The sequence below is a fragment of the Zootoca vivipara genome, chromosome 9 (genome assembly GCF_965207765.1).
Source record: "Zootoca vivipara chromosome 9, rZooViv2.hap1.1, whole genome shotgun sequence".
Lineage (NCBI taxonomy): Eukaryota > Metazoa > Chordata > Lepidosauria > Squamata > Lacertidae > Zootoca > Zootoca vivipara.
Genome location: NC_142592.1, coordinates 63,437,699 through 63,581,877, shown reverse-complemented (window position 1 = coordinate 63,581,877; position 144,179 = coordinate 63,437,699). Strand labels below are relative to the sequence as shown.

The window sequence follows — 144,179 nt, the reverse complement described above, 5'->3', positions numbered from 1 at the left end:
GAACATCTCATACGCTACATGCCCACAAATTAAACCAGCGGTTTCTGTTCTCCTGCCTGTTCACATCAGGTGTGCTAGTGGCATCTTCATGATACCCAGGGCTTTTTCTTTCTTTTTTTGCAGCCGGTGGGCGCCGTTGCCATTCTATGAGAGCAAGCGAGACATTCATGGTGAGCTCTGGCACCTTTTTCCCTGGAAAAATAGCACTGATTATGCCACTTCACTTCTTTGTAGCACCATAGGGAGCTTTCTCATTCTGAGTCAGCCCAGTGGCCTATCCAGCTCAGTATTGTCTTCACCGATGGGCAGCAGCGCTCCAGCATTTCAGACAAGGAATATTCCTGGGGCCCCTAGAGGGGTCAGGGATCAAACATGGGACCACCTTCTACATAGAAAGCAGATTCTCTGCCACTGAGCTACAGTCCAATCCTAAGCATTTGCTTTCATTGATACCCTACATTTCTTCCATCATGGAGGCCAAGGTGAGAGGCACATGTGGCTTCCAGGCAAGTTCGCACACACAAAATTCCCCCTGACTTCCCTTCAACTTTTCTGAAAGAAGCCCAGGAAACTGCCACATATGCATGTGTGTGCTAACAGGGAATCTACCGTAGATCCAAGTGCAAGTTCCCACTCCTCACTGTGTACATAGCTGCCAAGTCTCCCGTTTTCCCCGGGAAACCCCCGTTTCTCCAGCTGTCCCCAGTCTAAAAAATGGATTTTTTTGTTTTTTCCCAGTTTATTCTGGCGCGACGGCCATTTTGGAACTGGGCGGAGCATGCTCAGAAGCGACTTTTGATGCTGCTTTGCCCAGTTCCAAAATGGCAGCAGCGCGACTTCTGGTGCGGCGGCCATTTTGGAACTGGGCACAGCAACATCAAAAGTCACTTCTGAGCATGCTCCGCCCAGTTCCAAAATGGCCGTCGCGCTACTTCTGGTATGCTACTTTCGGTCCGGTCCCTTAATTTTCAGAGAGGAACTTGGCAGGTATGACTGTGTAGCCAGGGCCAGAGCTAGCATTAAGGCAAGCTAGGCAATCGCCTAGGGTGGCAACATGGAGGGGGCGCTGCCAAGCCTTCCCCCCACCACCCGCCACCCGCCCGCCATGCCCAGATGGGAGAGCGAGGGCTCCAGCAGCGCCTTCTCTCTCCGCCAGCACGGCGAGCAAGAGCGTGACAACTTGTCACTGGGGCTGCAGGCAGGCAGGAGAGCGCCCGCCGCGGCGCCCGGAAGCTCTGGGCTACAACAGACGCTCGCGGGGCCACGACGGGAGAGTAAGCTGGGAATGAGGGGCGCAGCACTGGAGCAGCCGCCCTAGGGAGGGTCATGCCTTCCGCGTCTCCTGAGCTCGCTGCCTTGGCTGCCGGCTCCTCCTCCGCCTCCTTGAATGGGGCCGGGGGGCTCCGTGAGGCCCTGGCTGTGCTGCGCGCCCAGAGTATGGCGGCGTCCGCCACGGTGGGGAGGAAGGCGCGCCCTGAGCAGGAGGTGCGCTGCTGGGGCCAGGGGCCCGCCGGGCACATCTGCGACACTGCCGACATCCGCCTGCACCGGGGCGGTGCCGTCTCCGCCTGCGGCAAGTACGGCGTGGCCGGTGAGTGGGGCGCGAGCCAGGCAAGGGCATCCTTATTTGGTCTCTTCTTGTTGCTTTGCATAAATGTGCACAATGATGCTTGAGATTATTTCTGTGCAGCCTTTTCCAAGCTGGTGCCTTCCAAGCTGGTCCCAGCAGCCTCAGAACCCCTCTCTGGAAAATGGAACAAGCTGTATGACCAAGGCACTGGGAGTGAAGGGTGGCACCCATGATCTCTGTGAGTGAGGCTTGCAGTTGCTGTGGTTTCGGAAGGGCCAAAACCAGATGGGACACAGGGACACACATAGGAACTGCAGTTCAGACTATTTGTCTATCAGGCCAAGAAATGTTTGCACTAGTTTTTTTCCTACTTTTTATTTTTTCTATTTTTATTTATTTGTTTGTTTGTTTGTTTATTGGGGGGGCGCCAGAAGGTGATCTCGCCTAGGGCGCAAAAAACCCTAGCACCGTCCCTGTGTGTAGTGGAAACTACAGAGGGACATATGAAATACAGGTGAGAAATAATCAACAGTGTGGTTCGGCCAAGCAACACTTGAATTAATAATAAGTGAGTCAGTGCCTCTGGGCATGTGCCAAGTAATTTCAGTAGGTTGTTCTTATATAAGCAGGCACACCATCAGTGTACATGAGAGGATTGGCTGTCCTCGTTCTTATTGCTGTTTTTTTTATTGTTAAGTCCCTTTGGGATACTTCATGGGAAGCGATCCACAAATTAAATCAATCAATCAATTTCACAGGTCTGATTACCTAGCCTCCTGAAAACACTTGCTGTACTTCAGCCGAGAAGAGCTTGTGCCTTCCAGAACATGATGGGATCCTTGTATGCATTTATCTTGGTAGTATTGCCCAAACTGATGGAGCAGAGCCAATCTACTAGGTGTAGAAAGAGACACATCATGGCAAACTCATTGTCTTGAGTGCCAATCCTTATGTGAGCCAAAATGGGTTATGGGTCCAAGATGAATCTCCAGGGGCAAGAGGGAGGGATCAACATGCTTTGAGGCACCCCAAGGTTTCCTGAAGTACAAAATACCTTGCGGAAGGGGGGGGGAGGGCTGAAACAAGAACTGAGCATGCTCAGCAAGCACAGAAGTGTGTGCATGTATGGAATGGAGTATCTTGAAAGAGGACAAGGCTGGCTGGCTTGCAATGTTTGTTGCAGGCCTGGCTTGTTCTGATGCTATCACAGAGCAGAGAGCAGAGGTAGGTTGCATTGCTGCACAAGTTGACAATTGATTAGTTTATTTGTTTGAGGAGTTTATCGCTGCCTTTCATGTATGCCTCAAGGCAGCGAAAAATAAAAATAAAGTAATGAAATGAAATGCCAAATGAAAACCAAAAAAGAACGATCCAGTAAATAAACTTAGGAGCATGTCGGTTTGGAGTCTGACTTTAACTGGAACTCCTACCCACTTGCTCAATGGAGAAAAAGATGGGTGGGTGAGAGCTCTCCTGGGGTCATGCCCCCTTGGAATCCTATTTGCAAAGAAACTGCTCCGGAGCAGGTCAATGACAGAGCAGGTCTATGAATGCAGCCTACTGAGGCCCCCCTCCAGGCTGGAGAGTTATTATTTCATAATATTTATATACTAGTTGGTTGGTTGGTTTTTACAAATTGGTTTACAAAAAGAACAAAAGCCAACAAGATTATTAGTAAACATAATTTCAAATTTAAAAACAATCCCAGCAGGAAGAGAGTTCCACATGCAAGGAGCCACCGCAAAAATGCCCCATCCTGGGACTTCACACCAGGGGCCACATCCCATGTAGGGACCACCAGGAGGGCTTCTTCTGCCAATCTTAAAAGGCTGATAAGAGTTGAATTGGGCCTGGGAAGCAACTGGCAACCAGTGCCACTGGTTGTTGTTGTTGTTGTTGTTGTTGTTGTTGTTGTTGTTGTTGTTGTTGTTGTTTTTAGGAACAGCTTTATCTGGGCCTTTTCAGGACCCCACCTCCATCCTGTGATTATAATTTCTTTTAACAGCAACAGTAAGCCGGCTCAGAAGAGGCTGCCCCTTCCAAGATTTGTACAGCATCGTTTTGCATTAGCTGCGATTTCCAGACCATCTTCAATAGCAGTCCCACATAGAGCATAAACCATGCTCTTTTCCTGTATCCTGAGCACACAAGAGTACGCTAAAAATATAGGTGCCTTATTGTAGCCTTCATCAACCTAGTGCACTGAATGGGGTAACTGTGCCCCTGAAGGACCAGGTGCGCAGCCTGGGAGTCATTTTGGACTCACAGCTGTCCATGGAGACGCAGGTCAATTTTGTGTGCCAGGGCAGCTGTCTACCAACTCCATCTGGTACACTAGTTGCTTTGGAAGACGATAATCAGGCATCCACACAACATGGCCAGTCCAATGAAGATGATGTTGAAGAATCATTGCTTCAACACTGGTAATCATTGCTTCTTCCAGTACACTGGCATTAGTATGCCTGTCTTCCCAGGTGATGTGTAAAAATTTTCGGAGACACCGTTGATGGATTCTTTCAAGGAGTTGGAGATGGCGTTTATAAGTGGTCCATGTTTCACAAGTATACAGTAAGCCTCTGCATATACCTTGGAAGCTGCCATACACTGAGTCAGACCCTCGATCCATCTAGCTCAGTGCTGCCTACACTGACTAGCAGCGGCTCGCCAGGATTTCAGACAGGGAGCAATTCACAACCCAAGAAACTGGGAGCTGAACCTGGGACCTTCTGCATGCAAGCAGAGCTGGCTCAAGACATTTTGCCACCTGAGGCGAAGGACAAGATGGCGCCCCCCTCCTAAGGCACATGCAGAAGCCAATTGGACTGGTAGTTGAATCTTACTCCCATATGGGTGAAAGGATGACGTCTTTCACTCCACTTGAAGGCAGCAGACCAGCACCAGGGGAACATGGCCCTCATAGATCTGGCTACCCCCCGCACCTCAGCAACTGCCTCCCTCTCCCTCATCGTAGGACCAACCCTGCATGCATGGCAGGTGTGCCGCCACAGAACCATAGCCCTTCCTAAAGTCGAGACATCCCTCACTTCCTCTTTCATTGAAGTGACACCTCTACATTCCTGATCCCAGAAAACCCAGAAGTAGTAGAAGAAAGCAAGGAGGAAGAGGAGGAGGAGGTGGTGTATTTTCTCCAGGAAGTTGCATCATGATCTTTTCCTTGCATGGGAGATGGTTATCGGCCAATATGTTAATGGTAGCAATTTGTGGTCTTCGGGGAACGAAGAGCACTCTCTGGCAACTGCAAGACTCTTTAATTAGTAGTTGCATTTGCTTCTAACCTAGATTAAAGAGAGTTGTCCGGATTAGGGAGGGAGCAAGGAAATGGGTTGTAGGTCGTCCTTGCTGAACCAAAGCCAGGATTAAGTCGGTGAAGAAGCTGGGTCAACAAATGGAAGACGTTTCGCTGACTCCGCCACTGCTATTGGCCATTCTTCTACCCCATCCGGATAGCCTCTGGCTCCTCATCACCATCCTTGTTATCTGCTGCAGATTATAAAATGTCTGAGCAGTGATTGCTCATGGATCCAGGCAGTAAGCTGCCCGCTCTGCTCCAAATCCCTCCCCGCAAGGTCTAACTTCTCCGGGTAGCTTTAGCATGTGATCCCCATTACGGTTCGTTCCCAGCTGAAACGTAACTTGTGTCAGTCTAACTGGCTCCGGGGCCGTCTTTACCAGGGGGTGCAAGGGGTGCGGGGCACTTGGGCGCTGAATTCTGGGGGGCGGGCGCTGAAGCCGCCTAAGCTCTTAACTATTTACCTGTTATGAAATAATGAATACTTTTGATCAAGCTTGAAAAACAAAATACATATATACCTAGGTATTACCGAAATGTATTGACTTTGTGCACTTATTTACCAAAGACGTGCTTGTCCAGCAGCAGCGCTTATCATTCCCAACGGTGGCGCTTGTCAGACTCAACTATTTGGGGGCGCTGGGCGGATTTTTGCACCCCGGCGGCGCATATGCTAAAGACTCCCGTGACTGGCTCACATTGACCCTGCCTTACCTTTGACTCTTGCATGAATGTGGCGTGAACAGGAAGGGAGAGGGGCTCTTGTGCTTGAATCCTGCTTGCAGATTTCCCACAGCCATCTAGTTAGACCTAGGTTAGACAGGATGTTGGACTAGATGGGCCATTGGCCTGATCCAGAAGGATCTATCACTCTTATGTATGTACCTTGATGGCATTCTCTGAATTGGTGATAATAATCCATGTAACCATGGCCCTGATCAATGGATAATTGCATTGATCCCATGGTGACTCACAGCAAAGTACTCGTTTAATCTTTGAATCATGACCGATAGTTCAACAGGGAAGGACACCTCCCACATTAGCAGCTTCATGGAAGTGCAGAATTTTAGAGTTGGAAGCAGGCGCACACCAATACAATATGGCCTGGTGGGAAGAAGAAGAGTTTGGATTTGATATCCCGCTTTATCACTACCCGAAGGAGTCTCAAAGCGGCTAACAATCTCCTTTCCCCTCCTCCCCCACAACAGACACTCTGTGAGGTGGGTGGGGCTGAGAGACTTCGGAGAAGTGTGACTAGCCCAAGGTCACCCACCAGCTGCATGTGGAGGAGCGGAGACGCGAACCCGGTTCCCCAGATTACGAGTCTACCGCTCTTAACCACTACACCACACTGGAAGGTGCCCCAGGCCGACCAGTGCGGCCTGGTGCACAAATGTCATACTGGGAGGCGTCCTGGCTGGCCTCTCCTAATGCAACATTCATCACGTGCATACACATAACATCCCACACAGCCACCCACCCTAATGCTAGGCGCAGTTCGGCGCCTGTGGTTTGAAGGGACCATGGGGGTCATCTAGTCCAACCCTCTGCAATGCAGGAACCTCAGCTAGATCATCCATGACAGATGGCCCTCCAACCTCTGCTTACAAGCCTTCAAGAAAGGAGAGTCCACCACCTCTCTCTCGTGGGAGTCTGTTCCACTGCTGAACAGCTCTTACCACCAGAAAGTTCTTCCTAATGCTTAGTTGGAGTTTCCTTTCTTATAATTTGACCCCACTGGGTCCTAGCCTCTGGAGCAAGAGAAAATAAGCTTGCTCCATCCTCCTTTAGCTATTTGAAAAAGGCCTCTCATCTCCAGTGGCGTAGCATGGGTTGCTGGCACCCAGGGCTGGCAAGTTGCCAAGAGTGCCAGAGCGCCCTCCCCACCGGACTGCTCTGCCACCTTTCCAGGGCAGGGATCTCCAGAGAAGCTGACACCTGCATGCGGGTGCCTAGTTGCGCCCCCTCATAATTTTGTGGGGGGCCCCCCACGCTACACCACTGATCATGTCTCTTCTTTGCCAGGCTAAAAATACCCAATTCCCTCAACTGGTTCTCATAAGGCTTGGTTTCCAGACCCATCCAATTCATGGAGGGTGACCTTGTGAAGCAAGGAGCCTCCTGTCTACATGAAGGGCAATTCCAACAGTGTTGTGGGTGGAGTTTGCACATAGATTTCTGCAGACGTCTCTTGCATGTTTAGGGAGATTGCTACTTCCTATCACATGAAGCTCTTCTGATGGAATTCCAGGGACCTCTTTCACTTTACCCCTTCTTCTTCTTCTTCTTCTTCTTCTTCTTCTTCTTCTTCTTCTTCTTCTTCTTCTTCTTCTTCTTCTTCTTCTTCTTCTTCTTCTTCTTCTCAGCCTCCTAATGCTTTGGGCTGCTGAACCTGGAACGCGAACCCTCAAACTTTTGGCATATATCCACACTGGAAACTTACACTTGGTTCCCTAGCCATTTCTCTTCCTCAGGAGGAATCTGGGAACTGTACTTTTGGGAAGAGACTTGAAATCTCCAACCAATAATTCTCAACTCCTTCATCAAAGTACATCTTAGTATCTAGTGGAGGAATACAGGAAGTAAGAAGCAAGAATACAGGAAACTGTCTTCTGCCAAGTGGATTCAAACTACAAGAAAGAAGATTCCACCTAAACATTAGGAAGAACTTCCTGACAGTAAGAGCTGTTTGGCAGTGGAATTTGCTACCAAGGAGTGTGGTGGAGTCTCCTTCTTTGGAGGTCTTTAAGCAGAGGCTTGACAGGCATATGTCAAGAATGCTTTGATGGTGTTTCCTGCTCAGCAGGGGGTTGGACTGGATGGCCCTTGTGGTCTCTTCCAACTCTATGATTCTATGATTCTAAGTCAGGTCATTGGTCCATCTAGCTAGGGTTTCAGATAGCGATCACTCCCAGCCCTACCTGGAGATGCCAGGGACTGAACCTGCTCTACCACTGAGTTATGGAACATCCCCATAGCATCAGCTTGTCAGGTTTGTGGGATCTCCAGCCTCATATAACCAACATGCTTTAATTAATGCGTGAAGGGGTTAAGACCATAGAGTTAGATGTCTTGCCAGGTTTAGCGAGGTCACTCTCTTGCACCTTGGCAGGAAAGCTTGTGAAATCTTTGTTCTGTCTTCTTCCACCATGTGAAACCTACCACTAAAGAGGTCTGGTCACTTCTAGCTCAGACTGTGTGGCTTAAGCAAGCCAACTTGGTGTTTTTATGGAAATGATTTAGAAACATTTACTGTTTTGAAACCTAAGTTGTACTGCCCATCTTTTCCTTTGCAATCTGGAAAAGCAATTGAATCTGACTTTCGAAGAGTTTGTAAGTAAACCATTTTTAACTTACCAGACATGTGGTCTCTTTCTGTGCTACGGGAAGTGGGGAACTTTGGGACTTTCTCACTATTATTATTATTAGACTTTATATACCACCCCATACCTGGAGTATAAAAGAGTACTAACAAGTACTTGCCCCAATCCTGGATCTTAGGCATCCAGGGGAATTTTTCCTTTTATTATACCCAGTATTTTATCTTTTAACCAAACCAAACAGGGCCGGCTCTAGGTAGAGTCCTGGTGGCGCGGTGTGCCAGGGCGCCGGGCCAGTAGGTGGGGCGCTGTGCAGCAAAGCTGCGCGGAAACCATGCTGCGCCCTGCGAGGGCGGGGGCACCAGAGCGATCTCCGCCCCTCAGCACCAGGGCGCCCGACCTGCTCGAAACTGCCCTGAAACCAAATAACAAAAAAAAACAACCAAGTTGATTTCAAATGGTTAACTAAGATTCCAGAATTTAGATGAAGTATTGGGCAAAGATATGTGAGATGTCAGGCAGAGAGGGCTTCTAAAAAGGAGCCTCACTCAGGCCTAGGATTCTCTATGGACAAACTTGTTGATCTAGATCCATGGGCACAGATCCAAACCCTAGATGTGTTGTGCAAAGAGTGCCTAGGCTGAGTGTGAGTGTGGGCTTTCCACCCCCGGACTATTTTAATTCTTTGGGCAATGACAAATCTGTTTATCTCTGCTCAAAGTGCCCTTCATCAACACCCAGACAAGAGCTGTAACTCAACTTCAGATCAGATCATCTTTCTCACACTTTTACTACTTCAAGATATACCAGTGTGATGCAAGAGGACAACTAAGTCATCTTCCGGAAATGTATAACAAATATGGGCATCACACCTGAGCTGGATCTATGTAGCCTACTGCCATCTCCTTGAACTGGCAGCTTACGAAAGTTGGACGGGCTAACCTGGTTCAATTCTTGGCGTCTTCAGGGACAGACCCTCTACCTGAACCAAAGGAGAGCAGTCAGTGTTGATAATGATGAGCTAAATAGACCAAGACAGCTTTCTGTGCAGGGCCGTTTTAAGCATATCTGGCGCCCTGGCGCCGTGATGCGAAGATCCCTCTGCCCCCCCCGTTTCCCAGCGTGGCTGTCTGGCGGGTACAGCGCGGCTGCCACGGGCTCAGCAGCGCACCCAACCTTGTTTGTAGCGCACCCAACCCTCAGCAGCGCACCCAACCCTTGCTGTAGGGCCGGCCCTGTTTCTGTGTTTCTAAGGTCTCACACAGAGATCGTCCCCAAGATCCTTTCAGCCAGAGATGCCAGCCAGTGGCCGAGACACCACTAGGCTATAGTCAAGGCTAGAATAAGGTGGTTGGGTGCACCCAGGGTGGCGAGCGTCCCAGGGGGGCGGCGTGGGTGTCGTCCCCCCTCAGGGATGACACCCAGGCAAACCGCACCCCCCTGCACCCCCCTTCCTCTGCCAGTGGTTGGGTGGCCCCTTCCCCTGCAAAGGAACTCATGAAATAAAGCACCACAGAACAAGTCTGGTTAAAGACTAACAAATTTAACATGGCATAAGTTTTCAGGGGACGCAGGTGGCGCTGTGGGTTAAACCACAGAGCCTAGGGCTTGCTGATCAGAAGGTCGGTGGTTCGAACCTAAGTTTTCATGAACAAAAACAAACAAACAAAAAGACTCTGATTACGTGCAGATTCACAACTCTCAGATCAACGTTTATTTATTGCCTACCTTGATTAAGAAGGGGTTCATCTGAGATCAGATACTCCAGATAAATTATTTTTCTACAAACATTGTTGCACAATAAATATGGGTAGATGTTACAGAATCCCCACCAAGTGGCAAATGCAAAATGTGAAAGCTTTGCAAAGAGGGGCAGTCCTAAGTTTGTGACTTAACTTTTTCATAAATGCCATGTGCTATACTTGGTGATATTATATGACTATATACCCTACAATTCCTTGCAAGACAGCTGCAATCCTGAACTCACTCATCTTAGGGTTGCCATATTTCAAAATGTGAAAATCCAGACACAAAAGTTGCTGAGTGTTTTTTGTTTTTAGTTTTGAGCTCTTTGGGGGCAAAATTTGGTATTTTAAGCTATTTTAAGGGAAAGTAGCAAAAGCAACACAGATTTTCACAGACATTTTGCCGATTTCCACCCAGACACTGCTTCCAACTGCTGTATTCCGGGTATATCCAGGAAATTCTGGACCCTAACTCACCTAGGCGTAAGCCCCATTGAATACAAAGAGGCTTACTTCTTATATACAGTTAACTATATACCGTATATAGTTAACTATATACCTTGAAGACCAACTAAGTTTTTATTTTGGTATGAGCTTTCGTGTGCATGCACACTTCTTCAGATACAGTTTTCACTGTATCTGAAGAAGTGTGCATGCACACGAAAGCTCATACCAAAATAAAAACTTAGTTGGTCTTTAAGGTGCTACTGAAGGAATTTTTTTATTTTACTTCGATCCAGACCAACACGGCTACCTACCTGTAACTATATACCTTGAATTCTTGATGAGTGTCCAGACTTCAGCTTTTGCACAGCAGGAAACAAATCTGCACCTCTTTGCAAAGTTCTAACCTTTTTCTCATTTGTCATTTGGTAGAGAGTCTTTAACACCCATCCACGTTTATTGTGCAATGAAAATAATGTGCAGGGAGTAGCTACGGTAATCTTGGGAAAGAAAGAAAGAAAGAAAGAAAGAAAGAAAGAAAGAAAGAAAGAAAGAAAGAAAGAAAGAAAGAAAGAAAGAAAGAAAGAAAGAAACCATGGGGGAAACAGCAGCATTTTAGTACCCAAGGGATTGCTATAACCTGTTGGCCAAACAACTCACTTCTCAGTCACAGCCCTGACTTCACTGAAAAGCGGGAGCAGCCAGGATGGTTCATCTAACAGATATCACTTAGAAGATTACCTACACATTTTGCTTCCTAACTTTTCTTCTTGGAAACCTGGAGACTTTTTTATTTTTTAAAATGAGTGTTCAGAGTCTTGGGGCTCTTGAAGTCAAGCCAAGGCAAACTCTGGTGCAATTGCTGCAAATATACCATTTTAATCCAGCCCTCGCTGTAGCTCCATGGTACAGAATCTCAGACCCTCCAAAGGTCCCTATTTTCCAGGGACAGCCCCGGATTTACAGAAGCTGTCCCAGTTTCTGATTTGATCCTGGAATGTCCCGTTTTCCCCTTAGGGCGTCCCTATTTTCATTGGATAAATGTTGGAGGGTATGGAGTTATGTGACCTCTGAACTATAGAAACTTTAGAAGGCATCTGAAGGCAGCCCTGTATACGGAAGTTTTTTTAGTGTTTTATTTTGCTTTTTTATATGTTGGAAGCTGCTCAGAGTGGCAACCCAGTCAGGTGGGGTGTGTGTGTTATAAATAATAAAATTATGATGGTGATGATGATGGAATAAGACATTCCTATTTTAATTGGAGAAATGTTGGAGGGTGTCGAATCTGCTTTGCCTACAGAAAGTCACAGGCTGAATTCCTGGAATCTCCAGGTGGAGCTCGGAATGTCCACTGCTTCTGAGTGGCTCCCCATCAGTAAATCCAGGGCTGTCCCCAAAAAATAGGGGCACTTGGAGGGCCTGAGATTGTTTCAGAGCATGAGACTGGCAACACTAGATTTCTGACTTCTGGGCAATGCCAGTCAGGCCTCATTGGGCTGGAATATAAGGGCCCATTTTCATTATTATTTATTAAAATTGTACACCGACCTTCATCGCTGGATCTCAGGGCAGCCCACAAGATAAAATTACCACAATATACATAATAAAAATAAGAACGACAACTAACCAATTATCCCCCCCCTCCCACAACAAATTTAAAAGGACATTGGATGTCAAGCATCTGAAGACCTGGTTGATGAGGAACATTTTCCGCCTGGCGCCTAAAGGTATGTAATGAAGGCACCAGGTGAACCTCCTTGGGGAGAGGATTCCACAAATGGGGAGCCACCACAGAAAAGGCCCTGTTCTCGTGTTGCCACCCTCCGGACCTCTCGTGGAGGAGGCACATGAAGAAGGACCTCAAAAGATGATCTCAGGATCTGGGTCGGTTCATATGGAGAGGCAGTCCTTGGGAGTAATGCGGTCCTGAGCCATTTAAGGCTTTATGGGTCAAAACTAGCACTTTGATTTGGGCCTGGAAACTAACTGACAGCCAGTGCAGTCAGACCAGGATTGGTGTAATATGCTCAAACCATCTTGCCCCAGTGAGCAACCTGGCCACTGAATTCTACACTAGCTGAAGTTTTCGAGCCGTCTTCAGAAGCAGCCCTACATAATGGTAAATAATAATAATAATAATAATAATAATAATAATAATAATAATAATAGACTATAAGGGCTCAGGCAGTCTTTAAACTCTGTGTGCTACCCAAGCAGAGCAGGAGAAAACAGCCACATGGATTTTCCCCACCCACCTTAACATTGGTTTTCCGGATGGTAGTCAAGTGGAAAATGCTCATGCAATCCACCCACGCCCAAGCGGTTGCAGCATCCGCAGCCACACACCACAACCATGTGGGACTGCAGTGCAGGGATTGTCCCTTCACGGCTGGGAGTAAGTGAAGGGTGTCTAAGCAAATCACCAGCTGTACATATTGTGGCAGTGAGTTCCGCAGGTCAGTGCTATGTCCCATTAGATTCTGGCTCCCAAGTAAAGCAACGGGATTGTTGTTGATTTGCGTGTTTGAAATATTTGGCGGCTGTCCGTTACTCAGCCAGCTTTTCTCTCCCCTCCCTCTCTCCCTCTTCCTCTTCCTTTGGGTTACCCCTTCCCACATGAAATTAGACTGAGGACCATATGCAGTCCTCAGGCTGCAGGTTGCTTACCCTGATCTAAACAATAAAAGTACTGATGGACAGAAGCATTCCATAACTAAGGGGCCAACACTGAAGAGGCCCTCTTCCCCAGTCAGCTGGAGGAGGACTTCTGAAGCAGATGCTCAAAAATCATAGAATCGTTGTGTTGTAGAGTTGGAAGGGGCTGTGAGGATCATCTAGTTCCACCCCCTGCAATGCAGGAATCTCCTGCCCAACATGGGATTCAAACCCAGGACCCTGAGATTAAGACTCCCATGTTCTACCGACTGAGCTACCCCAGTTGTACCACTCCTGAATACAGAAGAAAGCAGTGCCATTCCTAAACACAGGGATGGGCAACCAGTTGGCCTCCAACTCTCATCATCCCCCAGCTCACATGGCCAATGATCAGGGGTGATGGGGGTTGTAGTCCAACAGTGTCTGAGAAGAAGGCACAGGAGTTAGATGTTTCTTCAGCTCCCATAAAAGGATCCAGGATCTGGAGAAAGAGGGGAACAAGGAATGAGAAAGTGTTGTGTTTTGGAGGTTGAATTATGCCCGGCTACATTCTCACAATTCCCTTAACACAACTTGGGACCAGTTTACCTATGAGATTGTCTTACCCCACATGTGCCCCCTCAACCCCTTCAATCAGTGGAATTGGCACCATTGCAGGTGCCTCATAATACCCATTCCACATTTGTGAGAACTCAATCTTTTAGCGTGGCAGCACCTAGATTCCCTGCCTATTGAGATCAAGCAGGCCCTTCCACCGTCCTCTTTTCAGTGTCTTTAAAAACACTATTGTTTAGACAAGCTTACCCATAAGGTACTTTCTGCATGTGCTGTAGAGGGAAGCGAGGGGCAGGTGGGGCTCATCCACCTGGGAAAGTAGCCCATTTAGGGGAACGAAACCTCTGATCCGAAACCTCTGCTGCCTTGTGAGATACCTTGGGGAGAATAAAAGGCTAAGGAGTAAATTCTATACAAATTATAGATTCTAGAGTCCCTAAGACGGTCGAATGGCTCCTTGTACACCTCCTTCCACCAACTCCTGCAGACAAGCTGGTGCCAAACATATTGTTCTGCTTTCCTTTGGACCACATCAGCGAGGCCGAGAGGGAGGTCTTGCCATCTGGGTGACCCAGCACCTCCAGACACACTGCCCAGGCTTGTGCCCCAAGGAGGCTGCTAACACAGCAGTTTGGCTTCACCCCCAGAGGCGCACTCCATTGTCTCTTAAGACAAACGGATGCCCACAACAGCCTAAATGTTTAGAAAGCTGTGGTACCGGTAGTTTGATTTACGGTAGTTTTTTTTAACATGTGTATATGTTTTAAAGTATGGTTGTGACTTTTTCTTGTTGTTACTGGTTTATCTTTTGAGGGTTGTTGTTTTCTTGCAATCAAGCAGTGTATAAATTATATGAAAGAAATAAAGAAATAAACAATTCCAAGCACTGTGCCATGTTTCATTCAGAGCCTGTCTCTGTAACTCGAGAAAAAAAACTTTAAGAGATAAACATACATAAAGGGGAGTGCCTACATTTAAGACTGTTTTTCCTAATTTCCAGGTCTCATTAAGCAGCAGAGGAAATCATTTTCCCACAATGTACGTCCTGGTTTGTTTTATAATATATGACGATAGACCATTAGAAGCTGTGAGCATTCCGGACTGTAACGTCCTCTCACTTTTTCCAACCGTAAATCATCAACGCATCCGACAGGCTCTCCTGATAGCAACTTGATCCCCACATCACCTCCTCGAGCTCTGATATTCCATTCATGCTGTTGTATCTTGCATGGAAGGATGTGGGATGTCTAGCAATGACCCCAAGCCTGGAGGGGTTTTTTGCAAGTTGATTTAATATATGCGTTCCAGTTTTCCAAAAACAGTTCTGAGCTCAAAGGGCGGGGGGGGGTCACGAGAATAATAGCAAGGCGAAAATGAAAAACATTACGATCAGTAGGATCAAAAACGCAATTATGTATAGATGAGGCAAAAGAGCAGATTCGCAAACGATGAATGCAATTTGAGGCAAACCCGTAGCGATTCGAAGTATACAGTGGTACCTTGGTACTCAAATGCCTTGGTTCCCAAACGCCAAAAACCCGGATTAAGTGTTCCGTTTTTTCGAACGTTTTTGAGAAGCCGAACATCCAATGAGGCTGTCAGCTATTGTTTCCGGGGCAGCTGCACCAATCAGAAGCTGCACCTTGATTTTCGAACATTTCAGACGTCAAATGGACTTCTGGAACAGATTAAGTTTGGCGCTTTTGTTTTTACTATTTATTTTGCGTTTTTGTTTTTGAGGCTTTTTCAGTTAATTTGTTCGTGTGGCTGTGTGAAACCCAGTTCAGCTACTGCTTGATTGAATGATTGTGTGACTGTGGAAATAGATAAACGCCCCCCCCCCCAATCCAAACAATGATTATAATCTGTGCAGGTAAGGAAAAAAATAATTTTAATTTTTATCATCTACAATACTGTCTTATTTATTTTATAGTAAAGGTAAAGGTAAAGGGACCCCTAACCATTAGGTCCAGTCGCAGACAACTCTGGGGTTGTGGCGCTCATCTCGCTTTACTGGCTGAGGGAGCTGGCGTACAGCTTCCCAAACTTCCATGGCGTACATGACCAAACCGCTTCTGGCGAACCAGAGCAGTGCATGGAAATGCCATTCACCTTCCTGCCAGAGCAGTACCTATTTATCTACTTGCACTTTGATGTGCTTTCAAACTGCTAGGTACAGTACATTGATTATTGCTTTCATTTTATGGATCCTTGGTCTTCTCGTTAGATAGTAAAATTCATGTTAAATTGCTGTTTTAGGGGTTGTGTTTTTGTATAGGCTGGAAGCTGCCCAGAGTGGCTGGGGCAACCCAGCCAGATGAGTGGGGTATAAATAATAAAATTATTGTTGCTGTTGTCGTTATTATTATGGAATAGGACATCCCTATTTCATCAGAGAAATGGTGGAGGGTATGACATTACTGGACCGTATCTTGGGTAGTTCTGGTTTTGACCTTTCAAACCCTAAATGGCCCTGGGTACTTGAAAGGTTGCATCATAAGAGTTCAGAGCTAAGTTTGACTGCAAGAGATGTCATGATCACTGTCCCTCCGAAACTGCTTTCTTAGCAGTGAGGTTTTCCAATTTTAGTCATCCTCTCCCCAACTTTGCTGGCTTCCTGGTTTCTCTTTTAATTATTGCTGACTTTAAAGTTGATATGGGTGAGTTTCTAAAAATGAGCTACGATCTTAATCAATGTTAGCTGCTTCAAAGCCAAGGGGTGTTATCCAATTAAGTTATAGTCAGGGCAGGCCTATGGAAAAGTAATAGCTTTAAGTTACTGCAGTCCATTGATTTTGGTGGGTCTACTCTGAGTATATATATGCTTATCACCGAACCTCTCTGTTTATTTATTTACATTTTTATAAACCCACACTTTGCAGGAAATAAAACAAGGCAGTGTAAAAGCAGAGGGTTAAACACATCCATGGCATATTAATGAAAAACTGGTTGGTGGGAAAAAATGTCACGTTTCAAAAGCCAACTTAACCATAGCTGCCAAATTATCCCTTTTTTTAAGGGATTTTCCCTTATGCTGAATAGGCTTCCTCGCGAGAAAAGGGAAAACTTGACAGCTATGAACTTAACAATACAAGTTCTTGGGTGGAGGTTCCAAAAGAGTTTATGTATCCTACTACAATCAGAACCCTCTATGTGCAAAAGTGGAAAGAATAAGTTCCAACGAAAGAAGAATGGAGTATGCAGAGATGGCAAAGTTTAAAGCAAAAAGAAGAGATGAAAAAGATGAGAACTTTGTCGAAGAGGGGAGGTTCTTTTCAGACTACTTGAGAATAAACTATAGGCAAATGAATTTGAGCAGGATTTGAATAATAGGCAAGGGAAAGGGAATAAATGAATGATTGAAATATAAGTTGTACTGTAATTGAAAATCGGAAATAAACGATGGTTATGGCCGCAGATAAAAGGAATACAACAGGTACATCACGGACGTAAGGAAGGGAAGTCAAAATGTAAGAAATTTTTATACTGAAAGTGAAATCAATGTCAAGCTTTGTGTAAAAATAACTAATAAATTTTTATTTACAAAAAAATACAAGTTCTTTTTTTAAAAAAAAGACACAAGGACGCCTCCTGTTGAACTTCTATTGGCAAAGAGTTCCACAGTAGAAGCCCTGCCACACTAAAGACCTGCTGCCCAGAAATGATTTTAGGGTAGCAGAGCCCGTAGATGCTGCAGAATGGAGTGTGAGAGGTGGGGGGGTTAGCGTCATATGGGGCGCTGCTGAAATTTGAGAGCCCATAGTCCGCCGACTGCCTGGTCCCCATGAAAGTCCCCTACCGAACTTCAGGCGCATGGGGGGAAACCCCAAAGGACCCTTAACAGAAGAGCTCAGTTTATCACTGAGATAATCTGGAGAGGCCCTGTAATTAGAAGTTGAGTGTTTAGTAGTGTCGCCAATCTCATTCTGTGGAACACTCTTCCAGCAGAGATGCGGAAATGGCCTTGTACCTTGGAGGCGGCACATTGTGTGGGGCTTACCGCCCCCCCCTTATTTTATTCAGGTTGGTGTCCCTGTTATCACATATGAAATCTTAGCATCAGATTTTGCTCAGTGGTAAGGATTCGGTATCATTGGCTATAGAGAGATGGTGTTTTATTAATTACTGTTTTTCTCTCATTCTCTCCCCCTCCCCTTGATTTCAGTAGTCCCATTAACAGGAGACTGTCCAATACACACACACACACACACACACACACGCAAACCCAGAAGTACCCGAATGGGTTACTTCTGGGTTTCGGTGCTCGAGCATGTGCAAAAGCACCGAATCGTGACCCGCATGTGCGCAGATGCAGCGCTGTGGGTTGTGAACACTGCAGGTTGCATTCACAACCCAAGCATCCACTGTATACTCTTATGTAAAGGTAAAGGGTAAAGGGACCCCTGACCATTAGGTCCAGTCGTGACCGACTCTGGGGTTACGGCACTCATCTCGCATTATTGGCCGAGGGAGCCAGCGTACAGCTTCCAGGTCATGTGGCCAGCATGACTAAGCCGCTTCTGACGAACCAGAGCAGCGCATGGAAACACTGTTTACCTTCCCGCTGTAGTGGTACCTATTTATCTACTTGCACTTTGACATGCTTTCGAACGGCTAGGTTGGCAGGAGCTGGGACCGAGCAACGGGAGCTCACCCCGTAGTGGGGATTCGAACCGCCGACCTTCTGATCGGCAAGCCCTAGGCTCAGTGGTTTAACCCACAGCGCCACCCGCATCCCTATACTGTTATGTAACTGCAGGTTCCTGCCAGAGTTTTTATCTGTTTACAATTTATCTGTAAATATTCAATAAACCATTTCCATTCTTTTATTTAAAAAGTTCGCTATCTTGATTTCTTTTTTTTTTCCGGTAAGTTTCACCATTTCTGCATATTCCACAAGTTTTTGTACCCATTCTTCCTTTTCTGGGACTTCTGCTTCTTTCTGTTTTTGGGCAAGTAACATTCTTGCCACTATAGTCGCAGGGGGACTTGTCCGCTTTGAGATTCTCAATAACATACTCTGATCAAAGTAACCATGCTGGCACAATGCAAACAGGTGTGTGGTGCACTGGGAACATGTGACCCACCTCTGGCATCGAGGGACCAAGAATCCGTCCTGGTCCAAGGCACCTTCCTATGATTTAATCGTGCTCCTATGGTTTAATAGATCATCTCTTTCACGGCATGTGCGTTCAACAGCTACCCAAAGCACGAGACGGACCACAACATTGCTTGCAAAAAATAAAAATAACGAAATCTGGGGAGCTCTTGGGAAGAGAAGGGAATATATGGCAGATATATCAACAAATCCTCTGCACTAATTGATGGGCCTCTGTATACATCATCCTGGATAAAGGGCCCTCGCGCAGTAAATGCTGATGTTTCGAGCCGCCCAATAGCATTTTGTTAACAAGTAGATAACGGAGGAGCAAGACGTGTTTGTTTAGCTGCTTATAGATAAACCCCGCCGTGTCTTTGTTAAGTTCCCCTCCCCCACCCCCATGACTGATGGCAAGCACTGAATGCAATAAATAATACTCTGGAGCCCTGATTGGCCATCTGACTGTAGAGCATCGGATGCAGCAGGGAATCTGACGGAGAAACAGCCATGGATGATCACAGCGCATTTCCTTTCCTTGTGATCATTAAGGTAACAATAATAGGTCCAAAATAAATGCCACGCAGAAAAGGCATTCGGTGCGACACCAGGAAAAGGTGACCGAGTAGAAATGTGATTGCAGCGGTTCGATACCCACAAATATTTCTCAGATGAAAATATGGCCATCCTAAGGAAAAGTGGGACATTCTGGTATCAAATCAGAATCTGGGGAGGCTTCTGTAAATCCACAGCTGTCCCTGCAAAATAGGAATTGTTTTGAAAATGAGAAATATTTAGGGGGGTGCCAAACTTTTGTCCTTGCTCAGGGCACCATGTTGCCAAAGTCCACTTCTGTCAGCCATTCATTCGCATGGGAGAAAATGGGTCTGATTTATACAAGACACTGGGTGCTTAAAGACTACCAGAATTTCAGGCTTATTTTTCTCAGGGCATCCAATGGAAGGAGCAAAACTCTAGGCCAGGCATAGGCAACCTTGGCTTTCCATATGTTTTGGAACTACAACTCCCATGATCCCTGACCACTGGCCCTGTTAGCTAAGGATCATGGGAGTTGTAGTTCCAAAACATCTGGAAAGCCAAGGTTGCCTATGCCTGCTCTAGGCCGAGGAGCCAGAACCAAGGGAGTGGGTTATTTTCTGCTTAGCCTGAGAGGAATTGTTATTAGTTCCATCCTATGGTCATCAGGCTCCAGCCCTGGGGCAACAGAAGCAGCCAGACTGCAGTCATAAACCCTCTCCTCTGATCCAACTGGGCTCCGCCCTTTACCTGGCAAGTCCCACCTACTAACTCCCAAGCCCCACCCCCTGAGTCTCCAGTTCTAAACCTCAGGGAAAACTGGTGACCCCGCCATTGCGGAATTCTGGGCCATGGTCTCAAAGCATTGGTTGGGACCAGGATGGAGACTCTGTTGTTGCACTCCAATTCCCATAAGCCCCAGTCAACATGGCCCATGGTCATGGGGGTGGGAGTGAGAGTCCAACAAGGCAGAGGTCCTTCTCGGTACTGGTGCCCGCCCTGTAGAACGCCCTCCAAACAGATGTCAAAGAAATAAACAGCCACAGTTGTACCTTGGAAGTCGAATGGAATCCGTTCGACTTCCAAAACTTTCAGAAACCAAAGCGTGGTTTCTGATTGGCTGCAAAAAGCTCCTGTAGCCAATCGAAAGCCGCAGAAGCCCTGTCGGATGTTCAGCTTCCAAAAATAGTTCAGGAGCCAAAACGTTCGATGAACTAAGCTGTTCAAAAACCAAGGTATGACTGTATCTGACTTTTAGAAGACATCTGAAGGCACCCCTGTTTAGGGAAGTTTTTAATGTTCAATGTTTTATCTTTTTTTATATATATTCTGTTGAGAGCTACCCAGAGTGGCTGGGGTATAAATAACAAATTATTATAATTATTATTATTATTATTATTATTATTACATCTACAGAGCCGCAGATTCCTATATTCCAACCCACCCCATTAGGTGGTGACTCTTGTGCCTTAAATGGGCTCCAGCTTTTCTGGCATCTTGTTGCTGGCATCCGTCTATCTCAGGGTTAGGCAACCTAAGGCCCGTGGGCCGGATGTGACCCAATCGCCTTCTCAATCCGGCCCTTGGACGGTCTGGGAATCAGTGTGTTTTTACATGAGTAGAATGTGTCCTTTTACTTAAAATGCATCTCTGTGTTATTTGTGGGGCATAGCAATTCGCTCATTCCCCCCCCCCCCCAAAAAAATATAGCCCGGCTCACCACATGGTCTGAAGGACGGTGGACCGGCCCATGGCTGAAAAAGGTTGCTGACCCCTGGTTCATCTCGAGAGACAATGGAGTGAGCCTCCAGGGGTGAAGTCAAACCACTGTGTTAGCAGCACGGAAGTGACCGGAAGTGACCGGAAGTGACCTCTCCGGGTGGCACAAGCCTGAGCAGTGTGTATGGAGGACCTGGGCTGCCCAGATGACAAGACACCCCTCTTGGCCTCACTGACACGGTCCAAAGGAAAGCATTGCAACACATTTGCACCAGCTTGGCAGCAGGAGTTGCCTGATAACACCCATTATAATCAGATATTAAGGCGGATATCGGGGTTTTTTTGGATGGGGAAGCTAATATATTAATCCCTCCCTTGAAGCAACATGGTCTGTGCCATTCAAAAGTCTGAGTCCCTTTCATGCCCTACATCGATTTCTTCAACATTTTAATTTCCTTGTTTTTATTTATTTGGGGAGGGGGGGGTTATATTAAAAAAAAAACTTCTTCACCGAACCGAAGGGACAAAAGGCAAACCGAAATCACTGATGTGAAGCCTGCCTGTGTAAACACGCTCTGCCTAGGCTCCAAGTTCTCGATTTGGCCTTATTTTTTATTATTATTTTGTATGTGTATGCAATTCGGGAACAATATTATCTGCCTCAGTTATTGCGGCCTGCATTGCTCTGTGGAGGCCCCCCTTCCTTCATATATATATATATATATATATATATATATATATATATATATATGCACACAACACACACACATATATATAAATATGCAAGTGCCAACTAGCATCTCAGTTAAGAAAAGAGTTGCAAGCAGAGGTGGGGGGGGGGCAGAGGAGGGACGGACAGAAGGAAACAAAGAATAAAAGTTTAATAAACGTGTGCTGTGTTGGGGATGACTTTGCTGCGACCTTTGTTGCAAATGGTCTATGCACGCGGAATAATGGTCTCCTTGCAGAGAGGGAAATGGCTTAGCGCTATCATGGTTGCCTCGGTAACCATCAGAGTTTCCATCTAGCAGAGAGAAATGAGTTATGAAAAGGCTTGAGTGAGGAAGGGATTAACACATGATCCCAGGGACAGCATGTCAATCAAAATCAGCGGAGAAATTACACTGCTGCATTTGAGAAATTTCTCCGGAAAGGCTCCCTTAGTGGGATACAGAATATATGTATATATTATACACACACATTGGCCGAAGGTGTATTTGTAGGCGGCTGCATCTATCCTCTGTGATGTGATATATGGGATCCGTCCTCCTGTCTGTTGCTCTTGATATACTGTATGTAGAAATATTATTACTGCATCATGATAGGCCAGCATTTTTTCTTCTGTTGCATTTTGGTCCGGGTATTTGGCATTAAATGTTCAACAAGCTGCTGGCATTATATATATATATATATATATATATATATATATATATATATATATGTAAGATGCTTAGAGTTTTATATATATTGTAAAAAGTGATGGATAAATGTAATAAATAGAAATACATTTTTTGTTTTTTGTTTTTATTAACGTATTTATTAAGGTTTTTTTATATATAAAAAAAGAGAAATATAAAAAGAAGAAACAAAAATGACATACAACAAAAAGAAAAAAGAATACAAAAACACACAAAAAGAAGAAAATTTTACAAAAACAAAAATTCATATTTGATATCCTTATTACTAATCTAATCTGTTGACTTCCTCTCCCTCCTCCCGCTACGCTTCTTTACATATCTAGCTTAGTAAATTCTTAATCTTACATACTTCTAGATTTGCTTAAATATTATCATAATACCATATCTAGTGATTCTAAACAATTAAACTCTTAATCTATTACTTTCGTCTTTATATTAATATCTCTATCTTCTAAGATTGGTTATTCTAAAACCCTTTTGTAATCTGCAACCTCCTTGTATCTCCCTCACTATCATTAAATCAGTCTATGATATGTTTGTTTTCCAAATATCTTTTAAATTTCTTCCAGTCTTCTTCCGTCGCTTCTTCGCTCCGATCCCGGAGTCTCCCCGTCAGCTCAGACAGTTCCATAAATTCTATCAATTTCTTCTGCCATTCATCCACCGTCGGTAATTCTTCATTTTTCCAATTCTTTGCCAGTAATATTCTTGCAGCAGTTGTGGCATACAAAAAGAAAACAATATCTTTCTTGGGAATATCATCCCCTGTGATCCCAAGTAGAAAGGCCTCTGGTTTCTTAACAAATGTGCATTTCAGCACTTTTTTCAATTCATTATAAATCTTTTCCCAGAAGTCTCTCACTTGGGATACATTTTTTGTTTGTGGATGTTGAGATTTTTTATTTTTTTGAGAAAGTGATGAATAAATGCAATAAATAGAAATACGTTTTTGTGCGTCTCAGATGGGGGGGGCGGGTGGAAGAAAATGATTTTTTTAATAGGAAACAGAAGATGATACCAGCCATTATGGAAGAAAGGCATTTACTTCAAGGAACCAGCATAAGGAAAGGGATATTTGTGTATATCTGTCAGGGAGGGCTGCTGTGTTGTCCCATGCCAAGGGGTATGTACAAATGAGCAGCTTAAAATGCAATGAGGTTGTATCTCACACACACTGCTTTACAAAATGCCTTTGCACATCAGAGAGGGGGGCCGAGATGACTTCACTTGACGCCCGTGATTTTTCCATCTCCCCGACTCCCACTGTGGCAAACTGCCTCACTAAAGGTGGGCGTGAGTGAGGAAACATGACCAGGTCTGGGTGACACTCCCTATCAGAAGCAGCTATGGATTCGGGGATTCTCTCTGTGCGTGGTAGCGGTTGCTAAAATTCAGCAACCAGGTCAAGGACACTTACGGCTCAGTTGGTAGAGTACGAGAGCCAGCGTGGTGTAATGGTTAAGAGCGGTAGACTCATAATCTGGGGAACCGGGTTCACATCTCCGCTCCTCCACATGCAGCTGCTGCTAGTGGAGGGCTAGTCACGCTTCTCTGAAGTCTCTCAGCCTCACTCACCTCACAGAGTGTTTGTTGTGGGGGAGGAAGGGAAAGGAGAATGTTAGCCGCTTTGGGACTCCTTCAGGTAGTGATAAAGCGGGATATCAAATCCAAACTCCTACTCCTACTCTTCTTCTTCATCATCATCATCTCAGGGTTCTGGGTGTGAGTCCCACATTGGGCGAAAGATTCTTGAATTGCAGCGGGTTGGACTAGATTGTTCTAATGGACCCTTCCAACTCTAAAATTCTATGACTGTTAATAATAATAATAATAATAATAATAATAATAATAATAATAATATTTGCATGTATATACCACCCTATACCCGGGGGTCTCAAGGCGGTTCACAGAATATTGTTTATATGGCTTGGGACCCTTGTACCTACGGGACCGCCTCTCCTGGTATGCCCCACGGAGGACTTTAAGGTCCACAAACAACAATATTATGGAGATCCTGAGCCATAAGGTGGCTAGATTGGCCTCTACTAGGGCCAGGGCCTTTTCAGTATTGGCCCCAACTTGGTGGAACGCTCTTTCACAGGAGACCAGGGCCCTGCAGGATTTGACATCTTTCCGCAGGGCCTGCAAGACAGAGCTGTTCCACCTGGCCTTTGGGCTGGACTTAGTCTGACCCCTGTGTTTTTCCTCCCTCATGGTTTGGATTTATGGACTACTTAAAATGAGGCTGCATTTTAAATTTTAACATTGTATTTTAATCTGTATTTTAATTAATTGCTTTTTATGTTTTATTGTAATTTTATTGGTGTTAGCCGCCCTGAGCCCGGTTTTGACTGGGGAGGGCGGGGTATAAATAAATATTTATTATTATTTATTATTGTTGAGAGGAGGGATCCTGTAACCATGTATTTCTTCACCTGGGGATAAAGATGGGGAATGATGGAAACAAAACTGGAATTTTACTAACAAACTCTCTCTGAGGGACGAAGCCTAGCTGTTTTTATAGTAAAGGCACAGCACTTTGTTCCAGTCAAAACTTCTTAAGAACTTCACTTACAACTTTCCTCTGTTTCTAACCAATCCAGTTCCACCCGGAATGGCTATCTGTTTGAAGCTGCCTATAACATGCCTCTAGCCCCTTCCTAAGATATCTCCCCTACCCTATGCAAATTAAACCAGTTTGTCTTGTCTAACAAACCCCTAACCATGTATCTGAAGATGCCATTGGTACATTATGCTTGCAAGGCAGCCACTCTACCACACAGTTGCAACATCTCCAGGTAGCACTGGGAGAGAATCCCACCTGCAGTCCTGGAGAGCAGCTGCCGTCCCGTGTAGATGGTATTGAGCTAGATCAGGCTTCCTCCAGATGTTTTGAGACTACAATTCTCATCATCCTTGACCACTGGTCCTGCTAGCTAGGGATCATGGGAGTTGTAGGCCAAAAACATCTGGAGGGCCGCAGTTTGGGGATGCCTGAGCTAGGTGGATCAATAGACTCATCGAGTTGGAAGGGACCCCAAGGATCATCTACTCCAACCCCATGCAGGATGCAGGAATCTCAGCTAAATTACTATATATTCCTGCATATAAGACTACTTTTTAACCCAGGAAAATCTTCTCAAAAGTCGGGGGTCGTCTTATATGCCAGGTCGTATTTCTTATATGGCGAGTATATCCCAAACTTTATATTTTAACTGGAAAAGTTGGGGGTCCTCTTATACGCCCAGTTGTCTTATACGCCGGAATATATGGAATCCATGACCGATGGTCATCCAACCTCTACTTTAAAACCTCCAAGAAAGGAGAGTCCACAACTTCCCAAGGGAGACCATTCATTCCACTGTCAAACAGTTCTTCTTGGTGTTAACTCTGCATTCCTGCAGGCCACCAGAGAATCAGCTGAAAGGCCATCAACATGAGATAAAACACCCCTACCACTCTCTGGAAGCCATTTGGATCCATTAGGTGGCAGGGGTGGATCATTTGAATCGGTCCTACCTCTCTGAGGAGGGGAAGGCTCACAGAAAAGTCTAGCTTCAATAGGAAGTGATCTAACCATGCCACTTTTTTGTTGTAGTGGAACTTAGTGTCAGATCACCCTCTTCCATAGAGGTGAACACCAGATCTAAGGCATGTCTACGGCTAAGAGTAGGGCTAAACTTATTCGGGGACAGCCCCTTGGAGGCCATGCTTTCCACAAAGTCCCGAGTGGCCCCTTGTAAGGTCGTGTTGGCATGGATGTTAAAATAAAGGTAAAAGGTAAAAGTAACCAACCTAGCAGTTCGAAAGCACGTCAAAATGCAATTAGATAAATAGGTACTGCTCTGGCGGGAAGGTAAACGGCGTTTCCGTGTGCTGCTTTGGTTTCTCCAGAAGCGGCTTAGTCATGCTGGCCACATGACCCGGAAAAACTGTCTGCGGACAAACGCCGGCTCCCTCGGCCAGTAAAGAGAGATGAGTGTTGCAATCCCAGAGTTGTTTGTGACTGGGCTTAACTGTCAGGGGTCCTTTACCTGTTTAAGAGTAAGCCTTAACCTCCTTCAAGCTGCCATGGTCAAATGAAAGGGCCAGTGAGATTCCAGAAAAATGAACCTTTGCTTTGCAGTCTTCTTCACTCATGATACGTTAAGTACTGATATATAGCAACTACAGTGGTACCTCTGGTTAAGAACTTAATTCGTTCCGGAGGTCCATTCTTAACCTGAAACTGTTAACCTGAAGCACCACTTTAGCTAATGGGGGCCTCCTGCTGCCGCTGCGCCGCCAAAACAAGATTTCTGTTCTCATCCTGAAGCAAAGTTTCTTAACCTGAGGTACTATTTCTGGGTTAGCAGAGTTTGTAACCTGAAGCGTTTGTAACCCGAGGTTCCACTGTATAGGACTTTGACTGTAGGGTGTTTGAATGATGCATTCAATGAGCACACAATCTGTATACACAAACACTTGGGCTGCTCACTCCTACAGCTATTGGCAGGTCATATCATCGAGGGGTGAGCTGTCTGTCTACCAGAGTACACACTGACTGAGCTCTACAAACCAGCAAATGTACGCCATTCCATGCAAACACTTGCACACATAGTTACAGGTAGATAGCCGTGTTGGTCTGACATAGTCAAAACAAAACAAAATAAAAATCCTTCCAGTAGCACCTTAGAGACCAACTAAGTTTGTCATGGGGACCCAGGTGGCGCTGTGGGTTAAACCACTGAGCCTAGGGCTTGCTGATCAGAAGGTTGGCGGTTCGAATCCCTGTGACGGGGTGAGCTCCCGTTGCTTGGTCCCAGCTCCTGCCAACCTAGCAGTTCGAAAGCACGTCAAAGTGCAAGTAGATAAATAGGAACCGCTACAGCGGGAAGGTAAACGGCGTTTCCATGTGCTGCTCTAGTTTGCCAGAAGCGGCTTTGTCATGCTGGCCACATGACCTGGAAGCTGTACGCCGGCTCCCTCGGCCAATAACGCGAGATGAGCGCCACAACCCCAGAGTCGGTCACGACTGGACCTAATGGTCAGGGGTCCCTTTACCTTTACCTTTAAGTTTGTCACAGGTATGAGCTTTCATGTGCATCCACACTTCTTCAGATACATAGCTAACTGAGGTTCTGCACTCCCCTAATGAAAGGGGAGATCACCTGTGTCTGGTTAAAGGGTAACATGTGAACAAGCCCTCGTCTTCTGTCCTGTATGTTCAAATCAGAGTTAATTACAGCCTCTATTTTATCACCGTTATCAGCATCATAATAGTTGCACTTCCCACTGATTGCCATACATATAGCAAGGATGACGCTTTACAGAACAACTATTCTTTTTAAGAGCTTCCTGCCACAAAGAGCTTTCATATCAAAATATTGATAGAGAGGAAGATAAAGGGGAAATAAGTGAGTCTTCGTTGTCGTCATCATCATCATCATCATTTATACCCCGCCCATCTGGCTGAGTTTCCCCAGCCACTCTGGGCACCTTACAGCACATCAAAAATTGTAAAACATTAGACCTTAAAAATTTCCCAATACAACGTTGCCTTCAGGTGTCTTCTAAAAGTTAGATAGTTGTTTCTTTCCTTGACGTCTGATGGGAGGGCATTCCACAGGGCGGGCGCCACTACCGAGAAGGCCCTCTGCCTAGTCATACAACGTATGGGAAGCTGGTAAAATGCGGGCTAGACAATGCTACCATTCAGTGGATTTGTAACTGGCTTACTGACCGAACCCAAAGGGTGCTCATCAATGGCTCCTCCTCATCCTGGAGAGTAGTGACTAGTGGGGTGCCACAGGGTTCTGTCTTGGGCCCAGTCTTATTCAAGATCTTTATCAATGACTTGGATGATGGGCTTGAGGGCATCCTGAGCAAGTTTGCAGACGACACCAAATTGGGAGGGGTGGCTAACACCCCAGAGGACAGGATCACACTTCAGAATGACCTTAACAGATTAGACAACTGGGCCAAAGCAAACAAGATGAATTTTAACAAGGAGAAATGTAAGGTACTACACTTGGGCAGAAAAAATGAAAGGCACAAATACAGGATGGGTGACACCTGGCTTGAGAGCAGTACATGTGAAAAGGATCTAGGAGTCTTGGTAGACCACAAACTTGACCTGAGTCAACAGTGTGATGCAGCAGCTAAAAAAGCCAATGCAATTCTGGGCTGCATCAATAGGAGTATAGCATCTAGATCTAGGGAAGTAATAGTACCACTGTATTCTGCTCTGGTCAGACCTCACCTGGAGTACTGTGTCCAGTTCTGGGCACCACAGTTCAAGAACGATACTGACAAATTGGAACGTGTCCAGAGGAGGGCAACCAAAATGGCCAAAGGCCTGGAAACGATGCCTTATGAGGAACGGCTTAGGGAGCTGGGTATGTTTAGCCTGGAGAAGAGAAGGTTAAGGGGTGATACTATAGCCATGTTCAAATATATGAAAGGATGTCATATGGAGGAGGGAGAAAGATTGTTTTCTGCTGCTCCAGAGAAGCGGACACGGAGCAATGGATTCAAACTTCAAGAAAGAAGATTCCACCTAAACATTAGGAAGAACTTCCTGACAGTAAGAGCTGTTCAGCAGTGGAATTTGCTACCAAGGAGTGTGGTGGAGTCTCCTTCTTTGGAGGTCTTTAAGCAGAGGCTTGACAGGCATATGTCAAGAATGCTTTGATGGTGTTTCCTGCTTGGCAGGGGGTTGGACTGGATGGCCCTTGTGGTCTCTTCCAACTCTATGATTCTATGAAATGATGTATTGTATCAGCCTCTTATATCCTTTTTATTAATGGTAGCTAGGCTAGAGAGATAGCTAACGCCTGGAAATTAGCAGAAACTATGACCCTGGAAGCAAGGCTCCATATCTGGAATATGGCCATGGTAGAGAAACTGACCTTCGCAATGAAACTGTCCAAAGCAAAAGCAAAGCTGGTGGATTCTGCTTCCCCTCCCCCGCTGTGGTCTGACACTCTTTTTTCTGGACTATATTAACATAACTGGGGGAAATTATACATTCTTTCCATTCTGAGACAAAAACTGACTTTCGACTCAAATAATAAATAAAATAATAAATAAAAATATCTGTCTCTTTGCTGCAAGAAGTAATGAATGCAATATAACTTGCTGAATTACCGGTAGGTACTCTTAATTGAATCTGGGAAGAGAGGGGTAAGATTTGGAGCAGGATGTTACCTACTTTTGATTTGATTTACCTGATCAATTTTCAGCTATGCCTTTTAGAGTGGTTCATTGATGTGCTGTGTTGTGTTTGGGTTTGTTTGTTTGTTTGTTTGTTTGTTTATTATCTGTCCTTCACACTAAGGTCTCAGAGCAGCTTACAGCCATGCGAACACAACACTGAAACAACTTACAATCACGGAAATGAGGCGAGTCCTGAAAAATATACATTTCAGGTGCCAAAGGCCAGGGTGAAGTGGCAGATATTCAGCATTCACTCAAAGTTGTATCATGAAGGTGCCAGGCACACCTCTTTCAAAGACCACAAGGGTAGCTGCCCACCTCTTCTGAAAGTTAGTTCTCAGCAGGGCCGGCTCTAAGGCAAGGCTGGGTGGCACGGGGCGCCACGCGGCTGCGCCCGCCCACCACAGTGGGAAATGGGGCAGGGGGCGTCGGAGCAATCCGCACCACGGCGCCAGAGCGCCTGATATGCTGAAGACGGCCCTGGTTCTCAGAATTTTGCCACTGTGTGCTGCTACCTTTGGGGACAAAATGGTTCCCCACCCTTGGTTTAACTAGCTCTACATTCTCTTATCAAGAGTGACCAATCCCCCTTCCTGCCATTGCTTGTCCCCTGCACCTCAACAGCAATTGAAATTCAAAGGTATAGGTAAAAATGCAAAGGACCCCTGGACGGTTAAGTCCAGTCAAAGGCAACTATGGGGTTACGGCGCTCATCTTGCTTTCAGGCCGAGGGAGCTGGCATTTGTCCACAGACAGCTTTCCGGGTCATGTGGCCAGCATGACTAAACCACTTCTGGTGCAACGGGACGCCGTGACAGAAACCAGAGTGCACGGAAACGCCGTTTACCTTCCCACCATAGCAGTACCTATTTATCTACTTGCACTGCAGTGCTTTCGAACTGCTAGGTTGGCAGGAGCTGGGACAGAGCAACGGGAGCTCACCCCATTGCGGAGATTCGAACCGCCGACCTTCTGATCGGCAAGCCCAAGAGGCTCAGTGGTTTAGACCACAGTGCCACCCACGTATACTCCCTTTGAGCATGGAGGTTCCATGGCTCACAAGCCTGGGGCCCTCTTAGTGGGTGGTTCCCTAGACCAGATGGCTGGGAGGTGGCTTGTTCTTGATGGGGTTGCAACACCCTCTAAAGGAGCATGTATCACAGCTTGGGGTTAGGTTACTTCCAGATCCTTTGCTGTCACTTGAGGCTCAGGTGGCCTCAGTGGCCCAGAGTACCTTCCTTCAGCTTGGGCTGGTGGCCCAGCTGCGCCCCTATCTGGACAGAGATAGCCTAAGTTCTGTTGTCTAGGCTCTGATAATCTCTAGGTTAGATTACTGCATAGCTGCCAAGTACCCCGTTTTCTCCAGGAAAACCCCGATTTTACTTACCTTTTCCCGGTGGTCCCCCGTATCACTTCATCTCCCATTTTTCTCCATTATTTTCTCCTGCCGACGGCCATTTTTTTTCTTTCCGACTTGCCCTTCTATGGGCACCAAAAATGGCCGCCGTCAGCTTCAAAAGTCGCATCTACGCATGTCCGGAAGTGCATAGACACGACTTCTGGTGTCGTTTTCGGCCATTTTTGGGCGGAGCAACACCGGAAGTTGCGTCGACACACTTCCTGACATGCGTACAAGCGATTTTCGAAGCCGGCGGCGGCCATTTTTTGGTTCCCATAGAAGGGCAAAGCGACACCGGAAGTTACGTCGACGCAGTGTCCGGTGTCACATGGCTGCCGGTCCCGGATTCTGCAGTCCGGGACTTGGAAGGTAAGGATTACTGCAACACGTTACACGTGGAGCTTCCTCTGAAGATGGTTCCAAAACTTCAGCTGGTGCAGAATTCAGCAGCCAGGTTCCTCACTGGGACAAGACAGTTTGAGCATATTACACTGATCCTGGCCCGATTGCACTGGCTGCCAATTAGTTTCCGGGCCCAATTCAAATTGCTGGTTTTGATCTATAAAGCCCTAAATGGCTCAGGACTCCAATACCTCAAGGACCACCTCTCCCCATATAAACTGCCCCGGATCCTGCAATAATCACCTGAGGCCTTTCCACAAGACGTCTTGAGGGTGACAACACAAGAACAGGCCTTTTCTGTAGTGGCTCCCCACTTGTGCAATGCTTTCCCCAGGGAGGCTCGTTTGGCACCTTCATTATATATATTTAGGCACTAGGAAAACCAGTGTTCATCTCCCAGGCCTTTGACTGATTAAACCAGGCATCCCCAAACTCGCCCCTCCAGATGTTTTGGGACTACAATTCCCATCATTCCTGACCACTAGGGATGATGGGAGTTGTAGTCCCAAAACATCTGGAGGGCCAAGTTTGGGGATGCCTGGATTCAACTATCTATGGGCTTTTAAACTGGGGTATATGTGCAGTCTTTTATTGGTTATTATGTTATATATTTTTGTGCTTTTATATTGTAAACCGCCCCATAATCCCCCAATAAAGGTCAGAATAGAAATTTGATTATTTAATAAATTTATAACTATAACTATAGTTATAACTGGAGACTGGTCTGTCTTCTAAGGATTGGTGAAATCACATTTTAAATTAAGGGCTTTACGTGCTGGTTTGCATTATTTATTACAGTACCTCGGTTTAAGTACACAATTGGTTCCGGAAGTCTGTACTTAACCTGAAGTGTACTTAACCTGAAGTGAACTTTCCCATTGAAAGTAATGGAAAGTGGATTAATCTGTTCCAGATGGGTCCGCAGAGTACTCAACCTGAAGCGTACTTAACCCGAAGTATGAGTGTAATTGGTTCTGGAAGTCCATACTTAACCTGAAGCGTACTTAACCTGAAGCAAACTTTCCCATTGAAAGTAATGGGAAAAGTGGATTAATCCGTTCCAGACGGGTCTGCGGAGTACTTAAACTGAAAGTACTCAAACCGAAGTGTACTTAAACCGAGGTATGACTGTATTATTATTTAGTCCCTTTTCTTACAAAATGACCCAAAGCAGCTTCCAAACCCAATATAAACACTAAAACCAATTACCACAAACCAACCAATGAAAAACTACTCCCCCCACCCACATCTCTACAAATAAAAAACAGGTCTTATAAGACTCGCCCCACTAAAAGAGGCAACAGGTATCACCTGATGGCTGCAACTTTCAAGTGATGGTTTGCATGTGTGAAAGGGAGACATCTCAGCTTTGATGTACAAGTACATGATCGTGCAGTTTCCATTATTGCTGACAGAGAGGGCTGCTCATTCATAGATAGCACCAGAGGGAAAAGAAGGGCCAAGGGTCCCCATAAGGAACTTGCCCACCCCACCCCTCTTTGCTGGACCGCTTGGTTTACTTATGTGCTCAGAATCCCCTTCTCCTTCAATAAAATGAATGATTAATATACACATTTTCTCACCCAGGTTCTTAAGTAGGTTTTAAAGAGGGAAGTTAAAAGAAGGCTAAAACTCATTTACATATCTTAAGAAAATAGTTCTAACCCCACCCCTTTTAGGGCAGGGGGGGAAAATGTATTTCCTGTTAAACAACAGCCCCCCTACAGCAATACACCATCAAAGAAAAAAGAGTTGTTATAAAAAAACATGAGAAGCGGTTAAGGTAAAGGGGGTTCACTCTGTGGGATGCAAAGGGTTAAGTGCAGTCAAGTCACAACAATCCCTAGATAGTCCACTTGGAGGACTGAGGAGGAGGATATGACTAAGCGTAGTTTCCTCTTCCTTCACATGCAAATGAGTTGAGGAAGTGGCAGATAAATCCTGAAGGAAACAGCCATTTTCCCTCTCTTGGACCAGACCTCTTGGACTACACATATCTTAGTGAGTCTCTCCCTCAAGGCCTCCAGCCTAGAGAGAGAGATGAGATGGAGTCTCACTTCTTATAAGTGAACTTCACAATGTATATATTACCTTTTAACTAAGCAAGTCTACCTCTTGAGTGTGCTGTACCTCGAGATGCTTGTAAGTAAACATCTTTTATACTTTTAAGAGCATTGTGTTGTGTCTTTTCTTTTAAGAGGGAAAAAGGGGAAATACCAGGAAAATACACTTTATTTTAGTGGCTTAAATCAAGCCTGCGCAAACGTTCTTCTGCTGTGTATTTTGAAAAAGGGGAATGTTTTACTCTGCTAAAGTTTTGTGCTTGCTAGCGCAAGCGGGGATAGGATATATTAAACAATATCTCCTCATCCACATTCCTGAACATTCCCACATAGGGTTATTGCGGCCCAGAGTTGCGTATTTTGTGTATTTTTGAAGGATTGATTTGGATTGTGATTTTGAACTCTGTAGGATTTTTCCAGTTAGGATTTCCTGGTTGAGCACATGGTCTCTTTGTTCTGCAGTGTGCTTGGGGGATTAACTACCCCTCCCCTCCCTCAGAGTTTACAGCACTGAGAAAGCTCAGAGGTAGTGAAGATATTTTTGAGATTTTGAATTTGATTTTTGAAAGATTTTTGAATTTTGGAAATTTTTGAAGTTTTAAGATGGCAAGCTCCAGTTTTGATAGTGAGGCAAGACCAAGTTTTATGCTGCTGGATGACAATAATTTTGTGCAGTGGAAGCAGCGCGTTTTAGTTTATCTTGCTGCTAGGCGTGTTCTGCAGGCCATTAAGGAAGAAAAGCCTACAGGAACCGATGCAGAAGCTTTAGCTAAGATAGAAGCTTGGAGTATTAAAAATGATGAAGCCAAGCACATAATTTTGAGCAGTTTGAGGAATGAGCATCTATCAATGATAAATTTTGAAGATGATGCATCTAAGATCCTAGAGGACATTGAACGCATTTATGCACAATCTACAGAGAGTTCCTATAGATACTTGTTGGATAAGTTACTCAAGTTGAAGATGAATTCTAGAGAAGAGTTTACAGAGCATTTTAAGAATTTTTCTGAGATTGTTCAAAGAATTGCCCTTACTCCCAGAGCCTTTGATGATGTGACTAAAGTAACGTTTATGCTTGCATCATTGGGACCTACGTTTGCTCCATTTAAAAGTATAATGGATCACACAAAGGATTTAACTTTTAATGAGCTTATCAACCATTTAAGAGAGGAATGCAGAGATAGCCTTGATTCTCAAGAAAGGAATCCAAGGAGGAAGGATAGCAGCTATGCATCCAAGCATTTTGGAAAGTCCAGACAGACATCTAGAGAAATAATTTGTTTTAAATGCAATGGAAAAAACCACATAGCAAGGAACTGCAAGAGTCAAAATGGGGATAAAGTTGAATCCCACCCCTCAAAACCACAAGGTGTTAAGAAGGGGAGTCATGAGCAAACCATGTTGATGCAGGAGAGGAGTTTAGCTGTCCAGGATTGTGAAAATAAGCGCAATAAGTGGATTCTTGACAGTGGAGCGAGTTCTCATTTCTGTTATGAAAAGGAGTATTTTAATGAGATTAATGGGGATGAAACCTCTGAAATTGAGATTGCTGATGGCAACATTGTAAAGGCAATTGGTTCAGGAACTGTGAATTTGAAATTCAACGTAAATCATGAAACAATTAATACTAAGATAACTGAAGTTAAGTTTGCACCAAAGCTTAATTGCAACTTACTCAGCGTGTCCAGTTTGGACAGGAAAGGTTTTAAAATTACATTTGAAAAAGGACAATGTATTGTGACTAAGCATGATGAAGTTTATGTTCAAGGCACACTAAAGGATGGTGTATATGAGCTTAATGTTTCAGAGAACCAGCAGAACCAGTCTGCAAAGGTGGCGCAACCAAGTCAAAAGGACGAAGGAAGTCTGGAACTCTGGCACAAGAGACTTGGACACAGAGACACCAACGTTATTCTGGAACTACAGAAAGGTGATCTTGTGAGAGGTCTGCAGGTAAAGCAAAGCAACACAAATACACCAACATCAAAATGTATAACTTGTGTTAGTGAGAAAGCAACTAAACCTTCTTTCCCACGTTGTGCAGAGAAGAGAAGCACTAAAGTATTGGACATTGTCCATACAGATCTATGTGGACCAATGAATGTGTCTTCTCTAGGAGGTAATAAATATATTTTGATATTTTTGGACGATTTCTCGAGATTCTGCGTAGCCTACTTTATCAAGGAGAAGAGTGAGACAGTGGAATTGTTCAGGGACTATCTTAACATGGTCAAGAACAAGTTCCAGCGAGCCCCTTCCATTTTAATGTCCGATAATGGTGGGGAATTTTGTTCACATGAGATGCAGGCCGTCATGGCTAGAGAAGGCATATCACACGTGACCACAGTTGCCTACACACCCCAACAAAACTCAATTGCAGAGAGGAAATTTAGATCCATTTTGGAAATGACAAGGTGCATGCTAAAGGAAGCTAACTTGTCACACAGGCTGTGGGGTGAAGCGGCTCGTTGCTCAGTCTATCTTCAGAACAGACTGCCCACAAAAGGCGCAGAGCGCACACCATTTGAACTTTGGCATGGAAAAGCCCCAAATTTGTCACATATACGTGTATTTGGAAGTTTGTGCTACTATCATGTGCCCAAGGAGCACAGACACAAACTTGATTCCAGAGCGAAGGCAGGGATCCTAGTTGGGTACGCTTCTGGAGGAAAAGGATATAGAGTCTTGGATCCGCAAACTGGCAAGACAAGTTCGCAGCATGTAATTTACTTCGATGAGCAAGGCAAAGTTGATACAAAGGACACTGCCATTGATTGTTCCAAGGAGCCACAGGATGAGGAATTTGTGATTTTTCCTTTTGAACCAATACAAAGTACTAATCCAACTTCTAGTGTCGTAGCACCCCCTATAGGTGACACCCGAGAAGACGTGGAGGTCCAGGCCCCTGGCAGCACCAGAGACGAAGATGATGACGAGCAGCTGTATGGGGATATGCCACTGCTGGAGGAGGATGAGGAAGCTGATGCGGTCGAAAGACCAGAGGTCAGACGCTCATCCAGAACCAACAGAGGTGTTCCACCATTACGGCTGTCCTACCTTACAAGGTCGGCGTCTCCACAGGAACCTTCCAAATGGGAAGAGATAGAGAGGATGCCACCAGATGAAGCCAGTCTCTGGAGGAAAGCTGCTCAGGAGGAGATAGATGCACTTCATCGGAACAGGACCTGGACACTCACAGAACTACCTCCTGGTAAGGAAGCAATTGGAAGTAAATGGGTGTTCAAGGTTAAAAAGGGTTCAGAAGGGGAGGTGCAACGCTACAAAGCTAGGCTTGTGGCACAAGGTTTTTCCCAGAAGTATGGAGAGGATTACGATCAAGTGTTTGCACCGACAGTTCGATACAGCAGTGTCAGACTACTTTTAAGTATTGCAGCATCTAAGCAAATGTCAGTTTACCATATTGACATTGCGACAGCCTTTCTTCACGGCGAAATTTCTGAGCAGATTTATATGAAGCAGCCCAAAGGTTTCATTAAACCAAATGAGGCACATCTAGTGTGCAAGCTGCAGAAAGGACTTTATGGTTTGAAGCAAGCAGCGAGGGCTTGGAACCAGAAACTCCATGAGATGCTGGTGCAGCTTGGGTACAAGCAAGGGACTGCTGATAAGTGCTTGTACACCAAACAAAGGAATGGACAGTTTTCGTACATTTTAGCCTTTGTTGACGACCTTTTAATTTCTACGTCAAATGAGAAAGACTATAAAGACATAGTCAAACACCTCAACAGGGAAGTAGAGGTCAAGGAACTTGGAAAAGTGAAATACTACTTGGGAATTCAAGTTGAGAGAGAAGAGGATGGATCGTTCTTACTCAGCCAAAGGCAAAAGATAACTGAACTGATTGAAAGCATGCAGATGCAGGACGCACACCCAGTTGCGACACCGATGGCCACAGACTTCTTGAAGAATCAACAAGGTTCGAAGTTGCTGCCAAACAACACGCAATACAGGTCAGCGATTGGCAAACTTTTGTATTTGGTTACCACATGCAGACCTGACCTGGCAAGTGCAGTGGGGATCCTAAGTAGGAAAGTAAGTTGTCCCACTGAGCATGATTGGGCTGGAGTTAAGAGGGTTGTTCGTTATCTAAAGGGAACCATGGACTGTAAATTAAAACTGCCAGCTGTCAGAGACCCTAAACTGCTTGGGTACACTGATGCGGATTGGGCTGGGGACAATAAGGATTATAAATCCACAAGTGGCTATGTTTTTATGTATGGGGACGGAGCTATTGCATGGGGCAGCTATAAACAGAAATGTGTAGCTTTATCGTCCACAGAATTTGAGTACATTGCGGCTTCGGAAGCTTGCAGAGAGATCCCCTGGCTGGATCAGCTCCTGAAGGACTTTGGCGTGCCAAGAACGGGACCTGTCAGCTTGATGGAGGACAATCAGAGCAGTATGAAGCTGACACAAAGTGAAAAGTTCCTTGCACGCACCAAACACATTGGGGTCAGGTACCACTACATACGCCAGGTGATCGAGGATGGACTTGTTGAAATGTGTTACTGCAACACTGACCAGATGACTGCAGATGTCCTAACAAAGCCCCTGCCAAGAGAGAAGTTCCAGGATCTTCGTGGCAAGCTGGGACTCTTGGGTGGTTGATTAAAGTTATTTATGTATGTTTTTGTGTATGTTGTGAATTGCCTGAGAAGGGGTTTGTGGGATGCAAAGGGTTAAGTGCAGTCAAGTCACAACAATCCCTAGATAGTCCACTTGGAGGACTGAGGAGGAGGATATGACTAAGCGTAGTTTCCTCTTCCTTCACATGCAAATGAGTTGAGGAAGTGGCAGATAAATCCTGAAGGAAACAGCCATTTTCCCTCTCTTGGACCAGACCTCTTGGACTACACATATCTTAGTGAGTCTCTCCCTCAAGGCCTCCAGCCTAGAGAGAGAGATGAGATGGAGTCTCACTTCTTATAAGTGAACTTCACAATGTATATATTACCTTTTAACTAAGCAAGTCTACCTCTTGAGTGTGCTGTACCTCGAGATGCTTGTAAGTAAACATCTTTTATACTTTTAAGAGCATTGTGTTGTGTCTTTTCTTTTAAGAGGGAAAAAGGGGAAATACCAGGAAAATACACTTTATTTTAGTGGCTTAAATCAAGCCTGCGCAAACGTTCTTCTGCTGTGTATTTTGAAAAAGGGGAATGTTTTACTCTGCTAAAGTTTTGTGCTTGCTAGCGCAAGCGGGGATAGGATATATTAAACAATATCTCCTCATCCACATTCCTGAACATTCCCACACACTCTGCGCTCAAGCGACCAGCTCAGACCAAGCCTTGGTCTGAGGAAAAGGATGCGGCTCCGCGACGGAGCATCTGTCCTGCATGCAGAAGGGCTGGGAGAGACTCCCCGCCTGAAATCCTGGGGAACCAGATGGACTGTCTTCCGTACAAGCTTCCTATGTCCCGTGTTGAGGAGGATGGGGGCTGTCTGTAACGCGAGATGGGTCATTCTGCCTTTCTCATAAAGAAAGGGGGGTGGAATCTGGCACGCGCGACAAGGCTCGCCCCTTGGCAAACGGCGCAGGTTGCTGGAAATGCAGCCCATGCGTAAAACGCCCACCCCAATCTTTTCCTCCCCTGTGGGCTGAAACCACTAAGCCGCACTACCTTTCCCCTTCCCACCCTTCCTGTTCCAAGCCTCTCTTCTTTCCCTGTGCCTTCCCAGAAGCCTCTGCTCCGACCTCCCCGGCGGCTCCGGCTGCCCAGCCCGCCTTGACCTCGCCCCCCCTGCGCCACCACCACCGGCCTCCTTGACAGCGCTTCGCGGGGAAGCGCGCCTTGGCGCTGCTGCAGACCCCGGGCCAGCGCAGCCCTGAAACCCAAGCCCTCTGTGCGAAGGGCGGAGGGGAGCAGATCGCGAGAACCTGATAGCTGGAAACTCTAGTCCTCTCCAAAAGCTCCCTGGACGTCTCGGGGACGGATCAGGAGTCCGCCGAGCGCCAGCGAGTCGCCAGGCAGGGTGTAAACGTTAAATGTTCGCTATTTGTTCCAGGAGATTGGCATGAAAGTCGAGTCCCCTCGGCCTTTTCCCCGCCTCCTCCTCCTCTTTCCTTCTCTCTCTCCCCCACCTCGGATCTCACAAACACTCATTCATTAAGGACTTTAATAACCCTGCCGGCTAATAACAGCCCCGATTCTTTGCGCGCGCCTCCGCCTCCCCGCCCAGCACCAAATGTCCAGACACCGAGGAGGCAGAGCGAGGAAGAATGGAAAAGGATCTCCCTCGCGCGCTCTCGCCTTTCCCATTTACTCCAACTTTAATCTCTCTCGCCCGCTTTTGCCTATGCGTGTGGGTGGTGCGTCCATTTGCAGAGGCGTTAGTCAGTTTGCAGTTGTTAGGTGTTTTTTTTAAAAAAAAAAAAAGAAAAGAAAAGCCCACAAGACAGAGAGGCTGTCTTCCGTGGCACCTTAAAGGCTGGAGCCCACTTTGTCTATCGCTTGGCGGTCCTCAGAGAGAGGTAGATTACACACACGGTGCAAAAAGTGCATGGTGTAAAAGTTGGAGTTTAATGGCAAAAGACTGTTGAGGGGTTCCTTTGCGGGTCTGTTCTGCATTATGTCCTTGGCGGAGTAATAGCGGGTTAGTAGTGGATCGATGACTAGCAGTCCACACAAGTGTTCCCTCTTTATTAGCTGCGATGCAATATATAGATTTGCGCAAGGGCATTGTGATGTGTGCAGTTGTGCTTTCCATCCTCTCCCTTTCCATTCATTTTCACAGCTGCCACACACAGGGTCGACCTTTTCATTGTGCTATATCTCAGCAGCCCAAAGTTCTCATTCCTGGACAGTCCCTGCTAGTTCTGTACACAACACGTGGTTAGGGTTTCTTGCCCTAGTGTGCTTCACTGTACAGTGTACAGCAGGGTTAAGAAACCGGAATCCCTCCAGATGTTGTTGAACTCCCAATTCCCAATTCCTGGAGCACCGCAGTTCTCCACCCACCCCCACTTTACACACATCCTTGTGTTGAACCACAGCTCGCATTTCACGGAATCGTAGAACACCAGAGTTGAAAGGGACCACGGGGGTCATCTAGCCCAACCCCCTGCAATGCAGGAATCTTTTGCCCAGTGTCGCAAAAGTTGAACCCACAACTTCTATGCTCATCTTCCCAGTCTGGAGAGATCCCTTTGGAGCACAATCACACTCACATTTTCCTTTTCTTACCATGAATAATTTTGTGTGGTCTCTAAACATGGCTGCCGCCCCGTTTGCCTCTAACTCGAGGTCGCCATTCGCCAACCTGGTGCCCTCCAGCTATTTCAAACTACATCTCCCACAGCTGCCTGGGGCTCATGGGAACTATAAAGTTCAAAATACATAATTCTGAACAAGTTGAAATGCATGAGTCCAAACACAAATCCTTGGGGCACCCCACTTCTTACATCTTTCTGAGGTGAGAACTGCCCATTTATTCTTTTTCTCTGCTTCCTGTTAGGATTTCAGCTTCTGCCCCATTACTACTAAGTTTATTCAAAAGCCTTTACTTAAGAACTTCGACATCAGCTTTATGAAAGTCCAAGCAAGCAGTATATCTCAGATATCCCTATCAAAATGCTTATTGACACTCACCCCGCAAAAAAAACTCTAAAAGGTTAGTCAAATAGGAATTATCTTTGCAGAAGCCATGCTGATGAAGGCCCCAGTCTGACCAAAACTGGGCCCTTTTAACCACCTGATCCCTTTTAACAGAAGCAGGCCCCATCCTTTCAAACGGCCTTACTCCCAAGTAAAAGCATATAAGATTTCAACCACAGATAGCAATGTGAAAGATTACTGAAAGGAAAAAACGTGTGTGTTTTCTTGATTTCAATCGAGTGTTTATTCTCAAACAGGCAACTTCATTGATTTCAGTTAAATCTATTTCCCCCCCCAAAAAAAAGTTTGTGAGGACTGCAGCCTTAAATCGCCCCAATAAAATCAATGTGGCAGTCAGAGTCCTTCGTTCAGTCTAGATATTTAGTCCAGTGTCTTTAAGATGAATGTTCGGTACATAAATATATATGTATCACTGATCATAAGATATAAACTAGGTTCTAAGTGAGTTTTCAAATGACTAATTCCCATTCAACAATGCAATAAACAGATATATTTTCTGCAATCAGTGGCAAAGGTTTCCTTGCCCTGCTTAGATGCCACCCAGTAATAGGCTGAGTTACTAAAAACGGGACCTTTTACTTTCACTCAGTATTGGGCCCCACCCAGCGAAAGTGAAACTGTCTCCATTCCTAAGGAGTCCAGGGGCTTAAATCTCTGCGGTTAAACGCAACAGAACTTAAGGGTTCTGTACCCACTTACTCGTGAGTAAGCCCTATTGAGCCCAAAAGGGCTTCCTTCTGAGTAAAACATATACGTAAAACGTCATCGCAAGGCTGAAATCCAACACCTGCTTACCTGGGAGTGAGCCCCACTGAATTCAATGGGATTTACTTCTGAGAAGACATGGGGAGGATTGCATCGTTAAAGTGTCCCTCTGTGACTGGATCGAGTCCAAGCAAGCGTTTCTGTATTAGGATCGAGAGGCGGTTCATCTTAAATATGCGTGCGAACTCGTCGTCAGACTTTTAAAATTACTTTTTTAAAAGAAATATCCGGTGCAAAGTTTTCCTTTAGAGTGTTTTGGAGGAGAATAAAATCCGAAGGGAAAAGTTGTAAACTGCTTTGATTTTTTTCTTTGATAAAGCGGTATATATTTATTTAATAAAGAAATAAGAGCGACGATTCTCCACACCACCGTTTCCTTAGCCTGGTTCCGCCCCTTCTGCCTCTTAATGTGACTACTCGAGAAAAAACGGTGTGTGATGCGTTCTCCCCAGTCCTCTAAGCCAGGCAGGCACGGGAGAACCTTTGGGCTCCAGATGTTGATGAACCAATTCCCATCCTCCCAGGCCATTGGCTAGGCTGGCTGGCTGGTGCTGGCGGGAGTTGTAGTTCAGCAACACCTGGAGGGCCAAAGGTTCCCCATGCCTGCTCAGTCTAAAGCAGGCATCCGCAAACTTCGACCCTCCAGATGTTTTGGACTACAATTCCCATCTCCCCCGGCCACTGGTCCTGTTAGCTAGGGATCATGGGAGTTGTAGGCCAAAACATCTGGAGGGCCGCAGTTTGGGGGTGCCTGGTCTAAAGCAATTGCATTTCCTTCCACACCAGCCCCATCTCAGTTCATGAATGCAAATTCATTCCTCGTGAGGCTGCTTTCGGGACAGTTAATTCCAGTCACTTAGAAAGTTGGTAGCTTGATCCTACTAGAACCGAGGCGGTTGAGTTTAAGCCAGTACTCAGTATGGTTGCGATCTCTACACCAGTCAAATTCACAGCACAGTTGGTGATTATTGCCGCTGTTAGATCTCTCAGTGGGTTTAGCGCTGTCCAGACTTCTATAATTGGGTTAAAAAACAGGTCTCAGTCACCAAATGGCTTACAATCACATTTTTGTTGTTTCTTTTCCCTTAGAAAAAAGGAGACTTCGGTTTCATCCCAAGCATTTCATGTTAACTGGTTTATACTCCTTGTGTTTTTTTTAAATGTGATCCATTGACCCAAGGCAGGAGATGTAGGATCGGGATTATTTAGGATTATATAGGAATCCACTTAATTCTGTATATTACTCCTCTGAGTGATGGTTCTTGTTTCTTTCTTTTTTGAACGGGGTAGATTTCCAACCCCCACCCCGCTCCAATTTTCGTCTAGGGCTAAGCGGATTCGATTCCACCTTAGCTATGGCCAAGACCGAAATCGGATGAGGCCCGGAACTCCAGATTCATTAATGCAGAGTAAAAGAACATTGGTCCGGATAGGTTCCGAATTAAACCCTTGGTGGTGAAGGCAGGGGCGGATGGTGTCAGGAAGTGCAGGTGGGTTCATCGGAAGTTGCGTTTTGAGCCTACTCAATTGGACCCATCGGTTTCAATAGAATTAAACAGGTTTAATTTAAATGCAAGTCCTTCGGGTGAAAGGGTTTAATATGAGGAATCACTGAGGTACCCACATGAAAGGCAGTAAGTTCTCCTGCCGAGCTCCAATGCACTGACTTAACTTTCGATAAATGAGTTTTGAGCTGGCACGCACGCTAGTGGGGGTTGCCCTGGTTGTGTGGGCGTCTGGAAAGTAAAATGCCTTGAATTTAATCTGCGTTTCACCCGCGACATTTCCCCTATAACAGCGTACAATGGCACTGGAGGAGTCCTGAGGAGTTCAACCTCCGGGTAAAACGTGCACGTCCTTGGCGGGGAAACGTCACGCGAGAAGGCAGCTCTGAAGAGAATGGAATGCTCGTGGCTGGGAACCTGTGTCCCTCTGCTGTTGGACTGCCACCTCCCTCAACCCCAGTCAGCACGACCAATGGGTTGTAGTTCAACAACGTCTGAAAGGGCACAGATTCGAGAGCCGAAAACGTGCATCCTCCGGACTACTGGAACAGCCTCTTAAACTTGTCCCTTTGATGGCCATCCCAAGTGGGAAAGGCCCAGCGGCGGGGTTTGCTCGTCGCGGGACCATTCACACGTGCAAGTCAACACCCGAGAATGACGCCGTCAAGTGTGAACCAACCCCTAGCCCTAGTATTTTCTTTCCAGTCCCGGGAGCGTTTGGGTCTCCGTCTTACCTGGAAATGTCCCACTAAGACAAAACTTCGCTGCTCTGTGGATGCACATCAAAGGAAACATAGTGAGGTATTATTTCTCTCGTTCAATGATCGGGTGGCGCCTGATAGCGGGTGACGATCAACCTTAGCCATGCTCAGAGTGTTAAATTGTCCATTGATTTCAATGGGCCCATTCTGAGTGTGTCTAACGTTAGGTCTCGTCCAAAGTCTTCCTCCCATTTTGTCTGTGGGGAAGGACTCTCCTATTCTCCCGTGTGTTCATTCACGCTCCCCCCACCCACCCCTCTCCCTTTTTGAAATTTTCTAGTAAGAGGGTGGTGGTGTTTTCTTTCTTTCTTTCTTTTTTAATGAACGGCAGATGTGAGATATTCAATATCCTATCGGGGACGGTCATAATATTGGAAGAGAAGGGGGGGGAAGCTTGCCAGCATCTGAAGACCCAAACTGCAGGCAAAACAAAGGGCGGGGGGAAGAGGGAGAGGAGGGGAGGGGAGAAAGACCGGGAGATGCTCATCAGCTAATTACAACTGCAAATATTATGCAAATGGCGCTTGGCAGCGCAACCGAGGAGGCGAGTTTAAGAGCGGAGATAATGCGAGAAAATGAAACAGGCATCCAAGCGCGGGAAAACGTCCAGGAGGATAGGTCCTCTGTGAGTCGCGGTGGGGGGATATTGCCTTTGTGGGTTTTGATTAAAGATTATCTAAATTCTATCTAGTTATATTGCACCTGGTATGTACCACAGAGGATGCAAATGCGCACAGGTATGTTGTGAATGCCATACCCATATTTGCAATACTGTGCATGGCACAGTCATTAAATACCGTAATCTATGCAAAGGGCAACCGAAACCAAAGGATCTGGAACATCTCCCCTGTGAGAAATGGTCCCAGGACTTTTGATTTTAGGGGGGGAAGGGGAAGACGTGGTTGAACTGCAAGATGCAAGCTGGCACTCCTGAGTGGGAGAAAGTGGATAGAGATCAGTTATTGTTGTTTTCTCTCTCTGATCCTAGAGCTTCCCCTAGTTAAACTACGAGGATTTGCTCCCAGAAGAGGTGAGGGCCACCAGCTAAAGATGTCTTTTAAAGTCAAGTTGACAAATTAATGGAGGACATGCCAGCCTGCATAGCTCAATTGGTTAGGGCATGGGGCTGATAATAGCAAGGTTGCGAGTTCGATCCTCATAATGGGACAGTTGCATATTCCTGTGTTGCAGAGGGTCCCTTCCAACTCTACAATTCTGTGACAACGCTATCGGTGGTTACAAGCCTGTGGCTGTGTCCCACCTTCGCTGTCACAGAAGCATTAGGCCTCTGGGAAATACTAGTGGAGAGAGAGTGCTGTTGCGCTCAGATGCTACTTCTGAGCTTCCCATTGCCCTCTGGCTGGCCACAGTGAGAAGAAGAGGCTGGGCTTGGTGGGCCTTTAGTCTGACCCAGTTATAGGGCTCTGCTAACGCACCATATGGGAACAGTATGGAGCTGGAAAGGGGGCAGAAACAAAAAACCAGCATGTTAAGGGAGGCTCGTTTAATTTCATTGTACACAGGTTGGATAATGACAATAAAGGTATTATTATTATTATTATTATTATTATTATTTTAATTAAAAGGCTGCAGACTATTCTGGCTCTTGTTTGTTTAGAGGTAGGAGATGGCACAGCTTTTACAAAATTATGTATAGCGAAGATAAAGGAACTTGGCTTCTCCCGATGAAGCTGGATGGTTAGAAGGCTCAGGGCAGACAGGAGGAAGTACCGTAATAGCTTCACATAGCGCGAAGTTAAACTATGGAACTCCCTGCTCCAAGATGTGATGAGGGTCAGCATCCTGGATGACTTTAAAAGGGGAATCTACAGAGTCACGGGGGAGGAGGCTATTGATACCAGTCATGATAGCTATAGGTTCCTTCTGGGACCAGAGGGAACATACCATTAACAATAAATAATAATAATAATAATAATAATAATAATAATAATAATAATAATAATAATAATTTTATTATACCCTGCCCTTCTGTCTGGGTTGCCCCAGCCACTCTGGAAGGCTTCCAGCACATATAAAAACATAATAAACTCTAGTTGCTAGGAAATGTGATTGTGGAGAGTGCTGTTGACCTCATGGAGTCACACAAAGATGTAGACTTCCCTACATACACATACACGCAAGGTACGGATATAAGGGCATCATACAGTCAGACGACACAATCCTGTGCATGTTGACTCAGCTATGCTGAGTGAGAATGTCCCAAGGCTTGTACGGTAGTCAATGTTAAGCCCCGCTGATTTCAGTGGGAGAGGTTAAGCCAACAGAGAGATAAACCAAATGTGCTCAATGACACTAGTGTGCCTGGATTTAAGCTGCCCCAGGCCCTGACCGGAAGCACATTTACTTGGTAATGAATTCCACGGAAATCAATTGGATTTACTGCCCAATATTTTGAAGCAGGGTGCTAGTCCACGTGATTTCAACCATTCGGAATTCACTAGGTTGTGGATCAGGCCAATATTCTGAACACACGTGTCAGTACTTGAAAAATACTTTTTGCAAATACTGTACTGTAATGGCTTCCCTTGGGATTGTGTGTGTGTGTGTGTGTGTGTGTGTGTGTGTGTGTGTGTGTGTGTGTGTAACACAATCTATGCATGCGATCCAAAGTAACATCTAAGATTGTTGTTGTTGTTTAGTCGTTTAGTCGTGTCCGACTCTTCCTGACCCCATTGACCAGAGCACGCCAGGCACTCCTGTCTTCCACTGCCTCCCGCAGTTTGGTCAAACTCATGTTGAGAACACTTCGAGAACACTGCCCAACCATCTCGTCCTCTGTCGTCCCCTTCTCCTAGTGCCCTCAATCTTTCCCAACATCAGGGTCTTTTCCAAGGATTCTTCTCTTCTCATGAGGTGGCCAAAGTATTGGAGCCTCAGCTTCAGGATCTGTCCTTCCAGGGAGCACTCAGGGCTGATTTCCTTCAGAATGGATAGGTTTGATCTTCTTGCAGTCCATGGGACTCTCAAGAGTCTCCTCCAGCACCATAATTCAAAAGCATACATTCTTCGGCGATCAGCCTTCTTTATGGTCCATCTCTCACTTCCATACACCACTACTGGGAAAACCATAGCTTTAACTATACGGACCTTTGTCGGCAAGGTGATGTCTCTGCTTTTTAAGATGCTGTCTAGGTTTGTCATTATCTAAGATACCTTAGCTTGAATCCATGGTTTTGACTTGAAATTGCTTGGGGAGGAATGAAAAAAATCACAGAACATATTTCCTAGAAAACCTTCCTGAGCAACAATCAGGGATCAAACACTCCTCGCTCACTTACGTACTTGGGAGTAGCTTCCACTGAACTCCGCGGAACCTAAGCGCACCTAGGCAGATTGCTCTGTAAACGCGGAGATCCTTTGTTTACAAGTAAACAAGTAAGCGAACAGAAGCGATCACCATCCCTCATGGGTGGGGGAAGAGAGGAGGATCAGCTCAATCTTCCGCTTTGAAAAAGGAGCGTGAGATTATTATCCTCCTTCCCTATGTGTCTCCCCCCCAGCCAGCCCCTCACCCTTCGAGGAAGCTCTTTTTTTTTCTTTGATGCTCGCACGCGCGCCTGCTTGGAGAGACAAGGCGCGCGTGGGTTGGAGAGCGCTGGGAAGCCTCCAGCAATCAAGCCCATAATAATTCCGATTGGATGCTTTTTAGAAGGGAGCTGGCAAAGGGACGCCGTGCGTTAGGGAGCCTGACACCTTTCTTCTGCCGAGACTGGGGAAGCAAAACACACAGGGCCCAGCCGAAGCACCTCTTACGAGGCTGACATGAGCTTGGGCGCGTTTCAAATGCGCACCGGCCAATTTAGAACCAGCCTTGATCCGGAGGCGTCAAGGGCAACTCAGGAGGGGGAATTGGAAAGGGCAACGAGCCCGCCGCCCCTCCCTTCCAAAAAAGAAAAAGAAAAAAACCCCTACCCACCAATTTTGGAATCGAGCCGAGAAATTCCCCCTCGCCCACTCCCCGCCACCGAATTGCCGAATTGCAAACGACAAAGATGCTTTTTAAAACAGGGAATTCCTACTGCACGGTTAACCAACGACACAGAGGAAGTAAACAAGGCATCAGCTTATCTGAGGTGGGCTAAATATAGGGACGTCGTGATCGCGGGTGGGTGTTAGGAAAATAAAGATTCCTTTTCAGAGACGTTTGGCCTCGATCCCTCCTCGGGAGTAAGTCTCACCGAAACCAGTGAGGTCCCCAGCAGCAAATGGAACTGCAGTGCAGCCCCTAAACACGCCCACTAGAGAGTAAGCTTCCTCTGGACTTATTCCTGATTAAACAGGGGTAGGATCCGGCTTCACCAAAGCGGCTTTCCTCTTTTTTGGGGTGAGCTGGTGGCCCTTTGAACGTGTCGCTAACTGTCAACAGATTCCAGCGCTCTCCCCATCCCTTTTCCGATTTGCACGCATATAATTTCAGGGGAATACCTCTTTAAGCCTTGGCAAACGAAAAACAAACACGTCTCCGCGTTCATTTGCATACAAAGCAGCCAAAAGATTTGCTTCAACGAATTGGGGGGGGGGAGAGAAAGAGAGTGAGAGAGAAGAGGGGAGGGCAGGGGTCCTGATTTATAAACAACAATGAAATCGGTCGTCCAAATGGCGAATCGATTTTTTTCCCCTGTTGGTTTTCTGCACGTGTCTTGTGTTTGGGGAGGGGGGTATATGAGGGTGGGAGGGGATGAATAAGGAAAGAAAAAAGTATATAGACAATCACATTTTTATATATAAAAAAGATGCAAATTCCATCTTATCTCAACTTGGCTCTGTGCTTTCCTATATATATATATATATATATATATATATATATATATATATATATATATATATATATATATATATAGCCAATCGAATTTTTTTTGCTTCATATATGTGCGCGGGAGGTGTGTAGTAAAAGGAGGGGAAAACCCTATACATTTATTTTTTATTCTTTAACAGATGCAAATTTCATCTTATCTTAACTTGGCTTTGTGATATGTGTGTGTATATGTGCGCCCCTTCAAACCCCCCTTCCGTAAAGTAAATAATGAAAAATTTAAACCCTTCTCCGTTCTGAGAACATAAGCGAGTCGATTTTGCTAATTTCGTGCTGAAATTGACACATTAATTAAAGAAGCAGTGAACATCTCGGTTTGGGGTATATCAGATCTATTTTATATTTTCCCCAATTAAATTTTGCTTTTAAAAAAAGGAAGCAGTTTTTGCTGTCCCCAAAAAAGGGGGAAGAGTGGGGGGGTGGGGGAGAAAAAAAAAGGGCTCCTTCTTTTTCACAACGTTCCCCATCGCTTTCTGCCATCAGATCCATTGTGATGTATTAGATGCAATAAATTATCCCAAGTAACAAAACATTGGAAGCTGAAAGGTTGATAATCTGGAAACCAGAGATAAGAATTCATTATTCTGAATCATTATGAATCCAGCGTTGCCTCTGACTCCTTTCTTAATCAGCTCCTCTGATCCTGGATATGTGAGCGGCAAAGATAAGGACGAAATCATTTATAATTCTTCACCTCGCCTAATATTTTAAAATAAAGTCAGAGGCAAGGAAACGTCATAAAACACACGCGCCCGCACACGCGCGCACGCTCTCTCTCTCTCTCTCTCTCTCTCTCACACACACACACACACACACAGAGAGAGAGAGAGAGAGAGAGAGAGAGAGAGAGAGAGAGAGAGAGAGAGAGAGAGAGAGAGAGAGAGAGAGAAGCAGGGCAAGAGGCGAAGAGATGGCAGGCTCAGAATGAAAAATCACTTCGACGTTATTTGAGCCCAACAGTAAGATTTAATTAACACTGCTGTCCCCACCCACTTATTCGCCACCCTCCCTCGATACAAACGTGCACTTATTTACACGTGTATTGGGAACCGAAATTTTAAATAAGACGAGACATATTTTTTTTCAAGAGAGGGGATTTTCAAGTGTGCGTTTCTATTTGTAGGAAATCTATAGCTACCTTCATTTATTCCAAAGGCATTGATTTAAAGACACAAGCACAAATTATTATTATTATTATTATTATTTTAGAATCCTCCATTTCTCCAATAGTAGACATGTTTAAATTCTAGGTCTAACGGAAATCATTTCTAAAGGCACAGACATAAAAGCAACGAATCGATGGTGGGAAGAGAAGTAGCGGGAGAATAGTGATAAGGGGGTAGGGATCGTGGCAGAATTTAAAACAGCCTGCGATCCAGTGGGGTCGATCTGCTGCGCGAGCCCCGTTGATATGAATGGGAATAATTCAGTTCCAATGGAATCGAGAGCTGGTCCTCGTTCCCCATCCATCACAGTGCTTGTGATAGCAGAGAGTGAAAGGATTTCATCTCGGTATGTGCTTCACCATAACACGTGCGTGCGCCGGTTTGGGAGGAAAAGTTGCACTCAGTTGGCGGCGGCCCTTTTACAAAGTGAAGGAACCCCTGAAAACTCTTATGGAACGATTGCCATAACGGGTGGTCCGGCAACGTAGGAAAGGAAGACGGCCTCGTTCAGGCGATTGTGACTGAGCTTATTGGATGGCGAGAAGGCGAATGCACACGACCACATTTCACGAAGCTAGTGGAGACCTGGTTCTGGAACAACCGGGGACGCGGTGAAAAAAATCAGTGGAGGGCCGTGTGTGTGTGTGTGTGTGTGTGTGTAGGCTTACCTTTAAGCAATACACTGGGGATCAGGCCCCTAAGCCCCTTCCCCACGAACATGCTACACGTGAGAGTTACACGGATTTCTGAGAGTCTCTCCAATCCAGGCCTAAGGCTCTCGCCCTCCCGTGCCGGCACACTTTCTCAGGAGCCCGTGGTACTGAACTCAGTGGGACTTACCGCCGAGTAAACATGCAGGGCCTCACACAGAGTCCCAATCTCGCTGCTCTAGTTAACGGTGGCGCCAGGATCGTGGCTTTTACACCGGAATCCCTCGCGCTCTCTCTCGCGCGAGCCCCCGCACATACACACGTGTGCGTTGCTGTGAAAAAGAGATCACCCTCACCCCCAGAAAACACGAATCCTATTCTATTACAGTATTTCTAAGCCAATGATCTACCACAATCAAACATCTACGCTCCAGCCATCCATCTAACTCGGGAGAGGGACTTAAATTGGTCCTCTTTCGTTTCAAGCCACGTCAGTAACCTTTGAATCGCTGCCAAAGCTTTCGGAGGGCTCTCTGTGTCTGTGTGAACGGAGGAGGAGAGCCACGTGGCTGCTTTCTGCTAGTACTAAGGGAGAAGCCGACCTCGGTGGGCTCGGTTCGGAGGCTGAGGAAGAACCCCCATATATTTTTGGGTGGGTGGGAAGGGCGGGGGATGGATGGATGGAGACACCATCAGCCGAATGTGTGTCTCTCCCCAGGCCCTTTCCCAAGCATTATTACCCCATCCCAAACTGGGCAAGTACTCGAGGATGTCACAATGAGCGAAATTACGCGTGTTAGTTTCCAGAGCGGGTGGGTTTGCCGAGATAGACAGCAGACAGCGCCACTGGGGAGGGACGGAGGGAGACTTTCGCCTTATCATCCAAGACATCAACCGATCGCTTTCCTCCTTTCTTCCTTGCTTATCTATTTCCCATATATACCATTAATTTCATTCTCCAGCCGCCACCCCCGCCATTTTCTTCACGTCACTGTGCTAACCCAATCTCAGGTTCTCTGTGTTTATGCCCCCCCATTTCTCTGGCGCCCTCCCATTCCCCCAAATTCTCTTTCCTTCTTTCCCTGCAAATCCGCCTTTTGTGCTTACCTTTCCAATTTCATTCAGTTTCAAGACCACCCCCTCTGCCTTACCCAACAGCGAGCTACTGATTTGTTTCTGATATTGGCATTATTATTATTTTAAAGTTTATGATGATCCCTGAGTGGCATTTTTTTTTTTTGTTCCCTGCAGACACGCTCAGGCCGCCGCCGCCGCCTTCCCTCCCGCCCCCCAAAGATCTTTAATTTATTACCTTAATTGAATTTGTTTGCTAAAGATAGACGTGGACGTCAGATCGCGTTACCTTTCACCTTAGAAAGGGAGAGTCACTTAAGAAGTGGAGATAGGAAACTCCCCACGTCAACAGAAAAGAAGGGGGGCGGGGAAGAGGGGACGACGCGGAGAGAAGATGTTTGCTAGCTATAAATGTGCTCATTTTACACCCCCGATTTAAGATTTCAGCGGACGTCTGGCGGGGAAGCAGAGAATAAAAGCTCTTTCAACCCTGCAGAGAAACCCCACCGTTATGGCGAAATGTAGCGCGGTATTCAAACCCATTCTAATAATAATAATAATAATAATAATAATGCTTCAGCCTTGTTTAATAATCCTATAAGCAAAAAGAATTGAATTCGCATCCGACTAGCATTGCCAGCTTGCACTGATGCGATATATAATCCATAGCCCAAGATGGGAAATAAACAATATTAAACAGAGTACTGATTCTATTGGCCAGGACAAAGCCATTGCGAAGAACTAGTTTACCTTTCCCACAAACAAACAAAAACAAATACCGGTAAGCCTGGCTGCTTCTTTTGCTTAGTCAATTTCAACCTCTGGGTCTCACGGCCTTGTGGTTTGTGAGTCTTCCCTAAACCCGACCGACGTTTGCTGGTGTAAACTCAAGCAAATCTGAATACAGTTGGAAAATCAAACTCATGCCTTTTGGAAATCGTTATCATTTGACGGGGGGTGGGCGGTAGATGCTCTGGATTTAGTATGTGGGTCTTTTCCATATGTGTGTTTGTGTATCATTACATCTGCGGAGATTTGGGCAGGACTGCGCAAATGAAAGGAGATGATTGATCGGTGCTCGTGTTTGTGTGTGTGTGTGTGAGAGAGAGAGAGAGAGAGAGAGAGAGAGAGAGAGGGAGAGAGGGAGAGAGGGAGAGAGGGAGAGAGGGAGGAATATTGCTGAGCGGGGTGGAAAGAAGGAAGGCGGCATACCTACAGTGTCCAATGCGCTTTACACATACGTGGCAAAGAAAGAGTGGATCTTTCCTCCGCGCGCGTGCGAATTCAGGGCACCTACGCGCATCTCAGCAGCCGCTTTTCCCACGCCAAATCTTTTGTTCTTCTTTCTCTCATCGGCGATGGTCATGGACAACCCCCCCCCCTTTTGTGAGGCAGGAAAACATAGGCGCAAAAAGAACTTCCAGCCCTTAAACCAGGTGGAAATGAATGGAAGGGCGTTGACCAGGCGTTCTGCTGCCCGCTTCCGTGCCCGACTTGATTCAAAGGAATCCATGGAACAGATGGTGGAATCGACATTGATCTCCCTGTGCGAGAGAGCGCATGTCTCGCGCATCATATCTTTGGTGCAGATTATATGTGCGTGCGCGCGCGTGCACACGCGTACATACACTAGGTATCTTACCTATAAAATTAGATAGATAGATAGATAGATGGATGGATGGATAGAAAGAAACTTGGAAAATCTTCAAAGATATTAACAGCCTCAGCTTACGGGGAAATAAAGATTGTCTTTTCCTAACGTGTCAGTTCTAGAGAAAAAGTGAAGCTACCTGATTCTTACTTACAAGTAAATGCATTTAACATTGTGTTGAAAGGACATGTTTGCAGCCACCGGAAGGTTTCAGGGACTGAGAAAGACAAGTCCTTCTCCCCCCTCCTTTTCCATTAGATTTAAATAGCTATACCGGTTTGTATATGTCTCTGCGTGTCTGTGTAATTTATGGATCCGACAAGGTAAAAATAATAGGGGAACCCAAGGCTCTCTTTTTTTTATGCTCATCGTCTTTTCAAACGACCGGCTAGGAGGAGAGAGGGAGGGAGGAGCAACGGGAGCTTGGCAAGGTCCTAACAACGGAATCAGGACATCTCTGTTGGTGGAGCAGGGGTTAAATGTGGCCCTGTAGCTTCTAAGGAGCTAGAGGGAGGATTGTTGTGGTGGTTGTTGCCGTTCTGAGTGTATAGTTTGGTCTCGGACAATGGCGAAGGAGTTGACGTGGGTTTAGGGGCTGCTGTTGGCGAAAAATACCCCAAAGTGCGGCCAGTGATTCCCCGTCGCCGCCTCCGGAGGCATTAAGAAGGTAAGAGGCTAAAGCCAAGTTAGAGATAAGACTCTCTCTCTCTCTCTCTCTCTCTCTCTCTCTCTCTCTCTCTCTCTCTGTGTGTGTGTGTGTGTGTGTGTGTGTGTGTGTGTGTGTGTGTAAAAGACAGGGGGGTTCTCCCCCATCAGTCTCCCCGCGGGGTGCTGCTGTTCCCTTCCAGGCCCTCGATCCACAATCCACTTAAGCCAAACTGGTCCCAATCCTGAAACTTCTTAATGCGCGTACGGGTGGGTGATAAAGCTGAACAATGGCATTTGCTCACAAGGGAATGTGTCACAAGGGTCGTGTGTACCCCCACCCCACCCCACGCCAAGTCTAATCAATTTCAGTCCAGCTTCTCCAGGGCGCGATTGGTGGACGTGAGCGTGTTTTGTCTCATTCCCTTTCGCTGTTATGTCTGGATTCAGGCGCGGGGGCGCGCGCACGCTGGGGGAAGGGGGTCCTTGCTTGCCTCTCTCCTTCTCTCCCCTCCCCCACCCCGCAATCCCCCGCATCTGGGCGTGCATTTGGGTGGGAAGAAAGCAAGAGACGTCATAAAACAAACAAACAAACAAACAAACAAACAAACGAAACAATCGGGCACGTAGAGTGATTTCATGCGCCCACTCCGCATATCCCTCCGCCCAGAGGATCTTGCGAGCGGGAGTAGTTGCCTCCAGGGTGCTGGGAACAGAAGCTTTGCTAGGGGGTGAACTACAGTTCCCAGTATCCTTTGGGTGAGGGAACTGTGCTTTTAAAGCTACGGGGTGTCTCCAGAATGGATTTTTCCGTGTCAGCTCTCTGCTCCCTAAATGAGCACTTGGTGATGAGGACCCTCTCTCCCTCCAGAAAGCGCACCGTGCGCCTTAGACCCAGGTCGACTTTGGTCAACGACAAAAGCTTCCGACGCCAAGTCTCTCTGACGGACCACACGCTTCCCCCTGCTCCTGACTCTTTTATTTGTTATTCCCCAAAGCCCCCACGAGCTTTCCTGGCTACTCCTGCCTGTCTTTGTCAATCCTTCAGGCGACAGCGGCAGGCGGGCCCGGCCCGGGTTGATTCCATGACATCACATGCAGCTCCACTCGATTCCCGAAGAAGCCTCCTCCCCTCCCCCTCCCCCTCCCCCCTCCCCCTCTTCCCACCCCAAACCCCACCTGCGATTCGCGGGGTGGCTGCGTAAAGACCCGCCCGTCCTCTTTTTATCCCTCCCCTCCCCTCCCTCTCCCCTCCAGCATCTCTTTCACTCTTTCTCTGCCCTCTTTCCAACCCGGAAGCGCTCCGCTCTCTCTCGCGCGCGGTGGTGAGGAAGAGGAGGAGGAGGAGGGAGGGAGGGAGGGAGGGAGGGAGGGAGGAGGAGCAGGGAGGTCAGAGAGATTTGGGCTAGGCGCTTGGAGGATGCGGATCACCCAGATCCCTCGATCTCGGCTTAGCAGCAGCTTCGGCAATGCGCACGGCCCCGACGGCGGCATCAGCAAGAACCGCGGGTGGACTCTGCTGGCTTTCCTGAGCGCACCTCTCCAGCAGATCGAGAGAAGATAAATCGCTCTCGGCGCTCGTTTCCAGGTCAGTGCAAAAAAAGAAAAAAGGAGAGAGCCATTCCTCAGCTCAGCTCCCTCGTGGCTTCTCCTCTTTGCGCGGTCTCTGGTTTTCCACGTGGGTCAAGGCGGGGGATCCCGTCGAGAATCTCCTTCACAAGCCTGCACGGAACAGAACGATCCGTAAATAGTGTTTCTCAGGATGTACATGGATGATATATCCCTCCCCCTCTCCATCCTTCCCTCCCTCTTCGGTGACCTTGGTAGGGGACTTGGGAAGGTGGGTGAACCGGACTTTCCCCCTGTGAGATCAGATGACCTCTTGCAGGTTTCTCGACAGCCCCGACTCGGCTTGTGGCTAAGCCTCCGGACTGGGGGGGGGTGTGTGCTGGTCATGGTGGAGCAGGGAGGGTGCTGGGGGAGCAAGTCCACGCAAAATATCTGAAATCGCCCCCGGCTCTAAGACAGAGAATGCAAACGGGAGACGGGCCCGCGTTTCGTAGAAAGCATGCGGAACGCTCAGGAACCCCACATTTCCTTGGGGGTGAAATGATGGCCGGCAGATATCTGCAAAGGCAGGCGCGATAACTGGGATGCATAATCTTGCGTGACATCCATCGCGCAGCCCAAGGGGATAATTTCATCCTTGCATCGAAATAAAATCAAATGGATGCCGGGTATTTCTATTTATTTATTTGATTTTTTTAAAAAAATAGTGTTTATTTAATTGATGCGAGAATGCTGCTACCCTCCCTTGGCCCTTAGGAAGCGGCGAGCAATTTAAAAACGCCGATACATTAATTCAATCAAATAAGGATATACGCTTATTTAACGTCCATAAAACCTTCTCTAGCCTATGCCTTCTCATTAGGCTTGGAACATCGAGATAAAGCACCACCCTTCTAATCTACCGTATATGTATCCGTGAAGCCACTGCTTAAGAAATTCCATTGGAATCTAGCCTAGACCATCGGGGGAGAAAATGCTCCCTGTCTCTTGTCAATTTCACTTTCAAGGTCCGCCTTTGTCTGCCTCCATCTTTGCAGTCCCGCCAGTTACTTTCCATCTTTCTTTAATCCGCTGTAAAAATTTGCAAGCCCCCTTGCCATCCCTTCCACAATTTATACCTGCGGTGCCCTGCAAATAACGTCTGCGGGTTCGCTCCGATTCAGCTTCCTTCGCTTTGGTTATTCAATAATTTGGCATCACTACGGTAGTTCTCCTTCCTAAAACTATCAGGCAGGCATTCTCAGGATACTGAACACACCTGCATGTATCAACAATTCCGACTGCACCTTCTTCCAGTAGTAAATATGCAATTGGTTTTTTTTAAAAAAAATGGGATCGGAGAAATTAAGCATTGCAACTGTATTAAAATGCTAGCTCGGGGATATAAATATGCGTAGGAATAGAAACATGGAAGCGAGCGAGGGGAACGGATCCACCAAGAAATTACGCCGGAGAAGGAAACTCTCAGTCCCAGCCGCTTTCAAAAGGCGCGTCCTCCTTTGCTTAAGTGCCGTGTGGATCCAGAAACAATCGCCCCTTCGCAGGCGCTGCCCGTATCAAAGGCACCCTTTACTCCAGAGCCGTTTTAGCGCCTGAATTCTGTTGCGCGAGGTTAAAAAGGGCAGTGTTGCGTTAATAAAGGAGGGACGGAGCGAGGGACACGAGACCGAGCCACCTTGGGCGTAATGATAACCGCAATTCAATTCGTGGACCTGAAAGGGGAATCTGGAAAGGACCCCTGAAATGTGTCAAGCCGGATTTGCAGAGAGGAATCTTGTTTGGATACGACAGATCCGAGCTGGGGCGGCGGGAGTGTGGGGGTCGCTGAATTATACGAAATTAATTTTGAACAGAGCTCGGATCGTTGGAGAATCTTTGTATGTGTTTTTTTTTCCTTCCCGAGAAAGGATAAACAAAGAAACCTGCATTTTGTTAGCGTAAAAACGCGCGTGGTGAAGGCTTTTATCGTAAGCAAGCGGCAAGCGTATTCCTGCGCATTCTCACACCTGCAATTGACAGATCGCAGTTTGAAAATGGGGTGGGTGGGAGAGAGAGAGAGAAGATGCCCGCGATGGGTAAACCTTTGCCGGGTCCTGCGTGTAACGCATTTGCTAAAGAGCTCCCTTTGCAAAGCGGTAGGTGTGCGCGTGCGAGCGAGAGAGAACCGGAGTGGCCCTATATATATATTTTCTAATTGTTTCTAATTCGAATCCTTCTCGTTGGTTTCGCTGTGGAAATCCACGAGACTAATCTGAAACAAGGGGCTCGCGTTGCTGCAGTTCCTCCCCTTGGTTCACAGGCTTCCTTAGATCTGTGTGCGAATGGAACAGTTTCGCCTGGCTCTGTCCTGCCCCCTTATTTATTTTTCTGCTAAGAGAGAAGTAACCCCCATTTCGGCGCACGCGTGTTTGTTCAGCCGCGTACCCACGAGTGTCTTGACCCTCGCGGGTTTTCGGATTGACCCGGATCGTGAGTGTTGCTGACTTCGAAGGAAGTCAATTAAAAAAAAAAAAAAAAAGATCAACGGAATTTCCTCCCACGCAAAAGGCAGAGCGGGGAGTGAAGAGGGGGAGGGAGCCATAAGTATTCTGATACTTTCCTTGGAAGTAAGCTGACTTCAGCAACCGGCCTTCCAGGTAGGTGGATTTATGATGCATTTGTGGACTTTTGCGGTTGCTAGATCGGAATTCACCGGCGTACGACGACAGTTCCAGAGAAAGAGGAGACGGTTCCACGTAGCTGCAGAAGTCCCCCATCTCTGTAGCTTGTTTTCTGGGGATGAACCCGCTTTCCAAGCATCCAGATCACATATTTTGCATTTTCTCTCTTTTTGGGTGTGTGTGTGTGCTTTTTGGCTTAATACTCAATAAGCTTCCACCTGGGGATTTGCTTAGTTTCTGAGCGCGCGTCTATCTATATTGCTTTGGGGCAGAACTTGGCGGTTATGTCTTCCTGCGCAAACCCCACAGAAATGAAGGGGAACTTCCCGGAGGGTCGTGCGTTTCTTCGTTGCGACGCACTTCATTGTGTTGTGGGGGATCTAGAGGTTCTTGCCAGCTGTGTGTGTGTGCGCGCGCGTGGCACAGAGATTTAAGTTCTCCAGTTTCTATGAAGTGCGTATTACTCTCTGTTTCCAACTTAGCCGTTTTTGCTGGGTTTTGTGTGTGGGTGTCTCCTCGCAAGTGCTATCTTCGTCGATGTCGCTTTGAACCAAGTCAGTTTCTCCTCTGGGCAGGGAGAAGCAGTGCGCCTCCATCCCCCGCGCGTGTGTCACTTTCTCCGGGGTTTCTCCAACACTTCGTGACCCGGTGTGTGCGCGAAAGCACACCTTGCTTTAGGCACGCACTTTCGAGAAAAAGATGTGTCTCTGACCCCGCGTGCTAACCGTTCCGCCACACTTCACGACCCAGTTAAACAGGAGCTAGGGCTCAATGGGACTTCTAGTCCAGCCGCTGGAATATGTATCCAACGGGTAGCAGGGTTGCCTGACATTACCCTAGAGAGGCTGCAGATCCGGCGCACAAAGATTTCAATGCAAACATGATTGTGGCCGCCAATTTACCTCCCGTTTGTCCCGTCCTGGGTCACTGGGCCAATTTTTCGCTCTTGGAGGAAAGCCACTCACTACCGTGTGATTTTTCTTTCCTTTTCACGTCGGCTTTCCAAAGCCGTTGATCCAAAGAACAACCCGGATGATCAGCTCCCTTTTTCTTCTAGAATCGATGGCGGTAGAAGCGAGCGGGTTCCCCACCCCCACCCCGCAAAATTATTGGCTTCAGGTGCCAGAAAAAATGTGTGTGTGCGGGGGGGGGGGAGAATTTGCAGTGGCGCAGTGCCGTGGCTGACTACGGCTGAATTCAAACAAGGGGGCTATTCCAGGGACAGTGATCACGGCGGTACCCATCACGCGCCCCCCCCCCCACGCCATGCAAGAGGAAAGGTCTTTCCTTCGCTCCTCCTCTCATCGCTCTGTTCAGTTTTCTAAGGAAGCCCCCGAATGAAGATAGCGAGAAAGGGAGACCCAGAGGAAAGCAAAGGGGAAGCAATGACCTTTCCAAGCCAGTAGACCATCATCCTATACCGTAGATGTGAAATTCCTTAAGGTTTCCAAGGAAGCATTCTTTAAATTTCAGGGCAACACGCAATTCGGGATTAGTCGATGCCAATCAGGTTCAGTACAAACTGGGCTGTTTTGGCAGCAAACAGCAAGTCTATTAAATCACGTTTTGTTTTTGTTTTTAAATGCTTTGTTAGTTGTAGGTATACTACTGACAAAGGTTTGTTCCAGGCTAATGAACCCAACCAAGAGACTTCATTTAGAGTTTTAAATGGATGCCTGTACAGACACCCCTACACCCCTCTATGTGCATATGTAGACACCCCAAGATATTTCCGAATTACATTTAGCATGTCTATAGTGCTTTAGTAGTCAAAGTGTTTCATCTACATAAGGAATGAACAACCTCTGGCCCTACAGATGTTATTGGAACGTTTCTAACCAGGCCCAGATAGCATGGGATGATGGTAGATGTGGTCTAAGAAACATCTGGAGGGCCAAAGGTTCTGCAACCCTGAGCTACATCCCCAGAGCAATCTGCACAACAATCCTCTAGGTGGGCTGGTGCTATCCTGCCCACACTGAGGATAAAAGTGAAGACTGACTTGGTTTACAGGTTTGTTCATTACCTGGGAGATTAATAGCAGGAGCAATATTGGAATCTAGGATTTATTGGTGCCCTCTCTCTCATCTATCCAGATCTATCATCTATCTATCTATCTATCTATCTATCTATCTATCTATCTATCTATCTATCATCTCTAAATAGCTTACACAAACACACCCACCAGATATTTAGATTAAATTTATTTCAGCTGGTTAACATGGAGACCAGGCATAAGACTAACTTCTCAAGAAGGCCTGAGCTTCAGCTGAAACAAGAACCTTGTATCTCATATTGGAGAGAGCTCAGACTTGCTTCCACATCCATTTCTAGAGAAGAGGGCGATTCAGAAATCAGGAGTTCCTTCCTGTCAGGCCTGGGAAGACTGTGTGTTTACTCCACACAAGGTTCATGGGTTCTTATTTACCCTGTACCACCATCAACCCCCACCTCCCCTCTGTTTTTGTCATGACAGGTCTGAACAGCAGAGAAACATCAACAAAAAACTTTGAGGGCTGGGGTTTCTATCGGGTGCCAAGCTTGGTTCCCTCCCCCTTTCCCCCAAAAAATCTCTTAGGCCTGGAAAGGTGCCTAAAAATTAAGCCAAGATTAATTTATTTGTTCAGTTACAGAAACTTCTTAGAAACCACAGGCTGTTCATGTACTATTCTAGAAATTGTCTAGGTGTGTGTGTGGGATAGGGTGGGGGAAATTATTAAAAGGAATCATTTTGATTGACACCATGACACCATTCTAAGAGCATTATCTAAGAGCCGATGCATTCATAAACAAATCAATTTCAGGGTTGAGTTCCCAAGCAGGGTCAAAGGGCTGCTCTTAGAGGTACTCAAACCTTGCATTCAAGCAGCCACCTTGCATTTCCCTCCCACTCCCATGCATTCCTCTTGGCTCCTTCAAGCTCATAACAATCAGAAATACAAGTGCTCCGGATTCACACGTGGCAGCGAGCCCGCGAATACGGCTCCCCATCCCACGCTCCGTAAAGCAGGTCTGAAAGAAAGCGTCAGAATAAAAAAGAATTCGGGGGTCTTGAGGAGAGGAAGGGTTGAGAGATCTATTGCCTTAAAATCGACGCGGGAAAGACAGGATCCTTATCTTGCACCGGTTATATTTCCCAGAACTGCACGTTTCTGAAGACATCTCCGGATTCTTAGACATGTTTACTCAGAAGCTGGGCGAATGGGCCTAGGATTGTATGCTTTAACAGAGAGAGCCTTTCTGACGAATTTCTTTTTAAACACCTACTGCTAAGGGGCGCGAGAGAGGGGTGTGTGTGAGAGATTTCACCACCTCCCCTCCCTCTATAAATAAACAAATAAACAAGCAATCAAGCGCGCAGGATATTTGTTCTTTTGGGAAGGGGGCTCTTATGGAGGGAGGGCAACTGTGGCGATGGTTGTCGATCGCTTAAACCCTCCACCCCCGACGCCGCGCACACTCCAGTCACCAGGAAATCTTGTGGGATCTTCCTGGCTCCCAGTGGAGAAAGTGAAACTTAACTTAGATCCAAAGTTGAAACTGACTGGATCCTTTGCAGCCTTGCAGTTTGCGAGGGGATGCGCGGGGGCGAAGGGAGATTCCAGTGCAGATTCTAGAAAATAAAAAACCCTTTAAAAAAGAGCCTTGCGTGGCTTGCGACGAGGCTGTTTCTTACTTTTCGACTCCCCCTAGTTCAACACCGTCTTCTTTCCCTCTCTTGGGAATGTAGAAGGGGGAAGGGTCGCTTCCTGGACTGGTGGAGCCGGTTTGAGTCTCCCCTACCTCATTTTTGCTTACTTTTTAAACTGTCCTGAAGGCAGCGGATCTTTTAATTTCAGAAAGGGGTTTTTTGGGGGGATGGTGGGGGAGGAAAGAAAAGAGAGAATGTATTTTTTGTTTGTTTGAGGTAAGCTTTCTTCAGGCCTCCTTCCTACTCACGAACCATCTGCCTCCTCCCCTTCTCAAATGGGCCTCTCCCCAAATTTTATTCTAGAAGTCAGACTTCTAGAGGTCTGAAGGAGGGTCTCCTCGGACCCCGCCCCCCACCCACGTCTCTCCCAAGCTCTCGGGATCTTCAAAGGGAAGCTGGCCACCCCGTCGGTGGCGGTGGGGGAAGATCATCAGAATCCACACGATCGGATGCTGAGGCCTTATTTCTCTTCCTCTTTTTCTCCCTGCAATACTTGGTGTTTCTCAGGCTTCCACAGTTGGCAGAGAATGAGGAAGGAAGGAAGGAAGGAAGGAAGGAAGGAAGGAAGGAAGGAAGGAAGGAAGGAAGGAAGGAAGGAAGGAAGGAAGGAAGGAAGGAAGGAAGGAAGGAAGGAGGGGAGGGGAGGGGAGGAAGGCAATGAGAACGAAGGGCAAGCCAAATTGAGAGCGGTGAAGGGGTTATCCAGAGGGGTGGGGGGCAACCTTGCAGCCTGAATTAAGCACCTGCAAAGTCCAGTTGAGTTCAGTGGAAGCGCCGGAGCACGTGCTCGAACCGCTCTCCTTTGCCATCCCTGAGATTGACGAGGCTGATGCTCTTTTGAAACTTTGAAAAGCTGCTATTTCCTTGATCGCCGGCACCACCAAGCAGGGCTGGTCTAGGGGTGTCAGCGCCTCCACAGGGCGGGCAGGCAGCAATCCCAGCCAAGCTTACCTGAGAGTAGCCCCCCCTCCTCATTGAATTCAAGAGGACTTGATTCTTCTGCGTTAGGCAGGCACTGTCAGGCTCGCTTGGTGTGACTCCTGCGTTAAGATCGCGTGGCTGAGCCCGAAGCCCTAAGTCTAGGCTGGCAGAGCTCACCAGGGTGCGCGGAAGGGCGACCCCCTCTTCCCCTTTCGGGTGTTTGGTTTTATTCGACGTTTCGGGCGCTGAACAACCGCTCCCTTTTGCCCCCCCCCCCGGCAGGGATTCAGGACTCGCCTATTTGGGTTGCTATTGCAGAGATTGTTGTGTCTCACGTCTGTCTTCGCCCGGGCCAGGGAAGCGTGCGCCGTCCAGCTGCTTTTGGCAAGGAAGAAGCGACGCGCCCTTTTCTCCCTAACCCCACGCGCAACAAAAGTTGTCCCCGAATCCACCCACTCCCGGGGAACCCGAGTTGCTTTGCGATGGGGTGGGGGCTGGGAGAAGAGAAGCCTTCAGATCTCAGCCCTGGGCCGTGTCCCTTTCATAACCCTCCGATGCCTAGCTCGGGGCTGTTTACACAGCTTTACCTGCGCTGCGCTGCTTTCCCTGTCAAATCCCAGCCCAGTAAACGTAACATAATCCTATTCCAGTCAATTGTATGCGGGCTAAAAGCAGTTCGGCGACGGGATGGTGTGTGTGTGTTGCGTGTGTGTATGTGTGCTCTTCGAGCCCCCCTCCTTTCTCCCCCAGCAAGGAGACAGGAAAATTCAGACCAGGTGCCAGTGATCTAGAAGGTCACAGAGGAACTCGGAGAGGCCAGGCGGTTTTGCTCTCTGTTGTAAAGTATACGGAGAGCGTGTCAGCTAGCCCCGAGTTCTGTGGGACCCCTTTGCCTATACCTACCCATGCTTGAATGAAGGACACGTGCTGGGCACGCAGAAGGCCGCAGGTTCAATCACCGCCCTCTCCACCTCCAGGATCCCAAGGGCCAGGGAGGAGACTGCAATATAACACCCCCTCCCTTTTGAAAGCTGCTGTCCGTCAGAATAAGATGCCTTACTGGTCTACCTTGGCACGAAGGGAAGCTCGTGATAAACGGTACCAACCACATTCTTTTGTTAACTACCGGATCACACTAGATCCGGCCCTTCTTCCCGGGGTGCGCGCGCGCATGTTTCTTCTTTAACATGCTGAGTGCTGCAGTCCTATACACACTTAACTCGGGAGCAAGTCCCATTGAGCCTGTTGGGGCTTTACTTGTGAAGGAGACGCGGATAGGATCGCAGTGCGCCTCTCGCTTTCTTACTGACCCATATTCTTAGCTAATCAGAAGTCAAGCTTATTGAAATCAGTGGGGCTCACCCTCCCTGGTAAGTGGGGTAGGATTGCAGCGCTACTCACACTGGCTGGTACAGTATAAGGATAGATCCCCCATTTAATTCACGAATAAATCACACACACACACCTTAGAGATTGCCTGCAGGGAAGCGGGAAGTCCTTGCACATGGTTCTATCCCGGATTAGTGAATAAGGAATAACTGCTGGTTCCGTACTGATCAGGTATGCCCAAACTTCGGCCCTCCAGATGTTTTGGACTACAATTCCCATCTTCCCCGACCACTGATCCTGTTAGCTAGGGATCATGGGAGTTGTAGGCAAAAACATCTGGAGGGGCCGCAGTTTGGGGATACCTGGTACTGATGCATCACTAGTGAGCATGAATACATTGGTTCTGTGTATGAAAGGGAAGGGGCAGAAACTCCGACTTCCCTTAAATTCCTGTATTGCAGAGGGCTGGACTAGATGACCCTTGGGGTCCCTTCCAACTCTACGATCCTATGACTTTTGGCATGGTGAAATGTAAATGAGAGTTAAGAAAATGTTCCGGGCTAACTGACCTGCATTAAATTAGCCACCCCTGCAGTAGTATTGATTCTGGATTAAGTAATACTCAGACTGGAATGTGTAAACCAACCCCCCTCCCTCAGACCTGGAATATCCTCCTCCCACTGAAGTCCGTGTACAACCTATTTATTTTAATGAATAAGCATCACACGCTTGGCTCTTGCAGTGCCGTGTACACGAACCAGTTGCTTGCTACACCGAGATACTTAAAAAACTGCACAACGTTACCGAGGTTTTCGTGACAAAACTCCCATAAATTTTAATTGTTGAAAACTGCAGAAACGTACTATGCAGAGCAAGACGGAAATAATTATATATATATATATATAAACTGACAAGCACGCAACCACCACCCACACAGAACCAAGTAGAAGAAGGCCTTTTATGTTGCTACACAGTATCTTTAAAATGCCCGGGTATAGTGAAATAAGGGTCTTTTCCCCCATTTTTTTAAAAGAGCTCTTCGGTTCGGTTACAGCAATAACTGGTCGTTTTGCAATCCCAAATAGTTGACGCAGCTGTTCAGCTAGAATTGTTCATCGATTTTGTTTGATTTTTGTGTGGGTTTTTTAAAAAAGATTTTAGGAAAAATATCTCAGAACTATCGAGCGAATCAGGATCCCCTGTGCTTTTGTTTGTTTGTGTGTGTGTGTTGGTAGGGAACAGGGAGCAATATCTCTGTGTCATGTTATGGTCATCTGTGGTTATTGGCTGGGAAAACCGGGTCTCCTCATGGTCTCCAGTGCGGATCTTTTGGGTTTGAAAGCTTTGGCGTGAGAGAACTTTAGGACCTGATCCGCGCAGGACGGAGCAGGAGAGTTCAGTGGAGGTCAGGTGTCTGGTAAACGAACCAGTGTCTGTGGCTTGTGGACCTCGTTTTGGTGCAACGATCCGGATGGTTGGTTGTGTTTGAAATTAGAAGCAAACTTCATTGAACTCAATGGGACTTGCTTCCAAGAAATTGTTTTCTTCAGGATCAGACTATGCGCAAAGAAATAGGCACTTTCTTTCGCCAGATTTTGTACCACTAAAATTTGTTTGCAGTCTCCGAAGCAGATGTGTTTTCTGGGAAGTGGGGAGGAAGTTCCTAGGATTAGAGGTTTAGGGAGCGATCCTACGCATCTCTACTCAGAAGAGAGTCCCATTGAGTTCAATTAAGCTTGCCTCCAAGTTATAAGATATCCAGGATTTCAGTTTTGATGAACCTATCTTGGCACTATCTGATGGGTACCAATCTACTTGACACGGAATATTTCAGACCAAAACAAACTCTTCCCACGGAATTAAGGGTGTCTGCTAAAATGTTTTTAATTTTTTTTGTTCACGTTCGTATGGCCCCCTCCATTCCTGAACTCTGACTGTGGGCATTACTCCGAAGTAATAAGGGCATAAGGTGTGTGGGTTAGGGAAGCAAAAGAGATATCAGAAGCTACCAGCCACCTTTCCTTGAACACAAGGATTGGGGAGCAAAGCCCACTTTATCTTCACAACAACCTTGTGAGGCAGAAGAGCGACTGGCCGAGTTTACCGCAGATCCTAGGGCGAATCTCAACTATGCTCGCCTGCTCCAACCACTACACGGCACTGCCCGCTCCACTAAGCAGAATTGCGCTTCGCTTCGGAATGAACAGGACTCTCCATCTGAGAGCCAGTAGGTGAACATGCACCACACACTTACAGCATTCCCCACCCAAAGAACCCTGGGAACCGTAGTTTACCCACCACGGAATTACAATTCCCAGCACACTGAACAAACTACAGTTCCCTGGATTCTTAGGATGGGGAAAAACCATGTGCTTTAAGTGTTTAGTGCGTCTGCAGCCCGAGAAAAACCGGGGGGAGCTTGCGCAACCCGCTTTCACAAACAGTGTCCCATTTATCCTCGGTTTCCCTTCGGCCGGGCTCAGCTTCGCCTGGCTTCCCCCGGCTCCTTCTTCCCTGCCAGCTGGAAATTCGGCCTCTCGCTTCTCCTCCCTGCTCCGCCAGCAGGGGCTTTAATTGACAGTTTTGCCCTAATAGGAGCGCATTGTTGGGAGCAATTAGCAAAGCAACCAGTTTGGAGAAGGAGAGGGAGAGGGGAAGGAGAGGAGGAGGAGAGGGGCGGGAGAGGGGCGTTTAATTCGATTTGAAGATGAGGGGCGTGTGCCTGAGATCACGGCCCGCGCTTGGTCGATCTTTTCCAGCTGAGAACGCGGGGAAAGCCAAGGCTAGAGGGCTGCTTCGGAAAAAAAAGAGGGGTAGGGGAGAGAGAGAGAGATGGCCCGTAGCCAAATGTTAATGAAGGATAGAGGAACAGCTTTGGCTGGCGACGCAACTAGGTGGAAGCAAGGGAAGGAGGGTGGGAGATTAATTCGCTCCAAAGCGCGCCGTTTAGAATTCGAATTTAGTGAAAGTGCCCAGGATGGACCACTCCGGATCTGCTTTAAGCCGATCTTGGGGCCCCATCAGAGACCCCAACTTGAATAAAATATTGTGGGGGCCCAGGTAAGCCCTGCCCCGCACAACCGCTCACATGACACAATGCACACACACCATTTGAATGGCAATGCCTATCAACTTGGGGGGAGGGCGGTCCTCTCAAATATTTTATTGTGGGACCCGAAGCCCCCACGGCCCCTAGGAGTTGGCTCCTATGGGCCCATCCCTTCCCATCTTTCTTTGCGCGTTTGCTCGCAAATAAGTCCACCGAGTTGGATAGGACACCGTCCCACCCCGCTCCGCAAGGCGGGTATCCAGATTTGTAGCCTTTCTTCAGAAGGGGGGGACGACGACAAGCTAAATCCCAATTCATTAGACACTCCTAGGCTTGCTTCGAAGTAAATCCCATTGGCAAGGAAATCTCCCCGAAAGCCGAGAGGAGACTGAGATGAGATCGTCGCATTTGCTTTTTAAATCGACCCGGTTCAGTTTGGGTGGCTCAGGGTACCCTATTCCGTCTGTGTAGGGACGGGCAGGGGAGAGGTTTTGGAGAAGTTGCGGGTGCGTCTTTGTGCAGGAAAAATGCCCCTGAAGAAAAAGGGAATTCCCCTCGGAACTCCGGAAGATTTGGCAAGCTTCGCCTTTCTCTAATGGAAAAAGGTGCGTTTGTGAGTGATGAGTAGTCACTCGGAGGCGGCAGTTCTAGACGAGGATTTTGGACAGAAAATCCCACTCCCACAGGCCTTGGTGGGACTTACTCCTGAGTAAAAATACAGAGGTCTTTCTGCAAACCGATTTTTGCTTGCGTTTGGAGAAGAGCGCGCGACTGTGTCTTCTCCGCGTTTAGGAAAGCGGGATAGGATTCCCAAACAAAACTAAACCTCCATGTGCGCTTATTCCGTAGTAGACTAAGTCAGAAACTTGGTCGGATTGAATCTAGTTTATATATGTTGAGAGGTTTCCCTGAATAACATTTATGTTGGGGAATTTGGGGCGCACTTCGCGTTAATTTGGCCTTCTCTTCACTGTGTACACCTAGGAAGGTTCTTCCTGAATTCAACGCCTCTCTCTTTTTCATCTGGAGTGAGTGCGCGGGAATTTTCAAACCGTCTTACTCTAGAGGAGTCCCATGGACGTCCGCCCGACTCAAGCCAGATAGAATAAATGCAATTATGTTAATAGCCTGGGAAACGCGTTAGGTTTGCCTGCCAAAAGATCTATTCTGCTCCTACCTTTAGCTACCTGGAGGAAAATAAATCACACTTTTTGCAGCGCACTGCCTTACTCAGAAGTACTGAACTCAACGGGATTTACTTCTACGTAGAAAATATCTCCTCAATCTGCATTCCTTCGAATGGTGCTCAGTACCCTTGTGCCTGGGCGCCAAAATAAACATCAAATAAATGTACTGTATGTATGACTGATGTCATGCAGGGCTACCGCTTGGATTTTAGAGGTGGGAAATGAATAGGCTACGATGGTCTTGCCAACTTTCCTTCCATTCTCTTGGGTCTCCCAATGGTCCCCTTCTGAGCACGTGCAGAGTGCCTTATTTATTTCATTTGTATCCCACTGTTTATCCAAGGAGCTCAAGGTGGCGCAGATACTCCCCCCCTTATCCCCACAACAACCCTGTGGGGGTAGGTTAGGCGGTGAGTGAGTGACTGGCCCAAGGCCACCCAGTGAACTTCGTGGCCGAGTGGGGAATTTGAACCCAGGTCTCCCGGGTCCTAGTCCAGCACCCTAATCATTGCACCACCCTGGTTGCCCAGACTGCCACCATTCCGCATGGCACCCCCCCCCCCACACCGCTGAAGCATAATTGGATTCCTGAAACACACGATGATCACTAGGCCTTCACCCAGGCTTGAACTCAATGGACCTTCTCTGTGTGTAAACACACAAGCACTGTAAAATAGAAAAAGATTATATATATATATATCTCCAGGCAGTCTTCAGCTACTCTCCAACCTACCCACTTTTCATTCTAATTGCATCATTTAAAGGACTTCTTTCCAAGGTTGTAGGATCCAAACAGCATTCTGACCCGGTGTGGCGATGGTAGCGTAACGTCTGTACGAGGAATCCCTCTTACACGTGTATCCAGTGCTGGGAGCCGGGACTGCATTGAATGGCTCCTTCTATTTCCGCCCTCCACACACACACACACACACCGGTCACGCTCCTTTGGCCCCTCCCGGGTGGGCACAATGGCCGTGACGTCAGCCCCCAGTGGCGTCGGCCAGGCTGGCCCAGGAAAGGGGCCTTCGGCAGAGCAGCCTCCCAATTACAACCGGTCAATCCAGTTACCAAGAGGGAGGGAGAAGAGGAGAGATCTGCTCGCAATAAACCCCCCACCTTTACAACAGCAGGCACGGTCGCTCCAGGTTTCCTCTGTTGCTGCGGTGGCTAAGAGGTTCTGGGTTCGAATCCACACACCCACTGAAGAGCTACTTCCCTTCCGGATGGAGGAGCGAGGGGAAGAGTAGCAATAATAATAACTATAACAATAATAATGGCGATGTCCCACCTAACAAGGCTGTTAGTTCATTGCTTTTCCCTGCTACGCTTTTTCTCCAGCGCGTGCAGAATGCCCCGCCCCTGATTCTCAAAACAATATTGCGAGGTAGGCTAGGCTGAAACTGCGTTCACACTATGCATTTAAAACACATAATCTCCCCCCCCCAAAGGATCCCGGGGGAACTGTAGTTTGCCCTCGCACAGAGCTATAATCCACAGCACTCTTAGCAAACTACAGTTCCCAGGATTCTTGGAGGAAATTCATATGCTTTAAATTATGCTATGTACGCCCCCTTGGTCCCAGGCATCCTAAATTTTATTTGGTAGGGAGAAGGCGGCAAATAGCACCACCCCAAAAAGCCCTCCCCTCCCCAGAAGCTGATATTATGCAGAGCTAGGAACCTTCTTCAAAGAAAACTATTTTTTACCCGTTTTATCTAATACAAACCGAGCCTTTGTATTAGATAAAATGGGGGTGAGCCATTTACATTTCGCCTGGAGTACTTTTAAAAGTGACCAAAGCTCAACATTTTTAATCGTCTTATCTTTTTTTTAAAAAAACCATTACAATTAATATTTTAAGTGTCCCAAGAGAGTGTGCGTTGAAAGATCATTTCATGTGCCCCTCCAAATACCACACGGGAATGAACACAAAGCAGGAAACCAAGCCCTTCGATTAATCGACTTTATATACTTTTCATGTAATCAATTAGTTGGGACAAGATTCCTCTGTGCCAGCCGCTAGGGACTTTTTACTCTTTTCTTTTCCCCATTACTCCTGTTTTTAAAAATAACAAAAAAAAACAAACCCGTAATCCTAACCATGTCTAAGCAGATATGTCCTATTGAATTCAACTGAATTTACTCCCAAGGGGTTAGAATCGCAGCCTAAATCGCGGGAGAGCACTGGATCAAATTTATAGTTTTGTTGTTGTTTAGTCGTGTCCGACTCTTCGTGACCCCATGGACCAGAGCACTCCAGGCACTCCTGTCTTCCACTGCTTCCCGCAGTTTGGTCGAACTCATGTTCGTAGCTTCGAGAACAATAGTTATAGTTATAGGTAAATATTCACATGAAATGATCTGGACAGATTTTTTTCTACACTGCAGTTCCGATTCTTGCAGGAATCTCGCAATTCTGAATGAGGCAAAAATGTTAACGCTCTTTTAACTGCCACGAGTAGTTGGCAAAGGAGACACATACAGTATGTACATTTGGGCCCTTACTTTCGGAATGGGTAAACAGCAACAGCAACAACAATTCAGGTCGTCTTTAGGCAGGCGACAAACATGTTTAATGCCACTAATCGCGGGTTCCTGCTTACTCTCAAGTTTTTTAAAATTATCTTTTAAAGTGGGCATTATTTGTACGTTTCCGGGCTGCGATCTACAAACCATGGGGGGGGGGGGAATTCTTCTAAGCTTTACTCTGAGTAGACTCATTGAACTTAATTAACACGCCTAAATTCGGCCCATTAATCTCAAACGGGTCGGCTCTGAGTAAAAGTTAGTTGAACGCCACCCATTGCGATTCTTACTCCGAAGTAAGCCCCACTGTATTCAAGGGGACTCGCTGCTATCAAGGGTGCATAGGATCGTAGCCTCAATCCGGAGTCAATGATTGAGCGTCGGGAATATTTGGGTCTGTCCTGTGGCGCCTGAGGATTACTGGTATCTGTGCTCAAAGAAGGGATTCCCCACCCCCTCCCCTTTTGGTTAGGAAAGTGTTAAATTACGCCCCAAGCAACTCCTAGACATCTCTGATCATCAAAACAGACTGGAGATGCAAATCTGTCAGTGAAGGCGGAAAAAAAAACAGAGGAAAAAAAGGGGGAAATAAAAGCCTTGAACCCGATCCACAAACCAATTAAGCTGAAACATTAGGACCATCTCCCCGCACATTTAGCTTAAAACTGATGTAGTGATAACTTTGGTGGAACTTCCATAGACTTCCAGCGGTGTGGAGGCTACTATCCTCTGAGCATTTACGCGCCAGCAGAACACATTAAACTCAAGCGGGGCTTCCCTCTGTGAGTAAGCACGCTTACTCTCGGCCTACATTAACACTCGTGAAGCCAAATGCTTTCGCTTAACTGGGTGGTGGATCCTGCGAAGGGATTGCAGTACAGCATTAGGAGATCTCTCTCTCTCTCTCTCAATGTGTGTCTTATCCACACACACACATATTTTTACATTAAAAACAAACAACGTCCAGCACAGGGAAAATGACAATTAACAGAGCGCTCTCTCTCTCGCTCGCTAAATTAAAATGCAACTACTAGCATTTCAGAAAACCAATACTCGTGTCCCTTACGCATTTTTTAAACACTTGTCTAATTCTTCCCAACAACAGTTTGATCCCCCAGTTCAACCCACTTTATTGTATTCAAGGTCTGGGCAAGTGGGAGTAAGGGCGACAAGAGAAGCCGGGTGGAGCCGGAGCAGCGGAAAGGAAGACGATGCAACTTGTTGCACTTAAAAGATAACACCCCCCCCCTCAAAATAATAATAATAAATGCTCAGGACGAAAATAGTTCCTCCGGGTTCTTGATTTTGAATGAACCACTAGGGGATGCAATGGCTCAATGGAGAGAACGTTGAGAGAGTAGTTAAAAGTTCGAACGCGAGGCGAGCAGCCAATCGCTGACGGCTTTGGCCAGCAGACGGCTCTTGCTGCTTCCTGATTGGCTCCGAGGATAACCCTTCCTTTCTCCTCCAGCCCCTTTCATTTTCGCAAGCCAAGTGGCCCGTGGAGCAGCTCAGGGGCCGAAGCCTCGCAAACGGCTCAGCCTTCGCCTCTTCTTCGGACCAGATGCAGGGTTATTATGGGACAGTTAATGGTTTTGAGAATTGAAGTCCACAAGTCAAATCAACTCCTTGCCACCCCACTTTCAGACTTTCTCCCAGTGGCTCCCTTTCACCTGCAAGCAAGAATCCTAAACACAGCTCCCTCCGGGGATTAGAATAGTTGTGATCACATTGATATTTCCTCAGTTTTTTTTACTCCCGAGGCTCGGTCCCTTGCCGTTTCATTCTCGGCAGAACGCGAACGGGGGAAGAAAACACGTGCACTCTCTCCTTACTTGCTAAAGTCGAGCTTGCCATTATTTTAAATATTACCCCTCTCCGTTTGCCAAAGCACACTTGAGCTGATCAACTCTCAAACCCCCCCCCTTTGTTTTGCGTGTGAACAGCCCTCTAAGTACTAAATTCGCCCGTACTTATGCTCAGAGATAAGAGGCCAACTCGTATCACAATATAGATAGCCACCCAGTTTAGTGTCCTTACATTATATGGTGCCCAGTCCTTCCTCTGAAATGATGATCCAATAAAATAAAAATCATTAATAATAATAGAGGGCTGATTTCTCCCCCCCCCAAAAAAAATTAATTTATAGGAACTCAAACTTTACTTGAGATGGTTAAGTCTTTCTCCACCGCCCTCAAAATGAGTTTATTTCTTTCCGGCTCCGGTACGTGTGGGTGGAAGGGAGGTGTGTTTTCTTTTGGGGGGGAGGAGGAAGAGGAGGGGAAGGGATCAGCCCTAGTTAGCTTGCTTCCTTTCCTCACTCCCTGCCCGTCCCCCTGTCCCTCCTCGTTCAGGGACAGGCTCCACCCCCTCCCTGCCGATGACACTGGAACCTCCTTAAGTTCTGTCTCGCCGCAGCTGTCTGTGGATACTGAGCCGGCTGGCGCCATCCCGGTTCTTTCAGAAATAATGCCCTCCCTTTAAAAAGAAAAAAGAAAAGCAAGAGAGAGGGAGAGGGAAGGAAGGAAGGAAAGGGGGGGGAAGGAGGAGGAGGGCAGGCGAGAGGTGGAGTGAAATGAGGAGGACAATTTGAGCCGATCAAGTACTCCCTGGCTTTTCTCGTACAACTTTTCCGAGGGTGCTTATGTATTCATTTTTTCTTCCTTTCTTGTCTTCCTTCCTTCCTTTCTTTTTGGGCTCCTCGCACAACGTAGTTTCTCCTTCTCCCCCTTTCCTTTCTCGTTTCTTCAGCATGCTCTTAGAAATAGCATTTTAAAACGTCCGCAAAGTTGTTGTTTTTTTTGGGGGGGGGCAACGTTTGCTGATTTTTGAAAAGGGGGGGAGGAGGAGGAGGAGAGATGCTCCCCGCCGCAAAAAACAGCACCCACCCACCAACGCACTCCAAAACAACCTAAAAAAAGAGGGGGAAAGAAAGGCGAGGAGAGGGGAAAGTAATCTCTCCAACAAACTAGAAAATCAATACAAAAAGAAAAGAAAAGCGAACTTCTCACCGCCGCTTCTGCAGGTGAAATTGGCCAAACAGGAGACTGTGCGGGAGGCGGTGTCTGTCTGTCTTTCTTTCTTTTTAAGCCTAAGAGAGGCAGAGAGGCGAGAGGGTAGGACAGCGCTGCGGCACAGGCTGAGCGCTCAGAGATCCCTGCGGCCAATTTCGCTGCGAGGCTGCGGAGATCGAAAGAGAAAGAGCGAGATGGTGCCTTCGCTTGGCGGATAGGTGAGTCGCGAAGACTTTAGCTTGTTTGAAAAGGCCAGGGGGGGGGGGCGAGATAAGAGAGGCACAGGAGGTGGACTTTTGCAGGGGCTTGGGGAGGGGGGCGCATTTTCTGTGCGCGTAAATGAAAATATCCCATTGTTTTAAAAGTTTTTTAAACCAAGTTTTCTCTCTCTCCCCCCTCCTCCTTTCTCTCTCTCCTTTTCTCTCCCCCCCCCTTCCATTACAGGTGATCGACCCAAGGCAGGCAAGCTCTCTCCGAGGAGAGGAAAACTGCTCTTGCCTCTCGCTGCTTGCAGACCCCCCCCCCCGTCTCTCTCCAGCCACCCCCACCCATTTTGGGGGAGACGGTTATTTAAGCAACACCTTTTCCTTGCACCTAGACAGACACTTTCCAAATCTCTCCTTCTCTCCAGTCCTTCGGGCGACTCACTTTGACGAACTTTTTTTTTGGGTGTGTGTGTGTGTGTGTGTGTGTGTGCGCGTGTTTAATTAATTCAGGTGTTGGCATTTGTAAAAGTTATTTCCCCAGCTCGGTGTCTCTTTTCCCCGCTCCATTAAAAAAAAATTATTATTATTTTGCACGGGTGTGTGTGTGTGTGAGAGAGAGAGAGGGGAAGAGAGGCCAGAAAACCTTTGTTGCAACCGACCGACCCAAACCCCACCGCCACTGATCGTGAGAACACGATGGAAGTAAGCACGGATCAGCCCCGGTGGGTAAGCCACCACCACCCGGCCGTCCTCAACGGGCAGCACCCGGACTCCCACCACCCCGGACTGGGCCATTCCTACATGGATCCCACGCAGTATCCTCTGGCGGAGGAAGTGGATGTACTTTTTAACATCGACGGGCAAGGCAACCACGTCTCTCCGTATTACGGCAACTCGGTTCGGGCGACGGTGCAGCGCTACCCCCCGGCCCATCACGGTGAGTGCCAGGATCCCAGCAGATCCCGGGGAGGAGGGCGACCCGCTTCTCTCCTCCTCCCGCTTTGCTTTCTCTCTCTGTCTTCCCTCCAATAACTGCTACACTTTGACAGCCAGCGACGAGCCCCGGAAACTAGACAGAGAAAAGCAGGCGCTCTCTCTCTCTCGCTCTCTGCTCTTTCTGCATGCTTGGTCTTCTAAACTGCTGATTTAATGCAAGCTCAAAAGCCATTAGCAACTGACAAGAGAGAGGGTCGTTTCTGGGAAATACCAGGTCTCTGTCTCTCGCTCAGGCTCGGCCTTTTCCTGGTGGAAGAGGATGAGCTCTGGGCCTCTTTGCAAACCAGCCACGCTCCCCGCGTGGAAAGTGCTCCCTGCTGCCCCGATCCTATAGCATGCTTTAAAAAAATATTACTCGGGTAGCAAAACTCTCCCTTTTTTTTCTTTTTTCTTTGGTTCAACGGGATTTTCTTCCCCAATACGTGTGCACTGGGTTAGAGGCTGAGGTCGCGCCAGCTTCCCTTGGGACTTTTTTTCCTCCCTTGCAAATGTGTCCTAAGATGTGCTGAATCCCAATTATTTGAGAAGAAACGTCCCAATGGCCTCTGCGGAACCGGCTTGCACACGCAAATCCGATTTAAACTGCAGTCCGGTTGCAGCCACTAGCTAGCAAGCCCCACTAAAACTCAGCGGCGCTTCCTTCCGAGTAGAAATGCCTCGCTTTGCATCGCCAGGTTGAATGCCGATGCTTGCTTGGGCGGTAGGGATTGAGGCCCACGGAACTGAGCGCGAGGCTTACTTGCGAGTAAATGTTGGACTAGGGACGGATTGTAACGTTTGTGGGTTTCAAGCAGCTTGGGAACTTCAGCTGGGTGGTGGATGGGGCCCGTTTGGGCAAAAAGCAGGGGCTATCTAGTAGCCATACTGAAGCACTTTGAAATCCTCATGGATTTCCGCAGGATTCCCACGCTTTTAAGAGGAGCCAGTCCCGTGCTCTTTTACCTAAGATGAAATCTACTGCACGCTTGTTTCCGAGTAAACGTGTCCCTTCTGCTGGGAGGTAGGTAGGTAGGTAGGTGGGTGGGGGTGCAGATCTTTGCTCTTTGAAAGTATTTGACTAGCTGGCTAGATCCTGCCGCTATTTTAATCCCTCGCCTTCATTGTTACATCCGGAGGCACGATCCGGAGCAGACAGGCTTCAGTGTAAACAAACAAACAAACAAACAGCCCATCAACTACGTTTACTCGGACGTAAAGTGAGCTGAAGCGGACCTCACTGAGGACTTAAGACCGCATGCAAATAGTTTCAGAAGTTTGTCCTTAACAGAAATTGTGGCTAGTTAGAAACCAACACGTCTCCCCCACTCAGCCACCCCCTGCTCACTTTGAAAGCCCGCGCGCGTGTTTTTTTTTAAATTATCCCTTGTCTGTCATTTCTAGTTTTTAATATTACTAGTAATGATGCCGCTGCAAAAGACAACAGGCTCCTTTTGACAGTGATTATGAAACCACTTGGGAAAGAGTGGGGGGGGACCTTCCCAGTTGGGCGATGAAAAGACAAACTTGAACCGTTCTAAACTAGAACTCTGGGAGGGAAAAAAGAGAGAGAGATGTAATGACTTAGCCTCCGGGCTGAGATGTTAGAATTAAAAGCTGTCAGGGAAAATAAGTGATATGATTGTCTCCCTGGGACTTCGTCCCATTAGTATGTATGATCCTGTACTGAATATTCACAGAAGCAATACAATAGCACCTTGCCAGGACAATTTGGCCTGCCAGTTTTCGGAGTGACACAGAACGCTTCCTCAAGCGGGATGGGAACAAAGCACAGGCAGTCAAAAGTTTCTTAAGGTTTTTTTAAAATATACACAGCGAAATATAAATATATTAAAGTAGTGAGAAACAGTGCAAGAGCCTATTCTGTCTACTTAGAAGTAAGGCCTACTGAGTTTGATGGAGCTTACTTCCAAGTAAACACTGCAGTCCGAGCCTCTACCCAGGAGCGGGTCCCTTTAACTTCTCAGGGACTGCAGCCTTTAACCGCGTGCTTAACAATCTGCTCCAAGCCAACTAAAAGTATTTAACTTTGGGCTGGGTCGTGCTCATTCCTGTTTGATTTTAGCATTCACCCTGAGGTGCTCTGTGTGGCTCCCAAGCTCACCCACTTAGTTTGATCTTTCTAAAAGGATTAATTTACTCTCTCTTGCTGTGAAATTTTATTCTAGAATGAATTTTTAAAACTCGCCTGGTAAAAGGGTGAAAAAATAAGAATGCAGTAGGCAGGAATGTATATGCAGTTAAGGAGAGCACGATAAATTGGTGGATGAGAAAATAATATTTGTGAATATATAACTCAGATATATTCACCCCCCCCCCCAAAAAAAATAACAAACCGCAGACTTCTTCAACTGCAGAATTAGCTCTCGATTTTCAAGCCCTTCTCTGGTTCCCCTCGCCCAAAAATTGGGAAGTAAAGTTGGGGGTGGCGGAAGAGAACTAAATTTCCCCAAATATTTTAAAGACCAAAAAAGCCGCCTCCTCCTTCTCCAACGCCTCCGGGGAACTGAATGAGCAATATTAATCCCTGATTAGTAATTGCCTTGCCCCGCTGTTAGTCTTTACAAGACATTTCAAAATATCATTAACCCTTCCCCTCCGAGTTGCAAAACAATCGCTTTGATCTAACGTGAATTTGAGTGACTCTGACGCTGCCTGCCCAAGAGCGTTTTCACACGTGAGGACTAAACTGGGTTAGAAGGAAATCTCTCTCCATACCCTCAGAAGATTATTCATTGTTCCAAAATACCCATTCGATTTAAAAAGGGGTCCCTTTTCAAACCCACCCTCGCCCCTACCGTCAACAATATGCACACACGGCAGAATAGATTACTAGGTCTATTTCGTTTTTCTTGTGAAAGTTACCTAGTTTATCTCTTCTTGGGCAAACGCCTCGTCCCCCCCCCCCCCAGCACAGAGCCAAAGAATTTTGGGGTTTTGCTTGTTGCTGGTTCACCCTTGATTTAATTGGGACTGACTTCCAAAACGAACCTGGTAAGATCGTAGTTTGGCTGTGTAGCAGGCAAGGGGACGCCAGTGGGTTTAAAAAACAAAGATCCTAGCTTAACTTGGGCGGCTGGAGAGAGCTTGCTCCAGAACTTTGATTTCTTCATCTGGTTACAAAGTCTTCAAGTCTGGTTACAAAGCAAGAGTTTAGGTAGTTGTGCTTACAAAATCTGCACCTATCTATCAGATCGGAATCGCCTCTGTATATTTGAGCTCCCGGAATAATTCACAATATCACTAAAACAGCAACAGGAGAAAGCTGGCTTGATAAGTTGCAGATTCCCCCTCCGTTTACCCATTAGAGTAGACTGCTCAAATCCCCAGTCAATTGCAACTTGGTCAATTAAAATGAAAGGCAAGATGTTTCTAGATCCTCAACCTGAACTCATTTTTTTAAAGGCATGAATGCCTGTTTGATTTTGCCTCTCTGTGGAAAATGTCCTGGTTACAGTTACTTGGAAGGAAGCCCCATGGATTTAAGAAGCACCTTAACACGTGGTTAGGATTGGGGAGAGACCCTGTTAAAATCCTAACTTGGGAAACTGTAGAAGTCATTGATTTGAATGGGAACTTCTTGCTTCAGAATACATATAATGAGGATGTCCTCTTTCTCTGTGTGTGAATGCTTTAAGCTTGAGCATGTACATGTTTACTCAGATGTAAGTCCCCTTGAGTTGATCAGGGCTCATTTCCAAGGAAGTGTAAAAAGGAGAACTGCCTCAATTTGGATCGTTAGATAGATTTCTGGTTCAAAAACCAACACAGGTAGACTCGGGGAAACTTTTAACAGCTACCATGAGAAATTCTTGTGGAAGAAGTAAAATTTGGAGCTGTCTGACTGATGGAGGTTTATTTTTTAGTGGGGGTGGTGGTGGTGAAGAAGAAAGAAAAAGGAAAAAAAACTTGCTCAAATAATTATCCATAATAATAATAGAATTTTTTAAAAAAGACATTTTCAGTTAGCTTTTGGCATGTGTCGCTGAACGACATACTGGAAAACTGCCTTTCTTGCTTCGATCGTAAACCTATTAAATTGGAATTAATACTTCCAAGTACTTGGATTTAGCATGTTAATTTGTGTGTGTGGGGACTGCCACCCAGTCAGCCACAGGTTGACTTAAAGTGTTTCTCATTGGTTTCAACAAGATGCTAGTTGCAATCTGAAAGCTGTAACGTCATATGTGTCTACTCGGGAGTAATCCCCACTGAGCACAAGGAGGTGACTGTGGAAACGCAGGTATTTTGTATTTGCAATCATACACCAGGCCAGGTTTTCTGGTACCCATGCATGTTTATCTGGGAGGCGGTTGTATGTAATTTGGTGAGACTTCTGAGTAAATATGCAGCATTTTGGACTGCATAGGGCTTTCTTGGAAAGGAGGCTGCAAGGTCTGAAACAGGATATTTTAATAATAACCAGGAATTTTAAAAGCCCGTTTAAAAAGATGTGCAGTGTTTGCTTTCTGAAGATTACTCCACTTTTACTCCCAAGCATGGCATAGGTTTGAAACTTGATTTCTGTGAGGTGCAGGCATGATCCTAAACATGTTTCCTCAAAAGTAAACTCCCCTGAAGTCCATGGGCTTATTTGCTAGCCTTAGCAGGAACTAAGACTGATTGAGCTGAGGTGTCTTACATCTGAGTAGACCTGCTTAAGATCAGGTTGTTGAAGTCTGAACTCCAACGTGTTGGGCTGATTTTTCTAGTGAACATTATTTAAGTGCCCTGGGCTCCCTTTGGGGAGAAGTGCAGGATATAAATTTAATGATTAACAATCATATGTATTACAAAGATATGGGCAGGCAAAATCAGCGCTTCAAGAGGTAGGGAGCTGAAAGAAGTCTGGCTTAAATCTATCCTTCTGGCCTAACTGGGTGATTATTCCTACTGCCCGATGCTGTTGCAAAGTTCCCCCTGCTTTCTTGCAAAAGGTGGGAGTCCTTGTTATGGGTTTTTGTCAATTTCACGTGACCTCCTGGTTCAAGATGCCTGCAGGATTGATTGGGGAAGGCCCATTAGCGGGGATTGATTTGTGCAAGGGGTGAGAAGGGGGAGCATTGAGAAAAGAGAGAAAGAAATCTGAATGGGATCATTCACGGAAAAAGGAATGATTGTCCTCAGTTACACTTTACCTTAGAGTCCGTGTGAGAGTGTAAACACCGAATTGGAGCCTGCGCGCGTGTTCACAGGCAACTTAGCTCCTGGTACATTTTATCCACTCGTGACATTCTTCTAGAGCAGGCACGTCCAACAGGTAGATTGTGATCTACCAGTAGATCACTGGATGTCTGTGGTAGATCACTGCTAGATCACTGGCACCCCTAAAAAAAGCTCACCCAAAATTTTCCTTCTCCCTAGAAAAAGCTGAACTATGACATGAAGCTCTAAACAAAAATGGGCCTCCCTCCCTCCTAAAAGAAGCTCAACAAGTTTGACCTAACCCCCCCCAAACAGGGCTTCCCTTCCTTAAAAAAACTCAACAGCTTTGACCTGAACCCCCCAAAAGGGGGTAGATCACTCCCAGTTTTAAACTCTGTGAGTAGATCAGAGTCTCTTGGGAGGTGGCCACCCCTGTTCTAGAGAAGCGTGCATAAGACCCTTGTCTTCTCACCTTCTTAAGAAGCACACACATAGGTAAATGGAAGGAAGGGCCCTTTCACATGATACCCACAGCAAACTCTATGTTACCTGCTCCGGAGTCCTGGGCTTTCTGACCCAGAAGGGTTGCCAACTGATCAGAAAGGAAATGAGCTGGCTTCCTCTTCTGCCTTGAGCGGAAGGCAGCCTGACACAGTAGGGCGATATGGCAGCATTCTCACCTGTTAATGCCTGTGGAACAGAAGCCTGCTGTTAAAAGCACAGTTACAGTGTCGAGTCAAAAAGTTGCCCGCATTACCAAAGAGGGCATCTTTAAGGTCCTTTTCTTACACTGCTGCATTTTAGGTACACACTTAAAAAATGTCAGGTGTGAGCAAATCATAAAGCACCATTGAAACTTCCACTGAACTAAACCCCAGAATTTTAAGGGGTTGGACTAGATGATCCTAGGGGACCCTTCCAACTCTACAATTCTATTATTCTTTTATCAACTTGTATTTAAGATACAGAGGTAAATGTATTGCATGCTCATGCCTAGCCTAAGCATTTTTTACTTGGAAGTATTTTAAGCTCCACGGTAATCAGTGTAATGTGCTTGGCAGTCAATGTTTAGGCTGTTTAGGCTTGGGATTTATGGGTCAGAAACCTACACACACCCCAAACCTGAAGTTGGAGTTAGTCCCCATTTATTCCAAAAAGTTGTACTTCCAACTCTTGAGTTTGAGATCTGAGTGTTGGAGAGTTTTGTCTTTGGGCCTGACCTAATCCAACACACATTTCCTTGAAAAACAATTACCACTTTGTTGAATTAGATTTCAATTTACACTCCATCATAAAAATCAGTAATGGATGATAAATCCACCAGTTTGAAATGAGCCTGTCTTCTATGTAGATGTCTGTTTCCCTTCCAAATAACCACCTCATCTTGAAACATATTTCCTCTAACACACCTGCCTCTATTCTGTTTATTTACTACAACTGAAAATCGCTTCCAAGTAAGTAGATTAATTTTTAAAACATGGAGAGGGGGAGGAAAACCTCAGACTGCTTTTTCTTTTTTATTTAAAAACATCAAGTACCGGTATTAGGTTTATGTAAATTTCCCACTGTATTTTTAATAATACCAACAAAATATTCTTAAGGCAAAAGATCTGATATATTGACCTATTAGATTGTTGTTGGAATATGCTTTGCAACTTGAATGCATCAATTTTATGTAGCAATTCAAACTTTTGCCTCTTGTTTTCTCCATTCTCTGCTGCTGTCTTCTGCTTCAATACTGGGGTAACACCCCATTTGGGATTATGTCGTGTGTGAACCAATTATTTATGAGAACTGAGGAAGTTCAGGCCTGGGGAGGGAGGGCAAATGCAGCTCTCTAGACCTCTGTTGAGCTGTCCCCAGTCCGTATCTCTCACTGGTCCATACCATCATCACTTTTGACTCTCCATGAATGCTTTTGACTGCATGAGATGTGGCTTTCAACTCTTGAGAATGCCCTTTTGTGCCTGGATGGAGAGATGTCTATGTCTATGTGGGTGTGTCTCAAAACCTCTGGCTTTTGCATGGCCTATTGGACAAAGGCTCTATCCTCTGTAGCCTCGTCCACCACGGTCATGTGGCCCTCAGAAGCTTGTATTATGAGGGAATGTGGCCCTTCAGTGAAAAAAATCTCCCCCTCTACCACTAAACACCGAGAGAGATTATTTAGCATTTGGAGTAATGATCCCCACAGTGATGTGGGAAAAGGTTGAGGAGCTTTTATGGAAATCCACTAGTCCCACCGCCTAATTTTAGCAACATTCTAGCCTTCTAAAAATAACAGCTGAAGGGGTTGAGTGCGAACACAGCACAAGACCCAAGTGGGATCTACTCAGAGAAGACCCACTCAAATTAATAGACCTAAATTAGTCATGCCCATTGATGCTGATGGGCCTATTCTGAGCATGAGTCATGTTGGAAACAAGACACAATCCCCCGTCACATTTGCTCCAAAGTAGTCCTATCGGAGACCGCCCTGGAGAGAGGCGGCAATTTGATGCACACTGAATTTGTTAAACTTGTTGGAACTTACTTCTGAGTAGCCCTGTACTGAATTGCAGTGTCAGTTGGGTCGGGACCATCACCATTCCTCTCCACTTCTGACCTCAGACTTCTATCCTGAGCAGGGCTAGCCCACCTATAGAGGCAAAGGAGACATTTGCCTAAGGTAGGGCAGCCGAATTTCCATGGCTCCTGCTAAGTAAATGCCACTTCCTCTCATTTGGCAGGATGCAGAGGCTTTAAAGCGCTTGGGTGTGATTAGTCTTGAGCTCAAAGCGTTGGCATTTGAGTTTGAGAAGGTGGGCGGCAACGCTTCTGTTTTGCACATGGGAGCCAACGCTTCCTCCCTGCGAACCTCAAATCGATCGAGGGATTTCCGTTTTGGGTTGCCAACAGATCTGTACTCAAGGCATTCCTCGACTGGAGCCCTGGGAGAGCACCCCTTTTGCATGCAGAAGGTCCCAGGTGTAGTTCCTAGCATTGGCAGCCAGTTCTGGGAATATCCCTGGTCTGAAACCCTGAAGAGCCACCGCCTATGAAAAATACCGAGCTAGGTGGACCATTGGCCCGACTCTGTTCCAGCTGAGCCCATCTGACTTACGGGTCCCTAAGCTGTCCCACCACCCTTTCCTCCTTTGGGGAGACGTTGGCTAACAGGGAACTGCTTTTGTCTTTCTGTCCTAGCAGGTGGTCAGGTGTGCCGCCCGCCATTGCTGCATGGTTCTCTCCCTTGGCTGGATGGGAGCAAGGCTTTGGGAAGCCACCACAGCACCGCCCCTTGGAACCTCAGCCCCTTCTCCAAGACCCCCATCCACCACAGCTCGCCGGGACCTCTCTCCGTCTACCCTCCAGCGTCCTCCTCCACTTTGTCTGCGGGCCACTCCAGCCCACATCTCTTCACCTTCCCGCCGACCCCTCCCAAAGATGTCTCCCCGGATCCCTCCATCTCCACCCCAGGCTCCACTGGGTCCAGCCGGCAAGAGGAGAAAGAGTGTATTAAGTACCAGGTGTCCCTGGCCGAAACCATGAAGCTGGAGTCTTCTCATTCCCGAAGCAGCATGGCCTCATTAGGAGGGGCCTCCTCAGCTCATCACCCCATCTCCACTTACCCTTCCTACGTCCCTGAATACGGCTCTGGACTTTTCCCTCCCAGCAGCCTGCTGGGGGGATCGCCGACCGGCTTCGGGTGCAAATCCAGACCGAAAGCACGTTCCAGCACAGGTAGGGTCCTTAATGGATTCTTAAAATTCTTCTGTTTCAGGTTCAGGAAAGACTTAAAAAAATGAGCAAAGGTTAAGGACTGGGAGGAATAATAATATGGGGCAAAAGGGGATTGTATGGGTTTTCAGCTGCAAATTCAGATCAAAGAGCTTCCGGAGCAGGCAAGGTGCTAAATGGATGACCAGCAACCAGTTAGAAGCCAACTCTTGCTTTATTTTTTAAAAAGAAGCCAAGGATCATTATAAGCAGAAAGCAAACTCTGGCAATGCAAAGGGATCAAGCAGATACCACAGAAGCTTTCTTCCTAGAATACTGTTGCATTCCACAACAGTTGCTATATTTTACTCTTCCTTTAGAAAGATCAGAACAAGCTAAGGTGGGTTTCCTTCTGGTCTCCCAGCCAGGGCTTGACCAGAGGTGGGGTGGGTTAGCTTTAACAATGCAACAACATCTCCAGATTCTCCCAGGCTATTCACTGTTCACTCTGTCCATTTGCACATGAGAAACTCAATTGATTTTTAATGGGGATCATTTACCAGAAGAGGGAATCTTGCACGTGTTTCCAGAAAACTCAGCAGGCCTACTAATTTTTGATATTTGCAGGGTTTATGCACTTTCTCTGTTTTATACACAGAGATATTTGGTTTTATATTGGTCCCTCTGGCATTTAGAGACACAAATCTCTTTGGCTAGGGATCCCAATTTCACCATTATGTCTGACTAAACGTGTTGGATAGATGATTCGGTTTTCTCATTATCACATGTACTAAACCTCACTCACTCATACCACCCCACTCCTAGGTTCAGAAAGATTTGTACAAGGTGGTAGTGATTAAAAATGTTTTCCATACTCTATAGGTCAGTCCTTCCCCTTCCTATTTGATTTTTGCCTCGTGGGAGAGAGGAGCAGAGAGTTGAATCAGATTTAAGCTGAAACATCACTTCCAGCCCCACACATTCAACAAGTGGGGTGGTCCTGATGTTCACGTTAGGGGGCTAAAACCCAAATTCTCTAGAGCCAAATATAGCATAGGACAGGGGTCAGCAAACTTTTTCAGCAGGGGGCTGGTCCACTGTCCCTCAGACCTTGTGGGGGGCCAGACTATATTTTGGGAAAAAAATATGTATGAATTCCTATGCCCCACACATAACCCAGAGATGCTTTTAAAATAAAAGCACACATTCTACTCATGTAAAAACACCAGACAAGCACCACAAATAACCCAGAGGTGCATTTTAAATAAAAGGACACATCCTACTCATGTAGAAACACGCTGATTCCCGGATCGCCCGCGGGCCGGATTTAGAAGGCGATTGGGCCGGATCCAGCCCCGGGGCCTTAGTTTGCCTACCCATGGTATAGGACATCACCCCACTTTGATGGGTGATTAAGGACCAATGCACCCATTTTATGCAGAGATTTCACTCCTATCTAATGGATTCCATTTCACGCCTCCACAAATGGCTGTTTATCCACATATGCACACTTTTTGACTGGGAGTTCCTGCGCTGAGAACATTCAGTGAAACAGATATGACAGTGAAACTTGAGAGAGAGAATGTGGAATAGATACCGGGGATGGGGAACTTTGAGATGTGGTTAGACTACAACTCCCGTTGTCCCGGACCCTTGGCTATGGTAGCTGGGGCTGATGGGAGCTGGAGTTCAGCAACATCTGGCAAGCCACAAGTTCCCCATCCTTGTTACATTCAATATGCTTGCCAACATTTTAGCTTGGCTCAGTAGCTGACCCCTTTTAGCTGCAGCAGACATTAGGAAGGGCTCATGTTTATCCACTATTGTGAATGGTTTCACTGGTTGGCAAAGGCACAAGAGCAGGCCAAGCCAGTGTATTTTTCCAGTCAGTTGGCAATCTGTAAGACTCTGATTGTGCATTTGTCCAACAGCCCTAATCCACTGACGGATTAAAACAGCATTTGCTTTGGGTGTTTTAGCTGAAATTGACACATCAGGTGGAATTTTGACTCATGATTCTAAGCCATGGTTTGTTTAAGCCATGGATGAACAAACCATAGGTTAACTTATTTTATTTATTTATTATTTATTAGATTTATAAACCAGCCTTCACCAAAAGATCTCACAAGATAAAAACATGAGATAAAAGCACAAATAAACCATGAGTTCTCCCCACAAAAAACCATGGGTTGCTTCTTCAAAGTTTGTTTTGTTTTCCAGCTGCTCCTGCCTCATGCTTTTGCAATGTGGTGAGAGCCTTGAGTGGGGGAGAGAAAACAAACCAAAGTTAAGGAAGGGTAGTGGTATTACACGTAATCCACCATGGTTCAAAAGCCAACAACAAACCATGGCCTCAGATTGTGGTTTCTTACCAGTAAACAAACCATGGTTAAGCTGCTGAGCAGGGTTCACGTGTAACACCAAGACAGGCATTACCAAACTGCGGCCCTCCAGATGTTTTGGCCTACAACTCCCATGATCCCTAGCTAACAGGACCAGTGGTCGGGGAAGATGGGAATTGTAGTCCAAAACATCTGGAGGGATGAAGTTTGGGGATGCCTGCACTAAGACATGGTTTAATAAACTGTTAATTAACAAACTCCCATTTAGCATATGTGTAAACCAGGTGATTCGTTTTTCCTCTGCTGTTTTTTTTCTTGGATCAAGGTCTCTCTTTATTTGTAAGCAGACACGCAAAACCAGAATGCACAATTCATTCATTCCTCTTGCTCTTGTGTAAGCCTCATTCCCAACCTGCTTTGCTAAACTTAGAAACTTATTTTAATTCGCTTGAAGCTACCTGCTTCTAATGTGAACATTTCTGGAAAGCTGGTTTTTACATGCACACAGAGAGAATGTGTGTGTGTGTGTGTGTGTGTGTGTGTGTGTGTGTGTGTGTGTGTGTGGTGTTGTTGGGGGACCACAAAAACCTAATGTGTTCCGGAAATGTTATTTATTGGTTCAGTGACTTCCTTATGCAGAGAAAAAGACTGGATAGCACTGTGTTCACTTTCCCCACTCAAAAGTCTCTCTCTGCACTTCCCCCAATTCTTTTCCCAGATCCCAGGAGTGAGTTTATTTTAAGTTGGTTTCTTTTTCTTTTTTTCTGTTGGGGGTGGGAGGGGAGAAGGGGAACTACCTAAGAAAAGAGGGAAGTTTTGTTTAGACTGCCTGATCTGGGTCTGTCTCCGAAATATTTCATAATCCGTAGGCTATATAGTGAAAGAAAGCAAATTAGCCCACAGCGGCAGCAGTACTGCTCAGCATAATTTCTAGAAAGTATATTTTAGCATGCCTTTGGGACTTGCTTTTGAGTAAATGGCCATGATCCACAGCAGAATTATATGCAGTTTTTTTTTTTGCAGTCCTGAGCCTCCTTGTTCTGGAGTCAGTTACTCCTTAATAAGTGTGAGTGGGACCCCGGCTTCAAGTTTGTTGATTTTTTGTGGGCAAAACACCCTTACGTTGCACTGTGTTCAGAATCAAGGCCTGCCAACTTTTCAAGCACCCACTGCCTTCAACAAGAAGCTTGATCGGCAGATGCTAGCTGATCACCATGTTTATCTCCCTGCTGTGAAAAGCTACACCTGTAGATCAAGCTGCTGTTAAGTGCAGAAGAGCAGGGCACTTGGCAACCCTAGGTTCTTTTTTTGTGATTCCTCCCCTGCCCTCCATCTTTGTACACTAAAATCTTGGAATATACACCGAAATCAGTGGGGCTGGTCTTGGAATGAACGCCTTTAGGTTTCAGGCAGTTTGCATATTAAACAAAGATCAAAATAAGTCGTTCCCTCACCTTTCCCCTATCCACCCCCTTTCTTCCTTTCCTCATTGAGACTCTCCTGCAAGTAGATGTTGTCCAGTGTGAGTCAGATCAGTTTTCAGGGTTTTTCCAGGGTGACATTTACTCTGACTGTCTGAGCAGGGACTGTCTCTATTTAGCTGATATGTTTTAGCTAATCCAATTATTTTCAGACGGCTGCACGCGACAGTTACATTGTTTATCCAGCGCCAGGAACTTTAATAGAGTCCGGATGCGGTTAACAGTGACAAAAAGAAAGAAAGAAGTAAATGCAGAACTGCCTCTTTCTGTATATGCAAGCAGACTGGGTGTGTGTGTGAGAGAGAAAGAGAGAAAGAGAGAAAGAGAGAAAGAGAGAAAGAGAGAAAGAGAGAAAGAAAGAAAGAAAGAAAGAAAGAAAGAAAGAAAGAAAGGGAGGAAAGGAAGCAGAAGAGAATGAAAACTCAGATCTGCAAAGTTGTTTTAAGGGCTGCCTTTCCTACTTCTAGCAGCAGACCTCTGCACCTTTAATAACTTCCATGTCAGGCAGAAAAGGGAGAGAAGAGGCTTTCTCCACTGCTATTACAATCACGGCCAGCATGGGTAGACTCATAGAACTGTAGAGTTGGAAGGGACCACCAGGGCCATCTAGTCCAACCCCCTGCAGCGCAGGAGTCTTTTGCCCGACGTGGGGCTCGAACCCACGATGCCGAGATTAAGAGTCGCATGCTCTACCATGTCATCGTGATCCAGCGGAGGGACATAGAGCACCTGCTTTGCTTGCAGAAGGCCCCAAGTTCAATCCCTGGCATATCCAGGTAGGGCTGGGAGCACCCCGCCTCCGTGAAACCCTGGAGAGCTGATCAGTGTAGAAGCCATTGAGGTGGATGAGCTGACGGTCTGATCCAGTATAAGACAGCTGCCTTTCTAGGGGTATTATGGGTAAGGGCCATAGTTCAGGCGTAGAGCATGCCAAAGGTAAGGCTTGAGAGCCACTGCCATTCAGTGTAGATAATGCTGAGGCAGCTTCTTATGCTCCTGTGTCCCATGGATGATGTTTCCAGGGCCTACTGAGCTGAGATCCTAGGCGTAATTTCTAACCCACCCTCTTCTAGTCCTTAGGAGACCAGTGAGAAGGTGGGCGAAGGAGCACATGAGTAAGAATGGTCTGGTCTCCCTGTTGTGTTGTACTGAGTGTGCAGGGAATGTGCAGGCTGCATGTGATGGGTTCGGATGGCATATATATATATATATATATATATATATATATATATATATATATATATATATATGCCCAGGGACTCTCACAGACACGGAGTGGCCTTGGCTGTGAGTCTCCAGTGCTGAACAGACTTGGGAAGTAGTGCCATGGCAGGCATCCCCAAACCTTGGCCCTCCAGATGTTTTGGACTACAATCCCCATCATCCCTGACCACTGGTCCTGTTAGCTAGGGATCATGGGAGTTGTAGGCCAAAACATCTGGAGGGCTGCAGTTTGGGGATGTCTGCGCTATGGGAACCAGTGGGATTTTTGGCCAAGTGGAAGGGTTTAAGATCAGGGTGCTTTGGATGCTACAAATGAGGGGTGTGTGTGTTGGCTTCCCATTGGTGTGCATTTGACTATTGTTGTAGACTACCCAGGTCTTCTTTTGCTTGCTCCACTGGGTCTTCTTAGGTCCTCGGTAATGGACAAGAAAGATCCTCCTCCTCCTCCTCCTTCTCTCTGCCTAGGGAAGGCCTGTAGCTCTGTGGTAGAGCATCCAGGTTGCACGTGGAGGGTCCCAGGTTCAAATTCTTGCAGCATCTCCAGTTAGGGCTAGGAATGTCCCCTATCCAAGACCCCACCAAGCCACTGCCACTCAGTATGGACCATACTGTGCTAGATGGACTCAAGGCAACTTCCTCTGTTTCTGTGCAGATACTGTGTTAAGTTACATCCTTCTGCACGGAATAACTGCCTTATTATTCCGTATTATATCACTGGTCCATCTAGCCACCAAATTGCCCACTGAGCAGGCTGAAGGTAGGTTTAGATCTCCAAGTTTGAATGGGGGCTCATCTTATGTCGGTGGGCTTGCTTTAGTTTGGTGGTGGTGGTGGCGGCGGCGGCAGCAGCAGCAGCAAATAGCTCTGCCTGGAAGCCACTGCTGAAGTTTCCCACAATGCCTCTGATGTGGCAATAGCTTCTTCTTTTTTGATGATGTTAGGAAAGGGTCTTAGCTCAGTAGCAGAGCGGTTACCCTGCACGAAGGAGGTTTAGTCCTAGGCATCTCCAGGTAGCACTGGCGTAGCAAGGGATGCGATGGGGGCGGGGCGCCCCGAGTGCCACCCTGGAGGGGGGTGACACTTGGCACACACACCCCGCGACTCCCAAGCCGAGTGGCACTGCTCCAGTGCCGTATGGATGGTGCCGGGATCCTCTGCTCACTGCCGCAGCCACAAACGGAGGATCCCAGCACCATTCCCGTACGGCGCTAGAGCGCCGCCGCTACATAGCACACATGTGCGACGGCGCTACGTATGTACATGCGTGCTACGTAGCCACACCCCTGGGTGCCGCTCCAGGTGCCCGGGCGGCTCCCTCCGCCACTGCCAGGTCGGGCTTGGAGGGACAATGGTCTGAAATCCTGGAGAGATAGTCAGTGCTAGTCAGTGTGGAAAATATAATAATAGAATTGTAGAGTTGAAGGGTCCTTGAGGACCATCTAGTCCAACCCCCTGCAACGCAGGAATTTTTTGCCCAGTGTGAGGCTCAAACCCACAACCCTGACATTAAAAGTTTTATTCTTTACCGACTGAGCTATCCCAGGAGGAGGGCAAATACTGAGCTAGATGAAGCAATGATTTGATTCGGTGCAGGGCACCTTCCTGTGTCCTTATGTTCATTCCCCCTGTGTCTGAAAAAGCAGGTAGAAATGGCAAGGAGGAACAAAAGTAGGGCAAGGGGGTCAGTAGCAGCCCCCCCCCACCTGTGCAAAGAGCCTTGTCAGATACCTGCATGAAAGGACTGTGGGCTCAGTCTGGGGATTGCAAACAGATTCCCAAGCTCAGAATGAGCTCTGAGGCACCCAATTCCTTAAATTTAAGTGTGTGTCTTTGACCTGCCTCTGATTCATGGACCTTGGCACTCTAGCGTAAAAAACAAAGTAGGTCTCTCAGGTCTTCCTACTCTCAAAATCTCTTGAGATATTTTCACCTTAGAGGACAGGGCTGAATCTTGTTGAGGGCGCCAAGTTTCTCCTTAGTTGGGATTCCTGTGTTTTGAACGCGCAGGCCCTTGGCAGCTGAAACTTTTCTGGGCAATGAGCTAGGGAAGAAGCATCTTCTGTTTAAAAAAAATTATCTGCCATGTCACCTGATTGCTAAAAGCGCAGGAGCTCTGTCAGAAAAGAAGGTGGCAACCCTAGGCATGCAGAGCCTGGGCTGCGCCTTCTGCAAGACTTTGGAAAAAGCTTGTAGTATGGAATCATGCTTATTTTTTTTAAAGGCCTAGCTCTTTTCCGCCTTCGTTGCAAACGTTCCCAAACAACCCAAACGCCAGACATAACATTGTTGTGTTGCAGAGAGCTGGGTTGAGTTTGGATCTCTGGCTGAGTGGAGGTGAAGGTGCAGAGATGGGAAAGGAAGGAGGCCCAGGTGAGAATGGTGATGGAGAGGATCTCGGTTTCTGCTGCTATTCTAGCTTTGTTGTGACTTGCTGGTGCTGTGCCTAACACGGACCAGGAAAAGGAACCAAAGAGGAAACTGCAAGCAAGCAGGTGACAGACACCTTTCTGGTTGCGGATCAGACAGACTCAGATAGGGCAGCTGGCTTCAAATGATTGCCTTATCATTGTTGAGTCTCTTTAACCGCCATTCCTCCCATCCTCTAACATCAAAGAGCCCAGGGCTGCTTCTCTTCTGGGGCAATCTGAGAACAAATGCTGACCACATTTTGCATTGCGATGGCGCTTCTCTCGAGTGCTTCAGTTATCGTGTGCTTTGACTGAGTAATGCTTACAACAACCTTGCAAGGTGGGGCCATTGGTTATTTATTTGTAGAAAACATTTCTGTGTGTCGCGGTCTCCTGAAATATGAAACATAAAGCACTGTTAACAATAAAAACAGGCAAACCCTGCAAATTGTGTTAAAAAAAAATGGGATGAGTGTAGGCATTAGGCATCAAGTTTTAACTTTTATTCAGGAAAAAAACCCCCAAAGGAATGGCTGCCTGTCTCTTGCCTTAGGGAAGTACAGGATTAGGGTGAGATTTGAATGGGGGACTTGCTCACAGACCCAGGTCGGCGGCTGTTCCTGAGATAATATACCTAAGACAGCTTGGTTGCACATTAAGAACCAAATCAACGCTAAGGCTTTTCATGGTAGCCGGCTGCAATAAGGGGGGAGTGGAGGGGATTCTCATCAACTACATTTGGATCCCACTTTTTTCCGCGAAGCTCAAGTTCTCAAACCTCCCCCTCCCCAATTATATTCTCACAGCTGCCCTGTGAGGTAGGTTGGGCTGAGCGATAAGGAGTGCTTCGGGGTCAGCCAGAGAGCTTCATGAGGATTTAAACCCGGTTACCCCCCCAGTCCTAATCTGACTCACACTCTAAATCAGGAATTCTGTTGAGGGTCACACTCCCTGAATCAGAATCTGCCAGGGGCTGCATGGCTGGGATGAGCTGGGCTCCTCTTTTCTCTCCTGCCATCTCTCTCTCCCTCCCCCTTGCCACCCCCTTCTCTTTTTCTCTCCCGCCCCTTCTGCCCTCTCCTTTCTGCTTAATTCGCTCACCCTTAAAACTAGGCTGTGTTTTCTCAGGCTACAGACTGCCCATCCCACGCTAACTACTACACCACACTGTCTCTCAGAGGAAGTGTGAGATGAGCTTCCCATATCCAGCAGCTTCCCATATCCGGGCCTTTTGAAAGAGACAGGATTGTTTCCCAGAATGCATACGGGGAGCCCTACGGCATAATTCCCATCCTACTTGTACTCTCCCAAATTATTCCCATTTTACAGAGGAAGAACTGAGGCAGAGCAAGCAAGGGAACCACGGGTGTGGCGGTGGTGAAGCCATTGTGATTGGAATGTTTGCATTTTTGGCTTCATGGCAGTCTGTGTGGACACGGCGTCTGCTGGCGGTTAGGCGACCTCCTGGCATTTCATTGGGATGTGGAATCTGCCAGAGGTGATGAGTTGTGGTTCGGGCTTCTGCTTTTCCCTCTGTCCTGAGTTTCCTGCCTGCTTGTTTAGCAGCAGTCTGAAATGCAGAGGCACAAAGCAGATGAAGCATTTGCTGGCCTGGCGAGTGGCGGTGAAAATCACAAGCTCCATGGGCTAAAACGTTTGTGTGTCAGCTTGCACAATGGAGTCTCCTTTATTAGAGCAGACCAGACACTGCTCTGTCTGCTTTCACTTTTTTGCCTCCTTCGCCGCAGCCAGTTTGGGGGAGGATGACATTGACCATCAGATTCCTCCTCCTTTGTCTCCATGTTGCCTTTGCAAAACTCAGTGAACAGGAGGATGGGGACAAAAGTACAGTGGTTGCGAACGGGATCCGTTCCGGAGGCCTGTTCGCAATGTGAAAAGCCCACAACCTGAAGCGCCGTATCTGCACAGGTGCGTGATGCAATTTGGCGCTACTGCGCATGCGCAAAGCGCGATTTAGCACTACCGCGCATGCGCGAGTGGTGAAACCCAGAAGTAACCCTTTCTGGTACTCCCGGGTTGCCATGGGACGCAACCTGAAAAAAACGTAACATGAAGCAAACGTAACACAAGGTACGACTGTAGAATCTGTTGGTTCTGCCTGTCATTGGCTCTGGTTTTAACTAGCACAGGGCCTCCTTGTCTTCTGCTTCACAAATCCCGATGGGATTTGGCCTCCACTGGAGCCAAAGAAAGAAGATGCCTAGGTTGTCTGGGTAGCCATGCACCCTACTTTACAGAGAACAATCCTCCATTAGAAGACAGAGCTCGCTTGGAGTGAGTCCTTGGTTTTGAAAGGGCTGTCCAATGGGTTTAAAGAAGGGGAAGCAGGAACTCCCCATCAGCAGTTAGTACTAGGATTGGGTGATAACTGGTTTCCCACATCGTGACATATCTAAACATTGCGATATACTGATGTATCACGATGGCAGCAATAAAGATGGAGCTATGTGGTGGCATTGGCTGGCTGCATGGTTTCTCCCCACATTGTGATTTTTGCATAGTGTGCAGACACACACATCATGATTCGAGATATGTAGCCAGCTCAAAAATTATGAAACTGATATCGCAGCATCCTGGATAGCTCAGTTGCTTAGAGCATGGTGCCGATAATGGAACAGCTGCCTATTCCTGCATTTTGGGCTAAATGATCTTCAGGGTCCCACCCCCCCCAACAACTCTGTTATTCTGTGATATGGACGTCAAACTGGTTTTGCACAATATATCAATATATCACCCAGCCCTAGTTAGTACCTGGACAAGAGACAGATTACCCAGTCTGTGGTTCCATTCTTACCCAACTATGTTGAGACGCATTGTGGTTCGATGTTGAGTACACTTGTTGTTTGTTAATGAGCGTCTGCACATATGCAAATCTGTGTCTTGATTTGTCCCCCGTTTTCAGTGATGAGTTTCCTCTCTTTTCCCGGTGAGTGACATCATCTTAGCAGGCTTTTGTTGTGTGGAATGCTGTGGAATGGCGGTATCCTAAAATGAGGAGCACATATATTCAGGGGTTGGGATGGGTTTAATTGTCTGCGGTTGGCAAGCCTTGAAAACGAGAGGTGCCTCTAAAAATATTCTGGATGTTCTAGGTACAGAAAGCTCAGTAGGCTGGTTCTGTTGTTGGTCAGGTGTGAGGGATTATAGAGCTTTGGGTGGAGATGCCCCAGCATTTCCACGTAGGGCTTGGAAGAGTTTGTGCTCTAGAACCCTGGAGAGCCACTGCCGACCAGTGTAGACAATACTGTGCTAGATGAGACCAATGGTCTTGGTTCCTTGGCAATCCCCCTCTGTTGGAGTTCAGAGCTATGTGTGACACTCCACCACCCCCGTAGGCTGCTGGTGCACTGCCGGCTACGATCCTAAGACTCTACAGTACTGCCTCTCCACTCCGCTTATGTATATTGGGAGATGGTGGGCAAAATGGTTCTCAGCCTCAGGTGGCAAAATGTGTTGGGCTGAACCCAGTTTGTTCTTTGGAACTGCACGGCCTGATTTTTACTCTCAAGGAAACAGGCATCCGTGCATTTGTTTTGACACCTCTGTGTGCGCTAGGAAACCTTAACGCAAGGACAACCCTCCTCTCTTTATGCACCCGGTACTTTTCCATTTCTGGAAAGTAGCTCTGCAGCACTCCGCAGACAGCAATGGGGAGTTCTGCTGGAGATAGCCTGGGAATCTACACTTCTGTCCCTTAAGTGCAGAACTGTACCCGTGGTTCCCTTGCTTGCTCTGCCTCAGTTCTTCCTCTGTAAAATGGGAATAATTTGGTAGAGTACAAGTAGGACGGGAATTATGCCATAGGGCTCCCCGTGTGCATTCTGGGAAACAATCCTGTCTCTTTCAAAAGGCCTGGATACAGGGAGCTACTGCTTGGCTCACCTCCCCACTCTTCTGAGAGACAGTGTGGTGTAGTAGCTCGCATGGTGTGGACAGTCTGTAAGCCCGAGGAAACTCATCCTATTTTCACACATGTGAGGGAAAGAAGAATGATAATCCATGTGACAGCCCTTAAGATATTTGAGGATGGCTCCTCTCAGTCTCCCCTATACCAGGCTAACCATACACAGCTTCTTTAAGCGTTCCTTGTAAGGCCGAGTTTCCAGACCCTTGATCATCTTGGCTGCCCTCCTCTGCACACATTCCAGCTTGTCAACATCCTTCTGTAATTGTGATGCCCAGAATTGGACACAGTATTCCAAGTGTGGTCTGACCAAGGCAGAATAGAGTGACAATATTACTTCTCTTGATCTGGACACTATACTGTACTTCTGTTGCTGCAACCTAGAACAGTGTTACCTTTTTTTGCTGCTGCATCACACTGTTGACTCATGTTAAGCTGGTGGTCCACCAAGACCCCTAGATCCTTTTCACATGTACTGCTAGTAAGCCAGGTGTCCCCCATCCTATATTTGTGCATCTGGTCCTTCTTGCCTAAGTGCAGAACTATACATTTGTCCCTATTGAAATTCATTTTGTTAGCTTGTGCCCAGTTCTAAGGGCCTAACCTTGGATTAGAGGGGTGGTTTTCTGATTAGAGGATGGTGTCTCCAGCAAATTTGAACTGGGTTCAGTGACCACCTGGCTAAGTAACTGCAGCAGTGATCCTTCAGAACCCAGCTTCCCAAAATGCAACCTGGGCATAGCTGCTGTTTGTGGCAAGACATACCTTCGTTGAACAGGTAGATTAGTCTGTCTGGGAACGATGGTTTACCCAATTGAAAGCACCCACAAATTGACTCATTTGGCCGAATGAGTCCTTTGCAGACAGGGGCAAGCTTGTCATAAGAGGAAATTGAATCACCTGCTAATATTCATAAGCGCTGTTATAACTGGGTGGAGGGCAGGATTGCATTAAAGGAGGAGGCAGATCTAGGCTGGATCTAAGGAGGTTGCTTTGCTCCTGTTTATCTAGGTCAAATAAGAGATCAATGTAATAATTAAAACAGGATCGTCGAACATGCAGCTTGGTTTCACTTGGAAGCAAGCCTGCCTTACCAGCTTCCTTGCCCAGAATTTATGTCTGAGCCTTTAATTTCTCCAGGATGGTGAGATGGGAAGCATTCACCTACCTCCTTGCCCGTGTTTTCCCAGGCTGAGAGAGCACAGTCTTCCTCATCCTTGAAGGGTTTCCCAAACTTGGGCGTCTCCAGCTGTTTTTGGACTACAGTTCCCATCATCCCTGACCACTGGTCCTGCTAGCTAGGGATGGTGGGAGTTGTAGTCCAAAAACAGCTGGAGACTCAAGTTTGGGAAACCCTGGTTAAGCACATAAGATGAGCCTGCTGGATCAGGTCAACGGTCCCTCTAGTTCAGCATCCTGTTCTCACAGTGGTCAAACAGATGCCTGTGGGAAACCAGTTGTACACAATAGCAGCTGTAACCTGGAGTTGGTGGTTTTTAGGTAGGGTGCTGTTAAGTTAAAAACAAAAACCACCCCTAATCCTGGGCCTTCAAGAGCAACTTCAACTTATTCCTGCATTGCAGGGGGTTGGACTAGATGACCCGTGGGGTACCTTCCAACTCTACGATTTTATCGCTCTGTGAACTTGCTCCGACTGCATTCTCAGCATGCTGTAAAAAGCTGGTTTCACTGGAGATAAAGCTTTAATTAAAAATGGGGATGTTCTTAGGGGAAGGAGGAAGCAAGGTGGATACCTTTCAAAGTCTATTCAGTTTTATTCATTGGGGGATTTTAATTAGGAATTGCATTTATCCCCCCCTTCCCATTTTTACCCTTACGACAACCCTGCGGGGTAGGTTGGATCAAGAAAAAGCAACTGGCCCCAAGCCGCACAGTGAGCTTCATGGCTGAGTGGGATTTTGACCCGGGTTTTTCCAGGCTGAGCCTGACACTCTGATCACGCCGGGGTTATTTGCATGTTACATTCAACGCGTGCACAATCTGCGTTCCCACTGTCAAGGTGTATACTCGCGCATCTGTTCACATGTAACATCCAATGACTGTACAGTATGCGTGCCTGTTTACACAATATACAAATCAAGGGGTGTACAGCCCTTCTTACAAACACTTGTACCTGTGTAAAGATACCTTGTACCTGTATTCAATACGGATTCTCTTATTTGCAAGAGTAGATGCAAAGGAAAAACAGCAGCCGCATGCTTGGGAAGAGGAGGAATGTGTTTTACCTTGTGCTCTGATAAATCATCGGTGGGAAGAGAGCTAAGGGGTCTTTCAGGAGAAGGATTAGCAGCGGCTGTGGACGCATGCAACAATGGCGTTCTTGATTTGGATTGCAGTTGGCTTGGAAAAAAGAAAGAAGCTACTTCATAGTTAAACTATGGAACTCTCTCCCAAAGGAGGCAATGATGGCCACCAACTTGGATGGCTTGAAAGGAGGATTAGACAAGTTCATGGAGGAGAAGGCTGCTGATGGCTACTAGCCAGGATGACTATGTCTCCGTGGATGGAGGCTGCATTGATTGCAAATTCCAGTTGCTGGAAACCACAGGAGGAGAGAGGGCTCTTGTGCTCTGATCCTGCTTGCAGGCTCCCCACAGGCATCTGGTTGGCCACTGGGAGAACAGGATGCTGGATTAGATGGGCCATTGGCCTGATCCAGCTGGTGGTTCCTCTTGTATTCTTAAAATGCCGGATAGGCACAGAGTAGACCTGGATTGTGGCCAAGGTCATGGATTCACCACTTCCCAACCCAGTTGTGAGAGTGCATTGGGTGCAGAGTTAAGTAGCCAATGCAAGTCAAGAGCCACACCTGAATCTTACTGTGCTGGTCTTATGTACTTGGGCTTGATGCTGGCTTGGATTTTAAAGATTTATTGCGGGTTTCTACTGTATGATCATTGCTTTTGCTTCCTTTGTATGCCACTCGGAGGACTTGTTTAAGAAGCAGAAATAAGTCCACATTTTGCGGACTGTCCACACAGGGCAGAGAGACATGGTCAGGAATGAAGGAAGGCACCTCTAATCATGACCTCCTTTCCCACTGATTAATGAAATTTAATTTTTGCATTCTGACTTCTCCAAGAGCAGTTCAGAGCGCTTTGATGGATCAGCCCCATAAATGTTTCAGTCTGACAATGTAACATTTTATCCGGCCATCCTCCATAACACGATCGCAAAGGGGGCAGTGGTGTGCTGTGGCAAGTGCATCTGAATGGGGTCTAGGTGTCCCGGGTTCAGATCTATGCACTCAGCCCTAAAGCTCCCTGGGAGACTTTGGGCTTGCCGCTGTCTTGCAACATTACCTGCTTCACAGGGTTGTTGTCCGAGGGTGGTGAATGCTGCCTTGAAGGAAAGGCAAGTTAGAAATGAAATAACTCATAGGACCTGCACACAGGAGATGTAATAACTTTTGGTGTGGCTCCCAAACACACCTGAGCCATACAAGGAGTGCAATAAACAGCTACATTGCCACATCACTGGTTAGTCCACAGCTGGTGACTTCCAGACGTTTTGGACCATTAATTTAATTAAGTTTAATTTAATTTTTGGGAAGATTTATATCCTACCCTTTGCACAAGCCACAGGATGGTTTAAAACAAAATCAAATGCGATACAGAGAATCCATAAAACAATGCAGTCCTTAAAAAGAACACCACCACAGCTCATAAGAAATCATTAAATAGCGATTACCAATAGAAGCAGCTGAGCAATTCATTTGTCTAATCATCTCTCTCCTTCCCCAAACACCTGCTGGAAAAGGTGCAGCTGCTGAAAACCATAGAGAGTGGGTCAGAGGTGCCTCAATATAGAGTCCTACATGTTAGGAGCCACCACTGAAAAGGCCCTTCTCATATCAGCCCCAGCTAGTATGGCCGAACGGCCAGGAATGATGGGAATTGTAGTTTAAATCATCTGGAAAGTACCAGGCTGAGGAAGGCTGGGTTTGTCCTTCCACAAGCAGGGCAAAATTGGGGTCTTCGATGATGGGCAGCTGGCTTTGCTTGCGAAAGTATTATTTGCTATATTATGCCGTAGCAAGAGTGCTGCAGGCCTGGGCTTCTTTAAAGTGGTCCTGGAAGAGAAGGAGAAAAAAAGAAAGAAAAATGAGTTTGGATGAAGGATAGAAAAAGTGTTGGCTGTAGCCACAATGTTTTTGTTCCGCGGTGGAAGGGACATGCGCTGAACAGCGAACGAGCCTTCTTATTTCAAGGACAAATTGCAAGTCGAATTTGAGCATGCTGGTATGGATCTGCCCTGCAAATCCTATATATAGGTGGACAACTTCACAAACTACGTAATTAGCTTTCTGAATTTGCTGGCGCAGGATGTGTTGATGGCTAGAAGCTTAAATGGCTTTGAAAAATGAGAGAGAGAGATATTCACGGAGGACAGTGAACCTCCTTGGATATTGGCAGTAATCTCTGAAGGGGGATCCTCCATAGATTGTGGCAGAATATTTACAAATTGATGCCGGAGATAAATACCAGTGCCTTCGTTTCTTGCTGATATGCTTCTGTTTGTTTGGAAAGGGTCCAGCTAGATGGAGCACATTCTAGCGTTCCATTTCAAGGTATCATTTTCCACACGTATCTCTCTCCGCTGCAACTTGCTTCACAGCATCGTGTGGAATAAGGATTAAGATATAATTGTGATAGAGGGCTTGGTATTATATACACACATACAGTTGTACCTTGGTTCTTGAACGCCTTGCGACTCAAACATTTAGGCTCCCAAACCCGGAAGTAAGTGTTCCAGTTTGTGAACGTTTTTGGGAAACCGAACGTCCGACACGGCTTCCGATTGAGTGCAGGAAGCTCCTGCAGCCAATTGGAAGCTGCGCCTTGGTTTGCGAACGTTTTCGGAAGTCAAATGGACTTCTGGAATGGATTCCGTTCCAGAACCAAGCTATGACTGTAGTTTCTTTCCATCCTTTTCCTTTTTCTCTTTTTCTCTTGGTTTGTTTCTTTTCTCTCTCCTTTAGATTACTTTGGTTTTTACTGTATTTTATGTTGGGGAAAAAATCTCACCAAACCCTCACCCCCAACCAACCCCCCAAACAGCACCCCAGTGTCCAGGGAGAGGTGGGAGGGGGAGAAGCAGTACATGCCCTGGAGTCCATGGGTGTGTCGTCACAGCGTCCTCGTCCAAGGCAGATGTGAGGTGCCGCTGGCTCCACCAAGGTACAACTTCAGGTATTCACAAGTAGAGCAGCAGGGGGTTAACAAGGGACCCCACGGGAATCCCAGTCTGATGGCTATAACACCCCCATCATCCCCAGCCAACGTGGCCAATGCTCAGAGATGATGTGAGATGTAGACTTGACAGTTTTGGGGGACCCATCTTTGGGGAGTTTGCTTTAATTTCTCACGGATGAGAGTGGAGTAGCTGGACTTCTTTTTCCATTGGGTTTGACACGAGCTCTGCTTTCGAACTCAGGACGTTATAGGCAATGTTGCTGCTGCTTCTTCTTTGGCGATCACTCGTAGCAGACTAAGATTGTCCTCCATAAACATGGTTTTCACAGTGAGTCCGTAAGTGACTGTGGAGGCCAATTCTGGATCCACATGTTCTTCCACAGTGGGGACATAGGTTTCCGGGTGGGAGCTGAGCATGGTGAGGGTTTGCCAAACATGCTTTCTGTTATAACACCTTCCTCTTAGCACGTTTCTCCCTTTCGTCTTGAGTTCGAGCGTCTTCAAAGCCCATGACACCTTTTGGTAAAGGCTGTTCTCCAATTGGAGCGCTTGCAGGCCAGTGTTTCCCAGTTGTTGGAGTTTATACTACATTTTTTAAAGATCTGCCTTGAGAGCCTTTAAGCCTCTTTTGTTGAACACGAGCATTACGCTTTCCTTGCGGGATGGTTTTTTCACATTAGAAGCAAAATATCTGTTGTCTTGGGGGCAACAGTAGGAGAGGGCTATTGTCCCCATGACCTACTTGTGGGCCTCCTGAAAGCATGTGATTGGCTACTGCAGGGAAGAGGATGCCGGGCAAGGCAAGCCTTTGGTCTGATCCAGCTCTTCTCATGTTCTGCAGTTCATCAGATGTATGATTGTCAACTGCTGCAGATTCAAAACTGATAGATGGTTTTGACCAGTGTTTATTTAATTTCTTTTTTTTAAAAAAGCTCCAGGGGCTTAGATCTTTTAATCTCTTTCTTTGTTTGCTATGGACAGTTTATTTCAGGAGTTTGCTTGCAGTTACTGAATATTGCACACACTCAAATAATATTTCACATATTCTGAAATATTCACATTTTGATTTTTCATATTGCAAGACTGAGCAGTGCCATTTAAAATTGCTCTAGTGCAAGTCAGAAACTGTTATAGGTTCTGTCTACTGGCCTAGGAACTTCCATCCCTAGTTGCAATCCTAAGCACTGTTAAATAGTGTGGGATTTACTTCTGAGTAAACATGCATAACATTGTGTTGCTAGCAGGGCCGGATTCAGGTTTGATGAGGCCCTAAGCTACTGAAGGTAATGGGGCCCTTTATATGTCCAGCTGTCCTTTGCCAACAACAAATTGTCGCTGTTTTGTGTGTGTTGAATATATGCTATATATTCAACTTCAATTTATGGACATAATACCGTAGGTATCTAAAGCCATTTTATTTGTTTTTCAGCTTATATTTTGGAAATATACATCCAGGTTTTTTCCCTTTAATTTTTTTGGGGACCCCCCAAGAGAGTGGGGCCCTAAGCTATAACTTGTTTAGCTTATATGTAAATCTGGCACTGGCTGCTAGTCATAGAATTGTAGAGTTGAAAGGGATCCCAAGGATCATCTAGTCCATCCCCTAATCTCAGTTAAAGCATCCATGGCAGAAGGCCATCCAACCTCCAAGGAAGAAGAGTCCACCAATTTCTGAGGGAGGCTGTTCCACAGTTTAGCAGCTCTTACTGCCAGAAAGTTCTTCTAGAGGTTTAGCCAGAATCTCCTTTCTTGTAACTTGAATCCGTAGGTTTGACAATCCTTCAAATACCATATTTGAGGAAGGTTATTATGTCTCCTCTTTGCCAGGCCAAACATACCCAATTCCCTCAACTGTTCCTCATAAGGCTTGGTTTCCAGACCCTTGAACATCTTGGTTGCCCTCCTCTGCACACCTTCCAGATTGTCAACATCCTTCTTAAATTGTGGCACCCAGAACTGGACACAGTTTGCCAGGTGTGGTCAGCCCAAGGCAGAATAAAGTGGGACTATTACTTCCTTTGAACTGGACGCTATATTTCTGTTGGTGCAGCCTAGAATAGCATTAGCATAAGTCCAGGTACTTGAGCCTAGGATAATTTGGTTTAAAAGTCCCTTACTCCTTGGCCCATTCGAAAAGTGACTGCTATTTACATGCCATTTATTATAACATTTACACTAACTTCTTCCTAAATGTATGTTAAAACTTCATTAACAACAGGAAGATGTTTAATGCTGGCATATGTTAACCTGCGTTGACCTGGGTATTTTCACACGCTCCCATCAGTCTATAATGCAAATGTAAAACCTATATTATTAGGATGTATACAATCTTCTGTGTTCTGCTATGCATTAACACCAATAATGCATGCAAAGTTTTTAAATCTTGCATATGAAAACTGCATAAGCCTTATTTGACCCTAGCTTTGATATGGGACACGGGTGGCGCTGTGGTCTAAACCACAGAGCCTAGGGCTTACCGATCAGAAGGTCGGGGGATCGAATCGCTGTGACGGGGTGAGCTCCTGTTGTTCGGTCCCAGCTCCTGCCCACCTAGCAGTTTGAAAGCACGTCAAAGTGCAAGTAGATAAATAGGTACCACTCTGACGGGAAGGTAAATGGCGTTTCCGTGCGCTGCTTTGGTTCGCCAGAAGCGGCTTAGTCATGCTGGCCACATGACCCGGAAGCTGTACGCCGGCTCCCTCGGTCAGTAAAGCGAGATGAGCGCCGCAACCCCAGAGTTGTCCGCGACTGGACCTAATGGTCAGGGGTCCCCTTTACCTTTACCTTGATATTGGCAGCTTGGTATTGGTGTGTTTTTTTGACACATTTTACTTTATTTACATGCAGGGAAGCAAAGCTGTTGCATGATTTGATCTAGCAACTTAGGGTTTTGTGGGGCGAGGAGGTTAAGCTGCCTGCTGCCTGGAGTTTTTTCAACAAACCAGTGAAATGATGAGATCTTGGCGGAGGCGATGGGGTGGTGATGGGGGACAGATCTGCCTTACTTGACAATATGGAAAGTGAAACAGATCAGAGAAAACAAAAGCTACCAGGAAGCCAATAAGACCCAATTCTTACCATCAGTTGAGAAAATGGTGCCAGCTGGCCGCACCATCATTATGCAACATTCTTCTTTGGCAAAACCACAGCCTGAACATAAACGCTCCAAGCGCCCCTTTTTTTCCAGGGACAGTCCCAGATTTACAGAAGCCGGTTTCTGATTTGATCCCAGAATGTCCCTCTTTTCCTTAGGATGCCCCTATTTTCATCTGAGAAATATTGGAGGGTACGGACTAGGAGGTCCTTATTTTCATCAGAGAGGTGTTGGAGGAGACATCTCTGCAGTGGTACCTTGGTTTTAGAACAGCTTAGTTTATGAACAACTTGGAAATAGAACGCTGCAAACCTGGAAGTAGGTGTTCTGGTTTGTGAACTTTGCCTTGGAAGCGGAACATGTTCTGCTTCCTGTCGAGTGTGTTCTGTTTGTAAATTGAGTCCCCCGCTGCTAATAAGAGGCCTCCTGTTGAGTCTGTCGGCTGTTGAGTCCTGAGCACCCATGCAACATAGAGGTGATATTTGGAGCTTTTGTTTTTGCTATTTTTTGCGTTTTTGTTTGTGTGGCTTTTTCGTGTTTTTTTTTACGGTGACTTGTTCTTCATTTTATGGGACTGACTTGTGACTGTGGCTTGTGACTTCATTTTTGTGACTGTGTAGAACCCAGTTCAGCTACTGATTGATTGATTGATTGATAGATTGTGTGACTGTGGAAATGGATTTAAAAAACCCCATCCAAACAATGATTATCATCAGTGCACATAAGATTTTTTTTAATAATTTTTTTTACCATCTACAATACTGTCTTATTTATTTTATAGTACAGTACATTGATTATTGCCTTCATTTTATGGATCAATGGTCTTCTCGTTAGATAGTAAAATTCATGTTAAATTGCTGTTTTAGGGGTTGTTTTTAAATGTCTGGAATGGATTAATCCGTTTTGCATTACGTACTTTCTATGGGAAAGCGTTCTTTGGTTTTGGAACGCTTTTGTTTTGGAACGGACTTCCGAAACGGATTAAGTTTGAGAACCAAGGTACCACTGTATTTTCATTGGAGAAATGTTGGAGGGTACGTGAACAAGTTTAAGAAAAGTGACCTACCCATCATCCTTGACCAGTGACCATGCTGGCTGCTGATAGGACAACCTCTGGAGAGCCATAGGTTCTCTTTCCCATACCTCCAGATTTTGGATAGAATTGCGATTAAAATATAGAGCGCACTTAGATTTGGAAAAGGAAGTGCAGTTATGCTCAAATGTACTTTGTTTACAGGGGTAGTCTGTTTCTTGGCACCTGCCCTTAGGAAATAATTGCTCTCATTTTGTCACTTCTGCATTGGGTGGGGGGGGGGCACCTTTGCCGGTGTGAGTTGTTACAGTCTGTCAGTCTTCAAGGCCGAACCTTTTCCCCTAGTTACTAGCACACCAGTCTCTGAGCATGCGGTGATGGTGTGCGGTCGGAACATAGGAATGCTGCCTTCTTCTGAGTCAGACCATTGATCCATGTAGCTCAGTGTCGTTGACACTGACTGGCAGCAATTGCACATGCCCTCCAACATTTCTGCAATGAAAATGGGGATGTCCTATTCAACAGCAGCAGCAGCAGCAACAACAACACTCTGCCCATCTGACTGGGTTTCCCAAACCACTCTGGGCAGCTTCCGACATAACAAAAACTAAACTTTAAAAAACTTCCCTGTACAGGGCTGCCTTCATACGTCTTCTAAAGGTTGCATAGTTACTTACTTCCTTGGCTTGGGGGTTGCGTAACTCCATACCCTCCAACGTTTCTCTGATGAAAATAGGGACATCCTACGGAAAAGTGAGACATTCTGGGATCAAATCAGAAACTGGCTTCTGTAAATCCGGGAGTGTCCCTGGAAACTAGGGACACTTGGGGGGGGGGTCCTGGAATTTCAGGTGCTGTTTTATCCCAGCCTTACCTGGAGACGCCAGGGATTGAACCCAACACCTTCTGCATGCAAGACTTCTGAGCTACGGCCCCTAAGGCTGTAATAAGCATTTTGTTGCTGTAGTGACTGCGCATCTAAATCCATGCACCCAAACACTAAAGCAGCATGCACTGCACAGGCTTTCATTTGCTCCCTGCAGCTACTAAGATATGTATATTTTGAACTACTGGAAGACAATTACCCCATGCATATTAATGGCAACGGCATCTCTGAGCACTGATCGTTATGTAATCAAATCACCACCACCTGTGTGCAAGAGGGACGTATCAGCAGGCTCAAGGGAACCCCAAGGTTTTCAGAAGCCCATCAAAAAAACCCTTAAGGAGAAACCATCCCCAAACAACTCATTAAAAGCCAAGCATGCTCAGAGGTCGCAGATTTGCTGAGTGTCTGTGGGGTGAAGTGGGGAAATGCAACAAGATATCCAGGAAAAGGGGGCTGGCAGGCACATTGAGCAAGAATGCTTCACGATCCAACGTATTGGTCACATCCAAATCATATATGGCTTCCCCCAAAGAACCCAGGCAACTGGATTCACAAAGCTACAACCCCCGGAACCCTAATTAAACTACATTTCCCAGGATTCTTTGGGGGAAAGCCATGTGTTTTAAATCTGCTTTAAATTTACGGTGTGGATGTGAGCTTCGTTGCAGGTCCAGCTTACATTGTTTTCTATTATATTTTAAACCTAAAAGAAAGCCCATCCCCTTAGCTCTTAAATTATAGTGGAGTGAGTGAATACAGCGTTCAGAAGACTAAGAGGAAGGTTTGATAGTAGCATTGGGTATATTTTTCAGTTATTTCTTCGCATATAAAGTGTTGATAACGTGCACAATCTACTACTGAACCAAAATGGCTCCACCCATAATGTAAATCAGGGTTTTTGAACTTGGGTCTCTAGCTGCTTTTGGACCTCAACTCCCATAATCCCTGACTGGTCCTGCTACATTTTTTTTTAATGGGGCAGCAAACTTAATGGTTTAATTGTACCCGGCTTTTTCCGAAGTGTCTGCCTTTTGACCAGGGAGGGTTGGAAGTTGGGACAGGAAAGAAATTTGGTCCAGTCCAGAATTTAATGTGAATCTACCCGATTCACACTTTCCGAAACAATATGTGAACCAGAAACTCGGCTTCCCTTCAAAATTTGCGCTTCCCTGAATGTTGCGATGTGGTTCTCCACCCAAATGACTTGTACGAAAACCTGAATAGTAGGGGGAAGTAGGCTGAAAGTGCATGCATAAGGTAGAATAACAATAGGAAGCACATTCTGTTAGGGAGAATCTCTTGCAAAACTGTGTCCGCTTGGCAAAATTTCAGAATATGAAATGTTACGGGAGAAATTTGCACTGAAATGCTGATGAATTTTCATGGGAACTTTTTTTTTAAAAAAACAAGAATTTAAGGTTGGCGAAATGAGAGAGTGAAGTTTAGAGATTCACCTAGTCCTAGTTGGAAGGGGAAGCTGAACCAGTTGGAGCAATTGCTAAGACCTCTTTCGATTCTCTCTCTCCCCCCCCACCTGTTAATTTTCTTTTGCCCTTGCTGGCCATCAATGAACTGTGTCCCCTCTTGTTTCCAGAAGGCAGGGAGTGTGTAAACTGTGGCGCTACCTCGACCCCACTATGGAGGAGAGATGGCACTGGGCATTATCTGTGTAACGCCTGTGGACTGTATCATAAAATGAATGGGCAGAACCGCCCCCTGATAAAGCCGAAGAGAAGGCTGGTAAGTGACTTGACTCTCAAAAACTGCACTAACTTCTTATTTTTCTTTTTCTTCTCCCTCCCTGTCATGTTGTGTTTTTGAATTTCCTCAGCCCAAGATGGAGAACTTTCTGGAGGGAGTAGATCTGGGCACCCCCGCCCAAAGCCTTATCTGTCTGTACAGAAGAGGGTTTTTGAGAGAGCCCACCCCCCCTTTTTCACTATGCCTGCCAAGTTATGTACCATTTCTATGTCTCTATATATATCTCTTTTATTTCTTCTTATTTTTTTTTTAAAAAAGAATCAAGTAAGGGGTGGTGATTTTTCTTTGGCGGTTTCAAGAGGGGGGTGGCTGAAGAAAGTGGGAGCTTGGGGGGCGGGCTGGGAAGCATGCGGTAGGCATGAAAAAAAGAATCCATTTCATTGTTAAAAAAAAGGGGGGGGATGTTTTGAAACTAGTTTTTCTCCAAAGTTGAAAGCGTCCCGGATTTAAAAGCGGTGAATCGGTTTCCCATTCATGACACAGTTTCTGGAACTCCAAAAGGACTAGTGACTTTGGAACTACATTTCTTGTTTTAAGTGCCACAGGATGGTCTACAGCAGGCATCCCCAAACTGCGGCCCTCCAGATGTTTTGGCCTACAACTCCCATGATCCCTAGCTAACAGGACCAGTGGTCAGGGAATATGGGAATTGTAGTCCAAAACATCTGGAGGGCCGAAGTTTGGGGGTGCCTGGTCTACAGTGTTCGCCATAGTCAAAGCAGACCCATTGAGATTAATACCGTCTATCATTTTGCCCAGGCTAACCATGACCCATAAAATTGGACCCTATTGTTTCCGAATTCATGTTTTGACCTTCTCCATTTCAATTGGTCACCTAGTTCATGGTCTTGAGCACATGATGCGCACAATTGTGGGACCGCATCTCGGCCACTTGGAATGGCTTCACACTCTAGACCTGCTGTAAGTGGGTTGTGTGCAGCTGTGACCGATTGTGCTTTTTTAGCAGGATGTTACTCAAGTCCCTTTGGAGTGGTGTTCAGTTACGGTGCTTATGCGCAACCCTAGACACTGCTGTGCCGAAAGCCAATTTGACGTGAGAGAAGAGCCAGTGCCCAGAGGGTTTCCCAGTTGCCCTATGTTATTTGCCCTTTGGAAACAACTGGCAAATTTCCTGACATTTTGGAGCTGCGACTGCTACAGAACAGGCATGGCTAAGCTGTGGCTCTCCAAATGTTGTCAGACTTCAACTCCCATCAGCCTTAGCTAGCATGGCCAATGACCGAGGATGATGGGAGCTGGAGTTCCACATCATCTGGACGGACACAGGTTTGCCACCCATGTATAAAAGTACAAATCGCAAATGCTCTGTGTGGGAATAGGCTCTGGGGATTGCACCAAGTCCACTTGATAAGGCAGTGTGTTTGCATCCAGATGGGAAGCCTGTTACTAAGTCATGAAGGCTACTAAGTCACTTTGACTCCAGCATCTAGTTTTCAGAGGTATACTATCTCTTGAACATGGAGGTTCCATTTAGTTACAGTTCCTCACAACCACTGGGAAACTTGTCCTTCTGATAGGTATTGATAACTGCCCTCCTTGACTATTAGAGCCTCAAAATTCCTTATATTCTTATTTTCAATATAAGAATCTAACAATCGGTGTGAGAATCTTGTAAGACCACAAAGGTGTGGTTAATGGAGAAAGATGCACGTCCGAGGTGACCTCTAGTGTGGATGACTCACTCAGTGGTGAAAGTTGTGAATCCTTACTTCCTTGGTTAAATTAGAAGCACATGATTGGAGGCATGAGTTGAGCTGGCAGGTTTTTAATCTCCATTGTTTTTGGTAATGGGTAGATTGGTATGTATTTGGAAGAGGCCTGAACTGCGGGAGATACAGAAGTTGGCTTAGTCTTGAATGCACATTAGGGGTGGGGAGCCTGTGTCCCCTCCCCTGAGATATTGCTGGACCTCCAACTCCCATCACCAGTTGATCCACATTCTGAGATCTGCTGAGTGTGTTCTTGTTCACGGTCCCGCTAGCAAGTGTGCGCAGGGATGTGAGACGGGGCCTTCTTGGTGGTGGTACCCTGACTCTGGAATTCTCTCCTGCTAGGGGTGTGCTGCTGAGATGGCTTTGTGTTGTTTAGCTTGGAGGAACTGGTTAATCTGTCTTGGAGATATAGAGTGTCGTGATATGTTGTTTTTATTTGTATTTTAAGGATTGCATGTTTTAATATAGCTGGAAACTGCTTTGAGCCTTTTCAGCAAAAAGCAGTCTACAGGTTTTAGAAATGAAGCAAGCATACTTCCCGAGGCCCAGAGGTTTTCTCCATCTCGGATAGATGCTAACGACAGTTCTTGTTTTTTTGCTTGCTTGCTTGGGATTTGCTGAATTGGAAAGGAATGTGTTTGTGAACAGATTGACCCCTTTGACAAGTGGTGTGCATGCGTTGGTAGTGATAATTCTGTCCAGTACTTTTTTTCCTGGGGGGACGCATACCCCTTAACATTTTGTTAATCTAAGTTTTGGCAGTATTTCAATATGAGTAGGAAAATGAAAGTACCCGTGAATTATTATTTTTAAAAGCACTGGTTCTGTCTGTGGTGTTTGACCTGTGATGACCCATTCACACATGCCTAAATCTTTAATTTATGCTGCTGGTGATCCAGGGTCCAAGTCTACCTGAAGGAGCGACAGCCATTTGGACTCTGCAATAGTCATCTGAGGCCCTTATTCGCGTGCCTCCTCCGTGAGCGGCCCAGAGGTGGCAACACAAGAACAGTGCCTTCTCTGCAGTGGCTCCCCATCTGTGGAATGCTCTCCCCAGGGAGGCTCATGTGGCACCATCATTACATATCTTTAGGCGCCAGGCCAAAAACATTCCTCTTCTCCCAGGCCTTTGGCTAATTAATCTACAGCCTTCTAAGTTGTGTGTGTGTGTGTGTGAGAGAGAGAGAGAGTTATTGTCTTTTGTTTGTTAGTGGGTTATATAATTTTGTCTTTTTATATTGTAATCCACCCTGTGATCCTTGGATGAAGGACGGTATAGAAATAATAATGATAATAATAATGATGATAATGATAATAGCTATTGATGCCAAAGGGGAATTGCTTAGTTCAGGATTGTGTCAGGATCGCAAATGAGGAGAGGTGCTGGTGCACTCAGCTCCTGCTTAAAAGGTAAAGGGACCCCTGACTGTTAGGTCCAGTCGCGGACGACTGCGGCGCTCATCTTGCTTTACTGGCTGAGGGAGCTGCCGTTTGTCCGCAGACAGCTTCCGGGTCATGTGGCCAGCATGACTAAGCCGCTTCTGGCGAACCAGAGCAGCGCCCGGAAACGCCATTCACCTTCCCGCCGGAGCGGTACCTATTGATCTACTTGCACTTTGACGTGCTTTCGAACTGCTAGGTTGGCAGGAGCTGGGACCGAACAACGGGAGCTCATCCCATCGCGGGGATTCGAACCGCCGACCTTCTGATCGGCTAGCCCTAGGCTCTGTGGTTTAACCCACAGCGCCACCCATGTCCCTACCAGCCCATGTTTGGGGTTGCCATATTTTGAGGAGCAAAAAAGAGGACACATTTGCCAACTTCTGCTTTTAACCATGGATGGCTATGATGACTCTCATTTTACATACTCGTAAAAAAGAGGATGTGTCCTGGAAAAAGAGGACATATGGCAACCCCACGAGCTTCCCACAGGCATCTGGGTAGCCACCGTGAGAATGGGATGCTGGACTAGATAGGCTCTTCTTGTGATTTTACGAGGGGGCAGAGCAAAAGAGGGGGCTCAGGTAAGGAGAAGTGGGCTCTTCCTATCTCTTATACTTGCCTTCTTCCGGCTTCTTCTCCCACCTATGTTTCTGCTTGGAAGGAAAAAGCTAATGGGGAGACCTGCCGTATCTCCCACCTGGAGGAGCAGGGATAGGAGGAGCAGCTTAGGGGAGGAATGTGAATTCAAAACTAGCCCACAGGGAAAGGGTTAAGCAGCCCCTCCCCTGCCAGTGTTGCAGTCACAAATGGAACCGCCCCCCCTTGGCTGCTTTCGATTAGAAAAGAAGGGGGGGGGGAATGCAAGGAAATTTACACATGACTGCATGCACCGTGTCGTTTGGCCCTAAGGAAATAGGACATTTGTTTGTTTCTACATCTGTTTCTCTAAATGTTTTGGGTGACTTACAATGCTGTTCCGATAGAAAAAGGGTTTTCGTGCACGCGCTGTAAGATATTACGGGGTTGGGGAGCAGAGAGGGAAAACTGAGCGACTCCGGAGTGGAGTGAAATGTATCTCAGTGCGGTCTGCATGCAATGTCACACTGTCCTTCCATTCCCCCCAGTGTAAGGTCCTTTTCAGTTGCGGCTGGGCTATCTGGGGGGGGGGGAGGGTCCAGCACCCCCTGCGATGGCATCCCATAATGTAGCCCGTTTGCCGCCCAGAATGAGAAAGGGTTCACTGGTTTGAGGTTTTTAATGTGAGGGCCACATTCTCTGCTTGGTAAGCTCTCGGGGCCACGTGCCCATAGTGGGGGGAGTTATGCATGTAAATGTTGCACGTATAACTCAGGTTTCTTTCTCCATGTACTCACATCACCCACTTCCCAAAGTATCCTGGGAGTTGTAGTTCATTCTGGGTAGCTCCATGGGGGGTAAAAAGCAATTCCCATGATTCTATCTTTTGGGGAACTGTGCTTTAAATGCATGGTGTTTGTGGAGCCTGAGAGCAGAAGAATCTGCAGCCTGCATTTTTATTTTATTTTATAAAATTAAACTTTATTGAATTACACATTAAAAATACATTCACAATCACACCAAAAAATAAACAAAAATGTCCAAATCATAACAACCAATAACCAAACTTTTAAAAAGAACAAAAACAAAAAGACAAACAAAATCACACATTTACAAAAAAGTAGAAATAATAATAATCATAAACATAATCATAATCATAAATTAATTCATAAAGAACATAAACGTAATCCTAAATTAAATCATAATTTTTTTTAACGAATTCTTACATTCATTCTCTCTTTCATGCCCATTGAATCTTCTACCCCCTGCATTTTTGACCTGTTCCAAGACCCAGCCTAGGGGCCTTCTTCCCTCGGGTGCCCACACAAATTTCAGATGAACTTTCTGTCTGCGAAAGCCAGACACCTGGGGAAGACCAACTCACCACTGCTGGTGAGAATAAAAGTGGTTTTTCGCTCCCCCCCCCCTTCAGAGAAAGAGGTATAAATTTCCTGGCCCTCCCCCGTTTCCTTTTTACATGAATCACGAACAAAACTCGAGGTGCCACCTTGATCTTTTTCTGGCTGTTTCCTTTAATAGTGTCATAGAATTGTCAAATTGGAAGGGGTCCGGAGGGTCATCTAGTCCAACCCCCTGCAATGTGGGAAATCAAAGAATCCTTTAAAAGGGAAGCCATTGCCCTCCTTAACCAAGGAAGGCAATCTTTTTCTTTCCTTTACTGGGAAAAGCAAAACACCTACAAAGAACTGTTTCCGAGAGAGGGCTTCCGTTTGGTGCATCCCGTCCCCCGCAAATATCTCCCTTCCTTTTAACTTTCTAAACATAAATTCCGTGTACAAAAGCTAAACTGTTAAGAAATATCTGTGGATTGGAGATTATACATGATAAATAGTTGTCCTTCTTCCCCCACCCCCCTCCCCAGTCTAACTGCTACAACAAGGATGGGGCTGGCCCACATCTCCCGTCAGTCTCAGCCAGCATAGCCAATGGCATTGCATGATGGGATTTGTAGTTCAGGAACATTGGGAGAGCCACATCTTCCCCACCCTTACACTCGAGAAAAAAAGTGGACATATCAGAAATGGCTGGGATTTATTTCTTTTTGAAAGGAAATACACCTGCCTAGCTATGAGGATCTGCATAGGATGGGAACATAGGAAACTGCCTTATGCTGCCTAATGTTTGTTTTCTCCTGCTCCAGAGGGTACAGTGCCAGATTTACGTATAATAGGCACCCCCAAACTTCGGCCCTCCAGATGTTTTGGACTACAATTCCCATCATCCCTGACTACTGGCCCGGTTAGCTAGGGATAATGGGAGTTGTAGGCCAAAACATCTGGAGGGCCGCAGTTTGGGGATGCCTGACATATAAGCTAAAAAGCTATAGCTTAGGGGCCCACTCTCTTGGGCGCCCCCCAAAAAAATTAAAGGAAAAAAACCCTGGATGTACAATTTCAAAATTTTAAGTTAGAGCTTAATAATTATTTCACTATTAATATACTTCTTAATTGTATTTCAGTCCAGCAATTACTTTGATAAAATACATCTTTTGTTATATGCAAATGGCTTTCGATACCTATTAGGTCCATAAATTACCGTATGTCATATATTCAACACAAAAAACAGCGACAATTTGTTGTTGACAAAGGAAAGCTGGACATATAAAGGGCCCCAATGCCTTCAGTAGCTTAGGGCCTCATCAAACCTAAATCTGACCCTGGGAAGGTAGGATTCGAACCAATGGCTTCAAGTTCCTAGGAAAGGGATTCCCACTAAACATCAGGGGAAACTTTCTGACAGTAAGAGCCATTTGACAGTGGAACAGTCTTCTTCTTCTTCTTCTTCTTCTTCTTCTTCTTCTTCTTCTTCTTCTTCTTCTTCTTCTTCTTCGTGTGTGTGGACGGACATACTCTTTTCCCTTGGAGCTCAACCATGCTCAAGAACTCCCCTAAGGAAGGGGGAAAAGGCTCTTGTGCTTGGGTCCTGCTTATAGGTTTTGCAGAGGCATTGGGTCGGCTGCTGTGAGAGCAGGACTTAGCTGGACTTAGACGTGCCACTGCCTTGGTCCAGCAGGTTCATCTGATGTTCCCATACCATCGGTCTGCTTAGCTCAGTATTGCTTTTGCAAGCTCAGATTGTTTGCAAGCTCGCGATGGCTCCCACGGAATGGCAGCAGCAGGCCAGGATTCCAGGCAGGGAATTTCTACCAGCCCTGCTCACGAACCTGGGACCTTCCGCATGCAAAGCAGAACTATGGGTCCTTCCCTAAGAGGCTTGCGACTTTTATTGGACTCGGGAGCTCTAGGGGAGAGGCTTAAATCTCAAGGAAGTGGGACAGCACCAAGGGAACAGGTTTATTTTCCTGCTTGGCATGGGAACGCTAGCTATTAGCCCTGCCTCCTTGTCATCAGGCTCTACCTCGAGCCCCCTGGCACATTTCACTGGGCGCTGCCCTCAGACGAACGAAGCACTACCCTTAGCTCCTCCTGAATCTCAGAGGCCTTCCAACCTTGGTAGCACTCAAGACAGATTGGCATGAGGCTTTGGTTGTATGGCATCCTCAGATGCACACACAATATAAGCACCCCCAACAGAGAACCATGGGAACCGCAGTTTACCTCTCGCAGAGGTGCAGTTACAAACTATAGCTCCCAGGAGTCTTTAGAAGGAGGGAACTGTGTTTAAAATAATAATAATAATAATAATAATAATTTATTATTTATACCCCGCCCATCTGGCCGGGTTCCCCCAGCCACTCTGGGCGGCTTCCAACAAAACAGAAATTCTAAAATACAGAAATCCATCAAACATTAAAAGCTTCCCTAAATAGGGCTGCCTTGAGATGCCTTCTAAAGGTCTGGTAGTTGTTGTTCTCTTTGACCTCTAGTGGGAGGGCATTCCACAGGGTGGGTGCCACTACCGAGAAGGCCCTCTGCCTGGTTCCCTGTAACTTGGCTTCTCGTAGTGAGGGAACCGCCAGAAGGCCCTCGGAGCTGGACCTCAGTGTCCGGGCAGAACGATGGGGGTGGAGACGCTCCTTCAGGTATACCGGACCGAGGCCGTTTAGGGCTTTAAAGGTCAACACCAACACTTTGAATTGTGCTCGGAAACGTACTGGGAGCCAATGTAGGTCTTTCAGGACCGGTGTTATGTGGTCTCGGCGGCCGCTCCCAGTCACCAGTCTAGCTGCCGCATTCTGGATTCGTTGTAGTTTCCGGGTCACCTTCAAAGGTAGCCCCACGTAGAGCGCATTGCAGTAGTCCAAGCGGGAGATAACTAGAGCATGCACCACTCTGGAGAGACAGTCAGTGGGCAGGTAGGGACTCAGCCTGCGTACCAGATGGAGCTGATAAACAGCTGCCTTGGACACCGAGTTGACCTGTGCCTCCATGGACAGCTGTGAGTCTAAAATGACTCCCAGGCTGCGCACCTGGTCTTTCAGGGGCACAGTTACCCCATTCAGGACCAGGGAGTCCTCCACACCCGCCCGCCTCCTGTCCCCCACAAACAGTACTTCTGTCTTGTCAGGATTCAATCTCAATCTGTTAGCCGCCATCCATCCTCCACAATGTCTGTTGTGTATGCAACCAAAGTCTGGGTGAGGAGTACCGCTAGTGGCATCCATGCCATCAATTTCTTTTTTTATTGCCATCCCTTTTTTTATTGTTCATGTCTCAGGGTGCAGCTTGGGTTGTAATGACCAATTCCAAGGCTGAGCCCTGTTGTCACCCTCCATTAAATCCTGCTCTTTGTCGTGTGATCATCTGCCCCTTTCAGTCCTCCCTATACAGTATTAAGGTTTCTTCAATAGAGCCAGTGTGGTGTAGTGGTTAAGAGCGGTAGACTCCTAATCTGGGGAACCGGGTTCGCGTCTCCACTCCTCCACATGCAGCTGCTGGGTGAGCTTGGGCTAGTCACAACTTCTCTGAAGTCTCTCAGCCCCACCCACCTCACAGGATGTCTGTTGTGGGGGAGGAGGGGAAAATAGATGGTTAGCCGCTTTGAGACTCCTTCGGGTAGTGATAAAGCGGGATATCAAATCCAAACTCCTCTTCTTCTTCAAGATGACTTGATTTAGGGTTAGGGAGCTGAGTGTGCCAAACCGCCTTGTGAATCACCTAGCGTTCTGTACAGGCTGAGCTGATTAACAGCCAACACCCTTTAAAAATGTGTTGGGGGTGGGGATTATTGGGTTGTTTTGTTTTTATTGTGTATTTTTATTTTGTGATTTTATGTTGTAACTGCCCTGGAACCTGCGGGTAGAGGGCGGTGTACAAATTTAATAATCATAATAATTTTGCAAAACGCATTGCACCACAATGTGACAGGTGTCTAAACCAATGTTGCCACATCCCCAAGGTGTGGCAGAGATAACTTATCTTAAATAGGCTTTGCTACAGAACTCTGGTGTGCATCAGTCCTTAAAGCCAATGTCTACAGATGCCAAGGACTCGGTGCAGTTCAAGTTAAATATATTTTGTTCCCACTGATTTCAGTATTGATCTTAAGCATGGCCTTAAAGCTCAAATTTGACTTGGATGGCCATGGGCCAAACTGGAAGTGTGAAATGTTTTCAAGGTACCCATGGCTGTGAATTTGGGGGTTGTTGTTGTTGTTGTTGTTGTTGTTGTTGTTTGTTTTGTCATTTTCTGATATCCTCAGTGGAGCTAAGCATACTCCAAGATTGATAGTGCTCTAGGAGTGTGAATTTTTGGTAAATGGAATAGAGTTCAGTATTCCCAAACTCTCATATTGAACAATAAGCAGATTCCTAGTCCCTCGGGCTACAAGTCTAGGCTTTATAAGTGTGTGGGCCACAGTGATTTGGTGAAAATTCAGCAGGCAGAGGTTGGTACACAGAATTGCCATCAATTGTATATTTGTGTGTGGGTGTAGGAGGATGTCGGCAGAGAACTCTCTGTCTATACACATTTTCCCCAACCCTATGCAGTTCCTGGGAGTTGCAGGTGGGCAGAGTGTTTTATCTCTTGCTTAGGGGCTGCCTACAGGGATTTGGTTGGCCACTGTGAGAAGATGATGCTGAGCTAGGTGGGCCATTGGCCTGATCCAGCAGGCGTTTCCTGTGTTCCTAGTCTGTAACCTCCCAGCACAAGCAGAAGAAATACAGTAACTGCAGATGGGCAAAGTTACAGCATGCATTCTGCTTGTAGAATTCAGTTTTCCTTTGTGCATAAATTGCACTACTGTTGCACAGAATTCTGGTGGGGTTTCTTTTTGGGAGCACAGAACACATCCATTGACTGTCCTTGGCAGACTTTCCTTTGCTCTGCTTGCCTGGTGAGATTTATGCAGATTTATGCAGTCATTGGACTCAAGTCCATTGATTTCACTGGAGGCTCATCCACTTACTTACCTTTTGCCCCAAACTTTTTAGGGACAGGTCTACGCTTTAAAATGCTTTGTCAGAGCAGGTTTCTTCCCCTCTTTTTCTTTTACCCCTGGTCCTTTCGATCCAAAAACCTGCTCTTTAATGCGGTATCGGAACAAACACCAATTCAGGTTTCCTGCCTATTTCCATTTGCTCTGAATCAGCGATAAAAAGTGATTTTTTAAAAAAGTACTCTGACATTGCACTTTAAAGCGCAGACCTGGGTCTCCAGCTGTTGTTGGACCACAACTCCCATGAACCCTAGCTAGCAGGACCAGTGGTCAGGGATTATGGGAACTGTAGTCCCAAAAAGTTTGGGAAACCCTGTGTCAGCTGGACACCAGCTGCAGAAACAAACTACCCAGCCATTAAACTGTAATTGAGCACAAAAGACGGGGTCCTATTCTATGGCATACTTAGTATGAGAATGAATGTGACCGTAAAGGATTACCCAGATAATTCTCTTTTACGGGAGTAAAAGAGGTCCATTACCATTAGGTTCAGTCGTAGGCAACTCTGGGGTTGCGGCGCTCATCTCACTTTACTGGCCGAGGGAGCCGGCGTACAGCTTCCGGGTCATGTGGCCAGCATGACTAAGCCGCTTCTGGCAAACCAGAGCAGCACACGGAAACACCGTTTACCTTCCCGCCAGAACGGTACCTATTTATCTACCGTACTTGCACTGTGGCGTGCTTTCGAACTGCTAGGTTGGCAGGAGCTGGGACCGAGCAACGGCAGCTCACCCCGTGGCAGGGATTCGAACCGCCAACCTTCTGATCAGCAAGCCCTAGGCTCTGTGGTTTAACCCACAGTGCAATACAAAAAGCACAGCACACATGATATTTTGCAGACCAGGTTCAATCCCCTGGCATTGCTAGTTAAGAGTAAGACTAAATGTTGCAGGGGAGGGGAGTTGCGAAAGCTTCTGTGAAATAGGTTTCTGGATGGACTGTTGGCCTGATATGGTATAAAGTCTCTCCGTATGGACTGACGGAGTTTGTTAGTCATGGTATAATTGCGGCTGGAGCCAAGGGAACCTTATTTGGGAGACTGCTTTTCTATCATGTAGAACAACAACAACAACATCAGTCCATGTTTGTGGGTGTTTTTGAGCTTTTGTTTACAGCAAACCTGTATGGGTTTTTCCCTAGGAAAAAAAAGTGTTTGGAAGAGGGGATGGAATTCAGTGGCAGTGGGGGGCAATGGGGGACAGTCTCTGTTCCTGGTATCTTCAGTTAAAAGGATCAGGGTTTGAGAAGAGTCTTTTCTGGAGACCTGCTGCCATGTCAGTTAGGGTACCAGAATCATGGGTTAGTCTGACCTGGTGAAAGGCTGTCTGTTAGGGGACCATTAACCATGCATGATTGTCTATCCAGGTGCTTCAAATCTCTCTCCCCAATCTGCCCCATAGATAGCAAAGCAGAAGAGTTATTGAGCCCCGGTGGGCTCCTGTTAGGGTCGGGTAAGAAATGTGTTCACGTATTTTGTATGCAAACGCACAAAATGCCTGAACTGAAAACGCTGCAGATCCTCTAAATACACACTTGTCTGAGTTTTGCGGTGCAGCTTTTCAGCCCCAAAATGTGCAGGTTAAGGAAAAGGGCCCACAAAGACGAAAAGAAATTGCATGCAAAATGGATAGGACGGACACCCCAAAATTATACATATTAGGAAAAATATGTGCAAAATGAATGTGAATTTCTGTGCAGACTTGAACAGATTCTGCTTGCGGTCTTCCTGTAGACTTATGGTTGGTCCTTGTGGTTGGTCCCAGTAGGTTCTTCCATTCTTATTTCTCCATCTCTAGTCTCCTTACATTGCTGATGGTGTTAATTTTGCCTTAGTGGGCCATGCAGAGAGTTCAGTTCACCTGATCTATAATGAACATCAGTTGCACCAACATCACCAATGCAATGTTATAGAATTCTATGACATCCCCACCGAAAGCAGCTACTGTACTTTGCTGTAGCCTTAAACTCACAACACAGGAGGTTTTTTAAAAATTCGGTGTGACTTATGGGTTTATGACTGTGGCGTTAAGACGACGCATCCTTTGCACTGCAAGCCTTTTGATATCCTCTTATTGGAACAACCAACCTTCACCCAGCCAATCACGTACACAAAGGACTTTAAGAATTACTTTTGGCAAAGATGCCTCTATGATTCATTCTTTGGCAAAACTGCCTATTCTTTTCCATTTATGATGCAGGAATCTCTTGGAGTATGAATATATGCTTTATATTTCCAATCCCCGCATGCGAAAACAACAAGGCTCTTCCCCGTTGCGAAAGATTGCTAAGCCGTTACAATAATTTCAGCATGACAGCTTAATGATTTGATATTCCACACTGTGGAATACGCTGGCTTTTTCCTCTTTTTTGCTATTTGATGCGACACAGCGGGGACATGATTTTTGCCTTGCTCCTCTCCTAAGGGACACAGGCTCTCCGTATAACTTTCTTTAAAAATGAGGCAGTGCCTCTTAAAATCAACAATGGGGATTCTGTTCCCCCAGGATGGGAAGGTGGATTCCTTCACAACAGTGGCACAGGCGAACGCTAACTCCATACCCTCCAACATTTCTCTGATGAAAATAGGGATAATGCATAATAATAATAATATTTATACCCCACCCATCTGACTGGGTTGCCCCAGCCACTCTGAGCAGCTTCCAATGTATATAAAAACATTAAAAACTTCCCTATCCAGGGCTGCCCGATGGCTCAGGAGTTGCAGAACTCCATACCCTCCCAACATTTCTCCGATGAAAATAGGAACATCCTAAGGAGAAGCGGGACATTCCAAATCAGCAACTGGGATGGCTTATGTTAATCCAGGACTGCCCCTGGAAAAGAGGGGCACTTGGAGGGTCTGTCTGGTCTGGGGGCAAAGCAGTTGCTTTGGGATTAATGCCTCCCTCCATCTCCAGGTTCTGGGGACGGGGAGATGATTCCATATCCTTGCACACCGTCCTATAACTAGGGTGGCCTTTCACAGAGACATCGAATCATGGAGTTGGAAGGGACAGGGACCCCAAAGGTTCATCTAGTCCAACCCTCATCGACCTCAGGCAGCGTGGCTATTGCTCAGGGATGAAAGGCACTTAACAGACTTCTTTCTTCACAATGTAGACATGGGGTGTGTGTGTTAAAGGATGTGGCGCGTGGCGTGCCTCTGAAAAACAACAAAAAACAGGTTTCTAGAAAACTAGGTGCCAGGAAGAAGGGTTTAACAGCTCTCAGCTCTCTCTCTCTCTCTCTCTCTCTCTCTCTCTCTCTCTCTCTCTGAAATGATTCACTCCAGCCCTGAAGTCTGAACTGGGACAGTCCAAACAGGGAAGAAACTAAGCTTTGTGCAAAGCCTGGGCTGCAATTACTCCAGACTCCTGTGGAATGGGAACACCTAAAACACAGGCCCGATTTCCCTAACATTACAGTTTCCTGGCTGCCTGTTATGGCTGCTTTATTTCAGATAGGATTCTGGCCTCTTCGCATTTTCTAAACACCTGCCCAAAAGACCCGTATACAACCCGGTGCATGTGCTAGTCCGCTAAACCAAAGATCATAATCCAACAAAATTTGGGGATGCAAGGCTGATACTTTAAAGTAGCTTTTAGAACCAAGTCAAGAAGTTGGATTGCGGTCAGTGGGCTCTAGTCACTTACATGTCATTTCCTTTCTGGGATGTGATGCAATATTTTTTTTTTGAGAGAGAGAGTTGATGCAAGGTAAATGGCAGGCTAATGAGAGCCCAAATTCTCTCTTTGAAATCCCTGGTCAGCCAGGAATGTTCTAGCTGGCTTTACACAAGTCCTTTAATTCAGTTGCCTACCTGTAAAATGGGCACAAACAACACTGGCCCTTTGTACGGTGATATTATTGCCACCTTGTACATATTTTTTTAAATCCTTGGCTTTCAAAATCAGTTTCTGGGGAATCAACTTGACTTAAATTAAAACTCCAGGCTTAAATTAAGCTTCTGATTTAAGGCAGGGAGATTGGACTAGCTAGATGGTGCTATGGTTTTGTTTTCTTCTGAAGTGTATTAACTAGCAAGTCTGTTCCAAAATCCCCATTACTGATGCACAAAGGGTTTTTCACACATTCAAAATTTTTCTAGATGACTCCTATTTAGGGAACCATTTTCTGTAAAAAATAAATAAGTATTTGGAGAATTATTGAGTATTTTTAGTTGGTGTTGTAGGAGGGAACAGCCCCAGTGGGAAAAAAGGAAATTTTGCATGGCTTGTGAAAAACAGAGGATGTGTGTTGTTACTTTGATGCAATTAATCAATGGGACATCTATGGATACAATACACTGTGGATAGAACACAACCCAAGTCATCGTCAACCTTTTAATACTTTGTTTCAGTGCTGCAAGATGCATAAATACATACTGTATACAGAACGTGAGCAAATGCCCACAACTCTACTCTAGCTGCAACAATCCCTGTAATGTCCTACTTATTGTGGCAAATGTCTGCAATTGACTATTCACTGATTTGGATATACATCAATGCTCCATGGTCCACCTTTTGACGTCTTTGTAACACGCCTGTCTTTTCTTTTTCTACCCCAGTCAGCGGCAAGAAGGGCAGGAACATCGTGCGCAAATTGCCAGACCACCACCACCACCCTGTGGAGGAGGAACGCCAACGGAGACCCCGTGTGCAACGCCTGTGGGCTGTATTACAAGCTCCACAATGTAAGTGAGGCAGTAACTCTCTGAAGAATACCTTTTTGGGGTTGAAACTAGGATAGAATATATTTTCCTGGCTTGCACGTGGACAGGCAAACCACAGAGCTTTATCTCGCCAGCTCCTGCTTGGGGGCCCCTTTAGTTGAACACAGTGCACTTCAATGCACACTGATGCTGTTCAGCGAACTCTAATGCACTCTGAATGAAGCTGTGCTAGTCAGGTGTAAATGGTGGCTTCATGGTATTGAACATATAAGGGAAGCAAGAGTAGTCAAGCTGAGAGTCCTTTTAATGGGGCTGAACATTGTACGAAATGCTGGTTGGAAGGCTTCTTCATAATAATAATAAATAATAATAATAATAATAATAAATTACATTTTAATTCTGCCCTCTAATTTGATCAGGGATAGTGAAAATGATTTGCTTCCCAACCATTTATCCTCATAACAGCCCTGCAAGGGTAGGCTGAGGAAAGGGGATTGGAAAAAGGTCACCCAGGGAGTTTCACGCGTGAGTGGGATTTGAACCCAGGTCTTCTTAGGTCCTAGTCCAGTAGTCCAACATGGAGGTATCGGCTAGATAATACATTATTCTAACCAAAATGAATATTGGCTGATTAGAAAGGCAGCGGGTACAGGTTGCGTCTCGATTCTTGCTAGGGTTGCCATCCCCCCCCCCCCGGCTGAGCTCCTGAGACACAAAGAACTGCCAGACCAGCTGAAAATGAGCAGGTGCAGTGTATTCTCATAACCCCACTGTCTCCCCAAGATGGCAAAAGGGCCCTTGTTAAATTTCTCTCTGTCGGATGGTAGCCAAAGTATTAGAAGCCCAATGGGGGGGGGGGAAAGGTGGCAACCCTAATATTCTCACAAAGCTCTGGAACATTTTTTCGTGCCTCTGCTTCAAGGGGAAGGGGGAAAGAAAGAAAGAAAGTGACACAAGCAATTCTCCAAAAGAAGTGAATCTGATTTTGTCTGGTGGGTGAAAAAGTCTGCTTTGGCTGTGCTTTGGACCATAGTACATCTGATATTCTTTTAAATCAACGTGTATGTGGGAGCGAGAGAGGTGATTGTTTCATTTCATTTTTGCCCTTGTTTTTATTATGTATTTTGTGTGTTTATGCTGTGAACCGCCCCTGTGAAGGGTTTTTAAAATACAAATACAAATCAAATCAAATAAATAATAATGCTCATATAAAAAGAGTTGGGGAAATTTATATGAAAAGGTGCATCCTGCAACAAAATGTCCCAGGGTGGAATGTTGGCCAATGAGCCATGCCCTGTACTAGCACATTCCATCCCACCCTGCGTCATCTCTCACCTCCCTGCAGCAGCCAGCCAGTACTCCATACCCTTTGAGCATGCTATTTAGGGAAGCTACTTAAAAACCCCTTCCTTGGATGCAGTTTTAGTTATTCAAGGACTGGTGCTGAGAGGTGACATGATAGACATTGGTAAAATGGTGAGGAAGTGAGCAGAGAACAGGTTTTCCTCCTCCTCTCATAAAACTAGAACTCGGGGACACCCAAGTGTTGGAAAATCCACGACGGATAAAAGGAAGTGCTTCATGCAGTGCACAGTTCAGCTGTGGAACTCACTGCCACAGGAAGCAGTAAGGGCCCACCAGCTTGGATGGCTTTAAAAAAAAGGATGGATGCAGCAATGCTTCTGAATCCCAGTTGGTGGGAACCACAGGAGGGAATCCTGCTTATGGGTTTCCCACAGGCATCTGAGAACAGGATGGTGGACTAGATGGGCCATTGACGTGGTCCGGCAGTCTTTTCCTACATTCACATGCTAAAATACCTTTGCTATTTATATATCTGATAGGGTGCCCTACCTGACAGCCTCGCATTTGAAGGGCTCTCGGAGGGCATTCCTCTGTTTGAGGGAGTCTTTTATCCGAAGGACTGCCTGAAAGCAAGTCTGGTTTAAAGACCAAGAAGCATTAGAAAAGGAGATTTTTGCCCGTCAGCCACTTGGCAGCTGGGCACGTCTGCACGATTTGTGCTTCTGTTTAAGATACAGACTTTATAATTTGCTGCCCTGGGCTGCTTTGGAAGGAAGGGTGGGATATAAATTTAACGAACAAATAACGAACTTGCAAATTTGACCCTTTTGCTTTGGGGGTGCATGCTCCCTCTCTCTCTCCCCTTTTGACAATGTATAAGTGGCACCCCCCAAATATGCTGCCCGGTAGACTTTGCTCCCATATCTAGGTGTAAAGGCAGCTACAAAAACACACCACCCTTAAGGAAATGACTGTATAGAATTGTCTTATAGCGACAGCAGTAATAGCAGAGCTTTAGCACTAGAGCAGGCATCCCCAAACTGTGGCCCTCCAGATGTTTTGGCCTACAACTCCCATGATCCCTAGCTAACAGGACCAGTGGTCGGGGAAGATGGGAATTGTAGTCCAAAACATCTGGAGGGCTGAAGTTTGGGGATGCCTGCACTAGAGTAATGTGGATGGGGGCAGCGGGGTGAGATTTTTCAATTGCTTTGTATGATGTCCCTTGCACTTTTTTTTCATTTTAAAAAAAGCAATTTCTCACTTTTATGTGAGGCTTTAAAAGAAGTTTTTTGCCCTCAGCAACTTTCACGTAACCCCCCCTTCAAAACCATTGGGGTTGGTTGCGGGGTGGTCCTTTTAATGCGTGTATTCATTTCTGAATTTAAACGTTCCCCCCTCTACTTCCACCTCTCTGGGGTGAGTAAATGTTTTTGCACAAAAGAAAAATAGAGACCCCCCCCCCCGCCGGCTCAATTATGTGAATCATACAGTGACTTTATTGATATTAAAATGCTGCCTTTTTTGGATCTGGAATTGAGTGACAGTGGTATATTTCTGCTGTGAGCTGCCCCTGAGATCTATGGGTATACAAATTTAATAATAGCAATAATACTAATAATAATCTCCCACCATGCCAAACCATGCCAACCCAGCTCATTTCCTGGCTCTGTTGCCGCAACTTCATCTCTCCTGCAAACTTTGTCTGACCTGCCGTGGGCTGTGTTTCTGCTCCCATATGAATTGGGTAGTTCTGTCTTTAAATGCAAACTGCATTGAATTCTCCCCCATACCGAAGCACAACCCACCAGTTAAGGACTAAAGTTAAGGAAAAAGCCTCAATGCCAGATCAGACTATTGGTCTATATCTAGCTTAGTATTGTCTGCACTGACTGGCAGAGGCTCTCAAAGTGGCTTGAACTTGGGACCTTCTGCATTCAAAGCAGATGTCCTCTTGCTGAGCCGCTCCCTTTTAGCGATTAATGAGACGTTTGCTACCAGCAGATCACATCCAGTTAAGACTGCCTTGGTCCACGTTGAGAAAGGAAGATGTTAGTAAACCACAGGCCTACTTTTTTTTACAAAAAAAAAAAAAACAAGCCCCAAACCACCTGCAGATCACAAGGTCTTTTGGTTAGAGGTTCACGTTGATTTGTTGAGGAAACTGTCCTCTCTTCCCCTGCCTTGGTACCGTAGAAAAGGGGGGAAGATCACCACAACAAGTTTGGGGAAATATATTTTCAGGGGTTTGTCAGGGAAAGAGGGTCAGCCCAGTTGATGGGAGAAAAAAGGATGAGAGTATACTAAACAGTATATTTGGGGATTCGGTAAGTGGAAAGCTTAAGAGAGAGGTGTTTTCTTTATCTTTTCTTTGGTATTTTAAAGCAGTGTTTCTCAACCAGTGTGCCTCCAGATGTTTTGGGACTACAACTCCCATCATCCCTAGCTAGCAAGACCAGTGGTCAGGAATGATGGGAGTTGTAGTCCCAAAACATCTGGAGGCACACTAGTTGAGAAACACTGTTTTAAAGAATGTACAATGATAATAAAAAGAGCATTTTGCATAAAACAGGGGTTGGGGGTTGGAATGGTAAGAAGAAAAGACAAATACAATTCTCATTGATTCAGCAATACAGTCAAATCTCGGTTGTTGGACGTAATCTGTTCCGGAAGCCCATTCGGCTTCGGAAACATTCGACAACCGAGGCACGGCTTCTGATTGGTTGCAGCAGCTTCCTGCACTCAAGCGGAAGCCATGTCAGATGTTTGGCTTTCGAAAAATGCCCGAAAACCGGAGCATTTACTTCTGGGTTTTCGGCCTTCGCGAGCCAAAATGTTCCAAAACGGAGGCATTCAGGAGCTGAGGTTTGACTGGACAAAAGAAAATTAACGATGATTGATAGATTTCCAGAACGACTTCACCCCCTTTGCAATTAAATACATTCAATCAAACATATGGCATAAGGGGTATATGTATTTAAACTGTTTACATTTGAGTGACTCTTAAGTCAGATTTGCAGCTTTTGGCTCCTTTTGCTTGTGTCACTGTTCGGTTTTAGATTCCAGAAGTGCAACAGGACTTACTTCCTTACTCTTTAGATGGCAATATGTATTCCTTCACATACTTCAAAACATGGGCCTCCAGCCTTGCTCTGTTTGGGGGTCTTTCTGCTGATTGTGCCCAATTAGACCCGGAACTTATACCCCCCAAAAAATCCCATCCTGACAGATCGGAATTAGTTTCATTTTAAACATTTCATCCTATGTACCTACCGGCTCATAGCTTTTGGAGGAGGAGGAGGAGTTGGGAGAGCAGAGGGGTGGGAGACGAAACGGCCCCACAAAAAGATTAATTGATTTTTGTTTAGATTAACAGACCCCTGACTATGAAGAAGGAAGGCATCCAGACCCGAAACCGAAAAATGTCTAGCAAGTCGAAAAAGTGCAAAAAGGTTCACGACACCTTGGACGATTTCCCTAAGGGCGGCTCTTTCAACCCTGCCGCCCTCTCGAGACATATGTCCTCCATCAGTCACATTTCGCCCTTCAGCCACTCGGGTCACATGCTCACCACACCGACCCCGATGCACCCGCCTTCCAGCTTGTCCTTCGGACCTCATCACCCGTCCAGTATGGTCACCGCCATGGGCTAAGGTTCGCGCCCGAGAGAGAGAGAGACTGAAATCTCCGCGGCGATGCTTTCTTTCTTTCATTTGTAAGTTCTCAGAACGAGAGGTACGTTGATAATCCTCGCCTTGTTTAGAGGCGAGAGCGCTCCCCCCTCCGCACACGAATGGACAAGGGCACAGAAAGAAAAATGAAATCTTTAAAAGTTGGACGGAGGCGTAGAAACCAACCCGCCCCCCCCCCAAGCAAATGTCGTGGGGAGGTGCTTTTCTCAAGTGTCTTTTGCGTCAACCAGCCACCAAATTTGGGGTCCCATTTGTGAATAAACCATTCTGACGCAAGTCCACTCTTGAACTGGGTTTCTAGGGTTGTGAAGAAGAGGTGGCAGGCTGCCCTCCCCCCAAATCCCCAACCTTTCCTCCCCCAATCGCTCCCCCAAAGACAAGCAGATTGATGCTGAACACTGTATAACTTATATTGTAAGAAATACTGTACATTTTTGAAGAACACTCTTGACATCTGCTTAGCTGTTTAAAAAAAAAGAAAAGAAAGGAAAGGAAAGAAAAATGGCTTGTTGGTCAAGGCACCGCAAATGAAATACTGAGTTGAATGTTTTCCTGGTATGGACTGAGAAGAACGAGGTTGGACCGGCAAATGGACAAACTGCCACTTGCGTTTTTTGCTCTTTCTCTCTCCCTCTTTCTCTTTCTCTCTCTCTTTCTTCACTCACTGGCTCAAGTTGTTTTGACGCATTAAAAAATAAATTAATCCAAGTTGTAGGCAAATCATGCATTCCAGGCTACGGGGCCTCTGAACAATAGGGGAGGTTTTTTTTATGAAGGGTTTCAGGGCAGTTGGTGTGACATTCAGCTTGTAGCTGCGGCGAGTTTGTCCAGGCCTTATACGCATTGTGAACAAGTTCCTGTAATTGTTGTTTGTATGTATAATTCAAAGCACCAAAATAAAAATAAAAACGAGATGTAGATTTATTTCATCCTATGATACAGACTGAATGGTTGTACAAATTTTACTTACTGCTAGTGTTAAGAACTGCGCTTTTGATTTTGTTTTCATATTTTTCCCCTCTTTTTTTTTGGAGAATAAACTAGATTAAATTCTGTTGATTTCTTGTCTGCTTATGCTTTTGGAGTGATGTTCAAAGGTTCTCTCTGTGTGCATGTGTGTCCGTGTGCCTCTGCTTCCGTGGAAAGGCAGTAAAGGATTTGGTTCTGGGCCCTAGGATTCTCAGGATCCAGGATTTTAAGATCAGCAACATTGAAACAAGTTTAAAGGATTGTAGGAATATAGGAAGCTATTGTAGACCAAGTTAGGCCACCATTCTAGATCAGAATGGTCTACACTGCTGGTCTTCTACTGGTGGGGTGGGAACCCACTAGTGCAGTGTTTCCCAACCTTGTGCCTCCAGCTGTTTTTGGACTACAACTCCCACCATCCCTAGCTAGCAAGACCAGTGGTCAGGAATGATGGGAATTGTAGTCCGAAAACAGCTGGAGGCACAAGGTTGAGAAACACTGCACTAGTGGGTCATGGCCTGATCCAAGGTGGGTCGCAACAGAAGCGCCACCACCATTCAAATATACGGGGAAAGAGTAAGAAACGGGCCTCCAAATTCAAGGCAGGTTAGAATGTTAGAGTTAAAAGCTGGTGGATCAGGGGAATGCTGTGGATGTAGTATATCTTACAATCATAAAATTGTAGAGTCGGAAGGGGCCACAAGGATCGTCTAGTCCAGGGGTCAGCAACCTTTTTCAGCCGTGGGCCAGTCCACCGTCTCTCAGACCTTGTAGGAGGCCAGACTATATTTTGGAGGAAAAAAATGAACGAATTCCTATGCTCCACAAATAACCCAGAGATGCATTTTTAATAAAAGCACACATTCTACTCAGGTAAAAACACCATGCAGGCCCCACAAATAACCCAGAGGTGCATTTTAAATAAAAGGACACATTCTACCCATCAGGGCCGTCTTAAGCATATCCGCCCCCCCTTTCCCAGAGTTTTTGACCTTTTCTTAGGGCTGGAGGAGGTGGGGCAGCGGCTGGAGGGTGGCGGCTCAGGCGGGGAAGAGGCGGAGGCTAGATGTGGCGCCTCCTGGCTCAGCTGGCCGCTTTGTGCCACGGTGGCCATGGCAGGTAGCACACTGAGTGAGCGGGCGCCGAGTGAGCAAGGGCGCGTGCGCTGTTCCTGCCAAGCGTTGGCTCGGTTTTTTCTCTCTTAGCCTTCTGGTGCCCCGCAGAATTCAGCGCCTGCAGGCTAAAAGAGAAAAAACCGAGACGACGCTTGGCGGGAGCGGCACACGCACCCTCACTCACTTCGCGCGCTTGCTCGATGTTCCCCGGACTCTCGCCCGGTGCCCTCCAGAACTTGGCGCTGTGGCACCCCACGCCACTAGCCTCTATGGGTACGATGGGCCTGCTACTCATGGAAAAACATGCTGATTCCCAGACCGTCCGCGGGCCAGATTGAGAAGGCTATTGGGCCGCATCCAGCCCACGGGCCTTAGGTTGCCTACCCCTGGTCTAGTACAACCCCCTGCAATGCAGGAATCTTTTGCCCCACGCAGCGATCAAACTCACGACCCTGAAGTTAGGAGTTTCATGCTCTACCGAATGAGTTTTATTTCAGTAAGCCTTGCGGCAAAGTTCCCCAATATTTTCTTTGGGAGAAGCATGGAAAATGTGGAATGGATGAGATGTTAGGCTGATTTGTAGCTGGTTGGCTGAACCCAAAGAGTGCTCACTAATGTTTTCTCACCGTCCTGGAAAAAAGTGACAAGTGGGGTGCTGCAGGGTCCTGTCCTGGGCCCGTTGTTGTTCAACATCTTTACAAACAACTTGGAAGAAGGAATTGAGGGGATGCTCATCAAATATGCAGATGGCGCAAAACTGGGAGGGGTGGCTAATGCTGCAGAAGAGAGAATGGAGATTCAAGATGGCTTTAACAGATTGGAGAACTGGGCCCAAACTAACAAAATGTATTTCAATAGGGAGAAAGGTAAGGTTCTGCACTTAGGCAGGAAGAACCAGCTGCACAAGTAAAAGATGGGGGATACCTGACTTGCCAGTAGTACATGTGGAAAGGATCTAGGGGTCTTAGCGAACCACAAGCTTAACAAGAGTCGACAGTGTGATGCAGCAGCAAAAAAAGCTAATGCTATTCTAGGCTGCATCAACAGAGGTCTAGTGTCCAGATCAAGGGAAGTAATTTGTTGTTGTTTAGTTGTTTAGTCGTGTCTGACTCTTTGTGACCCCATGGACCAGAGCACGCCAGGCACTCCTGTCTTCCACTGCCTCCCGCAGTTTGGTCAAACTCATGTTCGTAGCTTCGAAAACACTGTCCAACCATCTCGTCCTCTGTCGTCCCCTTCTCCTTGTGCCCTCCATCTTTCCCAACATCAGGGTCTTTTCCAGGGAGTCTTCTCTTCTCATGAGGTGGCCAAAGTCTTGGAGCCTCAGCTTCACGATCTGTCCTTTCAATGAGCACTCAGGGCTGATTTCCTTCAGAATGGATAGGTTTGATCACATACCACAAACCTATACCTTGCCATCATGTTCGCTTCTATAGCTTGCTAGCATGAGTTTGGCTGAACAACACAACATGGTATGGCTTCCTTTAATTGTTGTTTGTTTAAAGAACCGGACCTAGAAAACACAAAGATTAGAAATAAAAAATTATTTTTTATCATCCAGCAACATACTTCAATACATACCTGTGACTTCAACCATTTGCACCAAGTATCACAGAGAGAGTTTGACCTCATTAGTCCAACTGTCTGTATTTACCAGGAGCAATTCCTATTTTCTGGTTGCTGTCCCTTCTTGATCCCTTCTGTGTCCCAAGAGGAGGCACTGCTGGTCTTTTCCCACCCTTGTTCCCAATGTAGATCTTCACTCTCCCCTCCTTCCCTGGCTGGGGGATGGGTGCCATTCTGTGGTTGGCTTCAGGCGCCAAAATGTCTTGGGCTGGTCCTGCACTGCACAAAAGGAGGACCACTACTGAGAAGGCCCTGTCATGAGTCAACACCAAGAAGTGCAGAATTCATATTCTGAAGAATGGCAGCATTTATTACCCCACCCTCTCCGGCCAAAAACTAATCAGGCTTCTGGTCCTTATGGCTGCTAGTATATGCATGAGAGAGTATGTGGGAAAAGCTGGCTGAAATATTGAAAGTCAGAAAAACAGCCGAATAAAATTCCCAGTGGTTGGGGGTGAGACTTTCGTTACTAGTAAAACCAGAATCAGTGATGCAAAACTGACACCGCAAAAGTGGCGGTGGGAAAAATGCACAATAAACAATGCAAAATAAGGCAAATTATGCTGACTTTCCTAGTTAGCACAATAGTTTATTTGTTTTTTTCAACAGTTTGTACAGTACTCAGTTGTCATTATCTCTCTGTTTAATTTTATTAAATTTTCTGTTTTACAATTTAAAATACTCATTTTACATCCTTAAGATGCCAGTGACTTCCCTTCTTCTCTTTCCATGGTTCATTTTACTTATCATAAATCCCTGCATATTTTACCAAAAATTATACCATTCAGTATTCCATTAGTGCATCCAGTTGCTGTTGTCTCTAAGTAGTGTACAAGCAAAACACAACAGAATACAGATTAAAGATCAGATTATTGTTATATTCTCATCAGAATATTTCATATACCTGAACACGCACATAAACTTGTATAGAATTATAGAATGGAAGAGTTGCAAGAAGAAGAAGAAGAAGAAGAAGAAGAAGAAGAAGAAGAAGAAGAAGAAGAAGAAGAAGAAGAAGAAGAAGAAGAAGAGTTTGGATTTGATATCCCGCTTTATCACTATCCTAAGGAGTCTCAAAGCGGCTAACAATCTCCTTTCCCCTCCTCCCCTAACAATCTCCTTTCCCCTCCTCCCCCACAACAAACACCCTGTGAGGTGGGTGGGGCTGAGAGACCAGAGAAGTGTGACTAGCCCAAGGTCACCCAGCAGCTGCATGTAGAGGAGCAGAGACGCGAACCCGGTTCCCCAGATTACGAGTCTACCGCTCTTAACCACTACACCACACTGGCTCTGGAAGGTACACAAGATCGTCTTGTCCAACTTCCTCCAATGCAGGAATCACAGCTAATGTCCCCCTAATAGGTACACGTAAGACCAGGGTACCAGCCCTCTGCCCCACCTGCAAATGTTGTATTTGCTGGAGCAGTGCATACAGTTTCCCAACCACTTGGGTTTAACCATTTGAGTGCTGGCAAACAGTGACTCCCCCCCACAATTGCTGGCTTGGCGACATCACCTGGGTTTGATGGTTTGGCAAATGCGCGACATTCCATGCACAGCTCATTGAAGCACGAGGAAGGATTAACCGTGTCACTCTTGCCAGGATCAATGCTGTGCCACCCTCTCTTGTCAGCAGCGAAAAGCATGATGGAAGGGGAATGCTCACAAGCCCTTCCACTGAATTGTCCAAAACGTGCTGTCTTTCCTCCTAGTGGGTTGACCGACAAAGAACCTGTCAACCCATTCTGGGTGATCAATAAAAGCTGCTCTGTGCCTCCGTTGCTCCGAAGACAGACCCTCACAGAAGGAGACCAGATCGTCGAATGCAATCTTCTCTTTCTCTTGAACAAGGCTTGGGGATTTCAAGAGCACCCTTGCTGGATCCGATGTGCTCCAGATGTTCTGGAGGTGGGGCTGATGGGAGCTCAGAACATCTGGAGGGTACCGAATTTAAGAAGATGCTTAAAGTAGTTATTCCCAAGAGGCCTGCAGCATTTCTTCTGGGAATTATAAGGGCAGAGGTTCCAAAAGCGATGGTTACGTTGTTTATATATGCCAGTACTGCAGCTAGAATCCTGTATATACACAGAAGTGGAAAGAATAAGAAGTCCCAATTTTAAAGTTAAAGGACTATGCAGAGATGGCAAAGTTGACAGCAAAGTAAGAGATCTAAAGCAGGCATCCCCCAAACTGCGGCCCTCCAGATGTTTTGGCCTACAACTCCCATGATCCCTAGCTAATAGGACCAGTGCTCAGGGAAGATGGGAATTGTAGTCCAAAACATCTGGAGGGCCGAAGTTTGGGGGTGCCTGCTCTAAAGGATGAGAACTTTGTCGACGAGGGGAGGTTCTTTTTGGACTATTGAAGAAAAACCTATAGTCAAATGAAATCGTGAGCAGGAGAATCGCCAGCAAGGGAAGGAGAATAAATAAATGATTGTCATATAGGTGAGAATAAAATAGAAAATGCATGGCAGTTATGGCAGCAGAAAAAGGAATGCAACAGGAGCACCACAGATGTAAAGATGGGAAGTCAAAATGTAAGAAATTATTATATTATTATATTGAAATTATTATATTATTATACTGAAAGTGAGTTGAATAATGTCAAATTTTGTGTAAAAAAGTGTGTGTGACTGGCCAGATTGCCCCGAATGCACTCAGACATGAGGCTTCCTCCTATTGCAGCAGTGGGGGATCTGCACCCCCTCAGATGTTGTTAGACTACAGCAAGCACCCCCAAACTGCGGCCCTCCAGATGTTTTGGCCTACAACTCCCATTATCCCTAGCTAACAGGACCAGTGGTCGGGGAAGATGGGAGTTGTAGTCCAAAACATCTGGAGGGCTGAAGTTTGGGGATGCCTGGACTACAGCTCTCATTAGCCCCAGCCAGGCTGGTCAATGGTTAAGGATGGTGGTGGCTTTGTAATCCAACAACATCTGGGGGGGCTACAGGCTCCCCACTACTGCCCTATGGTTCACTCACAGGCTCAGGCAATTAAAGGGTTGCATGAGGTGTTAGGGGAGGGGGAGGGCTTGTGGTGGTGGAACACACTGTGTTCCTTCTGGGGTAATCGCTCCACCTTTGGTCCCTGCCCTGCACTCACCTGTCACTTGTGGTTCCTAGAAGCTGTCCGCATGCTACCCTGGGAATGGTTTTGATTGGCCGGCTAAACCAGGGAAGGGTAGCTGATGGGTCTCAAACCCTCAGTGAGTTAGGGACTTCCCCTGCATGCAGTGGGTCCAACGATCAAGAAGGCTGTTTCTGCCCGTGTTGTAGAGGGAAGTGAGGGGCAAATGGAGCTCATCAACCTGGGAAGGTAGCTAGCTCATCTAGGAGAAGGAAGACTGATCCTAAACTTCTATTGCCTTGTGGGATATCTTTGACACTCTAGCCAATGCATATACTGCCTAGACTATTTTCCCATCTACAAACAGGAAGGAGTCTCGTGATACTTCAAAGCTATGAAATGTTATTTTCTTGCAATAAATTGTGGGCTAAAATTCACTAAGAGGAGCTGGGTTTGAGGGATGGAATTTAGGTTTTCCTTTGACTCACCTAAGGCCAGGTGTATCTGGATGGCTGGTATTAAAGTTGAACTTTCGTTGGACTCTACAATGAACTGTCATATGTCTTGAATCCCTGTGTAGTATTAGACAGTCATCTGGCTAAATTCCTATTGGATGTAAAAGCTGCTCAATTTTCATCACTTTTGCATTTGGTTGGAAAGAGAATTACCCAACCCAAAATACCCCCTTTTTCGGTTTCATGTGTCTTTGTAAAAACCCCAAAACACCACTATTGAAAGGGAAAACAATCTTGCAAAGCTTTCAAATTCTTCTTTTCTCTAATGCTCGTGGTCCTAAAATTTTAAGACAGTTTTAAGGGGTTCAAGGTTTCTTTTCTATAAAATTGAATCCATTTAATGGAAAATAGATTAATCAACTACACCTTTAGTCAATTAATCAGGAGGCGATTTTTGGGCGGGTTAAAAGAACACTTGTTTGAGGCTACTTTGGTTCTGGTGTGCTGTCGCAACCGGGAATAACAAAGAAACCCTCACCACAATACATTTTGTCCGATCAGAAATATTTTGCCTGTTAGATTTCAATCTATTCTACTCTTCCGTCAGCATATTAGAAAAGCACATTTTGAGGCCTGGTGACGTGCAAGCTTGTTTAACCAGTCCATCAGTTCTAAAAGCCAGCAATTATTCAGCTAAAATTTCTCCTTGTTATTTCTATGTCATGCAGGGGCACAATTTTTCAGGGGGCACAAACCAGGAGCCCCCCCTCCACAGGTGACCTTTACTGTGGTTTCCAGTAACTAGTATTCCGAAACATGCTGCCTGTCCTCATGGCTAGTAGTCAGGGGCGAACGAAGGCTAACCGACACCCAGGGCGGGACAAACCACCGGCTGCACACGAGTTGCATCGATACTTGGGCGCATGCGTGGTGTCGCTACGTAGGGAGAATGTGCTGCATCGCTACGTAAGTCACATGTGTTGTACATAGCGGTTTGCTGCTGGTGCCGCCCGAGCACCGTACGGATGGTGGCGGAATCCTCTGCTCACAGTTGCAGCGGCAACGGAGGGATCCTACCGCCGCCTGTACGGTGCTTGGGCGGCGCCGGTGGCAAACTGCTATGTACATGCATGTGACTGCTACGTACAGCACATGCGTGCGACACCGTGCATGCATTGCATGTAGCGCTTTGCCGCCGGTGCCGGACGGTGGTGGGATCCTCTGTTCGCAGCTGCAGCCATGAATGGAGGATCCTCCACATACGGCTGCGGCACCGCAATGGCTACTCGCGCCGCCGCGCCCGGGGGTAGCGGGGTGAGCACCCCACAGGGTGCCTTCTTGTCACCCCTCCAGACATGCCACCCAGGGCGCACCGCTCCCCCCGCCCCCTTGCAACGCCACTGCTGGTAGTCATCCATAGTGTTGTCCTTCATGAATTTGTCTCACCATCTTTTAAAGCCATCCAAGTTGGTAGCCATTACTGCCTCCTGTAGGATTGGGTTCCACCGTTTATGTGCTCTGTGAGGGGAGGAATATTGGGCTGACATTTTTTAAAAAAATTTTTTAAATAAAATTTCTGTTTTACAATTTAAAATACAGTGGTACCTCAGGTTAAGGACTTAATTCGTCCTGGAGGTCCATTCTTAACCTGAAACTGTTCTCCCACCAGAGGTCAAAGAGAACAACAATTACCAGTCCTTTAGAAGGCATCTCAAGGCAGCCCTGTTTAGGGAAGCTTTTAATGTTGGATGAATTTCTGTATTTTAATGTTTTGTTGGAAGCTGCCCAGAGTGGCTGGGGGAACCCAGCCAGATGGGCGGGGTATAAATAATAAATTATTATTATTATTATTATTATTATTATTATTATTATTATTATTAACCTGAGGTACCACTTTAGCTAATGGGGCCTCCCGCTGCCGCCGCCACCCCGCCATCGTGTGATTTCTGTTCTCACCCTGAAGTAAAGTTCTTAACCTGAGGTACTATTTTTGGGTTAGTGGAGTCTGTAACCTGAAGCGTCTATAACCTGAAGCATCTGTAACCCAAGGTACCACTGTATTCATTTAAACCACCTTAAAATACTTCCCTTCTTCTCTTTCCATGGTTCATTTTGCATAACCTAAATCCCTGCATATTTTATATAAACTAAACCATTCAGTATTCCAGTATTACATTCATCAAAGCTTATTTACATTCTTGAATTCATCTTAACGCTGCCAATGTTTTCAAATGCACACAATTAACACCCCCCCCACACACATATTCAATAAACGTTTTCCAATCTTCTCTAAACTTATGTTCTTCTTGTTCTCTTATTCTATAAGTTTGGCCCGCAAGCTGCGCATATTCCATCAGTATAATTTGCCATTCTTCTTTTGTTGGGACTTTGCTCGTTTTCCATTTTTGGGCTAACAAAACACGGGCCACAGAAGGGGCATGCATAAATAACCTTTTTTTTTTCTTCCCACTTGGGAATTTCCATCTGAATTATCCCCAACAGAAAGGACTCTGTGTTGGTTGGTTTCTTTTTCTTTTTGTGGAAAAGTGCTTTTAAACATTTTTTTTCAATTCATTATAAATGATTTCCCAATACTCTTTTACCCTTTTCCAGGTCCACCACATAAGTCGGGGTGACGTTTTGAATTGTGGGTGAGGAGCGGAAGAAACCTTCAAGGTTTGAACTTGCGGTCCAGCTTTTCCTGAAGTAAATAGTCAGGCAGATAAAACAATGCCCCCCAAAACCCATTTTGGCCTCTCTTTTTGGCCTTCTCAGTTCCACACCCCTCTTCCTTGCCTCCACTTCCCTCCCTTTCCATCTCTTAGCTAAATTACAAAAGGCTGAAGATTTGGACGTTTTCCCCCCTTCTCTGAGGGCGGCATCATACCTCCGGGTGACCTAGCTCTCAACCGTCCTCTCCCAGAAGCGGAGCAGCTATTTGGTTGACAGCTACAGCTGTTGAAAGACAGGGGTGATAAATAATATTGAAACCATGCTTCTCCTCTGCTCCAGGCAGGATCTGAGAATCACAGGCAAGGAAAACTGGGGGGGAAAGACACCAAGAACTTGTCAATATCAGAATATAGCAAAGGTTGCTTTTGGGGGTTTGTTTGTTTGTTGAATAAAATAATAAAACAAAATGTGACAACTTTGGCAAAGTCAGCTTCAAAACAAGGCACATTTCAAATGTCCTCTACACCTTCAAGAAGACCACAAGTGGAATTTTTTTCTGACTGTATTTTGCACCAGAGTGCGGCCACAAAGTGTATGAGAGAATGAAAATGGGGAAGTTCCTGACCTCAGCTTCTGAAGTCTTATTTCCAGTGCAGCCAGGCTCAAAATGCATTCCCAGGGCAGACAACAGCAATTCCCAGAGTTCTGTGTGAAATAATACTATTATTATTATTATTATTAGCTGCCAAGTTTTCCCTTTTCTCGTGAGGAAACCTATTCAGCATAAGGGAATTTCCCTTAAAAAAAGGGAGAACTTGGAAGCTATGTTATTATTTTATATGCCACCCATCTGACTGGGTTGCCCCAGCCACTCTGGGCGGCTCCCCCCCCCCCCCCAAATAGTAAAAACACAACATCAAACACTACAATCTTCCCTGAAATTATTTATTAATAAGTCTTCTCTTCTTCCCTAACAGTCTGGGAATTGTTCTGGGAGGGATATAGAACTCTCCTATCAACTCTCAGCAGCCTTAACAAGTTACAGCTCCCAGAATTCATTGGGTGGAAGACATATTTGTTTAACATAGTATCACAATGCTTTAAATGTATGGAGTAGATGTCCCCTCGTGAATCCTGGGCGCTGTCATCTCCCCACCCACAGAACTACAATTCCCAGCACCCTTAACAATCTACAGTTTCCAGGATTCTCCGGGATAAGCCATGTGATTTCAGTGCAAGCTGTATATGCAGATGGAGTCCAGCCTGAGTGGTAGCTATTTTCATTTCGTTAGTGTACAGTGGGGCCAGCTCTACCATTGGCAGAGTTAGGCGGCTGCCTCAGGTGGCGCATAATGAGAGGCAGGCAATGGCAGTGAGATGTGGGAATCATATGCCTTGTCCCGCACCTCCTAATACAGTTTTCTGCCCTCCTTTAACCAGTAAGGTTCGGTTGCTGCTCCAATAAGCTTCTTTATATGTTGAAAGGGTCAGAACCACCATGTCCTCTGCCTCGGGCAGCTGGGTTAGGTCTTCTGTATCTCCAGTTATCTGTGGTGGTGTTGTGGTTAGAGTGTCAGCCTAGGAGCTGGGAGACTAGGGTTCAAATCCTCACATGGCTGTGAAGCTCACTGTGACCACTTATAAATGCCATCTCCAACTCCTCGAAAGATTCCTTCAGCGGTGTCTCCGAAAATTTTTACACATCACTTGGGAAGATAGACGAACTAATATCAGTGTAGTGGAAGAAGCAAAGATCACCGGTGTTGAAGCAATGATTCTTCAACATCAACTTTGCTGGACTGGTCATGTTGTGTGGATGCCTGATGATCGTCTTCCAAAGCAACTTAAAAAATGGAAAGCGTAATGCTGGTGGCCAACAAAAGAGGTTCAAAGACTGTCTCGAGGCATATCTAAAAAAATGTAGTATAAACACCGACAACTGGGAAACACTGGCCTGTGAGTGCTCTAGCTGGAGAACAGCCTTTACCAAAGGTGTCATGGGCTTTGAAGACACTCGAACTCAGGACGCAAGGGAGAAACGTGCTAAGAGGAAGGCACGCTTAGCAAATCCACACCGTGATCAACTCCCGCCCAGAAACCAATGTCCCCACTGTGGAAGGATGTGTGGATCCAGAATTGGCCTCCACAGTCACTTACAGACTCATTGCTAAAACCGTGTTTATGGAAGACAATCTTACTCGGCTATGAGTGATCGCAGAAGAAGAAGAGGAAGAGGAAGAGGAAGAGGAAGAGGAAGAAGAGGAAGAGGAAGAGGAAGAAGAAGAAGAAGAAGAGGAAGAAGAAGTGTGACCTTGGGCTAGTTACTGCCTTTTAGATGGGTTATTGCTGTGGGAATTAAAAGAGGAGGGGAAAAACTGTGTACTCCACCTTCAACTCCTCGGAGAAAAATGAGTTATTTCTTTAAAACCATTATTTTATTGCTTCCCTAGAAGAGCCAGGGTGTTTGTCAAAGCCCAACACAAAACAGCAACAAAAGCACAACATGCTTGTGCATTATCAGGATTGTTAGGGATGGGAATGTGGAGAGGTGTTAAAATTTTCTCCACCTTTTCTCTGGCACCGACCTTTGCATAAAGCTGCCTTTGTTGAAGATGAAAATGAGGTCACCCTATGGGACAGGATTTGCAAAACAGGCGCTTGTGCCAGGACTTAATGTGCCACAGAGGCAGGGTAGGCTTGCCCAGAATGAAAGACGGCTGCCCTCTGAGAGCCCTACAAGTTTAAACAAATTACCAGAAGGTTAAACTGGGGAGGGTGTCCTTTGATCCAGACAAATAACTGTGAGCTACCTGTGCTCACACTGTTTTATTGGGGTATTATAAAGTCCTTTCGTAGGAGAACATTTGCCAAATATATATAAGTATCCAATTCCAAATTAAAATGTGCCGACAGAACGATTTCTTGTGCCTTCCACACAGGCGAATTCCCTCTTGAGTCACCTTGTCACAGAAAAAGACCTTTGGGCAAGTGACCTCAGAGAACTAGAGCTTCAGCGAATATTCTGCCTTTTTGATTTTCTGGGAGAGGTTAACTGTTTCAGTGAGCTGCTCCTTCAAAATATTCAGATCGGAGTGGGCAACGTAAGACTTGGAAGCCACATGCAGCCCTTCGCATGCTTCTTTCTGCCCCTTGAGTCTCTCTCCAGGCCACACCCCTTCTCCTTAGGCCACACCCCTCTCTGAGTGTTTGTGGCCTGGTTTGAATGCGTCACTGAACTCTGATAATGTTTTAGCTTGCCTGGATGCAGAATAGAAAGGCTTGTGTTTGTAGAAGCTAGCCTATTGTAGAAAAGCAAAGTTTTAATTCATTGCCCCATTGCCTATGACCTCTACCTACAGCCCCGTCTACAGATCAATATATGCCGTGGTTGTTTTCAGTCCACAAACCATACTTAATTGATGACTTTCCCCTCATTCTGGCAGTGAAATGAATCGTATAGAAAGAATTACACTCTATTAAGAACATAAGACCATAAGAGCCCATTGGATTAGGCCAGTGACTCATTTAGTCCCATATCCTGTTCTCACAATGGCCAACCAGATGCCGTGGGAAACCAGCAAGCAGGATTCGTGCACAAGAGCCATCTCCCCCTCCTGTGGTTTTCAGCAAGTGGTCTTTAGAAGCATTGCTTTCTCCAACTGTGGAGGCAGAGCACAGCCATCATGGTTGGTAGCCATCGATCGATAGCCGTTTCCTCCATGAATTTGTAACTTTGGTAGATTGCGTTAAAGAGCAGACATCAAGATGAATAACATAGCATTTGGCAGAAACCAAGCTGCAGTGAAATGGAAACGGCGGTGTTTGTGACAAAGAAAGGTCAGAATGGAAATGGCCGCCTGCTTATGTCCCTAGCTCAGAGACATGTGGCAAGGGATGAACCCTTTTTCATGGCATCAGATGTGGAGCACTCACAGGACACAGAAGCAGGATGTTTGAACTGGACCTCGGCTACTGAATATGGTGCAGAATGATATACAGTTGCATGCCATCCACCCAACACAATTAAATACCAACAGTAAATGCCTCTGCATGTTAAGTACAGATATCAAATTTTCATCCAGGCAGAAAACTGTTCCAAGCCAGCACTGGAAGGATGGAACTAGGGATGAACTGAAGAGTCAATTTCCATCCCATGTCAATTTTGCATGTGTACTTAAGTGTGCTCTCTCTCACACACATATTTAAATATACATTGTATCAGTACAGTAGTACCTTGGTTTACGAACTTAATCCATTCCGGAAGTCCGTTCTTAAACCAAAGCGTTCTTAAACCAAGGTGTGCTTTCCCATAGCAGCGGGGGACTCAGTTTACAAATGGAACACACTCAACAGGAAGCGAAACATGTTCTGTTTCCAAGGCAAAGTTCACAAACCAAAACACCTACTTCCGGGTTTGCAGCGTTCTTAATCCAAGTTGTTCATAAACTAAGCTGTTCTTAACCAAGATATCACTGAAGAAGAAGAAGCATTTGGATTTGATATCCTGCTTTATCACTACCCGAAGGAGTCTCAAAGCGGCTCACAATCTCCTTTCCCTTCCTCCCCCACAACAAACACTCTGTGAGGTGAGTGAGGCTGAGAGACTTCAGAGAAGTGTGACTATCCCAAGGTCACCCAGCAGCTGCATGTGGAGGAGCGGAGACGCGAACCCGGTTCCCCAGATTACAAGTCTACCGCTCTTAACCACTACACCACACTGGCTCTCTGTACTTTTTCTTCCTTTCAGTGGGTACTCAAGGGTACGCAGTACCAGCACCTCTTTTTGTTGTCGTTAAAAAGTGTGTCACCTACTGTAACAACTTTATGGCGAGTACCAGCACCTATTATTCTAGGGTGGGAAAGCACTGCATTGTATCACAAATTGAAATAGGTATTTTATCAGAACATAATCAATTTCTAAATGAATGGCATTCTATAAGATGCATTTTAAAGGCATTTTGGTACATTTCTTAAGCCAAGAACCATATAGCAAAGCTCAGATACAAAGTGCAAAATACAAAGGATTGTTATGTTCTGATCTAGGGGTGCCAACTTGGATATATTTTTTTTTTGGGGGGGGGAGAGGTAAGCCCTTTGAGCCTTCCATAAACCGATCACACAATGTGGCATGCACACACCATTTGAATGGCCCATGAACTTTGGGGGCCTGGCCCCCTCAAATATTTTATTGGGTGTGTGTGAAGAAAGCCTCTTGGCCCCTAGGAGTTGGCTCCTGTGCTCTGATCCATGCATTAGGCTAAATCAAGTTGGCTAGTTTAAAAATGCAGGCCAAACTAAATTTAAAACAAAATTATTAAAATGCAAAGCAGATCTTCCATTCCTAGCGTGGGAGCCAGGCCTTCTCTAGCCTGCACGCTATCCCACGCTGGCTATGCCACATGTCTTTAGGGACTTGGCGCTTCTCAAAGATGCCTCGATTGAAGTATCTGTGCTGAGATTAACTTGGAGGCAATTCTAGGTGAAGTTTGGCTTGGAAACGGGTCATCTGGGATCACGGGCGTGAGAATTTCTCCGTGTCCCCTCCAACATATTTGAACATAATCACCCAGCCTGATACCCTCAAACCAATCCAGAGCTCTACCCTCTCCAAAAGTTCAACTACTTCAGGGGACTAGGGCAAGACTCGACAATGCAAGTCCCTTGAGTGGAACCCTTGAGAGCCAAAACTCATATGCATGCTAAGGAGAGGATTCCAAGGTCGCTGAAACCTGCAAGTTGTCTCCTAGATCTAATTTAGAGTATAGATTAAAATTGGAAGACTCTGCATGTCCTAAACGACGGAGCCAATAATAAGAGGGAGTGGCTCATTTATCTGTGGCATAGCACGCCACTTGCCTTAAGACAAGAATACAAGTTGCTTTATTAGTAGGGTTTTTTTGTTTTTGTTTTTTTTAAAGAAAAGGCAAGATTTCTCCAGCAAGATACTGTCTCTTTCCCCCCTTCCACGGCGCAGCTGCAGAAACTGCTGGGAACACACACAGAGCTTCAGCCCTGCCGTTGACTTCACAGACGACCGGGGTGGCGCGGCTGGGCTGGCGCCACAAAATCACAGTCTTGGAAGAGCTTAAAGAAAGAGCGAAGGCCACAAATGGGAAATTTCAGGCCCTAGGCTCTCTGGTCTCCCAGGGCAGTGACTTCTTTAGATGGGAACTTCAGAAGATAAGAAGAGCCTGGTGGACTAGGTAGGATGATGGCCTGTTTAGTTCAGCATCCCTGTTCTCACAGAGGCCAACCAGGTGTCTGAGGGAAGCCTAAAAGCAGGAGCTGAGCACAGAAACCTCCTGTGGTTTCAAGCAATGGACATCCAAGATGGCAGCCATCGCTGTCTCCCAAGGGAGCAAGTCCCATACTATAACTATGAGTGGTATGAAGATGTGCTTTATTTTAACTGTCCTGAATCTCCCAACATTTGGCTTCATTGAATCATAGAATAGAATCATATAGACCACAAGGACCCTCCAGTCCAACCCCCTGCCAAGCAGGAAACACCATCAAAGCATTCTTGACATATGGCTGTCAAGCCTCCACTTAAAGACCTCCAAAGAAGGAGACTCCACCACACTTCTTAGCAGCAAATTCCACTGCCGAACAGCTCTTACTGTCAGGAGGTTCTTCCTAATGTTTAGGTGGAATCTTCTTTCTTGTAGCTTGAATCCATTGCTCCGTGTCCGCTTCTCTGGAGCAGCAGCAAAAAACAAGCTTACTCCCTCCTCTATATGACATCCTTTTATATATTTGAACATGGCTATCATATCACCCCTTAACCTTCTCTTCTCCAGGCTAAACATACCCAGCTCCCTAAGCCGTTCCTCATAAGGCATTGTTTCCAAGCCTTTGACCATTTTGGTTGCCCTCTTCTGGACACGTTCCAGCTTGTCAGTATCCTTCTTGAACTGTGGTGCCCAGAACTGGACACAGTACTCCAGGTGAGGTCTGACCAGAGCAGAATACAGTGGTACTATTACTTCCCTTGATCTAGACGC

General features: G+C 46.3%; 1 protein-coding gene across 12 annotated transcripts; it reads left to right on the top strand.

Annotated features, from left to right (window-relative positions):
* Window positions 1-55,515: 55,515 nt before the first annotated feature.
* Window positions 55,516-128,325, top strand: GATA3 (GATA binding protein 3). Of its 12 annotated transcripts, none has more exons than XM_088652563.1 (6): window positions 55,516-55,711; window positions 74,514-75,212; window positions 83,603-84,136; window positions 107,322-107,464; window positions 122,165-122,290; window positions 126,943-128,325. In XM_088652563.1, exons 2-6 carry the CDS (start codon window positions 74,972-74,974, stop codon window positions 127,225-127,227), a joined length of 1,329 nt encoding a protein of 442 aa, XP_088508689.1. In that variant the 5' UTR covers window positions 55,516-55,711; window positions 74,514-74,971; the 3' UTR covers window positions 127,228-128,325. The 12 variants fall into 12 exon arrangements, with proteins under 12 accessions (XP_088508689.1, XP_060135191.1, XP_088508688.1 ...); XM_060279208.2 differs by having other exon boundaries at window positions 107,319-107,464; XM_088652562.1 differs by having other exon boundaries at window positions 55,572-55,711; window positions 83,600-84,136.
* Window positions 128,326-144,179: the final 15,854 nt, after the last annotated feature.

Coding starts and splice junctions, on each gene's coding strand:
- GATA3 (XM_088652560.1), top strand. CDS start 74,972: ATGGAAGTAAGCACGGATCAGCCCCGGTGGGTAAGCCACCACCACCCG. Junction 84,137..107,318: donor GAAAGCACGTTCCAGCACAG/GTAGGGTCCTTA, acceptor TCTTGTTTCCAG/AAGGCAGGGAGTGTGTAAAC. Junction 122,291..126,942: donor TGTATTACAAGCTCCACAAT/GTAAGTGAGGCA, acceptor ATTTTTGTTTAG/ATTAACAGACCCCTGACTAT.